General features: G+C 48.4%; 2 protein-coding genes across 2 annotated transcripts; one reads left to right on the plus strand and one right to left on the minus strand.

Moving 5' to 3' along the window:
• Positions 1-23677: 23677 nt before the first annotated feature.
• On the minus strand, positions 23678-61226 carry Cls (cardiolipin synthase). Its single transcript, XM_077694902.1, has 7 exons — positions 60601-61226; positions 56070-56207; positions 45026-45155; positions 43768-43853; positions 39588-39656; positions 36991-37082; positions 23678-27760 (listed from the first exon to the last, which is right to left on the minus strand). The coding sequence occupies exons 1-7, from the start codon at positions 60958-60960 to the stop codon at positions 27670-27672; spliced, it is 966 nt and encodes a 321-aa protein (XP_077551028.1). The 5' UTR covers positions 60961-61226; the 3' UTR covers positions 23678-27669.
• A 239-nt stretch (positions 61227-61465) lies between these two features.
• Positions 61466-111767, plus strand: Gnpnat (glucosamine 6-phosphate N-acetyltransferase). Its single transcript, XM_077694903.1, has 6 exons — positions 61466-61627; positions 92357-92504; positions 95735-95797; positions 100256-100386; positions 106226-106287; positions 109392-111767. The coding sequence occupies exons 1-6, from the start codon at positions 61616-61618 to the stop codon at positions 109564-109566; spliced, it is 591 nt and encodes a 196-aa protein (XP_077551029.1). The 5' UTR covers positions 61466-61615; the 3' UTR covers positions 109567-111767.
• Positions 111768-144179: the final 32412 nt, after the last annotated feature.

A 144179-nucleotide genomic window follows, 5' to 3' on the forward strand; every position in this document is an offset into this window, starting at 1 on the left:
AACCATGAGGCAGAGATAATTAGAAACATAAAAATGGGGGGGAGTGCATTGGGCAGACTTTCACAGATAATAAATTGCAGCCTACCATTGTCCCTGAAGAAGAAAGTGTATGACAGCTGAATCTTGCCGGTAATCACCTACGTGGCAGAAACTTGGAGGCTCCCTAAGAGGGTTCAACTTAAATTGAGAACGACTCAGCGGGCAATGGAACGGAAGATGATAGGTGTAACATTAAGGGACAAGAAGAGAGCGGAGTGGGTCAGGGAGCAAACGCGTGTTAAGGACATATTAGTAGAAATTAAGAAGAAATGGACGCTGGGAGGGCAAGTAATGCGAAGGCAAGATAACCATTGGTCATTAAGGGTGACAGAGGGACCCCTAAAGAAGGCAAGCGTGGGCAGGTGTTGGCAGAAAGTTAGATGGGCAGATGAGATCAAGACGTTTGCGGGGATAAATTGGTCGCAGTTAGCACAGGACCGGGATAAGTGAAGATTAATGGGAGAGGGCTTTGCCCTGCATTAGGCATAGATAGGCTGTGATGATGATGATGATGATGAAGGGGCCAATTTAGGTCACGTTACAGATCCCCAGGTGGCCAAAATTATTCCGGAGCCCTCCACTATAGCGCGCCTCATAGCCCGGTGCGTTTAACCCCAAAATCAATCAATCAGAAACAATCCTGAGTATGAGTAAAATTTGCCACAGATTGTGTACAGGTTGAAGTAACTGAATACAGATGAGTTGAGGAAATGCTAGTACAGATAAAGTTCAAGTGGGTACAGGTAGAGAGTGCATCAGTAGAAGTAAATTGAGTGATCAGTTCTGCATGAGTCATGAAATTATATGTTGCGTCCCGTTAAAAGTCCAGCGTTTGTTATTCTGCACTGCCCTTCGCGGCGGTTCGATGAACATGTTACCTTTCGAGGAGCCACAACGCCGCTTATTCATGCCTCTTAAGGCGCAAGTGTAGGTTAATTACGTTAACAATATCGGTTCATAATTTTGTATCTGGTTTGTAGGAAAGGGAGCCGTGGAATCGGTGATGCTGTGGCTCTCCTACATTTATTGTTGGTGTGCAAGCCCCGGCCGGAAGTGGAGAGCGGCGATTGCATACGACCGCCCCTGGAGCGCCGCCGTGCTCGATCTCTTGTCTCGCGTGGAACTACTGACGCTGCCGGGGAAGTACCGCTGATGATGATGGTAGGAAGCTGTTCATGATGAGGATGTTGGCGCTGCAAGCAGATGATGCACCACTACAGAGCTCCCCCCTAGCGCGAAGCACGATGTAGTATAAAAAATGTCCAGAACAATGCACGAAACAATGTACAGGTATTTACAGCAGTCAACAACGTTTGTCCGCATTCAAGGTCCTTATGTTGTCGTGGTCAGTCCCATGAGAGCGTCCAGTGAGAGTTCATGCCATCAAGTGCTCTTGGCTGGGAGTGGCGAAGGGGTCGCACGCAGAAACGGACGTCTTGCGATGTGGAAGCTGGCAGGCGCGTCCGCCGGCACAGGAGGTGCCCCGCAGATGGCGAGAGCACTGAAGGATCACAACGCGGTCGAATGCAGACGGCGTGTGAAGGTTTGTCGTTTCTGCCATGCAGGCCGCTCTCTCTCTCTGCACAGGACACGGCGACGTGGCCGGCGTAAGTCGTGCTATGTCCGTTGAAGGCGCCGGGTCCGGCGAAGTGACACTGGCATTTGCGGTGGTTTCTTCCAGCGACAGATCCGTCCACGTGTTAAGGAACATGAAGTAGGTGAATGGGTGGGGAATGTCCTGTGCAGTCGTAGGGGTAGGTGTCGATGATAGCACGCGAAAAGTTGTCTGGGCTTAGCTAGCGACGCCAGCACTGTCGTGGAGGTGGCTTCCCGATGCGGAGCAACGAGCCGTCCGCGAGGTGCACGACGTTTGTGTGCTCGGATGTGGCTTTGACGACTCGGCGTAGAATACGCGGCGTCTGTAAGCGAAGTACCAGACGAGAGTGGGCAAAGTGGACTTCTCGGACTGCGACGACGGTCTTCTTTGTTCTCACTTACAGTACCCGTGAAAATGTTGGTCGCCGGTAGTTTGGAATGTTCGTTTTCGCTCGGAGAGAATCTACTAGCCCACGTGGTTCCTGGTAGTTCAGCAGGTCGCTCGGAGGAACGCAAGTTGCGTCCGCAGTCTTCTTGCAGCTCAGGGCGTCGCACAGCGTAGGGGCACGGTGCTGCCATGCATTCACGAAAACAGGAGCCGGAATTTCGTGACGGCAGCTGGCGGGTGCGACGATGACTGCTTCGTCGGGGGCGCACTGTACCTGCCGCACAGTCTGGCATTGACCTGGCAACGTTGTGGAGAACTGGTCGTGGAGCGGTGTCAGGGGAGGGCTCGTAGTGGGTGTAGATGGCGCTTGTGCTAACCGAGGTGGAATGGAGGTCGCTGCCTCGGTGCTCTGTGGCTCGCCCGCGCTTTCTCGCGGTATGTTAGAAGCGTAAGAGGCAGGCTGTAGTCGGTGAGCGTCCGCGATGTCGTCGGCTGCCAGTACCGTCGGCAAAGGTGAGGCTGCCGCGCTGGAGATGTAAACCGAGGTGTCGGCGTCGGTGAGAGGGGGACGGCGCCGTTCTGGCTGGCACGGAGAGTACCGTGTGTAGCGGCGTAGTGTGTGCAAACTGTGCGAGTACCTCGTGTGCTACAGGCGGCGGCGGGTAGTCTCGGTAGCCGTAGCGCTCGAGCACGGCAGCCCGAAGGTCATTGTAGGGTGTTTCGCTGGGCGGTGGCAAGGACGCAGCGGAGCTCTAGGGAAGCGTCTCCCGGAGGATGGAGTGCTTGAGCGGCTGAACGGTGACGTAATTCGGCGAGAAGCTGGCCTCAAGCTTGAAAAACCAATTTCTGAGGTGGCGTGCGTCGAACACCGGTATTGGCGGGTCCCCCCACGTCACCATGTCGGTGTGCCGCTGGCTGGGGATCACGTCCGAGTCCCCACTTGTAGGAAAGGGAGCCGTGGACTCGGTGGTGCTGTGGCTCTCCTACATTAGCCCCGGCCGGAACTGGAGAGCGGCGATGGCAGTTGTAGGGCGCTATGTCGGGGCAAAAAAAAGGAGCCTTGGACAGGACGACCGCTCGTCGACAAGACAAAGGAAATTCTATTTGTGAGTACACAGCAAGACCCTGTGTCCTCGTGCACCAGCGCGGCCGCGCGGCCGTGCAGCGGCCGTGCAGCCATGTCGCTCGGGCTGCCGCTCTAGGAGCGGCGCTCGATCCAGCGATGTCGCTGGGGCTGCTGCTACAGGGTTCCCCCCTCTGAGAGAGGAGCGGGAGTGACGAGCGGAAAAGTCGTGCGACGTTCCAGTGGAAACGCCGAGGTGGTCTTGTTGAAGGGGGCAGGGCAGGTTCCAACGAAGTGGTTTCGGCGGGAGGCCCGAGGTACGCGGGTGTGGCGTCGCGTCGGCGACGGCCCCGAAGGGCGAAGCAGGAGACGTACGCTCCAGTCGAAGAGTCAAGCCAAAAGAGGATAATTTATTCAGTGACGTAGAATGGTAGAATCACTTGACATCAAAACCGAACCCCCCCCCCCCCTTCTGGATATTACAGCGGGCTTGTCATTCAATGGCCACGGTGTCTTGAGTTCCATTGATGTCCAGGACAAAAGTAGTTGAGTGACGGTGAACGACCGGATAGCGACCAGGGTAATGCGGCCACAATGGTCCTCGGACGGGTCTGTAACGCACGAACCCTGTAACAACTTGTAGGAAATGGAGACCGTGGACTCGGTAATGATGTGGCTCTCCTACATTTATTGTTGGTGTGCAAGCCCCTGCTAGAACTGGAGGGCGGCGATGGCATACGACCGCCCCTGGAGCGCAGCCATGTTCGATCTCTTGTCTCGCGTGGAACTGCTGACGCTGCCTGGGCAGCGTGTTTCCGAAGGCTTCGCTGCACAGAGCACCCACGTGACATGTGTGATGTCAGTGCGCGCGCTATTCTTTTGAGAGCCTGCTAATACGAGCCCACCGTTCGGGCTCTGTGTCCTCGATGTAGAGTACTGAGTACTGGCGCTGACGGCTTGGGTTCGAGCCCCAGCAGGTGTTTTCTTAGGTTCTTTTTTTCCTTGCGTAATTTTTTTCGACCTTTATTTTTTTATCAGCTCAAATCTACGGGTTGTTTTTTGTTAATAATGGTGATTTTGTATGTTTTAGGTCGCTTTAGGTTTGGGGCGCAGCCAAGGACCCCGTTACATTACCCTTCTTCATCACGCGAACAGACATGTCACGTGGGTGCTCTGTGTAGCGCAGCGTCTGGAAATACGCTGCCGGGAAAGCACCGCTGATGATAATGGTAGGCAGCTGTTCATGATGAGGATAGTGGCGCTGCAAGCAGATGATGATGATGCGCCACTACGAGCTCATTCTTCTACGATGGCTCCATTGAACTGCGGAGGAAGTCATAGTTATTTGGTATTTCGGGTTGCTGTTGCCGTAATTTCATTTAGCTCTCCTACGGCTTTACGGTAGTGAGGGAGGGAGGGAGTAAACTTTATTTCAACGACTTTCCCGGAAGCTGATGGCTGGGCGCCTGCCTGGTGGGGACCTTCATTATTCCGGCAGATGTGGTCCGCCCTGGCTTCCAGGATTTACGTGAAATAAATACAACTGTTGTGTTGTGTAATGTAGTTCTGTTCATGCCACCAGGTGGCGCACAATGCTACGGTGGCCAATTTTCAGCATCATCATCAGCAACCGCAAGCCCGGTTATAAATATCGTGTAACAAGAATAAAGGCTCTCTTTTCCGTGGGTACGAGGTAGCGTCTGCGTGTCTCTGCCACGTCTGGTGACTCGGTGGGCGGCGCATACAACAACAACCTACAAGTACCAACCGGAGTGCAGAAAACGCTCAGGCCCTGGCCAATCGCACCTTGTACGTAAAGAGAAGCTCATCCACCGAATCATCGTCATCAAGAAGAAGAGGAAGAAGACGAACGTGAGCTCACGAGGTCTCGTTTTGCAAGCAGCCCTAGCTCCACCACCACCTGCTGGTCCTACCCTGCCGACTTCTGCCGCAATAGACACCCTTTCAACACCTGGACGAACATCGACTGTGCCGCCATCCCTGACGGAGGTCTTATCTGAACGCGGGGAGTTCCGTTTGGGTGACTGCCGAGACAGCTACGGCTCAGAGGAGTGTGTCTGTCTCTTCACACGTCATCAAACGTTCGACTGACTTTCTGCTTGCGGTGAGTGAGCATCTCAGGCTTACTGCTCCCTGCCATTTCGGAGAGCACTGTGCGTAGTCAGCATGGCGGCTAGGGACGATGGATTCGAAAGCATGTCAGACAGTTCGTCCATGCGATCAGGCGATGAGTCGGGGCCTGAAGTGGTCGAAGATGTGCACGCTGACTACTCTTTCTGGTGCCAGCCATGGGTGCTGGCTGTACTAAAGGCAGCAGAGGAAAAGTTCAAGGAAACCATGGCGGGCAAAAGAGTGGGAGTCCCCGATGCCGCTACTGGTATGACAGAAGTTGCAGCGAACTTACCTACCACGGAAAGCGAGAGAGAAGCCGCCCAAGGAGACACCGCATGCACCGGTCAACGCGGACGTCGTGGGAAAACCTGGTCCTACGATGGCAGCTGCTCTACGACCGACGGTGATCACATCGGAGGGCCGCAGTGAGGAAAGCGCGCGTTTGCTTCCACTGTTGCAGCAGGTGGAGCTGAACACCGGGATGCCACCCGGTATTCAACAGCATTCGCATGCTGGAAGAAGAATGGGCCAGGAGCCGCCGGGGAAGGCAGCCACGGTTGGGAAGCCATCCTCGACCTACGCTTCTGTGGTCCCAAAAGCTCACAACTGTAGTGCGCCATAAGCGACGGACAGTCAGGGGATGATTCAAGTAGATCTAAAACTACTTGTCTCTGAATTCCACTTTATAATTTCCCGGGTAATTAAAAATGGTTGCCTCATTGTCTGTCCGTCCATCTGTCTCTCAATTCAACAACGCCGTTGGAAGGTGAAACAACGCTTCAAAACGCATAGTAAATTCCTTGACAGTTTCGGGTGGTTCAGTCCTGTTTCTGAGGTCTCCTTCTGCTGTGCCGTCTTTTTACAGCGCAGCTGTTGAGCAAATCGTAATTTTTAGTGTCCGCAATTAAAAATATCAAGAAATTGCCGAGCGCGCGCACGTGAGCGTGGGCCTGGCGGCAACCGCCCAGCGTCCCCTGCGCACGTTCGTCGAGGAGAGGATACCCACTTAGGCAGATTGGCAAACACAGAACGCCGTAATCGTGGCAATACTTGCTCGGAACGACGAAGACTCCAGCGTTCACCGTAATTGTGGCAACACTTGCTCGGAACGACGAAGACGCGTCATTGCGTACGCCCCTCCAAGGTGATATCCAATGATTTTCCCTTTCAGGAAAATGAAAGATGCTCACACTTATAGCACCAATATTTGAGTAATGGTCGCTGCGGCCGCGAAGCTGCTGCAAACCGGCTGCAATCGTGGACTTAAATCTTCATTCTGGTCGTGAAGGTGGCGAGTAGCTTCGCTACATTCAAGCCTTACGCGTTAATGTGAACTTCAGTTTTGTACCGATAAAAAAATATCCCTCATATTAGCAAGATAGTGTATAGTTTCGAAATGGGTTCCAAGAAAGTTTAAGTAAACACAGACACACCCGTAGATATTGTAGAACGTGAACCCAGAGAGCAAGATTTAGAGCTGTTCTTACCTATTGGACCTTTTTCTCTCCCAAAGACACGCGAGTAAAGTGTTTTTATTGTGTGTATATATATATATATATATATATATATATATATATATATATATATATATATATATATATATATATATATATATATATATATATATATATATATATATCTTGTAAGCGCTGGTTAGGGCAACGACGCCAGAGGAATATGCATCCGGACAATCCCCGGTGGTTGTATACAAACACTGTGAATAGTCTCGGCTGCGCGGAGAACCTCCCTGCGCACGGCAGAAAGATGAGTTCACGCCCGATGAGTTCATTTCTCGACTGGATCTTAGCCGTCATCTAACTCGTCTGAAGAGAGCAGCTGCACAGGAAGAACTCAAGGCCATTTATGACGCCACACATCGAGTTGTCTCATTCAAAGCTGGTGATCAAGTTCTACCTTCTATTCCTCTTCGTGCCCCAGGACTGTGTGAGAAGTTCTTGCCTCGCTACATCAGACCTTACACGTGTATAGAGCAGACTTCCCAGGTGAATTACCGTGTGACCCCAAACGCTAGTGTCACCGACCGTCCTTGATGTTTATAATCAACTGATGACGATGATAATGCATAATTGCGTGTGGAAGACCAAGCGTGCAAAGTACGAGTCCACTGGGGCATACCCTTCTGCTAGTAGCTGACAGAGTTTGTATACATCCAGCGGGGGATCGTCCGGATGCATATTCCTGTGACGTCGTGGTCCTAACCAGACGTCAGTCTCTCAGGCTTCCATGTTTCTTCTCATGAAAAAGCTCCGCGCCGCTTCTTCCTTCTCTTCCAGTCGGCCGCCGTCCTCTTCGTTCTGCTGGTGGATTGGCCACTGACTACGCCTGCAGCTTTTCGCTGGCGAAGCATCGCGCCTTTACACTCAGCCACACTGCAAGCGAGCCCCACAATGAACTGTTTGTGTGCGCCTCTGGATCTGGCTTAATGGTTAACACCCGAAGAACTGAAAAGCCCGTTATACGTCTCTTCTCAGTAGGCATGTTTCGTGGTTCGGTGGATGTACGTCACGGCTCGCTTTAAGTCTTTATGGTTTGTAACGGGGCGCGAAGAGAAGCTCGAGTACGCCACCTCGAGAAGCGTTACGGCAATGACCCGCAGACCCGTTACACGGATGTTGCGCATCCCTCCCCCAATTCTCCGGCTACGCTTGTCACCCTGGACACTTCTGGCAACAACCTAACCTTACTGCGGTAACTTACCGAAATATGCCTACACCCGAAGCTGAAGCCCTGGCCATCGTCCGTATGCCATTACTGCACATCGAAATCAGCCTTATCTCACCATCATTAGCAATTCACAGCAAGCCTGCCGCCTTTACCAGGCCGGTCTCGCCCCACAGCAAGCCTTATCCATGCTACGCTGCCTGCCGCCGGACCTAGAAGTGACCATTGTATGGAATTCTGGCCATGCCGGCCTGGTTGGGAATGAAGCGGCTCATGCCGCAGCCCGCAATCTGCACTACCGGGCACTCCCAACTTCAAGGACCGACACCGGGTGCTACCCTCCCACCACTGAAGACACGCTCCCTGCCCTTGATTCCACCTTCTGTTCCATACTGTCCCACTACAGGCACACACGAAGAAAAAAATTTCCCCGCATTTCCCCGAGGGGAAGAATGTGAAAGTGCGAATGCAGGAGTTGAATTTGCGCGGTTCGGTAATGTTCGCGAAAGAGAGATCACACACACACACACAACTACAGAGAAAGAAAGATGCATTTATTCACAGACACCTATTTGTGTTGTCGTTGTACTTGATTGCTAGAGCGGATCTCAGCTTTGAAATTTCGTGTCAGTACTCCTTTAAGCTGGTGCATTAGCCCTTCTCACGCCCGATTCCTGGCCAATCCCCCACGTGGGTATGTGCCATGCACAGACACCTATTTGTGTTGTCGTTGTACTTGATTGCTAGAGCGGATCTCAGCTTTGAAATTTTGTGTCAGTACTCCTTTAAGCGGGTGCATTAGCCCTTCTCACGCCCGATTCCTGGCCAATCCCCCACGTGGGTATGTGCCATGTCAGCGGCCAGGCAGCGCTCCGTGTGGTTGTTGATGTCGCTCGTCGCGGTGAATGGAACGTGACCTTCCGTCGGTACCTTAGAGTAATTGAAGAGCTCTAATGGACTTCCAAGGCTCAGGTTATCCTGGTTCAAGGGCGCGGGCGTGGGGATGTATGAAAAGTGGTTAGGCCCGTCCTCACTTCGTTTACTGGGCGGGGTAGGTGTGAGCGACGGTGGTGACTGGCTCTCTGAGATCGCTAACTTCTCCGAACCGACGCAAGTCGAAGGTGGCTCACGGAGATGAGAGCCGTGCGTCTGCACGCAGCAAGCCATCACTGGCTTGGTGTGGAACCTTTGAACGCGGGGCTCCTTTTTCAGTCACAATTGGGGTAGCTTTGCTGGTTGACTCCTCTTCCTTCCCCGCCATATCACTCAGACATCACCCAACATTACCGCACATCAAGACAACATTTTCCCCCTCCTCACCCACATCTTACTAAAACAGAAGAAGTAATACTCCGGAGGCTTCAAACAAACACCTTTCCTCACCCAACTTGGCTACATCGGATGTACCCCACCCAATACTCTGCCACATGTAAATTCTGCCCTAACCCATGTAGCCTCATACACATGATCTTGGGGTGCGCACACAACCCAGCCCTCCCTCCTTTACCCACTTCCCTTCCCCTTCCTGAGCTGTGGGAGAACCTGACGACCAGCGCCAGCTTGGATGCACAGCAACTCCTGGTGTCCAGGGCTGAGACAGCAAGGTCGTCCCATGGTCTCCTGGACTGAGGAGCCACTCCCACATCACCTGGCTCACAATGAAGTTTTTCCTCCTCCTCCTCCTCCTCAATTCAGGACCAGGGCCCGGAGTCTCCGCCAGGGTATGCGTCGAGGCTTGCAGGTGAGGCCCCTCTGTCGTACGGCTTGCACTCTGCTGTAGTTCTACAACCAGGTGGATGAAATCTTGCAGGCTGAGGTGAGGATTTCAGCTTGGGAGGGGTCAGCAAGGCCATCTGTGACATATACGCCTCGAGCTTCGCGATCGCTGCGCCGCCTGCCGCCGCTTCTCCGCGGCGTTGACGGGATTGGCGCTGCGCAGCTGATAGGGGCTCGTGCAGTGTTTTGGTTCTGTTTCGCTTCTTTTCGCCTTTCCGCGCCCTAAAAAAAACTTGTTATGGTGACGTCTATAGGGAAGAAGTACGTTTAGGTCACTTAAAAAGCAGCTGCGTCTTCAAAGAGTACGCGATCGCCTGCAAGAGCTACCCGGGGATGCGGTTCTGCGCGCTTCGTCGCCGCTCTTCCTGGCGTCGGCGTCGGCAGCAACATATCACCCATGTCACCTCCTAAACATCAGGCACAAATTAATTCTACTGTCACCTCGTTTAGACCTGATACTGGCACAATGAGAGGTTGGCTTCATTTTGCAACGTGGACAACGAATGCGGGTTCGTTTCGAGTAATGACTTTGCCTTCTGCTATTTCTCTATTACGATGGTGCTATATGCTTAAATTTGTGAACAGACGTGTTATTATGTACGCTGTAAATCGGGTGGCTGAGGCCCCTGTCAGGCTACGTCCGCCTTTAGTCTCAGCTTCCCCTTGGTTTTGCCAAGGAAATAAAAATCAAATACTCAAATATATATACGTCGCAGAAAAATATGTTTCGGGGATGCGATTACCCAATCGCGGACTATGCTTTTTATGCCTTTTCTAAGAATATAAACCATGCGAAAATGTTAAGTATATTCCAAGCCTGTGCGTCGTTAAATATGTGCCCACACACGCCATATAGCAAGAACCAAGGCAAGTTAATGAAACCACGGAAAAATAAATCCTGTGCAAGTGCGGAATTAAGAAACATAATAGCTCTAACGGAAATGAAAACAAAAAAACAGTGCAGCTTCTGACATGGTAAAGACGTTCGTCGAAACTTAAGCCAGTTAGGGTACAATAGGCCAACTATACGCGAAATGCACTGCTATTTCGCGAGACATCGGTGGGGGGGGGGGGGGAGAGGGGGACGCTGTGTACAAATGCGGAGCATCATAAAGCAATGAACGATTTCGTAATCACACACACAAATATCGCGTTCACTTTCCTTTTGTTTTTCTTCTTCAACAAAGAGCTGATCGTACCGCGGACGCATTTTTGGAAGTATGCAGGGTAGGCGGTTCAACAAGCGATGAAAGGGGTCATTGGAAGAGTGGTATGTTGATAAGGCCCTTCGATTTAAGTTTCTGCTTGATTCTGCACGCTCCCTGGGCCATATATGACGATATTTCGAAGAAGCATTTAGTAGCGGACGCGGATTATATTCTAAGCCCGTCTCCGCGCTGCTCGCAGAGGATATATGTAGCAGATGAATGTTTGCGGGCGCTCACCGCACGACAAGACGACTCTGTCGTGTGCTGATCCCCGAGTATAATTATGCATTTTCCATCGTACTTTTGTTGAATATTCCCGAAATTAACACACACTGGCTTGTAAATGGTGGTGATCAATAACTGAGGTATAATATTGGCAAACGTAACTGGCGTGCTGTCAGGTATAAGGGCTCCGCTGATTATGTAAGCGCACAAAACCGATTTAAATCGCAGTGTATAGCCGGAGCATGAACATATCAGGAACCTGTGGTTACGGGGACACGGCTAGTAAATTCAGGTCAGTGTAACTACAATCGGCTACATCATACGCCGGTTCCGCGACCCTGGCCTGTGACACACACCTGGCGCTTATACAGACCGAATATGCCACGCTAAGATCGCGTCAGAAACATTTACACTCTCAAACACACCCAATTTGCGAACAGAGTGACTGCTCCACATAAACATAGATTTCAGACGACCGCAAACGATAAATCTCAGTCGTGAACGTGCCGCAAAAGCAGCGGCGGCAATGGGGAGCAGGGCGCGGACTCCCGCGGCTGCTTTCGAAACGGGCCGCTAGGGGGATTTCAGTGGCGCCCCTACAGGCCGCGCTCGAGGCGTATTGCCTAGCTGCAAGAGACAGCCACGGGAGGCCGCAGTCTACGAGCAGGCGGAGCTTCTCATAGATGCAGACCTTGATGTCCCCTCCGCGGCCTTGGTACCGGCTCCGCATCTCCGTGTAGCGGGCGTCATAGGTGCCCAAGAAGTTACCAAACGCTGTGATCAACGCCCCGCTCCAGATAGCCCAGATCAAATGCGTGTGTCCCTCGTACATATGCCACGACGCCCGGGCAGCGTCGCGCAAGCGTTTTACAGCGAATAGCCACTATATGTGCTCAGGCCACGCACGGCAGCAGGCAAGGCTGTCAATTAGCTCTACCCAGCGACCAGCGTCTCCCTAAAATCCACGAAACGACGGTACGTCGTTTCGTGGATTTTAGGGAGACGCTGGTCGTTTCGTTTCGTGGAAAATTGTATTGAAAGCAAGCATCGTGGGAAAAAAAAAAAACAGTGGGCCATGGCACACACCCCTCACACATGTGGGCAACAACGTGCATTATATTAAGCGTTTTCTCCTCTTTCTTTGTCCACCTTAAGAGGTTAAGACGTGACCATATTAGGCATTCGGTTATGCTCAGTGAGACACGTTTCTGGACAAGGTGATTTATGTCGGTATATGAAAAGGCTGCGTCTGCTACAACCCGGGGCTTCCGAGCCGATTCCCCCCGAACTGGCTGCTGCGCCCCACGGAAGTGACGTACGTCAACAAAAAAATTGCGTAATTGCATTACATTGCAATTACTTCAATAGTATTGCATATATTTTTGGCAGTGACACACTAATATTACAGTATCAAGATTTATTTTTAGCCTGAGTTTATTGACTTTTAATATGACGTCACCTAGTCACCGTGACGTCATGAACATGCTTTGTAGATGTTTGCATTATATTTTTCTCTGCGAAACTAGAGTTTGGTATTGTTTTTGACACTCGCGTAGAAGAAGTTGTGTAAACAAAGCACTTTTTATAGATTTACCACGGGTTTTACGGATGACCTACGGACGAGCGGCATGGAGAAGAGGCCGAATTCCATCGAAGAACGAATTTTGGCCCCGTATTGGCATACGTACGGGTAGAGTTCACTCTAGTACGGGCTTGTCTGTTCCGAGTTTGTTCCGTTGGCCTATTTCAAATATTCCGGCTTCGCGCGGTGCCGAGGCAAGCAAGAATGTTACGAGCGTCGGCGTTGTGTGGAGTCGCTCACGAGTGGTGCGGTGCTGCGCTGTGTTTTCGTTTCATATGAGGTTCAGCTCCAAGCCTGTGTCACCGCGCTTGTACAGGGTGTTGCAACGATAACTGGAACACTTTAAAAATTTTTCCTGAGCGATCCGCCGCTCTGTTCGCGCTCAAACTTCACACAAAGGTCGCATTTTGTGGTCTATTTTGTTTGACACCGGGAACAACAACGGTACTTACCTGTTTATTCTGAAAATAAATAAAAACGATTTTCGCCTATGGGAAAATGGCCGCTGATTTGAACGTGCGAGCCAGCGAAAGTTGATTTTGGAACGACGGAACCACCTGCAGAGTGAAACGCACGTTTGGGATTCACGTACGGAGCCAAATGGTGCAGCAGACGATCAGAAAATGCACCTACAAATGAGCTAACAGACGATCAGAAAACCCGGTTTTCGGGCTCGCACGTCCAAATCGCCGCCATTTTCCCATAGGCGAAAATCGTTTTTATTTATTTTCAGAATAAACAGGTAAGTGCCGTTGTTTTTCCCGGTGTCAAACAAAATAGACCACAAAATGCGACCTTTGTGTGAAGTTTGAGCGTGAACAGAGCGGCGGATCGCTAAGGAAAATTTTTTAAAGTGTTCCAGTTATCGTTGCAACACCCTGTATCTTCTGCAGTAATTCACAGTCTTCAAAGTCCGATGACTATTCGTGGCAACAACGCGAAGTGCTGGTTAGCGCTTGCGCAGAGCGCAATGTTTTCATATCAAATACGTACGTATCAGAACCAAATGTTGCCCCAAAATGTGCAGTAAAGTACGAAGCACCGTGTTGCTTTCAGAACGTGACCGATGTGTGTGGTGCGTCATAGTTTTCCAGAGGTTTGTTTGTGTGAAGCTGCTGGCGCCGCAGTCATCGATGCTATCATCACAGTCATTGTTATACACGGTGTTGTGTCGGTATCACAATGCGAGGCAAATATTTTGATACTGCTCCGTACTCGACTTGCAAGTGTCCAGATTCGTGTCGCTGCAGGAGTGTATACGTGAATAATCTAGAGCCCCATCAGCTAGCAATGGTGCGTCGCAGTGACAGCGAGTTTTCGTTCGTTCGCTTCAACTTGCCGTAATCCCTGTCGTTACAAGCGTGGCCAAAAAATGCGCCGGATATCTGTCGTGAGTTACCGTGCATGCATTTTCCGTGTGTGTTGTGTTCGTGTGCTCCAAAATTTACGATGTCGCCAAACGTACGTGATCGTGCCCATTTATGACAGGCTAGGTGATGCGTCAGTGGCTTCAGCAATAACATGCTACGTGCTGTGTTGAACTGTTATATCTACATTCTAAGCATACCATCTAGGTGACTCTGCGTAGTTGTTTCTATTTGCTCTAACCTCAGATGCCTTGTTCATCTTTTTTGCAGGGTATTTTTATTTACGTGTGGACGCAGCATATTAGCACTAAATCAACCTTACACACTTACCTGTACATGCCATAACCCTCTGTGTAATCACGTGTGCATGTGCTACTGTTACCCTGCAGTATTTCGTCAGCTACTGTGCATGCTAGCAAAGATTGTTTGCATGTCGTTCTGAACCATTGCTAATAGCCTGAATTTTCTTTAGTATTACTAGCATACCTTTTTCTTTCTTACCTGCTGGCTTCGTCTTGCTTTTAAAAGGAATGAATGATTTAACGCGTATGTAGGACAAACTTGTAAAAAACAATACACGGGATATACCTGCTAAATTTCTTAATGGCACAAAGCACGTACTCGGATCGCACAGGCTAAAAGTATGTCTGACGTGCTCCACACTCTTCGTCTGCTCTTCAACGCAGTCATGCTTGATTTTTACCCAACCGGCAAAGCCACTTCTGCTCACTGACGAGCCAGGGTCACTGTCACGCCCACTTCACAACACATGGTGAAAGCAGTCTTGTGATTTTTACCCAACAAACCAAAACACTTCCACTCACTCACTAGCCGTGAAGAGTCACTGTTAATAATTAATCGTTACTAATAATTTCAAAAATTCAGATGTGACTGTAGCGACGGTGAAGGCTGTAGTGAAAGTCCGGGGTGGGCGACTTTGACGGCGCTTGTGGGTTTCAGTGCATTTGGACTAAGAACGGCTCTCACGGGGTGGAAGCCCTAACATCCTTCTGCTCGCAAATCCATAAAATATTTCTCTGTCTCGTTGTTTAGTGCAATGCAAAGTTGAGGCCATTGAAAAGCACCATCAGAGAAACGTGAGAAAGCGTTGCTTTTGCCTCCGTGGAATGAACCAAGGTGGACCCGCTAGGTATATCTGCATCTAAGCATACATTGGGTGCTACTGCGCAGCCGACTGGTACCCGTTGGCAAACCTGCTTCCCACACAACAACACAAACAGATGCCTGTTGCTTGCGGCCTGTGCGCATTTTGTTTGTCTGCGTGGAATGGAATGGCTGTGCCAGCAGGAAATAATTCATGAAGCACTGCAGGGCAGTGCAGCAGTCGCCAGAAAAAATTTCCATTGGCAGACTCGCATACTCGAATGGCAACTGGCAGGCTCCATGGTTCAACACAGTGGTAATTCCAGTGTGCCACCAATGCAACAAGTCTCTCCATAGTATCAGGAGATTCGAATATAGGTTAACAAGGGCGGTGTGACAACTGTCGCCGTGCTGAAAAATGCCACAACAGGGCTGTATTGTGCACAGATTTTTGTTGCCACTCCCATCCCACCTAGTTGTGCCAGCTTCCAAGTTTACCCCGTATCATTTCAAATTAACTGACGTTTGCTGGTGTTTGATTGATAGATGCAAGCACCAGTAAAGTGTGTCTGTCATCTTTAGCACTAAAATCATGTTCTCAAGGGGAAACCGAGTTTAACGAGGTTGCGGACATGAAAGCTGGCAGTGCTCATGGGGGTCGTAGCAGAAAAGTTGCAGCATGGCGTCGTGCTGTTTTTGCTATGTTGATGTTATAAAGCGCATGGTATTTATATGGGTCATACGTTTCAAACAAGGCACTAGCTGGAAGTCGTTGCTGTCCCTTCCCTTTGTTACACTTTGTAGTCGTGCTCTTTGTTTGAAAAAATTATTAGAAACTAGCTAGTGTAATTACAATTATAGAACTAATTTTCTGTGAAAGAAATGCTGCCTTGTGCCGGCTAAAGGATATACACTGTTTTGGCTACACACATCATAAGACAAGATAGCAATGCAATACTCTACAGAGCCCGTGCACAAGCTGCTGCCTTGCATTGGTCTGACCCACAGAATTGACAGGAACAGCTCCCCAGGACTGATCCCGAGCAATGGTTCTGGCTCGCTCATGCCCCTCAACTTCACAGAAGTCAATGAAACCTTGTTACACAGGCTGCGGCTTAAAGTAGCATTGACCTGAAAGTATCTGCACACAATCGGACGCGAGGACAGCCCAGACTGCCTTCTGTGTAAGGCTGTACAGAGATAATTGATCATTTGCATAGTTTTTGACCAAGGTATACTAGTGGGTGAAAAGACCTTACCCTCTGTCTGAACGAAAGATTTTTGGCACGTGGGCTGACACGAAGAAGCAAGATGAGCTGTCAAATCGCTGCTTGTCCTGTCAGGACTCTTGGGTCTATGTGGAGAAATTTCACAAACTGCGGAACTTCTTTTTATGGTCGGTAAATAAGTTATGCGAATTATGCAGTGATTAGTCTGTTTCTGCGCCCCATACATGCTTTAAGTGTACAAAGTTCATTGGTTGATTTCACTGTCATTTCTCATACCCTCAGTATTCAGTACCTTCCTTGCCCCAGTGGGATTTAAGTAGCAGGCCCAAGTTCAGTTTCTCAGGCTGGCCTCTTCTCCTTTCAAAAATCTTTTACTATCTCTACCTCTCTCTTGCCAGCATGCCAGGTGCTTGTAACGGTTTACTACAATTCGCAACGGTCACCATACGATAAAAATTTCTTATGACTACTTTCATTGCTCAAGTTCACTGCACTCAGTGTACTAGGGTGTTTGGCGCACAATAGTAATTATGACTGCAGACAGCCTACAGTTCTTAAAGCCCACATCGAAATCCTGCCACGGACTCGTTCTTGCCTTCACTTCGATAAGGCTGTCACAAATGGGTTGATCTGCCGAACATGCTGGAAGGGATGTTTTTCTACACTCTGAATTAATGTTTGATCATTGTGCATACATTAAATACATTAAAGCATTTTCGCTCGTTCTTCCTTTTTATCTCTTGACATTCAGTGCAACCAATGGGCTGGTAAAAGCTGTGGCTTGTCATGTGTTTCCAGTTCATAATGGTGCATTCTGCTTGTTGCCAAAGCCAACTGCAGAAAAGTTCTTCAGCCATAATGCAGTGCTGGCGATGGTCTTTTGTGGGCTATAAAAGCAAAATGTACTGGTTGTTGGTCAAATAAAGTGAGCCAATTTTAAATGTTTCTTCCCAATGCCGGATGTGTTTCCTTGGAGGTTGTGTGTTTGCTTAGTCATTTGGGAACAATTGAGCATGTATGGCTCATGTGCTGGCCATGAGACTAATCAGCCTTTGAAGGTTCATGGGGCAGGTACAACTTATACAGCTGGTGAGCGAAGGGATATAACTATTACATTTCCGATTTTCTTGCAACGTGTCACTAGCATACAACAATTAGGATTTATAATTTAGCTGCAGTTCTTTTTTACGACAATACTGCTATTGGGCCCATTATAAAATTAATAATAATTACGACCAGCCGCCATACGTTGCTGGCCGTAATGTGTGCGGCGTAATCAGAAAACATCATGTCATAGTTACTCCCGCCGTTTACCCCGCACGTGTGCACGCGTTTTGCGATGAGCGTGCGGCATCAACCTGGCTTGCCCGTGGTGCTCGGAAAAATACCAGGAAAACAGTCACGTACGTCTGCGCCACAAGGATGAGCACAAGACACCTCGCAGACGCCGAGCTCGCGAAGCGCGGTTCTACCGCGTGCCGACGCATTTCAATTTAGGAGGAATGGGAAAGCCTGCGGACAAAGCAATCCGGGCCAGCCAGTCATGCATGCGGAAGATGGATATGACGATAATTTTAGGGACCTTATATGACGATGACTACTACTGCCACAGTGAGACGCGACGACGGAACACGTGACGTAAATAAACAAATTTCGCAATACGTGGTGGTGTGTCATTCAGTGCTTCAGGAGGATCTAAAAAGAAATCCTCCAGCTCGCCTTGCGTCACTTAGTGCAAGTTTCGCCAGTTTTAAAGATGAAGGTGTAACATCAAACGTGAAAACTGACATGGACTGGTGTACTTGAACTCATTTCGCCAGAGCAGCAGCCAAAACCTCTCACTACGGCGCTAAACCGGCACCTTGGCAGAATGGAACCTTGCTGCCACGTGCTGCCAGCTGCAGGTGCACGTGGCAGCACGTATACGCGTAAACGGATGCGCACACACAGCTCTGACTGCTGGGGAACTTCAGCGTGATGAGCATCCAGTCTGCTTGTCAGAAATCGAAGGCATGTATGCTTCTTTCTTTTTGGACAACAAACGTCACATGGTTGGCCGGTTCTTCACCACTTGCAGTGGTAGGCTGTTGGACAGCTGCTGCTATGACCAGAAGCAACATGCGCACTACTTACATGACGTTTGTATGTGCAACAACGCTTTTATCAATTTGGTGTTGACAGGAGCTGTGGGCACAGTTTATGTGGAAGACTATATCGGCGCTACATTTGCTGCCCTTACCAGCGTGTGGTACAGCGCTGTGCTATCGCTATTTATTAGTTACCAGCACAATTTTTACAACGGTGTGTGAAGTTGGTGAAATGAAGTACAGTGTATCTCCTGGATTGGTCGGTGCTTCCTGCTTCGGCGTGATTCTTTCCAGGCCATCACTAACAAGGGTGACAAAGTTGTGCTTGTGCCAGAAGCCAAATTTTTTGACACTTATAATTGTGATCAATACTTGTAGCACTGCAGTGTACCTTGTAACTTTGGAAGCTCGGAAAAGTTGGTACAACATGACCATTGCAAATTTACAGAGTTGTAGGCACGACGAAAAGAGGCATATTAACACGCGTTTACTCCAAACATCTTTTTGTCACATCTAATATAATTCAGGCCTCTTTTGTCCCAGCTGTGCTGATTTCACTTCCAAAAACAAGGCACCTGCTGGTCTTTTATATGCACAGAAAGTATGGTGAGGTTTCAAAACATTTCAGGCTGCTGCGCCAAAACTATACGGACAAAAACGCTGGTGTTCAGCGGCACGTACTACAGTGCACCAGAGTGGAAGATCAAGTGCACTGGGCACCAGTAATCTAGGCCCAAGAGAACTCTTGTCAAATGAGGGCCTTTAAAGGTATTCCTTCCGCCTATTGTTCTCCCCACAAAAGCCACAGATTATATTATCTAAATGGGAGCGCAAGCAGCCTTCGTGCAACACTATTTAGACCTTTGCCGGCAGCCTCTTCAGCCAGTGCCCACGTTTGATGACACAGACCCATTTTTCCCCAGCAGATCAAACCTAATGGCGTGAAATGGCGCGCGCACACACCTTTCAAAATAAAAATAAAGAAAGAAGTGCGGTTACAAAAGCCGGCGAACGCAACGCAATCCTCCGTGCAACGCAATCCTCCGAATCAAGCTCCACTCGGAGTGGTTTTGCCTTGCCCGCAGGTGCGCCGTAGATAATACAACACCGAACGACAGGCGATGTACCGAGGAGGAGAGTTATCAGCCTGCGCTTACGGCGCGTACAAAAAGCGCGTGCTTTTCATCGAACACAATGAAAAGCACAGCCGACCTAAACACGAGTGCCGGCACGGCCGTGTACTTCGTACTAGTTTCGGCGATTAACAACGACGACCAAATCCAAGAAATAATAACAAAAAACAGGTGACGTCACTTCCGTGGGGCGCTCCAGCCAAGCCCGATCGGGCGAGGCTGGAGCACCCCGGGGGAAAAGATCCCCGGGGTGCAGCAGCCTTTGCCATATGACACGGAATGCCACATGACAGACGCAAACTCACAACTGCTTAATTTTACCGAAAAATCCCCCCTGAATATTCTTGCGCATCAACAGAAACGTATTTTAAATAATACGTAAAATATCAACTCGATACAGTTGAATAAATGTTTATTCCTCCTTCTTAGTATAAACAACGACTGTCAAAAAATGGTATTTATTTTATAAAAGGCACGGAAAGGACACGATCACACAGCGGCGCTTGCGGGTACGTGTGCAATACGCGTCCGGTAATGTATGGGCGCCAGCGCACGGGTCGTGTGCAGTGTAAATGCTTTTGTTTGTTTCTTCTTTCTATAAGGACACAGCGCAATTTTACAAGGGTGTGGAATTTGCACGCGTACGCAGGTCTTGTCGCTTCTTACCCGCTTCGCGTACTAAACTTTTATCCTTTAAATAATTACCACGCCACCTTCAAAAAACACCCTTCGACGTTCCCGAAACGGCAGACGACTGCACTCAACAATAAGAAAAGTGCAATGTGTGGAAGCAATGTTTATAACTCGATCGTTTCACACTCAAGCGATGACCAGGGCGAAGATGTTTCGTGGAATTAAACCAGCGCATTAACCCGCAACGGCCGCTGATTATTGCGTTTCTATGTCATTGCTTACTGCCAAACGAGCACACATATTGGTCGTTTTGTCGTGTGCAGCACGCGTCTTGCGCCGCACGCAACGTGAAAAAGCAGACGACGCGAGAGCGCCATCCACACTAGGAGCGGTTCGTCCCGCCGCCGCCAGGGGCCGACTGTGTTCGCGCTCGGGGCGAATAGGGCGCTTGGCATGCCGGGGCATGAGCGTGCAGTGTGATTGGAGGGCTTTCAATGGGTTAGTTTTTTCATGAAGCGAGCACATTTTATCTGCACTGCCTGGAAAGCACGATGTTTCCTGCATGTGAAGAGTTGGAGCAGCAATGTGAGCAACACAGACCAGTGACATCAGCATGCAGCTCAGCCGTTGGTAAGCCACACTTGTGTCGAATTTTGTCAAAGACACCACAGCAGCCGCATCACAACTATACGCCTCGAGTTTCGCGATCGCTGCGCCGCCTGCCGCGGCTTCTCCGCGGCGTTGACGGGATGTGCGCTGCGTGGCTGATAGGGGCTCGTGCAGTGTTTTGGTTCTGTTTCGCTTCTTTTCGCCTTCCCGCGCCGTAAAAAACACTTGTTATGGTGACGTCTATAAGCAAAGAGTACGCTTTGGTCACTTAAAAAGCAGCTGCGTCTTCGTAGAGCACTCGATCGCCTGCAAGAGCTATCCGGGGACGCGGTTCTGCGCGCATCGTCGCCGCTCTTCCAGGCGTCGGCGACGGTAGCAGCATATCACCCCTGTCACCTCCAAATACGTCAGGCACAAAATTGAATTCTACTGTCGCCTCGTTTAGACCTGATACTGACACAGTGAGAGGCTGGCTTCATCTTGCAGCGTGGACAACGAATGCGGCTTTGTTTCAAATATATACGTCGCAGAAAAATATGTTTCGGGGATGTGATTAGCCAATCCCGGACAATAACTTATGCATTTTATAAGAACATAAGCCATGCGAAAATGTTAAGTATATTTCTAGCCTGTACGTCGTTAAATATGTGCCCACACATGCCTTATAGCAAGAACCAAGGCAATCTAATATGAAACCACCAAAAAATACATGCTGTGCAAGTGCGGAAGAAAAATAATCGCTCTAACGGAAATGAAAAAAAAATACAGTGGAGCTTCTGACATGCTACAGACGTTCGTCAAAACTTAAGCCAGGTAGGGCTCACCAGACCAACTATACGCGAAATGCACCGCTATTTCGCGAGACATAGGTGGGGGGTAGGGGAGGAGGACGCTGTGTACAAATGCGGAGCGGAATCAAGCAAAGAATGTTTTGGTAATCCCACACGCAAATCTCGCGTTCACTGTCGTTTTGTTTTTCGTTTTCAACGAACACCTGATCATTCGGCGGGTGCATTTTTGGAAGTATACAGGTAGGCAGTTCGCAAGCGATGAAAGAGTGGGGTATGTGATACGGCCCTCTGATTTCAGTTTCTCCTTTATTCTGCAGGCTCCTAGTGCCATGTGACGATATTTCGAAGAAGCGTTTAGTCGCGGACGCCGATTATATTCTTAGCCACTCTGAGCGCTGGTCGCAGAGGATATATGTCGCAGACGAAAGTTTGCGGGCGCTCACCTCACGACAAGACGACTCTTAGCCGTGTGCTGATCCCCGAGTATAATTCTGCATTATCCGTCGTACTTACGTTGAATATTCCCGAAATTAACACACACTGGCTTGTAAATGGTGGTGACCAATATCTGAGGTATATTATTGGCAAAAGTAACTGCCGTGTTGTCAGGTATGAGTGTTTCACTGAATATGTAAGCGCACAAAACTGATTTACATCGTAATCGTATACTCGTAGCATGAACATCAGAGGAACCGGTGGTTATGGAGACACTGCTAGTAAATTCAGGGCAGTGTAACTACGATCAGGTCCATGCATATGCCGGTTCCGCGACGCTGGCCTGTGACACACACCTGGCGTTTATACAGACCGAATATACCACACTAAAATCGCGTCGGAAACATTTACACTCTCGTAAACACACCCCATTTGCAAACATAGTGACTGCTCCACATAAACATGGATTTCCAACGCCCGCAAACGCTAAATCTCAGTCGTGAACATGCCGCAAAAGCAGCGGCGACAGTGGGGAGCGGAACGGAGACTCCCGCGCCTGCTTTCGAAACGGGCCGCTAGGGGGATTTCAGTGGCGCCCCTACAGGCCGCGCTCGAGGCGTATAGGCAGGACGTTTCGGACGGTTTCACATGCCCGCATAAAAGGCTGCAAGTGGGCCGCATGAATCGTCAGCAAGTGCTCACAAGAACCATCCCACAGATTAAAGGCCAACTGCACTCAAATTTCCCCTCGGCCAAATTTACTTTCAACGTACAGTAAGTACCACCAAACCAACTGGCACGTGACTGGTAGCCCCATCAAATGCGTGGTTAATTAATTAGAAGCATTCAAAATAGCTCAGTCGCAGGCGACGATGCGCCTGTTGGCGGATTGCTAAACAGCCATGACGTGGAAGTGACATTGTGGCCGGCTGCGCTTATTGCTACGGGCGGCCAGGAGAACCGGTCGAGCTCCTAGGGCTGCGACGAGGGCAGAGTGTTGAGCGCAGGTTCACTCTGGCCGGCCGGACGCGTGCAGCCGCACGCTTGCCGATGGGTCGGCTGGAGCGTCACTTTAGCCTGGCCGAAATGGCCACGCTGTAGCAAAATCTCCTATTTTTTATGGTCGTTTGCGCCACAGATATGTGTATTCCAGCTGTCGCATTTTCTGTCTTGAGGTATTTTTAGGCAGACTATACGAAAATAACGTTTCAAGGAGGTTGAAATTTTGAGTGCGGTTGGCCTTTAAGCTATTAGCACTGTAAGATCTGCCACTGTCACACCATTTCCAGGCATTAAGGGCAATATAAAATATTGTAGCACCATGGTAGCACATTAACACAAATAAATGAAAACTGAAGTTAGCTGTGACAATTCCGGTTGCGGTGCCAGCCATGGACGCGTCAATGTGAGTTACCACAAATCTGAGGGAAAATATGACGACTACAATTCTGCATCTGCAGCAAGTTACGCACTTCCGACTTAGAGGGACTTTCAAGCCTATATACAGTGACCTTCATTCAAGGATATAAAGTAGGGCACTAACAATATTGCAGCCACTACAGCCAAACATTGGCAGTTACTACCACAACATGGCAAAAACAAAAACAAAGAAAAAGGTTTTAATTAAGTTTTTACCAAGAGAACAGTCATGCTAGTTCAATTTCAGCAGACTTGTATGTGTGCAAGAAACCAAAACTTCACTGTGCAACATGTTTATAAACAACATTCTTTTAATGAGCAAAACTTTACATGCAAAACAAGAAAAATTTAACAGGAAAACAATCTTTCATAACAAAAAAAGGCTAGGTTCCTCGAACAAAAAGTGCTAGTATTTGCTGCAGCAGCACGTATTTGAAGCCAGAGTATGGCTTTTTTACTAGACGCCCCGTTTCTGAGGCAAAAAAAAAAAAAAAAAAGAAGAAGTCCCACAAAACTTCTTCATGCTTCTTTTTCAAAGTTGTGAGGGGCCAGTGGTCTTTGTGACGAGTGATATACATGTACATACAGCCACATTGCATTCATATAACGTTCCAAGGCCGACTAAATCAAATTTCAGCTACAGGGAGTTGCGTCAGAACTGAAACACACTGGCTGCAGATTTTCAAAATGTCCCACATCCAACGAGCCAAGGCAAACTCTGTTTCCTAGTAATTAAAGTGCAACCTGTCACGCAAATACTCTTGCAAGAGAAGTAAATAAAAGTCCGGGCATAACTGCGGAGCAGGTGACTCAAGAGTAAGCTTTTTAAGAAAAAGGTGCATTTGAAATCCCTGCTTGTACCCTGCACTCAAGTTTTTTTTGTTCTTTGCATGCGAAATTGGTTTTAAAATTGCCTGACACGTATCGTTTGTTGAATGCAACCTAGAAGAAAAACAAGGATTGCAAACAGGACACCAACACCACAACAAAGAAAAAATTGAAGAAGGTATGGTTCAGAAGCAGAGGAGGCATTAAAAGAAGTTGAGAAAGAAGGGGGGCACATACATTGCTGGACAAGTTGACGCAAACCTGTGCTCAAAATTACAGCACGATAAACACAACGCAGAAGAAGCAGGATGAGACGCAGCACTTATCCCATCCTGCATCTTTTGTGTGTGGCTGTATTTTCCCTTTGTAGAAACTTTTTCCACCATGTGGTTTTCCTCTAAACTCGTCAATAAACTCAGGTAGGGAAATAACAGGAGTTTTATCTTGGTTGAATACAGCACGAACAGAAGTTAAAGAAACACACTTCGTTGTGCCATTACAACAGAAGAGGCACAGGAGGGCCGCAGTACTACATGCACATACATGTCCGGTTTTCCCGAATTGACTGGGAGGCTCCCGAACTTTGATGGCTTTGTACGACTGTACGACAAAAAACAAAAAAATCCCGAATGCGAACCAGTGTTTCGCCAAACCTTACTGCCAGTCTGACTGCAGTGCACCAAAGCTACCTGGCAATTCAATCCGATCCTACACCAATTAATGTCATTGTCAGTGAAGAGCTTAAAAAGCATGGTTGGCCATGCGCGCATGTGCAACAGGTCAGTACTGCAGAAGCGCTGAATGCGAGAGGCAGTTCAGCATGGTGAAGAAAAATTGCACCCAGTTCCGAGCATCCACGTTTTAAACAACCGCCAGTTGCGTTTTCTTGGCAAAGTGTCGCAGGAGTGTACATTATTACGCTTGACAATACAGTAGACTCCGGTTAAGATGAACCCGGCTAAGACGAACGACTATTTTGCTCTCCTGTAACGTCCGCAATGCAAAAAACCTCCGCTTAAAGGACTCACCTGATCACATTCTTACGGAACTTACCCAGTCATGACTCACAGGCTTGAAAAACATTGCACACTGATACAAAAGCTTTTACAAATTCATAGAAATATTCCTGACAGCCTAGTTTGCTTTGTTACTCGGGTAAAAAAAATAAACAAGAATCGCAGTTCAATTTATCCAGTTATTACTAGATGGAACTACCTGTTTAGCAAGCAAGAGTTTCATTTTTTATTGGAGTACAGAAGTGACATATCTCTAAAATAAGCAAACTATGCTGTTGTGAACTTTTATATGTATTTGCAAAGTTTTCGTATTGGTGCAGGATGGTTTTCAAGCCCGTTGTTCATGCAGGAGTAAGTCCCGTAGGACTTTTGACAGGCAGGTCCCCCTTAAGATGAAGTTCTGATAATAACGTACACATTTCCACGGTCTGTTCGAGTTTGTCTTAATGCGAAGGCAAGATAACCGTTGGTCATTAAGGGTAACAGAGTGGATCCCTAGAGAAGACAACAGTAGCAGGGGGTGGCAGAAAGTTAGATGGGCAGATGAGATCAAGAAGTTTGAGGGGATAAGTCGGTCGCAGTTAGCACAGGACATGGACAATTGGAGAATAATGGGAGACGTCTTTGCCCTGCAGTGGGCGTAGATAGGCTGGTGGTGATGATGATGACGATGACGTTATTCCCAGGATTTCCTGAAAAAAGTGGCGTCAACCACGTCGACGATCTAGCAACCGACCACTGGTGTAGCTTGTTAGTAGTTTGTATGGGACAGTTCACTTCCTGCTCAGTTGTAACTAAATTAAAAATGCGTGTAACTTATTCCATTCTGTTTCTGCTAGTTTTTCTAACCCCCCTTGACTTCCCCGTGACAGTCTGACCTCTTTAAAGCCATCGCGCCGGACCTGGCAAACCTGGCAGGTATGCATGTAGCCCCCGAAGTGGAGTGTGAAACTACAAGTCAAATTGGTACATTTACAGGCTTAAATCAACTTCCAGGCTCGGCAACACATAATGAAGCAACACAGCCTGCCCCCACAGAATGAAGACAAAAAACTGACGGTGATTGCAGTAACGCTATGTCCGAATTCATCCGAGAGTCCGAACTTGAAGGGACAGCCAACCAATTTTTGCAGAGTATACGCTCTCAATCCCCAAGGAGAGGGGCCTCACTAAAACACCTTGAACTGAAACGGTTTTCCTGATAGGCCCCAGACAATATCAAATCTGACTTTTTATAAAAGATCTACTGGCTCTATATATGCTGCCAAGAGGAATGTTTGCCCCCATGACAGTGAGGTGTGCAGCAACACACTTTAAACTGTTCGTGAGATGAAAAGAAGTGCCTCCAACTTGAACAATAACAAAATACAGTTTTAGATGCGACTGCATCTCATTCACTCGCCTTGTCCCTCCATACGGCGTTGTTGTTGTCCGTCCACACCCCTCCCCCATTCTCCTCGCCCCCCGAGCTGCGCTCTCCACCGCTCACCCCCTCTCCTCTCCGATAGCGAACACTCTCTCGCGAGGGTCATTGGATTGGATTCGATTGGATTGGATTGGATTAAAGTGGATTTTGTTGGATTGTGTTGCGTCATAGCCGCGCCACATTGCGTCATAGCTGCGGCAGGGGGTTCATGGCACGTTTCACGCGATGGGAGAATCAACCTAACGGAAACAACAACGGAACCCCCTATGCGTCGCATCTACACAGGGGTTCCCGTGAGGGGAGGTGGGAGAAATTTTTTTCTTATTCCTTTATGCTGTTTTTGAATCACACATTGAAAGCGACACGGAGTGCTTAGCATATAAAAGGTATGTCGCATTTAAATGGCACCACCTTTCACTTATCACAAAGTTTAGCGTCAAACTAAAAGTACATCTTCGAAAATATATTTAGAAATTTTCTGTGGTTACCCAACTATACAAAACGTCGGCTTTCCTATGAGCCAGACAAAATGCACTACACAAAATGTGGTTGGCTGTCCCTTTAACATACAACAATGTGTAGTGTACTGCCCTAGGTGCACTGCTACCACGACATGAGAAGATGGGTAACGTACTGACCAGACCACAAGCTAATAGAAAATTCTTTTTACAAAAGCTGCAGGCGGCCTACAGCAACGTCACTGACTAACACGTGATCCAAACAACTTTGAAATCTGCAAATAACCTATCAGTCAGCCTCGCAAGACTTGACGACACCCTCTGATGTACTGCAAACATCACTCAACACTCCCATTGCGAGCCAACCGCCGCTAATCAACCGATGATTTGTCGACGCACAGTCCGAAGGGCACAGTCCTAAGTGCCCCTTGCTAGTTTAGCGCTAGGACTTGTCCTTCCTGAGGAACTGGTAGGCGTCCTTTGTGAACAGGTACGTGCAGCCTGACAGCACTGTGGTGGTCGCCGTCAGGTACCTGCACACACAAAAGAGAAAAACAACAACCAACAAAGGTCAGCAACGTAACACAAGATGAGGTAGATCGCATTATTGTATTTGCACGAATATAACGCCAATTTCATTCCCGTGATTTGTGCCTCCGAAACGACCCTCGCTTTATATTCGGGTCGAACATAGAGCGAGCATTTTTTCTCACTGTTCTTTCTTCAAATACCTTTGTCCTTGGCATGCGCCTCATACTGTCATGGCTGGAACTTGAACCGCGAACCCGCTGCCCTATACCATAGGATTTTCGTTACCGAGAGCTCGCTGCTCTCGTCGGTACCTTCGGCATCAGCTTCTCCCAGTAATGCCATTGGCTATGTTGGTAGTGGCCACACGACCAGGCAGTTTGGTCCGAAGGTGATAGCTAACGCGTGCGTGGCGCAGCATTGGCTCCTCATAGTGTTTTGTTTTGTTCGTACCTGCTTCTGCCTCCTGAGCCGCTTCAATGAACGGGCAAAGTAAGTACACCGCTGCATTTCAGAAATGGGCGATCATGCTGTGCGAAGAGCTTTAAAGGGACAGACAACCGATTTTTGTCGAGTATATATTCTCTATCCCAAATGAAAGGGCATCACTTAAAGCACCTTGACGAGAAACGGTTTTGCTGATAACGCCCTAGAACTTTTTAAATCGAATTTTTTGATCTACGATCCGTATGTGTCCCTCCTAAAACTAATGCTGGCAACCATGACATAGAGTAGCTCGGCAACATACTTTTGTCTGTATGCGAAATGAAAAACGATATTTAAAAACGTGTTCCCAGCTAAAAAAAAAGTTTGAATCGCGGGCTTTTCTGTTCCTTTATGTGTTTTTTAATGCAACGGTCTATTTTGCACGAATGCGCCATCTGTTGGGATAGACGATAGGTAGAATCTGGCTTCACGTTGTGGAGGCGGGAAGTTCGATTCTCCCCGGGCGCGACGTTTCTTTTTTTTTTTTTAAGCTGCCGTTGGCGTATTTGGAAACTGAAATCAAATATTTTGGCAGAACAAACGCCCCTGACTGAGGCAGAGTCATCAAAGCTCCTTCGCTTGGGTCTGTTTACTGAACGCTGCCGTTGATTCTGGGCATGGAAGCTCAGTTAGCCACACTGAGAGGCATGCTGAGAGGCACCCAGCGACGGCGGGCAGTGTGTCTTTAAAAATTTCAGAATAATGTTTAGAAATACATATGCAATTTAACCTTGTACAAATACTTGTTCTAAAAGGTTTTCAATATGCAAATAAACGTTTCAGCAGTTACAGTAGCTGCTAGGTTTGCAGGTCACGTGACAGGGACACATATTGTAGTGTCACGTTTCGACACTACGAACCGCCACCCTTCTGATTTCAGGAAGTTTGCTGCCAAATGAAAATTATTTCCGCCAGTTTGTTTAGAAATTGCTTGTGGTTATCGGGCTATATAAAACGCTGGCTTTCATATGAGCTAGACGCGACAAAAATCGGTTGTCTGTCCCTTTAAATGCGGCGCAGCAGCTCGGACTAAGCGAGGCAACCATTCGAGGTCGGACGAAATGCCGTGACCGCATCTTTCAAGCCGCACCAACTCGTAAAGCATTCCGTGGACCCAGGAATGGCCACTACTCTAAGCTCGAGAATGACCACGCAGGATTTGTCCGTGATAATGATGATGATGGTTAGGTGTTACTGGCGCAAGGCCGACTGGGGCAAAGAGCGCCAAAACAGTTGTAACATATGAGAGATGCAGATGTAAGCACTAAAATCGGCGAGTAAGAACACAATTAAAATGGGTCAAAGACAATTAGGATGGCTGGTGTAGAGGGCCAGGTTGTGATTATGCATGGTATGGAATAAGGTCTAAAGATTTCACTTCGGCTAAATAGTTAAAGGAGCCATGAAGAGAAAATACAACTTCGTTTAGTTTGAAAAAACTAGGATTCAGTATCTCACTCAGCTCCATTACAGCCACAAAAGATGGTTTTTTAACGAAAAAAAAAAAAAGCAAGAAGTATTTAAAAACTTTCAAATTTTTCGCCACAGTGACGTGTTGTGAGCAAGAATGACGTCACACGGGCCAACAATAAAACATAATTTTCAGTGCGTTGTCTGCACGTTAGCATTCAAGTGAGGCGGTCAAATGGAACTAGGGGCCTCATTACAGACGTCCAGTCATGTGTCGTCGCGACAGGTCAGTTAGGTGGCCACCAATCGCACAAACAAGGTTCCGTGATGCCATAGAAAAGTTGCGGGAAATTGGCTAGGGGGTCGCGACTGCTTCACACGTTTTCTTCCATATCTCCGTTATTTGTTCGAAGATTGCAATGATATTGGTATCATTGTTATCGGGACTAAGCACTCTTTCTAATAAACCCAACTTGTATTTTGTCTTCATGGCTCCTTTAAAAACGCGCTTGACAGAAAACACGGGATCGTTTAGACAAGAAGAACGCTGGGTGCAGTGGGATGTGTTGTCTGTAGAGTTTGGCAAAGTGTTGTGTGGAGTGCCTTGCATTGAAGTAGCACATGGATCACGGATAGGCCATCTCCACACCTGCTATACAGGGGTCGTGGGAGATCCCGTGAACAGGTGGGAGTGTGTTGCATGCGTGTGGCCTATCCGTAATCGAGCCAGGGCAACCTTCATTGCGTGTCTGTTGTGTGTGTCAGTGGCGTATGCTCCCAAGAGTTGCTTTATAACGTGCAGTTTGTTATCTCTCTGTTCATTCCAGTGTGCTTGCCATGTATTACAATGGTGTTGTGTGATGTGTGACTTAAGGTCAGTTTAGGGTATCGTTTTTATGTCAACTGCAGTTGTAAGTACAGCAGCACCGGCCATTCGATCTGCTGTCCCGTTTCAAGCAATCCCCAAGTGACCTGGCACCCAGCACACAGACACTTCAAGACTTCACACATATGCTGACATAATTTATAAACTAAATGAATAACATGTTTACAAAACTGCTTTAAATGCCAATGCACGTACTACGATCAAGGAATCTGTGAAGATGATGAAATTCGTCCGCGAATGTTGTGACCAGTTTGTGGCTGTAAATGCTGAGCTCGTGTGCGACTCAAAGCCAGAGAGCTTGCACGTGAAGCCGGTGTGTATCGTGACAACTTTGCATTGCTTTGCGTTATCATTGTAACATACATTTTTTTTCTTTTTTAGAAGGGCCAAAACTGCCCCCCTTCTGTCGTGTTCGAGGTCGCGTTATTTACGTGCAAATACGGTATATATACAGTCAAATCCCGCTACAACGAAATTGACGGGACGCACGAAAAATTTCGTTGAAGCGAAAATTCGTTGAGGCGAAATCCGCCCCAACACACCACGGAAAGGCCCGAAAAATAGCCTCGTATGTTTCCGCATCATTGGCAGCAAAAAAACAAGAGTGACACGCAATAACGACATGTTTATTCGGATATCAAACATACCAATGGTTATCTGTGTTCACTGCACGCAAAGAACGCGTTACGGAGGGGGGTGAAGAAATGCAGGCGCAAAACGTATCGCTGCACAACAAGGCGTGCCCACCGAGCTGATTACTTGCAGCTAGCTGCTAGGCCGTCGGAAGCCCCCCTTTTACTTGTGGCAGGAGCAGTGCCGTTATCTTATCCCTCTGACAGGGCACCGCAGCTACTGACCTTGGCAGGCAAGACGCACGCGCTTGCATTTAACATGAGCGCGCGCCCGCGACTAAGATAGGATGACTAGGCTTCAAGACCAAACACGCAAACATGATTTTTGCTCTTGGCTATGAAGAATGGTAGAAGGAAAACGGCAAGGACAGCTGCTCACAACGCATACATGACGGCACCGCGCCAGCAGCGAAGCACATTCATGCAATTTCAATTGGATACAGATTGGCTGTGGCTGTAGCTCCGGCTTGGCGAACCGGGCCTGTGCCTCATGTAAAGACGGCAAGCCACATCGTTATCACCATCAAACAATGGCGTCCGCCTATGAGTTTTTTGTTTTGTTTTGTTATGGGTGGCGGTGTGGGCGCACCGCGCATGTTTTCAGTGAAACTAAGCGTCCTGAATGTTTAAAAAGTTACAGATAGCTGGCGCTATGCTTATTTTATTGTAAAATAGTTGTTCAAACCCAGCCCAATTCATCGAAAATTTCGTTGAAGCGAAAGCAAGCGAGACAAATGGTTCGTTGTGGCGAGGACTTTGTTGCATTGACCTCTATGGCTAGCTGACGGGGAATTGGAAATATTTCGTTAAAGCGGAAATTTCGTTGAAGCGGACTTCGTTGTAGCGGGATTAGACTGTAATTACAAGAAGGTCACATTACAGGATGTGCTGCTTTGCTGGACACCAAAATATAGAACAACTCTGACCTCCTTGCAGTCACATAAAAATTAATTCCAATCTGATACAGCAGCTTACACAACATACACCTGCTATTTTGCATTATTTCATGCTGACTGTTCAAGCTGCACATTAGCCACAAAAGTGCACGCATAACGTATGCATTTCCGGTTTCATTAAAAGCAGTGACAGAATGGTGACTACCAAATGACAAATTTTGTTATTTACATCGACCTTCCTTGATACATTTGAGTTTCGATTTACAGAAACCACCAAACCTCACAACACTGCTAAATGAAGAACTTCATAACATCGACGAATGAATTAAGCCCACAGGAAACTGCAGGAACAATCTGAACTGAAATAAAATTGCTCTTTTCATTGTATTTCATCCCCGAAACACGATTCAGCGAGACCTCACGCAATGCAAAGCAACAGCTCATGCATACACAGATCAAGCCAGCCCCTTGCTTCAAGTATTTTTTCTTTATTCCAAGTTACAGTTGCGTCTTTAATTCAGAAAAAATATGCATGCATCGGGACACCTAAAAAAAACCAAAATAATAGATAGCTGCATTGTTGTAGCACGCCATGACCTCTCAATAACGCACAGAAAAATAAAAACAGTAGCCTCAAATCACTCTTATTTTGGCAAAAATTGGCTCTACAAGAATGAACCCCGACATCGGGCAAGAAAAAATTCCTTCGACATGCCCGTGACCTACACAGTGAATGACAAGGGTGCAAAAGGAGTGAAAGTCATAACTGCGGGCTACCAGAAGCAGTGCCACACCGTGATGTTGCTGCGCGCTGCTTGCAAGTACAATAAGCAGCAAATGAAATGCGAACACGAAAATATGACTCAGAACACGCAAAACTGAAAAATACTGTTCGTTGAGGCCTAATAAAGGCGTACTATTTGCATATTCGGAGAGCCACATTTCCGGACTTTGTTTTTGTAACCAAGCCACTTGTCATTTTGACTTGTATGGAAAGAAATCGTGCTATTTGCGTGCTCTGATTGATATTCTCGTGTTCGCGTTTCATTTGCCGCGTACTGTACATCATTTTTAACAGGAACACTCTTCCAGCCACGGAAGTTTTCCCCAAAAATGTTGTACGCGCCCACGGGAATGGGTGGATGAAGGGTGCCCTCACTGAAGATTGGGTTAACAGTGTTTGGCAGCGCCGTGCCAGGGCTCTCCTGTTTAAGGAGTCACTCCTGGTTCTGGACTCCTACCGCGGCCACTTGACAGATGCTGTCAAGTCCGCGCTTTCGGAGGGCGACATTGCGGTAATACCTGACGGTATGGCGAGCCAGCTACAACCGCTCGATGTGGCCTTAAAACAATTTGTTTTAATTTTCAAGCAAGCTTTGCGAAACTTGTCAGTCTTGCTGCTTTTCTCCCACTGATTCCAGATATGCCATTATTTTCTCAGTAGGTCAATTAGTTCCCAAGATAATTAGCACTAATGAGCCATTTTTAGTCAAGCAATAGACAAAACAGTGTTGGTCATAAAACTGTAATCTTTATATATTCCAATACTATGAACCCTGTGGTGCGCAATAATTTAAGCAGTTTTTTGATGCATCGCTTGGAACTAATTTTACAGCTTGTTAAACTTCGGTGTTTGAAATGGGCACTCAAAATGGCTCCTTGCCACTGGTGCTACCAAAGTTTAATGAGCTGTAAAATTGGTTCCAAGCGATGCATCAAAAAACTGCTTCGATTATTGCACTCACCAGGGTTCATAGTATTGGAAAATATAAAGATTACAGTTTTATGACCAACACTGTTTTGTCTATTGCTTGACTAAAAATGGCTAATTAGTGCTAATTATCTTGGGAACTAATTGACCTACTGAGAAAATAATGGCATATCTGGAATCAGTGGGAGAAAAGCAGCAAGACTGACAAGTTTCGCAAAGTTCACTAGAAAATTAAAAGAGACTGTTTTAAGACCAGTGTCCCCCCTTAAAGGAGCCATGAAGACAAAATACAAGTTGGGTTTATTAGAAAGACTGCTTAGTCCCGATAACAATGATACCAATATCATCGCAATCTTCGAACAAATAACGGAGATATGGAAGAAAACGTGGGAAGCAGTCGCGACCCCCTAGCAAATTTCCCGCAACTTTTCTGTGACATCACGGAACCTTGTTTGTGCGATTGGCGGCCACCTAACTGACCTGTCGCGACGACACATGACTGGACGTCTGTAATGGGGAATCTAGTTCCATTCGACCGCATCACTAGAATGCTAACGTGCAGTTAACGCACTGAAAATTATGTTTTATTGTTGGCCCGTATGATGTCATTCTTGCTCATAACACGTCACTGTGGCGCATAATTTGAAAGTTTTTAAAACCTTCTTGCTTTTTTTTTCGTTAAAAACCATCTTTTGTGGCTGTAATGGAGCTAAGTGAAATACTCAATCCTAGTTCTTTCAAACTAAACGAAGTTGTATTTTCTCTTCATGGCTCCTTTAAGGACAGGCTGCGAAAGCATTACGACAACTGGGTGACGCTGCAAGATCACCAGCTCAGACCGACTGGGCGCATCAAGCACGCTTCACTCAGCCGACTGGCGAACTGGGTCGCCACAACACAGGACAAAGTTTGGGCCGAGCTAGTTGTGCAGCATCTCGAACATGCTGAACGGAAGTGAGGACAGTGTGCTCCGCAAAGAGGACAGCGACGATGACGACGACGCTGAGTTAGCATTGAACATGCTACGACGAGTGCCGCAACCGTAAGAAAGTGAATATTCTCAGCCACGTTCAATGCCTTCTCTCATTTGGCTTACATTCGACGTAAGCTTTTTTTGTTTGTTTTCCGACCTTCCAAATTTCAGGGGTTGACCTAGCATGGAGGCGGGCCTAGGTTCAAGTAAACGTGGTACACAGAAAGCCATCTATGCCCCGGCATGTAGTAAACCATATCAGCTTTTGGAAATCTAACTTCGGTGTCCCGACCCTTTTAACTCCCTACTTTCAAGTGTACACTGTGTTGCCACTTCAAGGCAATGGGTAAGTTGCTGTAGTGACTCGCCACTTGTCCAGTGGGGTAAAAATGCGCTCCAGGAGAAAACGACGCTTTATTAGAGTGGCGATGTACTTGCAATGCAGCATGTACCCACAGTCCCAGCATTAGAAATGAAAAGTCAAAACTGGAAAGGTTCACCATCATCATCATCACCAGCCTATCTACGCCCACTGCAGCGCAAAGGCCTCTCCCATTATTCTCCAATTACCTCGGTCCTGTGCCAACTGTGACCAATTTATTCCCGCAAACTTCTTGACCTCATCTGCCCATCTAACTTTCTGCCGCCCCCTGCAGCGCTTGCCTTCTCTAGGGATCCACTCTGTTACCCTTAATGACCAGCGGTTACCTTGCCTTCGCATTACATGCCCTGCCCACGTCCATTTCTTCTTCTTAATCTCAACTAATATGTCCTTAACACGTGTTTGTTCCCTGACCCACTCCGCTCTCTTCTTGTCCCTTAATGTTACTTAATGTCCCTTAATGTTAATGGAAAGGTTACGTCATTATTACTTGGCAATGCACCCCTGCATATTAGAGTAAGACCAAGAATGTTACCACCGACAGAAAGAAGAGTTCACCACTCCTGTTGCACTGTTTCAGAGGCGATTAGTAGGCAATCTATTCGGTGCTGCCTATAACGTGTGCAACAGACTCTACTTTGCCAAAATATGTTGCCCATGCCATTGAGTGCAATACCTAGGGCGGAAAATGTGGAAATGATAGAAAAGCCTCTTAGACTGTTCCAGTGGTCATGCAACACTGGCACATTTTGTTGGAGCAAAACGTCCTTCACACCTGTGTGATCATCTTCAGAATTTGTTGTTTTTGGCCAATCCGCACAATTATCGTTATTGCATAAATTACTTATGTCAAGAGCGTGGAGTGCCACTTTAGCTACAAAATGTGCTGCCTCTCTCTTTAACACATTGACTGATTGATTGTGGTGTTCAACGCGCCGACGCAACGCAGGCGATGAGGCGCGCGTAGTGGAGGGCTCCGGATTAATTCTGACCACCTGGGGATCTTTAACCCGCGCCGAAATCTCGTACACACGGGCGTTTTTGCTTTTCGCCTCCATCAGAAAAACGGCTGCTGCAGCCAGGAATTGAACCCGCGTCCTCGTGCTCAGCAGCACAACGCCTTAGCCACTGAGCCACCGCAGCGAGTTATCTTTTACCCCGGCCCTAGAGCCACTAAATAAGCTACGCTTAAGAGTAACGACACTGACGAACGGCGGCAGCCATTTTGGTACCTGACGCCAGGGTGGCCAGCTTTACGCGCCCTATTGCGGCTGACGTCGACGGGCGGAATTGGTCCGGGGGCCGCTTGGCAACCACGGCAGCTGTGTTTACTTTTCAAAGATTTAGAGACAGCGCGCCGATGCGATGGGATCAGGCTCAGTTACGCAAGCGTAGCTCATTTAGTGGCTCTAGGTTACACTAGAGACACTAATTAAGCTACGCTTTTTAAGTGGCTATACGTACGCTAGGCCAGTGTCGTTCTTTCCCAGCGGGAAGCGATGCAGGCGTTTTCCACCTTCCCACCGGTTGAAACAGCTTAGTACAGACCAGCACGACATCGCTACTCTGTCTGGGGGCTTAAAACCTCACTCCCAACGTGTTATACAGCCGCACTGCAATCCGAAAATCAGGACTTATCGAAGAACGCGCGCGCGTGCGGCAACGCAGAGGCACCAAAATGTCAGCGCCCATGGGTCTTCCGAGGTAAACAAATGGCACGTGGCGCGGTTCGACCAATGGCCGCTGTAGGCGGCATAAAACAATGACAGAAAAGAGTGCAGACAGTCTGAAACCTCATCTAGTGGCTCTACCCGGCCGCACAGACTGTAACGGGGCAACGCAAAGCACCCCCGACTCACCAGAAGGCGTGCAAGGCACTGTGATCCACAAAGCCAAACACGGGGGCTGCCAGGGTGGCCGCCACCAGGCCCAGCTGTATGGCCGTGTTGGCCTGCAAAGAACAAAGAAGGCATGGCCGATGGGACGGCATCAGGCGAGAGATGTTCAGCACCACTGATGGCACAGCACAGTCAGCCGCTGCGTAGGACTGCAGGGTTAATGAGAACTTTTCACTCTGTGGTGCACAATCGACTGATTATTTATGAATTCATAGAACGGGGCTAACACTTCTGGCCACAACTTGTCCTGCACTACCCAGCTACCGCCGGGACTTCTCAGAAATTCGTATTATCCCGAAATTCGTATCACCCAGAAACAATTTCATGAAGGTCCCACCAGGCCCCGAAGCCCGGTGTCTCAGTGACAGGAAGCTCAGTGACACCAGACCGCTATTCGAATTCGCTTTGAAAGTATTCGACCCCAAGGACTATTCGCTTCGAATTTGCTTCGAACTGAAATAATACTATTCGCACAAGTCTAGTCGATGCGACTGCCAGAATCAGGCGGCGCAGTGAGATTACGGACCCAAGTGGACCTCCTGTACGGCATCAGGGAGTCACACTGAGGCTTCGAAAACCACGCGGTTTAAACAGTCATAACCGTTCAAACCTCGTGCACCGCTGGCGCTTGTCATACATCTCGTTTTAGCGCAAAGAAAACTGCAGGTACATTTCAGGCAAAATGTGTGTATATAACCGGCAACCCCTGCATTCAATTACTTAGGAACGCTCGTTGGGTTGGTTTTTGCGATGGTAAGCGGAATAAGCGGCCGCGCAAGAAAGAAAGGGCACGTTCTGAATGACGCAGAAGGGCTCCAGCTGCGCAAGGAAAAAATTACGCGTTCCAAATAACTCAAAACCTCTCCAGCATACGAAATTAAAGCAAGCGCAAAAAGAACAGAACTTCCGCTGGCGCAGTTTCAGGCAGGGGGCGTGCGAGCACTGCGAAGGTGGGAAATTTGATTTGCATTGGGTGGTAGCAGTGAGCTGATAACGGCGCTGCAGCACATTATGGCGAATCACTGCTCCGCACTTCTGACAGCTTTCACGGTGAGTGCACGAGTGTAATTTTATTAAACCTATGTGCTTGAGATTTACACACTGAGTGTATTTTAACATCCTGAGCACAAATATGCAGCCAGTTTTTGTCTACGTGGTGTAAGTTCAGAGCTGTGCAGCATATTATGTATGCCATTCCGTTTCGGGCAATTTTTTTCATTACCTGCTATGAGATACTCAAATACTTTTTGTCCCTTTGTGCTCGAGAAGGACCAGGGAGTGCAACTATACCACAGCAGTAAGTTTAGCACCATTTCTGCCATTCCTGAGAAATTATTAAATGTCAGGTGATCAATTACCTACGTATTTGTAAAACAAACAGCATAAAAAAATTGTGCTAGCAAAAAGGAAATGCCATAATTTCGTAGTTTTATTGCACAGTTCAGTTTATAAGCTTTCTAATGCAGCAAGAATGATGGAAATCTGCCCAGCACATCCCAAGATATTGTACCCGACAGTTGACCTCGTGGGAGGAAATTTGGTTCTGAGAAAAAAAGGCATGAAGTTTGGAAACACAGGCAAAAATGGTCATTTATTGGACTTCACAAAGGGCGACAGCTTTGTAAATACTTATGGTAGGGCCATAAAATTTTGTGGGTACATTCTTTGGTGGCTCTAGACGGCAAATAAAATTACTACAGAAAAAAAAAGTGATTTTTTTTTGGAAAATTTTCATTCCTCAAGACCAGTGTCCCAGGTGGACACTGGTCTCAAAACAACTTCTTTTAATTTTCAAGAAATCTTTGCAAAACTTATCAGCCGTGCTGCTTTTTTCCAACTGATTTCGAATATGCCATTACTTTTTCAGCTGGTCAATTAGTTCCCAAGATAATTAGATATAACTAGCCATTTGTGGTCAAACAATACACAAAACAGTGTTGGTCACAAAACTGTTATCTTTATATTTTTCAATACTATTAAGCCTGGGGAGTGCCATAATCAAAGCAGTTTTTCAATTCATCGCTTGGAACTAATTTTACAGCTCATTAAACTTTAGTGGCACCATTGGCAGAACCATTTTGAGTGCCCATTTCAAACACCAAAGTTTAATGGGCTGTAAAATTAGTTACAAGCAGTGCACCAAAAAACCGATTATCTTATTGCACTCACCAGGGTTAATAGTATTGGAAAATATAAAAATTACTGTTTTATGACCAGTGCTGTTTTGTCTGCTGTTTGACCAAAAATTGCTGATGATCTCCAATTACCTTGGGAACCAACTGACCAGCTGAAAAAGTAATGGCATATTCGAAATCAAAGGAAGAAAAGCCGCAAGACTGACAAGTTTCACAACGTTTACTTGAAAATTAAAAGAAGTTGCTTTGAGACCAGCGTCCCCCCTTAAAGCAGTGCCGCACATGTCCGCTCGGACCGCCACCAGAAGGTGACTGACCTCGCAGACTGCTGGCACTCTCAGAACGCGACCCTGGCAGTCAGCCACCACAGACCGTGCCGACCAGCAGCCTTTACATCAAGACAGGGGAGCATTCTTCACTCACCTTGCTGATGGTGGTGGGAGAGAACTTGACGGTGGCCAGGGTCACGTCGAAGAACCTCAGGAACGTTTTCTGCAGGGTGAAACAGCAGGGCGACATTTCGGTCACTTATTATTGAGAGGCGCACATACCGCAAACCACAGTCGCTGATTGTTCTATCGGATGCGCCCTTTTCTAAACTTGCCAGAAAAAACGGACTCTGCCTTGGCACCACCAGGCGTTCCTGAGTAGCACCGACTAAGATTTCGAATGTTTGAAACCTTTCTTGTTTGATTTTACACTTTTTCCTAAAAGCTTCTGCGTTAAAAGCGACCGAAAACACAAACAAAATCGCTACCATTTTATTTTTCTGCAGCCTAAGCTCGTTTTGCATACAGCCTTGATAACAAGCACCGCATGCTGCCCCGTGCTGTGAGCCGCAAGCTGGAACGAAGTCAGTCGCCATGGTGGCTGTTTAATCGCATATGGTCACCCTCACCACCATGCAAGCTGACTTATTGGTATGGCAAGTTTCACCTCGCCGAAACAGATTACGTTTTCCAAGTCACTCGGTAAATGAAGTGACCTTTCTTGCATGAATTCGTTTTTTTTTTTTCAACACGGATGTGTTTTATGCCTAGGTACACGAACGGCCAAAGGGAGGTGTCTTTTGGCAAGCCCCTCCTATGTGGGACACCTTGGCCCTCGTGCTTCTTCGCTCTCATCGTGATAACGTGCCTGCACTCATGTTGCCCTGTTCAACACTTTCCGGGTAAGAAAGCCCAGCTAAGCACAGTCCCAGTTCCCAAGTCTCCAGTTTGCTGAGCAAACGATGCGCAAATCTGACCGGAGAGAAGAATAAAAAAAAAAAAGACTCCTTCTTGCGTTCTGTTAATGCGGTCGTGCTCAAGCTGCCCTAGTCAACGCAGTCTAGATAAGAAAGCTCACCTGTGTACTGATATGCTGTAAAACTCCAAAGAAGCCCCCCAACTTGTGTTAGAGCTCCTCTAAATCCACAGCTAATTTCAAATTCCCGCGCCGTTCCGGGAAAGCGCATCCCCCACCCCCTCACTCCACACTGCCCACACCCGGAAATACACTACACGCAGGCAACACTGGCATGCCATGGCCAGTCTATAATCCAATCCAATCCAATCCAATTGTGGTTAGCAGCCTGATAGCGCAATCTCTACGTGCCATTTCACGGTTTCTTTTGGGTGGTGTCGGGTTGCTTTGGCGGCAGCATGTGCTCGATTTTGTTGCCAAGGCATGGGCCGCTACACCAGACGATACCGTGGTACAGTCCTTCAAGGGCCATGGCATAAGCAACACACTCACTGGCTCGGCAGAAGGCAGCCTGCATGGCGGACTGGCACGGCACCAAAAGACTGGGGCGCACTTCAAGCGGAATTCTGTGAACTTCTCTTTGGGAATGACTCACAGCAGTCTTTTTGATGGGCTTGAGAGAAATTATATAACATTGTTCGGCAAAATGTTAGGTGCACGTGCATTCTGCGTTTTTTTTTTTTTTCCTGCCAGAGATCGTTGTCACCACCAGCTTGAATTTTGGTGTTGTTCCAGGATAGCCACACCCCCCCCTAACTTTGCCAGTGATCTTTCCTTGCCTGCAGGGAGGCACTTGCTCGGAATTTTAAAGCCGTCCCCCAGTTCCCGGTTCGCTGAAGTTCACCTTTTTTTATATAAACCTATTATGATCCTTTTTTTTTCTCATTATGGGACAAAGAAATTTCTTTTCGTCAAAGGCAACAGCATGGGAGTGGGGTTGGCCTAACGCCAAGGCGATGAGAGGCACTCCCCAAAAGCGCCCCTATCCCTTGCCATTTCACCGCACGTCACCAGAGCTGTGCGGGAAAGCCCACTGCGACTACTGGAGAAAGCCGGCGCACATTCGCAAACATCAAAATACAAAAACTGATTCCAAATTTTCTAACAGTGCTACTCGATTTGAAGCCAAATAATATTTTCCATTATTCGCGTCAATATCCAGAAGTTTCGAACATTTGAACTCCCCTGTTAAAGACTAAAAAGCCAAGAACAGGCAACATTTTGATGTCTAAATTAGCACACTGGATATCCTGTGTGCTTGGGAGTTCCCCTCATACGACAGTATACATGTCTGTTGAGAAAATGCAAAACGCAATTGGGGATACACGACTGCCCAGAAAGGGGGCGGTGGGATCAGTATGCTCGCATTTCCATTACGAGAGCACACTGGCCGCGAAAATTTGATGACGACAAGTCGACATTACTTACTCTACCAAGACGCAAGACGTGCCTTGCAGCAATCGTCGATATCAAGCATTGCGGGGAGCCTATTTTCAATCCACTCTAATTGGCACGGCTTCGAGACATGGCAATCCAAGCACTGTTCGAGGTACCACACCAATATTGCCAGGTGGCAAGATATAGCCGGATGCAGGACTGCAAATGTTGCTCTTGGTGCCGCTCAAGCAAGTGTGGCAACGAATAAAAACAAGGTCAAGCTGCTTAACTGGTCTTAACCAACACTAACCCCACTGGGCAGCTTTCTGTTAGTTTATGGTGATTACTGTATTGTAATAAAGATGGAAGAGAGGGATATGGGTTAGGTGATCATGAAAGCTGCCCCAGGGTGCCTTTTGAGTGCCACGTCACATCACTGTTCAGAGTCTTGCGACAAAAAGTGATAGGACAAGTGCTGTAGCATCCCACTGCGGCTGAGTTCTCAGTGTTCGAAACCATTGAATGGTACAAATGATTAATCGTCAGCAACCAGTTAGTTACCTGGTCTCAATTTGTGCTTTACAGTTCATGGGCTGATGGAAGCTCGTAACAGGTTAAAAAAAAAAAAATGACCAAGACAAAGAACTTAGTGAAAGTGCTCTCTTACGCTAAAGTAGGTTTAAACAGACTCCTGGCAAAACAATGCAGGCCAAATGTTACTCAGTGCGTACAGCTTTTGTCAAAGAACAAAGCGCTCAAAGCATTACGACTGCTCATGCTGTCCAAACACACACATACACGGTTTTTTAGTGAAACATCACACAGTGCCCTCCCCCCTACTAGCCAGCCAAAGTGAGGCCTTCTTTAAAGGGGGACACTGCTCTTAAAAAAGCTCTTTTAATTTTTAAGTAAACCCTGTGAAACTTGCCAGTCTTGCTGCTTTTTTCTCCAGTGATTTCAGACATGGCATTATTTTTTGAGCAAGTCAACTAGTTCCCAAGGTAATTGGAGACAATTAGCTATTTTGGGGGGAATAATAGACAAAATAGTGTTGGTCATAGCACTGTAATCTTTACATTTTCCAACACTATGAACACTGTTGAAAGCAGTAAGAGAATCGGATTTTTGATATACCGCTTGCAACTAGTTTTACAGCTCATTAAACTTTGGTGTTTCAAGTGGGCATTTTCAAAATGGTTCCACGCCACTGGTGCCACCAAAGTTTAATGAGCTGTAAAATTAGTTCCAAGCGGTATATCAAAAATCCGATTCTCTTACTGCTTTCAACAGTGTTCATAGTGTTGGAAAATGTAAAGATTACAGTGCTATGACCAACACTATTTTGTCTATTGTTCCCCCCAAAATAGCTAATTGTCTCCAATTACCTTGGGAACTAATCGACTTTCTCAAAAAATAATGCCCTATTTGAAATTATTGGAGAAAGAAGCAGCAAGACTGACAAGTTTCACAGAGGTTACTTAAAAATTAAATGAAATAGTTTTAAGAGCCATGTCCGCCCTTAAAGCAGCACATGGCCATAACTGGTAGCTAAAAAAAAAAGCAATCCCCTGTCCATACCTTTATCTCTCTCTCTCTCCGCAATCAAACTTTTACGCTGTCCCTACGATTGCTCCCGTACTCGTTAGTTGTTCCAAATAGGCCTAGACACCTGGGGTCTTCAGAAGGCAATACTCTGATGAAAAATCGATGCCCGGGTGTTTGCCAGGTATCAATGTGATCACGTTCTGGCGGGAAGTCGATTGATTTCACTCACGGCTCGCTGCAAGACGGATCGCAGTAGCAAATGGGGCCCTGGACTAAGGGCACCACCCTCTGAGAGCTAAATAATCTGACTTTATAATAAAGTTTTCTCATACTACTACTACTACTACTACTTTACGCTGTCCCAAGGTTAGGAAAATTCCCCCCAAAATCCACCCCTGTAACGGGTGCAGTGCAGAGCACGAGAGGTGCGACCCACCGGTGCAGGCAGTGAGGCGAAGCGGATGTAGCTGGCACAGCCCACCAGGGTCACGTCTCGGGCCACGATCAACACCGTCAGGGGAACTGCATGGACGAAACACTCTCAGCCACATGCGGTAAGCACGCTCGAGCACCTCCTACAAACTGTGAAAGCGAATGCATCAGTGTACGGTTGAACGCCGCCGACCGCTTCCTCGAGTCTTGAGCTGTGAGTAAGCATGTTTTTCAGTTCTGTGATTGAATTGATGCGGCTTACGTCTGCAAAGGGCCCCTTATGATATCATGTCGGCCGGCATGTGCTACGATCCGTCACCAACGGGAGGTTTAGGAGCCGTTTCGCTGCTACAGAGCCTAAACGGACTGTTTTGGGCATCCGCGCGATGTGGAATGCATCGCAGCTCCTTTCTTTTATTTCAAGGAGTACTGACCTAATTACTGACACGAATACTGACATGTCGGAGATTTACCGGGCCACTAAACCAATTCGGAATTCGATGAAACATGGGAAACATTGTAGTATATTGTGGAAGAAATCTGGAGGACATTGAGTTAGGTGCAAACGCAAGACGTCACTGAAAGTACATCGGAAATCAGTGCGCATCCTTGACAACGCGAACTGTTATGCCTCTGACTCATCCCTTGACGTAGCCATTATGAAAAAAAAAATCAGATCGAAGGTTAGAAGAAAGGTAAAGAGTAGAAGAAAGCAAAGACCACAGATAAGGAAAAAGCAGGAAATCGGACACCAGTTGGACACGAATGGCAAATTGACCAACACCATCACCACTCATATGAACTCTTGTGGGCGGGAAGGTGTTGAAACTTTCATGGAAGACAAAGAGGCAAGGGAGGAGGCCGTCGTCAGAGAAAAGCAGACATATTTACGCTATGTACAGAGAACTGGGTGCTACGCAGCCATCTCGTCGCCTCGCCTGTTCGTCTTCTTCGTCTTTGTCTGGGTGCCAGCTTCATCTTTGTCTTCCATGAAAGTTTCAACACCCTTGATTTGCACCTGGCAATAAATGCTGCCATTTGTGCTTTGCCTTTGTCACCTCCTGCCTTTGTCTGCCTCCGCAAACAACGGACCCGTCCGGCTGCGGGGTGGGAAATGACAAGTGTGTGAAATGTAGGATGTAGTGTGAATGTAGAATCCCACACACTTGAGAACAGCTGCACTGAAATCTTGCACCGAGTCTCCGCTATTAACTTTAGGCAGAGATGACCCTTCGAGAAGGAGACACCCCCTGCCCACCCACCTGGGATGAGCCCCGCGATGGTCAGGCTGAGGAAGAGGGTTGCCACGAGGCACTTGTCGGCCAGGGGGTCCACCACGGTGCCGAGCATGCTCTGCTGAGAGGGGAACGACCGGGCCACCCACCCGTCCAGCTGCAGCACCGGGAGGAGGAGGAGGGCAACGCTCGTCGTCACTGGGCGGCACAAGCCGAGCCGAGCCGCACACACAAAGTACCTTTCAAACTTTCCTTATTCACCGTCACTCAAAATGAATTCCCGTTAAAAGTTCCATGAAGACAGCGTACAACTTTGTTCAATTGGAAAGACGTAGCCCTTGGAAACTCACTCAGTTCCATTCCAGCCACGGAAAAAAAGAAACCTTTTTAACTGAAATAACTGAGTAAATGTTGGCTCTGCCTGATAACACTGCCTCCATATCTAACCCCGAAACGTTTCGCCATAAGCTGCTGAGGCTTTACACTATTTAATCCTGTTTGCGAATTTTTTGTGTAACACCGCATATTATCGCAATTTGTGTCAATTTGTACTATTTCTTTTTCTTCCATTTTTTTCTGTCTCACAAATTGTATGGTTTTTCGCCGTGTTAATGGCCACAAGTGTTTGTGTACTGTCAAAAATTGATCACTTTGTACTTTGAAATAAGTATAATGCGTTTATATTTTGTTGTTACGATGTTCCTGTCTTACATTTATGCTTTTTCTGTTATTACGTATTCAAATGCCCCCCTTACTCTATGCCCTCCAATGGGGCCTGTAAGGTTTCTATGAATAAATGAGTAAATAAATAAAACTACATACAACATTTTGCGCTAAATCATAATGGGGGAAATACTAAAAACACTGTTACCCGTGCATTTTCTGCAGATCAGCACTTGAGTGATACAATCAAACGGAAACAGAAGCATCACTAATATTGCTGATTTATGTTTCTTGGCAGTGACTTTGGTAGCTGGCTGCCAATTTCCCAAACAAGATCCTGCAACGTCGCGAAGGAATCGCCACGAAGGGGCTCAGGAGCCACCACTGCCTTGTCTAGATAATTTGCTTACAGCTTGCGATAACACTGGTATCATAACTGTTATCAGGACAGAGCAGTTTTTTTAAATGAGCCAAACTTACATTTTCTCTTTATGGCACCTTCACGAGTTCATGCATGGCATTTATTTCAACACTCGTCCACGTTCGCTTGCTGCTGCTACGAGGTTTTCCGAAATTGTAGACACAACTCTAACTTAATTTTTTATGTCTCTATTTCAACAGAGAGTGGATTTACCATTTCGCAGCATTTGGAAGAATGGTCGCCATAGCAGCAAAAGTTGAGCTGATATCGCCAGTGCAGCATGATCATCACAACGCAGGTTTTTGTCACATTTTTTGACGCTACTTTGTTCAGTAGCAGTGTGAAAGGTGGTAGTTAGGGCAGACAACTTGGAGGGGGCAGGGGCTTGCTATCTCCGGATGTGAGAAAAAGGAAAGGGCAGTTGCTTCACTATCTTAAGAGGTGTGTGAAGGAAAAAGGCAGGTATAATGCTGCTTCAAACACGATGCACGAACGAGAGGGCGACCTATATTTTTCTGTTCCCGGGCCAAATTAAAGGGGGCCTGAAGAGAAAACACAAGCGTGGTTCATTAAGAACACTGCTTTTTCCCAATAACAATAATGGCAATTTTATCCCCAACTTTAAACAAATACCGTATTAGCTCGCGTAATGATCACACTTTTTTTTTTCAAAAGAAATGATGTAAATTTGAGGGGTGCATTCATTACACGGTGTAAATTCTTCGCAAAAAACTTTTGAGCACAGAAAAGGCAAGCAAATTGGGCATAAAAAGTTTTACGGTAGTTCTCATGAACGTAATAAAAATAATAAATAAAAACATAATAAAAAATCCGCACACCACTGCCAGCTGCTTTGCAAAGTGATGCAGAATGCCATGTTTTCTAATTACCGAACGCGCCGTTACGAGTTTCTTGTCAGGTGACAATACTAAGACCAATTAGTGGCTGCCACTGTTACAGTGCGGGACATCAAAATAGACGTGGCGGCCGACTGTAGTGGTGTAGTGGTGACTCTAATGGTGACTCACCACTAATTGTAGTCGTGACTCTAGTTTCCTTTCATCGCGCCACCTGAACCATAAAGGGGCCCTGCAACATGCTTCTAGTAGTGCAAATAAACCTGTGCAACGTTACGTTACGCTGCCAGGAATACCTGAGTCAAATATCCCACGTACACACGAAACAGTGAGCGTGCAAATCGCAGTGAAAGACGCAGAAAAACCAACCGCGGCCTCTCCAATTTCCCTCATTATGCACCACCGGCACCGCTGCAATTATGTCGTTTAAGCAGTGGCTGTCCTATTAGCTGTCGCTGGTCAACTCACGGCTAATTTTTCACATTTCCTGTGACGATCCGCTGCCGCCGGCACTGTGCACCAACCTCCTGCATGTCGGAGCATTTTGAACAGTTTTGGCTTTTATTTTGTGTTTTGTGTGCGCATGGAGTTTGAGTGCCGGACTCGATACACCCCGTTCAATGAGAACACTCGACGACAAACGCTTATTGCTTCAGAAATTCCCTATGAGCCTCAGCACGCGCTTGCGAGCAGGCAGCCATGCCTGCTTTTTTGTGGCACCAAACTGGAAATAGACCCCTCCATGCTCCGGAGAAAAGGAGAAAACTCCCTGGCCTGCGATAAATTGAAGGCCACCTAAAAAGAACGCTGCGAGCTGTCCCCCTCTCCGGGAGAGAGTGTGCGCTTTCGTCGCGTTGTCCTCAGACAAGTTGAGAGGGAATGATTATGTACAATTTCTCGTCATAAGTAGCTTCGGTGATAGTGAACAGATTTTTATAAATCTCGAGGGCGGAGATCGCTGGAACAATAGATTTTATTCCAAAATACACAGTGAGTCATCGGCGGTAAGTGCTGCAGGGTTCTTTTAATGGGCAGTTAACGCACTGGTCCGCACATGTTCAGTGTGCTGGCCTTCATATCACATTACTCCTGCACAAATTATGTCCCTCAAGTGCAATACTTGAAAGCTTTTTTCAACACTTCTTGTGTTTTTTTTTTTGTCCCCCTTTCAAAACATACCTTTCATGGCTGCAATGGAGCTGAATTAGCAACGGCTAGGTCGTTCAAACTTCACAGAGTCGTATTTTTATTTATGGCACCTTGAAGATGGGGGCATGAACTGTGTTTCATGGCTGATCCTTCCTTTTTCTTTTGCGACCCTCAACCAGTGTACTCCCACCCTGGTCACCCAGCGTCCTCAGAAAACCCACACTATGATCGACATTGTGCTCCTCGTGGCTGTATATTGCGGCATGCTTATGGATTAAGTTCTACAGGAGGCCCTGTGCATAGTCACATAATACATGAAAAGCACTGTTGTGGGGCACTTTTTGTTTTTTCGATACTGCAGTGGATCACTCCATGCAATGTACCACTGGTTTTAATTTGCTGAATCCTATTTTAAGACACTCCACTCGTGAAATTCCACATCCAGATGTGATGCTCATATATACCTCCTCCATTGGTGCAAGATCTGCCCATGAAAAAGAAAAAAATTAATGCGCGTTGACTGGATACAAATTCTCGCGAAACTGCCGCACATCAGAGGACTTCTGCAAGCAATGGCAAGGAGCTTTATTAAGCCACTCGTTTTAATGTGCTGAATATATCAGTGCATCATCGGGCAGCTCTCTCTTCAGCAGATGGCAGGGCAATCCATAGTTTCCAAGATAAGAAAGGAAATCAAACTTCACCTTACAAGGCACAGCCCAATGGGGAGCTTTACAACTGCGTATATAAAAGAATTGGCGTATTCATGGGAAGTTGTGGCCATTACTACGCCAGGGAGGCCAATCCTGCTCTGCTGAGGGAGTGCTTTTACCAGCAATGGTCACCGGGGTCAGGCCACACCCCAAGCCTCATTCTGCAATTCCATCAACACGCGGACGTTTTTTTTTTTTTTTTTTTAATTTGGTGGGAATTGTCCAGCACCGGGATTCGAACCACTGTCCTTCTGCACGTAAGGTGGATGCTCTACCTCTACGTCACCGCTTAACTCTTTCGGGACCGCTCCATAGGCCATCGATCACATATGATCGATGGTTTCGCGAGCCTGCAGAATACAAATTTTCACTCGATGGAACACCTAGCGACATCTAGGAGATAGTTTGAAAATTGGAGTTTTCTCTTTTGCGAAGTTTCTTCTTTTATCGCCAGGCGGCAACGCATCAGATATTTGACGGGCAGTGGTTTCGGATGTAAACAAACATGGCGTCATACTCGCGCGAGCGCGATAAGAAATCCGCCTCGTCTCGTCTCGCATATCTTCGCCTTCTACTGTGGATTTCAACGATGAGAGTGGCAGTGAAGAGTCGGAATGCGGCTTTAGAGATCGGATTTCAGCTCGAGTGAGGATTCGGGTGTCGATCAGCCTGGAACATCAAATCGCGCTCAAAGGTGGGCGTTGGTTTCGGTTTCAATTGGCTCTGGAGTAGGCATTGTGACAAGTGTGTGGCGCCCCCCAACCCTGATATTCGTTGGCCGCTAGATTCAGTGGCCCCACCAGGCTCGGTGGGCAACATTGTGGTCGGCCGGAGAATAAACACCGCCGAGCACGGCTGCTCGCGGTCAGTCACCGTCACCACCAGCACGCTGCATGTCGTCTCTCGGCTGGAGGGTACCCCTACCCTCCCAGGTTCACGAACGCGGGGCTAAATCGCGACAGGTATGTGCGCTTGAAATATGTTCTGGCTGGTTTATATTTGTTTGCTAGGGTGTTAACTACCTATGGTGGTGACCTCCTGCCCCCAGCGCAGAAACGGATCAAGTGTTCGCCAAGACGAGAGCCCGGCGTGTACCTGGGCGACGACGTACCCATGGCCCTAGTGCCAAAGAGATCACACACAAAGCAAGAAAACCAGTTACACCTAGCCACATCTAACTTTCGCGATGAAGAAACAAAGCACTGTATTAGATTTCGTATATCCTGAAATAATATTATTCTTTTTTAATATTTTTATATTTACGCTTTTTTCTATCTTTTTCTGTAGTTTTTTTACGAAGTTCTTACTTTCAGATTTTTTCACAGTTCTATCGTCAGTGCTGAAGTAAAACTTGGTATTGTATGCCAAAGAGCATATAATTAGCTCTGAATTTTGGTATATGCTAAGGCAGGATGGTGCCTTTGCTTTACGTAATAAAAAATTTGTACCGACACCTCCCGTTCTCATCACTTCTTCCGGCGGTCCCGAAAGAGTTTAAAAGCATTTCCATTACCAGTAGTGTTACCCTCATCTGTCCTAGCTTGTTATGAAGGCCTGCCGTGATGATCGGAGGGAAGCAATTCCACCCTGGCATTGTTCGTTACCTGACAAAGGAGCCCCCTCTCCACTGACTTATAAGCGACCAGCTGTGGGCAAGGCTTCCCCAGTATGCACCCGCCAGTTCCCAACCTGCAAACAACGCTCTCTGCATCATAGGATGCCATGTATGCTTGGCTTCAAGCAAAATTTTGTCCTTGTGTACATGCAAATGTCCCCACCTGCCTGTCTGATCAAAGGGCAGAAACAGTGGTCACACGCGATGTCAGCATTGTTCCCAAGGGAAAAAATGAAAGCTTACGTCATCAAGTACCGCATTTTCGCGACTCCAAGCACCTTCCCCTACTTGCAGATGAAAATCTGGAAACAAAGTTTTCATGCGAATTGAAGCACCCCCTTTCCTGCAAGGAAGCATGTGTTGCCCCGCTCATTTACCCCGCTCGCTCTCTCTGTCGATGCCTAGCTTCTCGTGCACGGCCCCGCAAGAGTGGAGGCGTGCGATCGATCTCGCTTTCTGAGCCAAGCTCGGCAAATTTCTCATGTTGCCGCATTGCAAAACTACACGACAGAAAACACTACACAATGGGAAAGCTGCCGAAAGCGGGTCCAACTTGATGTTGTGACCAGGCCGTTTAGGAAATGATGTTCAATTGCGAACCATTTCTACGGAAAAGAACAACCTGCTCTGGGATGCCGAGAGCGGCGGCTCGAGTGGTGCGACAGACTCGGTTGGTAGTGAGAGTGACTGCGTAGCACACGTAAACCATGCTTAACTGCCTACGCTCTTTTTTAATGTTTGCTACATATAGCCTTACTTCTTGCACCCATCTCAACTATACCACTGCGAGAGAAGTGCGTGTGGGATGGGCCTTTTTAGATTAGATTTTTTTTTTCAAATCTAAGAGCTTTGGGCATCGCAATAATGGGAAAAAAGGGGGTGCTCAGAATCAAGTAAACAGGGGAAAAAAAATTAAAAAAAAAAATGGGGGCGCCACTTTCTGCGTGCAAATGTGCTCTCACATCAACGAGGCGAGGATGGGGCGTGCGTGCATGTTCGCAGGTCATTGCCATACTCTAGACAGCACGTTCCTCACCCTCGCTAATACAAAAATGTTCGTTATACTTTGCAGTGTAGTGATTCTTAACCATGAATGTGCTAAAACCTAGTTCTCCGCTTGCAAAACCAATGCGGTCACCCACGTGACACTGTAGAAGTAGTTACGTCATCCACTTCATTCATAAATGTCCGCATCATGTTTGGCTTTCCCGCACAGCTCTGTTGTTGTGCACAACAGGCCACTTAACAACATACTGCACAGGGAAGCCAGAAGGCGGTACTGGAAGCACGAATGACGAATGCAAACACGACAGAATGAACAAGACAACAGGAACTACCATAGGGTTCTCGTTTGCTGGAGTGAGATGATGATGATAACAAGACTCGTTGCGTACTGCCAAGACACACAGTCTTGCCCGTAACTAGCCGTGATTCCCACCATTTTACAGGATTTATTACTTCCTTCCCATGACACCCTTGAGTTGGTCTTTTAAGCATCGTCTTTGGAGTTCGCTTTTTTTTAGTTTATCAGTTTCGCCGCATGACCAAGTTTTTGCGTCAGTGGCACCACGCTTTGCACAGAGAAAGGAATGTATGTGAAAGTATATGAGGGAGGGGCACTCTTCATATTGCAGAACTACTGCTCTAATTCATGACTGACACTAGCTTCTCCAGGCCCGAGCCACTAAACATTTTTCTCTCCATGACGCTTTTGGTTGTTATAAGTTCCCTTTCTCAGTAAGTTCCTATCCACGAAAGTGACACTAAAAAAATGGTCAGTATTTTTGTCAACGACAACTATAAGCGGTACTTCGCTATTTGGGTCCCAGCTGTCCAGGTGATGTCCAAGAGACAAACATTACTTAGAGAGACTACGCTGCAACATCAAAAATATAGCATTAAATGCATTTCTCGCAACAATTGCAATTTCATGTACGCTTCATCTCTCCAGCTCTTCAGTCCTGCCTGGAACAATTTGTCTGTTTTTAGAATTTCTAACCTTTGTTGACTTTCTTTTCAGACGAAGATGTGTTCTGCAAATGTTTTGCCAGGACCACGCGCACAGGCCATCGTTCACAATGGTTTAAGGATTTTGTACGTGATGTCAAAGTCCAGTTTCACGCCATGAAACCCTCAGCGGCGGCTAGGAGACAGCCGAGAACTGCATTTTTTGTTTCTCTGTAGCTTGGTTTCCTTTCGGAAGGCGGTGATATAACTGATATTTTTTTCTAAAGGGAACCGGTGCCAGAGGCCAGCCATACGTCATGTCACGCATGAAATGAAAGAACAATAAGAAATCCACATCCATCCTGTGTTCCTATTGCTTCCACTGCCCATTTCTTCGACGATAGTGGCTGCCAAGAATCGGAACACAACTTTATTACAGGGTTCGTACGGAGTTCAAAAGCAAAAATTCAAGGGTTTTCAAGGACTTTCAAGGACCAGAAAGCACATTTTCAAGGTCCCCATCTAACGTTTTATCTGGGATTATTTACAACTTTTTAAACACAATGCAAAATTTTATTGCCCAATGCCTAAGCATATTAGTGCAAATTTAGATAGGTGCTAACAGGTTCATGAATGCTCCCTCAGCTTTATTTTTTATTTCATAATCAGTATTTAGAGGTTTACCTTTTTTCTTAGTGTTTTGCTGAGGCTGTTTGATTTCAAAACTTGGTTCATGTTGCCTGCATCTTCTGCCTTGACATCAAGAGTATCAGCTGAAATTAAATGAGCAAGTGTTGCTGCAAGGCAAGATGAACTATGTACACGTCCACGATTTGCACGTAAAAGCAAATGCAGATGGAGCGTATGAGGCACAGCAAACATGCAATGAGCTGCCGTCCACAGACTAGATGGAACACGCAAGATAGAGAACAGAAGCCAGCTTTCATTGGAATGTATGTGACATGGATTCTATTGAGGAGTGCTGCTCCCAATGTTGCCTCATAATAATGAGAATCCACCAAAGTCGTAATTTCACGCAATACACTGAAACCTGATTGTTACAATGTTTCTCTACATATTTAGCACCTAAAATCCACGACAAACACTTCAAATTTTGTGAAAAGACAGGGCCGTTGGTTCTCTCCAGAAAAATCAAGGGTTTTCAAGGACCACTTAAAAATTTTAGAACTTTCCAGGCTTTGAAATTGACACTTTTAAATTCAAGGGTTTTCAAGGTCTTCAAGGACCTGTGCGAACCCTGTTATTAGCTTTGACTTCAGCTCAGGTGATAATTCGGACGAATATCAGCCTCAAACATCACGTGGGGTTCAAACGTTAGCCCTGTTATCAGTTCCAATTGGCTCTCTGGGGTAGGTACCATAACTTCTCATGTAAGAGCCACCGTCGTGTAAGGTCCGGACCCCCACTTTCGAGAAGAAAATTTTGGGAAAAAGTTCAAAAGTGCTGTCAGGAACCAAAATTTTAATCGCAGCCTCTGGATGGCGCTTGGCTATATCCGCCGCCGACGTTGCTTAGGCCGGCGCCAGCATTTCTTTGTTTCTCGCGCCCTCTTCGCTCTGTGCATGGTACCTACTCTCAGCAGGATTCAGTGGCGTTTCGGCTCTCCAGAAGAAAGCCCTGTCTGGGCCAGCGAATAGTCACCATGGGATGGCATCTGAGGTGCTTCACTGCAGCGCTCAAGCTGCAAGTGGTTGAAACGACGAGGAGCGCGGCAGGTGGGCAGCGGGACGAAAGTTTGATGTGGACCAAAAGCGTGTGCAGTACTGGATGCTGCAAAAGGAAGACCTCGCCACAACCAACAGAAACCAAAAGGCGTTCCGTGGGAAGAAGTGCAAGTTCCCAAAACTGGAAGAAGAACTAGTTTCTCATGTGGTTGGTGCAGCGAGAGATGGCTACGCCGTACCGTCCGAAATGGTGCGCGTGAAAACGCTCCCTGTTTCCCACCCCATAAAAATCCTTCTGATGGAATACAAAGCAAGTAAGGGGTGGGCTACATGGTTCATTAAGCGCAATGAATGGGCTGTGCCTCCACCGTCGACCGACAATATGCCAAAGGCTTCCAAAAAAGTACGAGAACCAGCTCGTGAAGTTTACCAGTGACCATACGGAGCGATTTTTGCAAGCGATGCGATGAGCGATGCGACAGAGATCCGCAATCGTTCATCGCAATCACTTGCTGAGGCAGCCCCATGAGGCAGCCGCATTTCAAACTCAGCGGACAGTACCAAAGACGACAGTCTCTGGGAGGACGCCGACGAGGTGAGCTGCTCCACGAGCGAAGAAAGCGAAAGCGAAATGGAGAGAGAATAAAACGCTTCTGTCGTGTCATTTGAGTCTCTCTTAAGCTTTGATACAGTCGCGGAAACAGTATAAAGCGGCAGCGAGCTGCCATCAGCCTGATTTGGGTAAAAGCCGCACCCAGGCAATATTCTAGGGAAAAAAATGCGGCCCTTACACGAGTATATACGGTATGTGCGCTCAATTAATGCTCTCTCTGTTTCATATCTAGTTGCTAAGACATGGGCTCCTAATGGGTGGTGGGCTCCTAACAACAGCGCAGAAGCGCATCGAGTTCTGGCCAAGATGTAAACCTGGCATGTACCTGGGCATCGATGAAGCTGCAACCGTCAGAAATGGGGCAAAAAGTTTGTAAGGGCCTTTGACTTTGCCTACCTGTTTTTCTCTACTCAAGACTCGAAAAGTAAACTCAGATCAAACTTTTTTGAAGCGCACGCAAAGTGAACCAACGTTTTTAACTTTGTTTTCATGGGTGGCGCATACATAGTGCAACACCAACCTAAGTGCGGGAACAGGGTGCTCATAAGTGGTGCCAAAGAGCTTGCAAATCAGGAGGCAGTTACAAGTATTCAAAACCAAGAAAAGACGCCCTGTAATACGGTCTGTATGTTCTGAAATATTTATACAAAATGTTTATTTTTATGTTCAGAACTTTATTAACATCTTGTGTAGTCGTTTCACCAAGTTTGTACAGCGAGATTTGTTCCTGATGTTACGCACTAGGTTTCGGGAAACATTACTATTGTATATCAAAGAACCGCTGCGTTTTGCCATACGTTATAGCAGAACTGTGCAATTACTTCATGTAACAAAACATTTGTTCTGACACATTTCAGAATTGCCAGTTTTTTTCGATGGTCCCAAAACAGTTAAAAAGAAAGCCCACATTGACACGGCACGTATGAATCTCTGCATGCGCAAATCACCATAGCTACAGGTTTGCGACTTTTTCGTTGTTGTGTTGTGTTAGTATAGATGACACTGATATTACCTGCTGTAGTTACATACCTGAAAAGGCTGCCTCAAATGCTGCGTCTGGCCACAGTGCAACAACAAACGCTGAAATTTAAATTTCAGGTGTTCAACTTGCCGACGCTACTCCTGCAGGCTATGAGGCGCACTGCAGTAGAGGGCTCCGGATTATTTTGACAACCTGGGGAATTTTAACATGCATTGAAATCTGGACACACGGTCGTTTTCCCTTTCTGCCTCCATCTCAAAAGCAGCCAGCGTGGCCCAGATCGAACCCACAGTCCTTGGGCTCGGCAGCACAATGCCTTGATGACAAAACACTCGTTTGAACACTGTTTCCTCTAGTGAACAAACGAACTGATAACGACTGCCTCTTTCATCTCTACAGTGACGGTCAGGTCACGGCCCCACTCACCACGTCTGTGACGCCAGCGGCAGCGAACAGGACCAGAGCGGACGTGTAGCCCTCGGTCATCACCAGGTAGCCCAGGACGGGACTCGAGCAGAGCCGTGCCAGCGACAGGGCGTTGGGGATCGTCATCACGTTCTCACGCTGCACGCGTTTTCCAAGAGAACGCCAAATCAGGAAAGGGAAGAAGAGAGGAAAACTGCACAAATTAAGGAGGTTTGCCTCATCACATTTCTATAGAACTATAATTTATGACCAAGAGGCTCGAAAACCCAGTTCCTAAAAGGCCTACTTTGCGTATCTTAGAAATAGATCACTTATGTACTCAAATAAGGAGACAAACATAAAACACATTTTATATTACCTAGTTTGCATTAAATGCCACTTGCTGTCTGCCAAGTGAGTGTTTTATCTTTTCATTTCAGAGCGTAAGTACCAAATTTCTAACACAAGCATGCTAGGCCGTTCGGAACATTTCCACGAAACTAAAACTTTGCATATTGGAGCTCGATGGTTGTTAAGCTTGTAGGTCACGAATTAGCAAGTCCCATGGCAATTCGACCAGGTGTGTTCCCCCCCTTAAGGCAATGCTTTGCACTAATTCAAAGACGACAAAACAGCTGGCTTCTTGAGGAATTCATACCATGTCATCACAGTTTTGAAGTCCCGAACCCATCACACACCACACACAAGCACGCCCCGGGGAGCTTGCACCAAAGCCACAGAGGCCTATGCACAGCGAGAACACAATGAAATATACAGGGCGCTTTGAGGAGCCGTTACTGCTGCAAGCTGACAAGCCATCTGTGAGTATACGACACTATCGCCCACAGCTGGCAACCAGCCTGCAATCTTTATCTCCACAGTCGCAGCTGAGCGACAGTATTCGAATGACAGTAACGTCAGGCTGCTAAGCCTAACGCACTGCTGGTGGGCTGCAACAACAAAACACGCCTACACTCCAAGCTGGCAACCTTCCTAAGCATTTAGAACCAGCTACCAGCTGCTGTTGGTAGTACGAAAGCAAGAGAGCACATACATTAGAGAGCAGAACCCCTGATCCGCAGGAGACAGCAAAATACAGGAGAGGCGGGGGTGCATTCAACCTACCCATCCACATGCATGTTATATGATCTGAAGGCAAGGAAAAAAAAAAAGTCTAAATGCAAAGCCAACGTTCTTGTAGTACTCCCTACCAGTGACCTGCTTGCAACATCAAGAGCAAGCCATGGGAACTCCATGCAAGTCAGCATCACCCACGTTTTTCATTGCGAGGTAGGATCACTCGCTGCAACCAAAGCTAAAAAAAGCTGAAACTTCAGAATGAGTGTGCTGCCACCAGGACAACTTTTCAGCGCTAGTCCCCTGACCTGACACTTTGAAATTTCTGAGGAGAGTCGTTGAAACATGGGGAAGCACAAAATAAAGAATTTCAATGTAAGACATAAAACAGCAAAGGGTTTTCCAAATTTAAATGATAAAAAAAGAAACGCCTTCTGGCATGCTTAATTGATATTTAAAAAAAAAATTAAAATAGTGATGAGGAGTGGTAAACTTAGAATTTTTTTTTTTACTGTTCAACCTCACTCAGATCTTGAAAAATAATCCCCAAAACGAGGAAATGGCCCGTGCGTCTACATTTGCTGCTTCCACACAAAGGCCAACTGGTACCTCAATGAACACTTTTAAGGGGGTCTTAAAATGCTTGGCCAATCTCTGGCAGAGGTTAAGCCAGAAATGTTTAGCAAATCATAGCTTCTGGATTTCACAGCGCATTTTTGGAATGCTCGCCATTCTGGGCGTCTCAAGTGAACATGCGATACCGTTGGCCAGCAGTGCAACTAGCACTGACGTCAAGATCATGTTGAGGAGTAAAGCACGTTACTTGCTTGTCACGTAGCAAAGCTGCATAACAAACAAAACTGCATGTTCATAAGCTGCAAAGCCACATGTACATAAATTACATATAATACATTGTTCATTCCGTGCTTGAAGCAGCTTTATATCCACGTGACCAGCGGTGCAAATGCTTCAGTTGTGTAATACCCCTGTCACACGAGAAATTTCAATCGCGACTGAGTCGACCTGGATCGCGCACTGCTACAAGCCAGTTTAAATCGCGATCACGCCCAATCCCACTCAAACTCAATCCTGGTTTGTCAAGCGCGATCGGTTGAAACCGGTGATACGCTCGTCTCCCATGAGTAATGGCACAGAAAGTGACAACTTCAGCTAACGCCACAAATTGTGTCAAATAACTTGCCAAAAAAATATGCGCAATAACATTCATATAGTCACATATACCTACGACCGTGCAAAGTTAGCAAGCGCAGGCCGTGAAATAAATTTTTTTGGCGCCATCTGGTGTACGTGAGTGCAACCAACAACTTCTCAATTGGGATTGAAACGTGCCGTGTGACAGGGGTATAACAAGCCTTGTAGCTCCACTGTGACTTACCGGCTCTTTGCACGCAGTTTCTTTGCTCACGCTTATTTCTTTTCCTAAGTCTCACCACAATGTTCCCTCCGTTGTTAGAACAAAACCACTCAGGAAAAAAAAAACAAAAAAAGAAAGCTTGCCTCGGGCGCAAACCAAACCTGCTGCTGCGACGGCGGCGGCACACATGACAAAGCGACAGCTTAGCCAGTCGGCCACAGTTGAGAACACGTGCAACCTAAAATACAGGCTGAAAAGCTGCCCACTCTACCCACACTACCATACCAAACATCGTGCGTACACCCGCCCAATTTTTTACCGATATCACGGGAGCGCCAACCATACGGTCGAACAGTGCCTCGTGATGGAGTGATACGGCAAACTCGGCGAGACTAGCCGCCTGCGCACTAAGCAAAGGCCACATCTGCCGTCTGCTAGGCTGTTCCAAGAGCAGAAAACAGCCGCCCCCAATTTTTTTATTCGCTCATCACGCTGCCGGCCATACTTGAATTTTTTAGATGCGACTGCATCTCATTCACTCGCCTTGTTCCTCCATACGGCGTTGTCGTTGTCCGTCCACACACCTCCCCCATTCTCCTCGCCGCGCGACCTGCGCTCTCCGCCGCTCACCCCCTCTCCTCTCCGATAGCGAACACTCTCTCGCGAGGGGCATTGGATTGGATTCAATTGGGTTGGCTTGGCTTGGATTAAAGTGGATTGTGTTGGGTCATAGCCGCGACCGGCGTTCCAATTTCGGGCACGTGCATAGACTTGATCTTCGCTGCAAATTGCACGGTGGTCCCATTACTTCACCATCCACTACCCGTACACATCAGCGAACACAAGGCCGTCATCGTTAACGTTACGCCGCGTGTTAAATAAAGAATACATCATACGCGTTCCTCACACGTTTCACGCAATTAGAGAATCAACCCAATGGAAACACCAAGTGAACCCCCAAGATGCGTCGCATCTCCACAGGGTTCCCCTCGCGGGAAGGTGGGGTAATTTTCTTCAAGACCAGGCACGTGGCGCCAACTGAAAACAGAGTAATCAGCGTTGCCAAAGGAGCGTTGCGTTGAACAAACCTTGCGTTCGGCAACGCAGATTACTCTGTTTTCAGTTGGCGCCACGCGCCTGGTGTTGAAGAAAAAATTCAAGTATGACCAGTAGCGTGATAAGCGAATAAAAAAATTGGGGGCGGCTGTTCTGCTCTTGGAACAGCCTAGCAGACGGCAGATGTTACCTTTGCTTGGTACGCACGCGGCTAGTCTCGCCGAGTTTGTCGTATCACTGCATCACGCGGCGCTGTTTGACCGTATGGTTGACGCTCCCGTGATATCGGTAAAAAATTGGGCGGGTGTGCACATATCTGCCCAGCTGCCTCTCAAATGGATGGTCATATGCCTGCTGCATCATTTTAAAATAAGCAAGGCACCCCTTCTTTTATAACTGGAAGCATGGTGCCAATGGCTGAGATTGTCTAGCGCTGACTGAACATTTGTAAACAGGGCTGAGAGGTCAAGTGGCTTCGACACTGTCAGTTCTTCTGAGCTGGTGGGACTGGAAGAGGTCAAGGGGGACGAAAATGGCCGACCAATTAGCTATTGCAAAACACCTACAAAATGCTAAAAAGCAATGCTGTTACTGCTGCAGCCTCGATGCAGCGGTAACGGCAGCAATGAATTGTGAGGCCGCAATTTTCCTGCACCATAGTAGGGCAGTCATGCTACTGACCTTCTTAGCAAATGATCTGGACTTACTAAGAAGGCTTCTGTCGTGCGAAAGAATGGCAGTGCTCCTCCACTGTTTGTGCGGTGTTACCGAGTGCATTGGGTGGTAACAAAACTTTGACAGCTGGCTTTTTTTTTTTTTTTTTAGGGCAGACGTGCATGAAAATGTTTTTTTTTTTTTTAGATCTTGCAGAGAACGCTGAACCCACTTCGAACCAAGAAACTTATAAAACACCTCTTGCTTCCAAACCTACGAAACTGCCAGAATCGAGGGCCTGAAAACCAAGTTTGCTGGCGCGGTTAGCGACAGCAAACCGAAAGCAGACGAAGACAGGCATAAGTACCCTCGACCGCGCCAAATGATTACCAAGTTGCCCATGCGCTCGGTGACGATCCTCTTCGTCTGCTCGACGTTTTCGGTAACCCTTCTGCGAGTCGCCCTCAACGAGTCGCCCGTGTTCGCCAGGGACTGTCGCGTCCTCTGAACGCGCATCCGTGACCGCAGGAACACGGGCGGCCTGGTCGCCGGCTCCTCCGCGCTGCGGTCGCCGCCCGCGCCGGTAGAGATGCACGACACACGCCATAATCGGCCGGACCACGAGTTGCAGGCAGCAGGCGCAAGTTCGAGCACCGCCGCCGACGACTCGGCGTGCGCGACTGCGTCCGGGACGCGCCGCAGCAGCGTCCCGAACGGCAGGCTACGCCGCGGCCACAGTCGAAGTGCCATCGCGGCACACGGATCGTTGTTCGAGGCGCTGAAGTTGGCGAACTCGTTGACGTCGTGTCTGAGGTCGCCGTCGCAGTACTGCGGCGATATTCATGCAGCGAAGCCCGTTCGTCGGCACCACGGCTCTACAAAGACCGTCAGCACAATCACACTGCACCGTTCTGAAGCTTTTTTTCAGTCGCAATAAGAAATCGGAGAGCGCTGTGTAACACCAGGAAACGGCAACACAAAAATCAACACGGGAACCTCAACACAATCGCCGCCATTTTGGCTCTTAGCTGGATTGGCTCGCCTTTGCACTGTGAGTAATGTATTCTGCTAAGTGTACTATATTACCGCGTACGTTGTCAAATATACACTTGCATTGAATGCTGGCAAATTATTCAGTATTTTTTTATTATTCGTTTGCATATAGTGTTTTTATTGTATTATTGTCTTTGGCATGCGAGAAGCCGCCAGCCGAGTCGGATATCCGCAACAGCTGGCTTCAGGTGGCACGTCGTCTGCAGTGCGAGCCTGTTCTGTGTGCGAGCTCTGCCACGCATTTGAGCAGAACCCCATCCCAACGTGTGAAACGCCGGCGTAAGCGATTTTCTAACGGCGAAGGAAGATTGAACTGCTAAGGACTGAACCAGCACTCCACAGCGGCCGCACTATGCACGTAACGGTACGTACACGACCACAATCCCCGCGGCGAGCGAGTAGGACGCGAACCGCATCTCCTAGCTGTCGGTGCCGGACGGGTTTACGCAGCGCTTAGCTCGCCCGACCAGTGTGCAAAATGTAAAACGGCTAACGTCCGCTCATGTCCCACCGGCATCCTTTCTCCTCCAACGCGCGCGTGATGCGGGGGGCCCGTTTCTGGGGGCCCGCGCGCGAGCGTGTGCGTATGTACTGCGTGGTCCGGAAACCCATTTCGCCGTCTCTCATTCATTCTCTTTCGCTTTGCGCTAAGCCGCCGTCGATCCTTACAGTCTCGTCTGTTCCGCTTAGGGATGCCGAGCTACGGTTTTTTCTGCATTATCCGCTTTAAGTTTAGATTGCGAGCAAAAGGCCAAAACGCACTTGTCGGGCCAATTATTTAAAAAAGAGATTCCACCACACCCATTTGTTTTCGGTAGGACAGGCGTAACTTTTTTTTTGGTACATTGACAGATCAATTTCAGGCGACGATGAAAACACCCACGCTGCAGCTGGCTTGTTTGATGTGAATGGCGCGGGAAGAATATATCTTCCCTATCCTAACCAGCAGTAATTCGTTAACCGGTACGGCGCGTGCGGTAACCGCAAAAACGCGCGGTAACGGCCCACAGTTACAGGTAACTGCACGGCGTTGTAGCTGCCATCTGGGGCAGAGGCGTCGTATTAATCGATTGTAAGTGATTATTCACGCGATTTAATAATAAGATCGTACGCCATGCCTACTTCAATTTAGTGTATGGGCCCCACACCCCCATTTCTCCACATAGGAAATATTCCAATGCTGCTGACACTCTTCCTGTTCTAAAAGAATAAAAAGAGTATATCGGGCGACACATTAATGATGCACTCATGCATGGGCGCGGCGTTGGACCACAAAAATTCCTTCCCAATCCGATGCGTCGCTTCCGACGTTCGCGTATCGCTCGGCTAGTTGGTACGCGCGAATCTGGTTCGGCCTGTTCGCCTACATGCGCAATTGGTGATACGCGCGACGCGCTTAAAAATGCCGCGCTACAAGCTGCAATTCAATGAGCAGCGCACATTGCCGCCGGCGCACTTTTACTCAATTGCTACGCGGCTAAAAAATTCCGTGTCCGTATATCCTTGGCGGGTGAGCGCGGTGATCAAGTTCGCCTTGAAGAAGAAGAAACGAATAGCTGAGCGCGCACTGTATTTACACCGATTTGATCGGCTCCCCACGGGAGTGTTTGACCTTCCGCGCCCTTTTTTTTTTTTTTTTCTATCGCGTATGTCTGCGGCTATCACGTATGTGTGCGGCCACCGAAACGGTGCGTACGCTTTGTGCGGTGCGGAAACGTCACCTTGTAAGAGGACGACATGTCGGCGCGAGGGAAACAGCGGAAGTGCAAAGCGAGCGGGGAATCGGCCGGGCGCGGGCGCGCGTATTGTTGCGCGGGCGCCGTTACAACCATGCGATTGTGTTGCATGCATCGAGTTCCAAGACATGTGAGTGCTTCGACCTTTGCTACATATAATGTAAGCGCGTGTGTGTGTGTGCACGCGTTGATTTCCGAGCAATTGGTCAGCGGCGATTGCAAGGCGCGGAGGGGGTAACCGCAATTAAAGTGGGACGACAGTATACGGCTGTCACTTCTGTTAATTTTTTTTAGAAGGGAGTACCGGTAGTTTTCGCGTCATTTTTTGAAGGCCGTTTCTGTTATCGATTGATTGTTGATTGTAGGGTTTTAACGCGCCGACGCAACGGAGGCGATGTGGCGCGCCGTACTGGAGGGCTCCGGATTAATTTTGACCACCTGGGCATCTTTAACGTGCGCCGAAATCTCGCACACACGGGCGTTTTTGTTTTTCGCCTCCATCAGAAAAGCGGCCGCCGCGGCCGGGAATCGAACCCGCGACCTCGTGCTCAGCAGCGCAACGCCTTAGCCACTGAGCCACCGCGGCGGGTTTTTCTGTTATCCTATATAGGAAATGGCCGCCGGTGAAAAGAGTAAATAAAACAAAAACGCGCGTTATTCGATGGGATTTGATCAGCAGACTCCTCACAGAAGCATATTGTACTGTCTCTGCACTTTACCAGCCGTGGAACGAAAGTTGTCGTTGCTGTTCCCTCCTTTTTGGCGCATACCCGTGGCACTTGTGAAGTTGAAGTGGCCAGGATTGGGGAGCTTTCCGGGCGATGTGCCCGCACACAAAACTGTGAATTTAAATGTAAATGTTGTAGAATATGTAGTGCGTGCCGCGTGTCACCTGAGCACGGTGGCACGTGAGTAGAACAGCTGCGCACCAGCCGCGCAGAACCCTCATTTTAGGAAGCTATAGCTGTGGCGTGTCCCAGTCTGCTTAATTATTGCTGACGTAATTCGTGCTCCGAGGGGAAGAAACGAAAGCCGAGAAAGAGGTGCCAGTAAGATGTAGCAGTAAATGAGTTAATTAAGTTAGTACAGTCAGGATTTCGCCTTAGAAGCACGTAAGCGCCGCGGAGAATTTTTTTTTTTCAATCTAGCAGTTACGCCATATCCAACGAAAATCATTGAAGTGGGTATTTCGCACGTTGAAAAATGTTGGTTTTCTTAAGCATATATTTGTTCCGTTTTTTTTTAACGCTCCGCAGATGAAGTGCACCAATTTAATTCAGTGACGCTCCATTATAAGAAAACCAGTCTGGGCATAGAAATATGTGCCAAGCGGAACATAAATTTGTTCTAGCCGCAGAAATCACTTGGAAACTAACGGAAACGTTGGTTATTCCGCAACAAATGTAAAATAGCCACGTACGCAGAGCTGATGAGGTCAGTATAGAAGCAAGCCTTGCTTTTGGGAGAAAATTTTCCCGAATTTACATTCACTTGCAGGTCCTCAGAGTTTCATTCCTGCTGAATTTCTCGTGTGAGGCTATCTATTGACCCCGACTGTAAACATTACTCTGCTCCGGCTATTCACGTGACTGCAAGTAAAAGGGCCCATCTCCCCGCGAGGGGGACTCGAGTAAATGCGTCGCATAGGGGGTGGGTGTATTGCGTTAACGTTTAGTATTTGGGGAGTTGGTGGTAGTGAATGCGTTGTATCAGCAGCTTCTAGACGTAGTTTGAATGAGTCAAGGATATAAGGCGCGTTCGTAGCCTCTCATTCTGCGTCGGTTTTGTGGCGCAGTGGGAAGAGCACCATGTACCTCGCGTTCCGCCCACAGGTAGTGAATGCGTTTTATCAGCAGCTTGACGTAGTTTGAATGAGTCAAGGATATAAGGCGCGTTCGTAGCCTCCCATTCTGTGTCGGCTTTGTGGCGCAGTGGGTAGAGCACCATGTACCTTGCGTTCCGCCCGCAGGGTCGTGGGATCGAAACCAGGCGCCGGTAAGTATTATTTTTTTATATAGTGTAGGGGGAGGGGTGCGGACCTGTTGTTGAGAGCGAGGAGGGTAGCGTGATGCGGGAGAGGAGGAGCGGGGGAGAGGGCGCGCCTGCGCGCTGAGCTGTTGCGGACGCACGGCGGACGCTATATGTGAGTTAAAGAAATGCTCTGCATTTAAAAATAGTGGAAGCATATGCTGCGACAGCGGCTGAACCGAAAAACGTCATTGGGTGCCACAACCGCAACGATTGGCGGCCTATACATATCGCTCGCGGCGCCCGAAATTGGAGGAACTGCCCAAGCAGCAGAAATTGCCAAGCCCAAGTACGGCAAATCATCAGTGGCCAACGTGTCCGAGCTTGGAAATACCTCGGCCGCCATTATTGGCTGGCGCTTGGGAAAGGTGACAAGCCAACAATTGGCCAAGCTCTGGAAGGCCAATATTGGACAACGCTTGGAAATATGTTGCCATGATAATGCCTATGGGTGGACCCCACGCTATTTTCATGCACATTTTTGGCCTTCTGGCCAATCCTTATGACCAATGCCTATTTTATGAGTTGCCTCGCGGCCCGATTTCTGCTTTATACATGTCATTATACAGGAAATTATTTAACGAGTGCCTATTTTTTTATTTATGGCGCACTCGTTAAATAATTTCCTCTGCAATAGCATGTATAAAATAGAAATCGGACCGCGAGGCGCAATAAACAAACCGCATCAACTTTGCGAAGCAATTACGTGACTAGCCGAAAACAATTGAGCAACACAACACACCAGGTCTCTCTGCGTAGTTTTTTTATTATGCACATCAAATTTACAACGAGAAACCTGGCTTATCAGTGGCAAGAATACGAAATAAGTTTCTTCAAAACACAAACACGAAAGCAAACACAAACACAATAGTCGAGAAAAAAAAAAGCACTGCTCATGAAACGCGAACCGATTATGCTTCGTTTAACTGCTTGAGATGCCTACGAAACAGAAGCATTCAGGTAAATGAAAACAAGACCCTCCTCCCCGGTAATTTTCCGACTTGCCGACATCACAATATGTTGTTGAACAGCACTGTTGTAGAATAGTCCAGCTTGGAAGGCTTGTTCTCTCTGCTGCATCTGCTACTTGTCCACGGGAAACACCTTTACGTCGTAGCGCCTGTAATAAGTAAAAAAATAGTTCACTGTAATGCTAAATGCACGCTGCTTACTAAAATCTGCACCCATGCAGCACCAGCCTTAACACATGCACGTGTGAAAATATTCAGCTTAAACTTTTAGCTTGTTAGCACTCGCTATGAAACATGAAACGTACTGCACTATTTATTTTTAAATACTGCGTTTTACGGTAGCAGTTACTTGGCTCGTTCTTGAGAAAACAGTCCGGAATTTCACCGAAAATGGGCTTCACACTTAATGCAGTCGCGCAAGGTAATATGGAAAGACAAAGCAACACGCCAGCGGTTCCGTGAAATTTTGTTGTGGCTATGTAGTCACATAAACAATTAATTGCGACTGAAATGTCGTGCCGTCAACGTTTTATTAGCGTAAGTTTTTTCTAACAACGCGGGATCAGAGACTACAAGGCAACGCACTACACAATGGGTTCGGAACGCACGAACGTTCGTTTTTTTTTTCTTTTTTTTTTTGCAAAACATCTGCGCCAACTTGGAGGTAGATGTGAAGCGTTGTGACCTTTAAATGCGTTCTATTTTTAAGGGTAACCAAATAAAGCGACAATTAAAGCGACGCTACCAACCTAACTGATTGTGTATTAAATTGGTTACGGTGTTGTCGCCGCCGCTCACTTCTGCCTCGTCAGACACTCTAAATGCGAAAGGAACCGACGGAGAAGCCCAGCGGCAGTGCAATTATATACTTTGTCGCTCTACAATATCTTTACGTTGCTCAAGAAAATAATGAAACGAAAGCTTCATTTATAGCTAGAGTTTAATGAAGTCAGCTTAATACATACGCGACTCTTATACTGCACACGAGTCTTGCTTCAACGCATGCTGACCGTCGTGAGCCTGCAGTGGGAGCACGGCCGCTTGTTCAGAAAACACAAAGCCGGAAAAAGGATAGCTAGAACTGGCGTCCCACAAATGGAAACGCATGTATGTGACCACGTAATTCTTCGCAAGAACCAACACTAAGCAGCAGCCACGCACGGCAATTGTTATAAACGACAGCTGAAATTTTGGCGGGAACGAGCGCGAGCTCTCCCGTACCGCGCAAGGAAAAATGAAATGGTGACTCACGTTTTTAGCGGCCGGCCGCAGCAGGCAAACGATGTTATTCCACCAGTCAGGCATACTTCAAACACAGCCACCGACACCAAAAGGCACCTCACAGACACGTACAGGAGTACTACGGCGGTTTCAATGCCAAAAGAGACGGAGACGTCGGAACGACGCGTCCGTTTACCAGCCTAGCCGCCGAGAAAAAGAACGCGCAAAGGCACAATGATCAAGTACTCCGATGAACACCGTTGCCTTAGGACACACAAATGGCCCAAGAGAACGTGTAACACCATCTCGCACGCTATTTTGAATACGCTGCACTTTAGTTTGAGTACGCTTTGTTTTGTGGCGCGGTGCTGTGGCTCTTTAGGTAACTACTTTTTGCTGCGTTGTGGACTGTTCACCGCTCTAACCGTCGTCACCATGGGCACGGCACGCGCATGTCATAATGCGCTTTTATAAGTCCGCTGAAGCTCGGCCTCCGATGTGCTTTCCGTGTGACGTTACTTCCGGTCACCGTTTGCTTGGCGCTTTATTAATCTTTCAGCCGAGTTACCGATGAGTGGTCGATAGCTCGGAAGCCAATGGGGACCCGTGGGGTTTCCAAACATTGGCAATCGGCCTCTGCTGCTTGGGTGGCTGCCGTAGGCATTTATTCCGGCTCTAGAAGGGCGAGCGCTGAGTGGTCATTGCAAAGGCTCTGTTCCCGTCTGGCTGCTTACTGTTATCGCTTAAAAATATACTTCCCTAGTCAGAAGCGGATTTGTGGGTGCGCCCTAGTGGTAGCGGTGAGAAGTTTTTTTCAGTGATGAACAATCAATCAATGTTGTTTATTTATTCTGCCTAGGAACATACGTTAGGCCGTAGTACTGGCGCACAGAGGGATACAAGCTCAAAAGATTGCAGGGTTACCGAAGACACGACGTGTCAAGGTAAAAGTGAAAATAATGAAGAGGGAAAAACGTTAAACAGAACTTCGACAATGGCATAACAGAAGAAGTAAAGAAACCTGGACACTGTAGTTGTCTTCTGTTTGGCTGCACTCGCTGCACTCATTCAGGTAGTACAACACCCGCCTCTTCGATTTTCGAGTGCAGCGCGCGGCGCCTGCACTTTTCTCTTCCATTTACCGACGGTGCAGCTGCACCGTGAGCCAGCTGCACCGTGGCTCATCCTGCACTCCCAGGGAGTGCAGGGAGTGCACGGCTTTGCCTGCACCTCTCAGGAAGGAGGTGCAGAAGCAGACGCCAAAAGTGCAGGACCGGTTCTGCAGTGGAGGCGCCTGCGCCGAACTGGCTGAACTCATTTTGAACGCATGCAGAAAGTGCAGGCCAAATCTAAGAGACCTTGTATATGAACAACCCATACTGTGGAAAGCGCTTCAAAACATTGGATACACAATGAACTGAAACAATACTGACATAATAAAACAGAACACATCATTTAAACCTACAGATTAAAAAGAGCGTCTCCATAATACAAATAGACATGTAAAGTAGTAATCCTTAACAAGAACAAAATAAAACTCCGTGGGCGGCATATATAGAAGAGAGCAGGACAGTTACTGAAGCAATCAGCGTAAAAAAAAAAAAAGTCGAACTGCAGCTAAACAAAGATGAATTGCGTACTATACGGAACAAAGAAATATACAACACGCTTCGATGTAGGAGTATAAGAGCGAGTGTCTAAGTGAGGGATAGTGTCTGAATGGCCCAGATGGAGGGAGCGATTAAGAATATTTGCGTCAACAGAATGGGAGTGTGATGTGCTCTGCAGCCGGGACAGCGGACAGTTCCGGCAGAGAGTACAAAAAGGATGACATTTTCTCTTGGTTTCAAGGGCGAAGCTCCTTAGGGCTGGGGCTGTTGGCGTCTCCTGTCGTCGTCGTCGTAATCGTCGTTTCATGATATGTCGCGGTACTAAAACGCCGGGACGCTCATTTACACCTCGCGCTATAGCGTAACGCTTACAAAAAAAAAAAAAAAAAAAAAGAAACATCGGGGCACTCGTTTACGCTTCGCTCTAGAAAGCTTCGTGCTTCAATGACAAGAGACGTTTACAGCAAAGCTGTATACTTGTACCCCTCCAACGGTTTCATCTCCGTTGGCAAAAACGCCAAGGTCCCAAGAATACACTCATACCCAGCTTTCTCGCTCAAAATTCCGACCTCTCAGGAACCTAGGGAAACCACTTCAGGAAAGGGATATTTGGCACAAAGCAAGAAGTCAACGTGGAGATGAAAACACTAGAAGAACATTCCAGGATTCTGAATATTTTATGTCCAGTTCGCTGTCAAATGTTACTCCCCATGCATTTCTATGGGATAGTTTCCATGGCTCAGGAACCTAGCCGCAAAGCGTGCAAGACTTGAAACCGTGCGCACAGCACGTTTTCACCCCCAATATTAGCAGCGCAAAATAATTTTCAATTGCTCTAAATAACTGCAAAGTAATCGCTGTTGAAAGGACTGCCATGAGCGGGAAAGCTGCACATGTATACACTGCATGCTTCTTCACCCCTCCCCAGGTTCCACGTCAGTGGAGATGGCCCGGGATTGTTTTTAAACGAACTGTTTGCTGTAGCTCAGAAACAAGGTCATCCCTGTTAATTCGTCCTTGTATTAGATTAAAAAGGAATAACAGGTCAGCTGTATCGCGCCTAGCCTTTATATCATGCGAAACTCCCGAATACCACTGTAAGCCGAGTCAAGGCGGTGATACTTGTGAGGGAAGCGATGTTTTAGTATCGGCAAAGACTTATTTTGCACTTTATGAATAGCCATGCCGTTTGATTTGCACATGCCGTGCCAGGCGACCGAAGCATATTCCAGCATGGGTGGAATATTGCCGCGAACCATGTACGGGTTTGTTTATTTATTGTTTGTTTTTGAAGCCCGGCCGCCCCCGGCTCTGTTATCTGTGTCCCATGCGAAGCGCGTGTTCCATTGTTTATTTTTATGCCGCACGGGCTATCTCATTCAGATAAGCAGACTGTTTCGCCCCAACGTCGCTAGCCCAGAATAATCTTCTGTGATCTACAATGTTCTGGATGTGAATCGACGGTTCCAGAAACACTCGTGCCGAAAGATTAAAAAAAAAAAAAAGCCTGCGGAGTAGACTCCGCGGCATTCCTTTCGACAACACGCGCCGGCGCAAGTCAATTTGTTGACCGCTGCTCCGTCACCTATGTTGTTAGGGGAGCATAAGTTCGCTCCAATAAACTTATTTTCCTTGAAGACAACTGCTACGTCTTTGGCCACGTGACAATATATGATCATGATGATACCGTAGCAATAACTATCTTCGTCCTTCTAATAATAACATAAATTAAAATAATATCAACAAAAATGACGGAAGTTCACACTAAAGCGCAAGACAAGAAGGTGGCGAAGCTTTACGCAACCTTCACGACCATCATGAAGGTTTAGGTCCACGATTGCAGCCGATTTGCTTCTTCTTCACTCCCGGTACGACCTCTACTCCGTCATTGTTGCTCTGAGTGTGAGCTTCTTTCATTTTTTTGCAAGTGATAATCACCCCGGGCAAGTGTTGCCACAATTACGGCGAACGTTGGAGCTCTTCTTTTTGCCAATCTTGGCCACTCTTCCCAAGTGGGTATGCCTGGCGCTCGGCAAACGTGCGCAGGGGACGCTGGGCATTCACCGCGAGGCTCGGCAATTTCGTGGTATTTTTAACTGCGGACACGAAAAATTACGATTTGCTAAGCAACTTCGCTGTTAATAATCAATCTCATCGATTTACGCGCTGGTGACAGCCGGTATTTCTTTTGAGCACCTGATATAAATTCCACACCCATTCCTAAAGTACACACCCTTCGTATACTCGGAGTCCAATTCCATTAAGATGGCTCTGGCGCTGCAGTTCTTCCCCACCTTCAAGCCACTGTCACCCAACTTACCCATCTCATCAAGCGCATCACAAACCAACGTCAGGGCCTCAAAGAAGACGATACAATACGACTAATTCAAGCACTTTTAATTAGTCGCATCACATATTCCACCCCATACATCGCCCTCAAACCCAGAGAACGGGAGAAAGTCGATATACTAATTCGAAAAGCTTTCAAAATTGGACTTGGCCTCCCCGCTCAAACCTCTACCTGTCGTTTCTTCCAACTCGGAATCCACAACACCCTCGAAGAACTCCTGGAAGCTCAACGCAACAGCCAACTCACCAGACTCCTCCTTACCAGCACCGGCCGACACGTCCTCCAGGTTCTCGGATACCCGACCCCACCTGCTTCACAAGCCCTTCAGCGCATTCCATCTTCAATCCGGTCCCACATTACTGTATCCAAAATTCCTAACAATATGCACCCAGAACTCAACCAAGGTAGAAGGCTCTCCCGGGTTAAGCATCTTCGATCACAATTCCACTTTCACCCCGATACTCGCTACACCGACGCCGCCCTCTACCCCACACGCCAGGCTCATGCTCTGGCGGTTGTAAACTCAGAAGGCACACTTCTCACCTCCCTCACAACTCTCTCGACATCAACCACCACTGCCGAAGAAATTGCCATAGCCATCGCCGCTACAACTGGCTCCGAATACCTTACAATAATAACAGATTCCCAGCAAGCCTGCCGTAACATTCAACGTGGACGCATCTCACTTCCTGCATTACGCATACTCGCATCAATCAATCCCCTCCCCGATCTGTACATCGTCTGGACCCCTGGCCACTCGTCCCTCGAGGGAAATGAGGCGGCTCACGCCGCTGCCCGCGCCCTTCCACACCGGGCATTTCCCTCAGGAACAGAACCTACGGTCCAGCCTCTTCCAACTCCCGGTGTTCCATCACGCTACCACGACATCCTGCACCATTATCGCAACCTTCGCCTCTCTTTGCATCAACCTCACCCTCAACTAACCAAGGAGGAAGCAGTCATCTGGCGTCGATTACAAACAAACACATATTACAACGCACCCATCCTCCACGCTATCTCCCCTACCCAATACACCCTCACCTGCCAATTCTGCCCCTCTCTTAATACTACCTACCACATGGTGTGGGCCTGTCAAAACACCCCATCGCTTGCCCCCAATCCCAGACCTTCCCCAGAGCAGTGGGAGGGCCTGCTGACCAGCTCCCGTCACGCTGACCAGATCTTTCTGGTCACCCGTGCCAGGGCTGCAGCCAAGGCCCAAGGGTACCTGGACTGAGGTGAACCCACCCCACCGAGTGACGGCTCAACCACCACCGTCTGCTGTAATAAATGTTTCTTCTCTCTCTCTCTGATATAAATTTCTTGGGTAATCTTAGGCCGCCAAGAGGGGGGGGGGGCGCAACCATTGCCGCTACTTGCATGCGTTTTCTACTCGTTTTCTGTTAATTTTCCGTTGGTAATCTTTAAAAAGAGCGCAAAAAAAAAATAGACGCCGGAAAAATGGTCCCGAAGGAACTTAGCGCAAATCTTGTCTAGTGCCCGTACGTCCTGTGTGTATTCTTTTCTCTCGTCTTAGATGGATTTTTGAGCGACAAAGCTGGCGTCGGCGTCCGTAACAGAAAAAACGAATCCTTAGGGGCCGTTCCATACAACGAAGCATTCCACAGGATGAGACGTTCCGCAGCGCGAGGGTAAACTCGGCATCTGTGAGAGGCGTGGTTGTCCACAGGGGCGCCGTAAGGGGGGCCCTCCCCCCTCTCCCCTGTGTCCTAAAGAAGCATGCTCAGTACCCCCCCCCCCCTTTCCCCCGGCCTTGGCGCGTAGACAAATCATGTCTTCGAAAAGCTGTTACCTAAATAAATGGCCTTCGTTTCAAGGTTCCATTGGAAAAGCCAGTGCCGAATTCTCAACGAACTTACCATTTCAGACGCCGAAAAAAAAAAAAAAAACTCTCAATGGGTCACAGAACCACAAAATCATCATCGTCGTCGTCGCCGTTGTCAATTGTTTTGAGTCTCCCCACCTCCCCTCTTCAACGCACAATTTCGCAGCCTCTGGTCGTCCTCGCCAGTACACCGCAAAGGAGTGGAGAGCAAGAAGCAGCGAAATTTTCCCTGGTCGCCAACTCTCCTATTGCGCGGTGCCAGGAACGAGAAGCGGCACCGCGAGTAAGAGTCAGATCGAAACCATTCGAAAGCGTTCAGGCGCGTCGCAAAACAAAGCGCCTCAGGCGTAGCGATTGCAAAGCCCATCCACAACGTGAGACGGGACCAAGGCGTCCCAGGCGCTCGATTTGACGTTTATATGCTTTCGCACCCAGAACAAGTGAGAAGCGCTTTTTTTTTAAATACAAGGTTTTCAAAAAAGAACTACGAACCAACTCGTCCAACAGCAACTATAAGCCATTCTTTTGAAATCGAAGGTTTGACGAAATCTCGTCTGGTCGGGTAAAAGATTCATAGTTGAAGAAACTGGTAATCGCCGACCAAAGGTGTGTTTAAAAAGGTAAAAAAACACTACTTATCGGCGTTTTTGCCTTTTTAAATAAACCTTTGGTCGGCGATTACCATTTTCTTCAACTATGAAGCCATTCTTTTTCTTAAAGGGACCATAAAAATAAAATACAGCTAAGTTTAATTTGAAAGAAGTGGCTTTTAGTATCTCACTCAGCTACATTCCAGCCACGGAAGACGCTTTTTTTACACCCCCTCCCCCCCCCCCCCAGTAAAAAGACAGCGCTAGTACAAAAAAAGAAAGTGGCAGTGCAACACCAGCACGAGCGGGAGGAAGACGCAGTGAAACATCCCCCTCGCGAGGGGCACGATCAAATGCAGAGCATTTCCGGGGGCGCACGACGTTAAGTAGTTTGCGTTACGTTAATGTTGTTGCACTTGTGGCAACTGCTGACGACAGAGCGCTCGTCAGCAGTAATTTGAATGAGTCAACGATATAAGGCGCGTTCGGAGCGTCCCGTTCTAAAAAAAAAAAAAAATTCGGCTTTCTGGCGCAGTGGGTAGAGTACCATGTACATTGCGTTCCGCCCGCATGGTCGAGGGATCGAAACCGGGCGCTGGATCGTTTTTTTTATATAGTAGGGAGGGGTGCGGTGCGGACTACGGACGTCAACGCGGGTGACATCGTGAGTTACTGAAATGCTCTGCATTTAAAAATTGAAATTCGCCCAAGACGTGAAGCTCTACGTTAGCGAGCATCCACACAAACTCCCCGCCGCTGGAGACACCATGTATGTCAATCTTGCGGGGAGAGAGAGATAAAGCTTTTTAATTGGACAGAAGACGCCAGCCTGCACGTTGCTGGGCCTGCTACCTGAGATGGCTGTTGAAGGTAAAGGAAGGTTTAAATGCAAGTGGAAAATTTAAAAAAATTGGGCCCATCTCCCCGCGAGGGGGACTCGAGTAAATGCGTCGCATGGGGGGTGGGTGTATTGCGTTAACGTTTAGTGCTTGGGGTGTTGGTGGTAGTGAATGCGTTGTATCAGCAGCTTCTTGACGTAGTTTGAATGAGTCAAGGATATAAGGCGCGTTCGTAGCCTCCCATTCTGTGTCGGCTTTGTGGCGCAGTGGGTAGAGCACCATGTACATTGCGTTCCGCCCGCAGGGTCGAGGGATCGAAACCAGGCGCCGGATAGTATTTTTTTTATATAGTGTAGGGGGAGGGGTGCGGACTACGACTACGGACGTCGACGCGGGTGACATCGTGAGTTACTGAAATGCTGTGCATTTAAAAATTGTCTTGCGATTACTATACTCTCTAATGCGCAGCAGCAGTGCGCTGAGGCAGCACTCACTCGTGGGTTCTCTCGACGGCAGCGATGATGAGTATCTGCGTCGGCGGCGCGAAGTGCGTCTCAGGCAGAGAACGTACACCATCGTCACGCGCACGCCACCCTCACGTTTCCGCCAGAGTCGCGCGGACGAGCGTCTCGTGCGAGCTCAGCATGCTGCCCCCTCCCTCCCCTACCGCGCACTTTCAGAGAGCCCTCGTGCTGCCACGGCGAACCGCCCTCCCTCGCAATTTCTCGACACTCTCCTCCTTTGCTTTCTTTCACTATCCGGTCTTGCCATCGTTCACTCGGTTACGACGACGAGACGGCCGCCAAAGGGCTGCGCTCTAAAAGGGAATGCACACACACACACACACACACACACACACACACACACACACACACACACACACACACACACACACACACACACACACACACACACACACGCACGCACACGCACACGCACACGCACACGCACACGCACACGCACACGCACGCACACACACACACACACACACACACACGAACGCACGCACGCACGCGTGGATGTACGCACTTCACAGGAAGTAGAGAAGAAGACAGAGTCGCGAACTGCACGACCTCTATCCAAAGGAACTCACAAGAGCTTGCATGCATGCACTGTAATGGACATATGAAACGCAAACACGAAAATATTAACCTGAACACGCAAATAGCGCGATTTCCTTGCATGTAAGGGAATAGTCGCGTGGCTTAATTACAGTAACAAAGATTCAAAATGTGCCTTTCCATGAAAGCCATTATTTTATCGCCACTCTCCATGTTCTTTGATTTTGCGCGTACTTGTTCAGATGTTTGTGTTCTCATTTCATTTGTCCGTGACTACCCCGCATCGCACTCTTATTCATGTATACGAGGTACCTAAAGGCATTTCATGCAAATGTTTCTTCCTTACTTGCAGGAATTACCTTCGTGCTCTATCGCTCGCCCCGGCGAAAGACGGGGGCAAAAACGTGTTCAGTGCCCTCCCCGAACACCCCCAACATTCATGCGCAGACGTTGGGTCGGGGTATAGCTTATGGCATGCGGAATGTGCTTGAGAGTGCAGAGGGAAGCGTACTCCGCGTCCGGATTCCGCCATTGCTGCAGCTGCATGCGCCATCCCATGGGGGAATTCATTGCAGAAGGGTTTGCGGACGGGCCACTTGGTACATTGTAACACTAAGAAAAACAGCGCAAACGACAGGACGAAGAATGGGAGCACAAAACCACAGGCGCTGACGAATAGCTGAGCGCTTTATTGTAGCAGAAAACATATATCCAAAAAGGAAAACAGCAAAAGGATCGATGGTCCAACGAGAGCCATCCCTTTCTTCGTCCTGTCGTTTGCGCTCTTTTTCTTAGTGGAATTCATTGACCTGTTCGCGTCCTCCCATAAGAAAGGAAGCGCTCTGGAGCGCGTAGGATGGCCCTCGCAAGCAAGTTGATGTGAAATTACATCGCCCCTGATGCCGCATTGTCCGGGCAGCCACACTAACGTAGCAAGTTAATTTCATAGACGCTGTGATCTTAGTGACTCTCCCGCCTACTGAGGGCTTGGCATGGGCACAACCCACAGCCCTGGACGACAGTCGCTGATAAGTTGCAGCGCTGCTCCCACTTCTGTCAGTTCGGTTTTTGTGGCCCCGATGCTGTGTGGATGACCCTCTGGCCTGCAGATGCGCCCGTAGACGGTGTCCGTACACTCACGGTGGAAGTGTCACAAGTAAGTGACCCATTAACACAAACTTGGGTATGTCTGCCACAGCAGCGATATGGTCAGGACCGGTGGAGTTAACTAATTCCTACCACTGTGGTCACTCTTGACGACGTGGAGAACAGCCAGATGGTAACTCGGTTCGAAATGGGACAGTGTGTTTGGAATTCCCGAGGGTTTGGAACGCCGTGTGCATGTTAGGCTATCAGCTTCCTTTTTTGAAAGCAAGCAAGAAAAGGCACTGTCAACTTCGAATTCACATCTACGGTTGACGCGTGAAATTTAAGTGGTTATACTCGTTGAAATCAGTTGGTTACTGAAAATACGGAGCACATCCCTACTAGTGGAATACAGGCGTGCCCGCACTTACGCGCGCCTAAAGTGATGGGCAGGTTGTTCCCGTGATAGCATATATGACCCTCCCGCCGCTTATCGTCTTTGAAAGAGGCTTTTATTCACGGGCCACACGCAAGAAGGATGCTTTATACGTGTACGGTTTTATGTCTCACTTATCTGCAGATGAGTTCACCGCCGTTTCGCCAGCACACCGTCCGCGTATTTCTTCGATTGTCTCTAGAGAAGGAAAAGCCTCGCCTCAATTTCATTCGCGTCAGAGACACGACTGTGGCTAAAAAAGTTGGGAGTTGCAATGTAAATGCTGTTTTGAAGAAGCCTGTACATAGATGCGAGGGATGGGCGCAGACAAGTCTTCACTTGCGCTCTCCCGTACCCGCCATTGAGTTTCATACTAATATGCACTAGAGGGAAATCTGGCGCCACTGTCCAGGCCAGCCACCCATGCCTATATACACGGACCTCAACCTCCATCAAGGCAGACGTGAAGTACGAGCGGATTTCATACGTCTCGCGTTCTCCTGCAAGAACAGTGCAGTGCAGCCTCATAAGATCCAAGGAAAGGGCGCAGGGTGTCTGTAGTCATAGACTCAGACCTCCATATATATGATCGCCTGTGGTACCGTGAACTACAGGTGGGTCGTGTGGGGAAAAACCAATGGAGAGCGCGGGTCCCTTTTGTGATGAAAAGATTGTATGGAGCGCAGGCGTTCCCCAAAGCATTCCTGTCGCAGCAAGCGCTACCCATCTACCCATAAGTTTTTAAATCAAACAAAGCAGTTATCTGACGGATTTGATAAAACTTTGTCATGAAATAAAGAAATAGACTAGTCTTATTTCTGTATTTCATGATAGTAAGTTGCATGATATAAATAGTTATTTAGGGCAATAAGTAGGATTAATTTAGCAACCAAAACTTCTGAAACCAACTGGTAAGCAGCGACCGCCAGGGGCGCTGCTTACAACAGGAGTTCCTCAGCAGAAATTTTCATCGCAAAAGGGACACCCCCCATATCCCTTAATTGGCAGCGAACGGCACACCTCTCTCTCCTAGTACACTGTAGCTGTGGCTCGCTGCCTCATTGTACCGTGACATACGTCGAGGAGCTAGCTGCCGGTCTGGCAGCGGCGGAAGGCTTCCGCACGGGCCGGTCATTTACAATAATGTCAGACTCGCAAGAGGCCTGTCGACACGTTTTGAAGGGACGAATAAGCCACTGCGCACTCCGCGTACTCCTCCAGGCTAAAGGCGGCGTACACCAACACCCTGAGCATCCGCACTGCTTTCAGACACCCAAAAGGGTGTCTGAAAGACACCCTTTTGACACGAACGACACCCTTTGAAAGACACCCTTTCAGACACGAACGAAAGACTGAAAGCGTTTATCAGAGGTGTTGCAGAGTCCCTTTAAAAACCATAAAAATAATATTGCCTCGTTTTTGTACTCCTAATAGTAGAATGCATTGAATAAGCATACTTAATCGGGAATAATGTCATTATAACTCGGCTCTAATTTAAGAAAAAAAAAATGTTGCCTCCCGCCGTTAATGGCCGTGCTCAAATGTTCAAGTAAAAATGATTTAAGCGTCGCTGTCAAAAATGCTTTGTAGCGACGCATCTCAAGCACACAGTAGGCGCCCCACAATAGCGCACCTATCGTATACATGTTTGTTCTCGAAACATCGTAGGTTTTTCTGTTGTTGTCGTATCAGGGAATGAGCATGCGACCTCCCCACCACTACCAGGAGTACAGGGTTATTACACTTCTGAGCTAACGTGCGATTCCGGTAATAACGATTTTCAACGGGAGAGGTGGTAAAATGACTCCTTGCTACTTTAAAGCCTGGAGACCGCGACGAGTAACCGAGACCTTTGCTGAGCCCTGCTGTAAAACGTCGGCCAATGCTATATTCATTCGCCCCCTCGCCGAATTGCTTGTGCGTGTGGACATATAGCGGCACACATATCCGTTTCCTCTTCAAATAAAGAGCTTCTCGTCTCTCGGCGAATACTGTTGTAGCCTGTCTTGTAGGCCGGACCGCAAACGTTCTGTTATGAGTAAATTTCATGAGGAATGACGTAAACACCCGTTCGCTTCAGTGGAGTACTATTAGCTGTCGTAAAACTTTTGCTTAAAAGCTGTTGTGATTGCGTAACTTAGTTAATTACTCAGTCATCTAGACAGCGGACTCCTGATACTTTGGGAGCTCAGTGTATTCAGCCAAATGAGCGATGACCGCTATTACAAGGGGGGCAAGCCTCCCACTCTGGGAAGGATGAAATGGTATGAAGGATGTAATAACCTTTACGTGATGCTAGTGTTATGTCTGGGCATGGCGAAACCATGTGGTGAATCGGGGCTCGTTCTACTACACAGAAGGGGCAAGCGTACTTATTATCTGCATGATGTATGATGGACATGAGATGGGGAGCGAGAATTCAGGATAGCGTTTGATGAAAGTGTTTGAGAAGGACTGCATGCCTGCGACTGAGGACGGATGCGGGCTATAAATGATCGAGCATATCGCCGAAAGTATGGAGAAGATCCTTACAGCAAAAGGTTGCGGGCTTCGGTAGACACTTCTTGATAGAGAGAGAGAGAATGGCTTTATTGAGGTAAGGGGGCCAGATGCCCTGGGGGGAGAGAGGTCAAAAGGTAGGGGAAAGAGCAGTTCAGCGGTGCTCCCTGTTCACACAGTTCTCTTTCTCTGCATATTAATGCGCATGCTCGCTGTTCATATGCGGTTCACAGTTCACTAGCTTGTTTTCTTCTTAGTTTTAGCACACAGACCGGGCAGATGGAGCGTGCTTGGTGCACTCTAGGGGAGTCGGACAAGCTGCTACACCATTTTAAAGAGACCATTCTCAAGAGCGCATTCAGTAATCAATTCAAGGGTTGGTGGATCTTCCCGCACCCGGCGTATGTGTTCGGATTCGGATGTAGGTACCGGGCCAATGGCTAAAAGCTGCTCACGGCCTCTGTCGAAGGCGGGACATAGCCAGATTAAATGAAATAAATTTGGTGTGCCATCACAACCACAGTGTGGGCAGTGGTGGAGCTCGGACCCTGCAGGGGCTGTCCATTTGTAAATGACGTGAGGGGTGTAGGCCGCATTGGCGTAGACTTTGTTCGCGAATATTTCCCCCGAGCGTGAAAGAGGCTTTAAAAGGGCGAGGACTCCGTCCGGTGTCGCATCTTGCAAGCGTTGTCTGCTTAGTTTCTTTAGATACCGAAGCCGAAGTTGCCAATCCGACTGGAGGGGGGAGTTGGTGCGTTGGGAACCGCGGGAGGTGCTTGAAGTCGCTCCCTGGCAGCAGCGTGTGCCGAAAGGTTGCCATGTGCACTCATGGTGTGTCCCGGTGTCCAGGCGATGCGAATCGTGAAGCCTTCTTGTTGTAGGTCGCGTACCGAAGTCAGAATTCGGGTCGCCGTGCTATTAGGCGCGAACGCACGGTTCAGCTCCCGAAGTGCGACGTGGGAGTCCGTGATTATTCTGAACTTCTTAATGGAGAGGGTGGAGGAATGTTCGCCAATGTGCCGGATTGCTCCCAAAATTCCAAGGAGTTCCACTTCTTCCACAAGCCCGTATGTATTGGAGACGTGACGGGATCCATTTATTTGGGGGATATCTGTAGAGGTCTAGGCTATGGCCGCCGTTCTTCCGTCAACCGCAGCGTCCGTGTAAATGTCTGCCTCATCGTCGGCCTTGTCGTTGACGAGGGTTCGAACATACTGCTTTCGGGCAGTTTGATGAGTTCTCCTAATTGGTCTGCGACGTGGGATGCCAATCGAAGGTCGCTCCCACGGAGGAATGGGCGGTGGAAAGTTCATTTGGTTAAAATTAATTTTTAGTTGATCCCATTCAGTAAGCACTCGTCCCTGAGGAGAATGCTCCACATGATTGTGAAATCGCAGCTTTGTTTCCTCTATAAGGGTATGGAGGGGTGGAAGGGGGACCACTTGATACAGAATATCGACTCGCGTGAAGTTAGGAAGGCCACTAACCGCACGGAGAAGATGGCGATTTAGCTTGTGAAGGTCATTAACATGGGACGGACGTAGATCATACACTGGGAAGCCGTAGCATAATCGTCCAAGTGCCACTGCGCGAGCGAGCATAGTACAAGCGTGTTGGTGTGCCCCACCATATTTACTGGACAACCGGGTGACCAGGTGTAAAGTAGGCCGCCAGGTCTTCCTAAGTTGGGCTACCCATTGTTTCGGGCTGTTGCAACTGCTAACGGGAAGACCCAGCAGACGAATAGTGCCATTGTGAGACTCTATTAGAGTGTCTCCTACTTGAAGAGAAATGGTCTGGTCCTTATTCGTTGCACGTTTACCGTCGACACTGAGCAGTTGCGTTTTGGCAGTGGATAACTGGAGCTGGAAGCGGGACAAGCTGTTCTCCAGGCTGAAGATAGCAGCTTGCAGTTCACTCTGCATGGGCTCTTTGGAAGGGAAATCGCTGGCCTCGGTCCATATCACGACATCGTCCGCGTAGAAAGCAAACCGGGCGGCAGTGTCTTGCTCCAGAGTACGAGCCACGCGATTCATCGCAAGATTAAAAAGTAGGGGCCCCAAGATTGATCCCTGAGGGACACCCCTATCAAGATAGTAAGTGGTAGGCTGATGTGTCTGGGGGTTGAGACGAATCGGGCGGTGCTGCAGGAAGTTCCGAACCCACGCTTGAGCCTTCTGACTCGGAAAGGCAAGTGCGAGTTCTTGTAGAATGCCTGGTTGACTAACGTTGTCAAAGGCTTTATGGATATCTAGTGCAAGGACATAGTCAGGCAATTCCTTGCGGGATGTCCTATTAATGACACGTCTAAGCAGCCACAAGTAATCATGAGTGCCAATGTGAGGACGAAAACCTGTGAGTGCAGGATGAAACCAGCCTGTACGCTCGAGATGATAAACAATCCTATTATTGATAAGTCGTTCAATAACCTTACAGATGACGGGCGTTAGTGAAATAGGACGGAGGTTTTCTGGATTGCGAGAATCCTTGCCGGGTTTGGGAATAGGGTGGATGATGGTGACCCGGAGGGAGTCAGGGACCTCCCCTGAGTCCCATAGCTTGTTCACCAATTGCAGTAGAACATCTAGGCCTTGCGGGGTCTTGCCACTTGACAAGATCATGGCCCGGCGCCGACTTTGGTCTTCCCTGCGAAATGGCGATCTGTAATTCTCCCATGGTAAAAGGGGAATCAAGTTCTTGAAGTGAGTGGTCGATGTCGATGACAGGAAGAGCCAGGAGAGTAGAAGGATCATCCACAGCATGCGGAAAAAATGTGTGGATAAGGGTGTCTTCCACTTGACGGTAGTCCATTTGAAGACACATCTCGTCCAGTATGGGGAGGCGGGTCTTGGCACGACCACTCATACCGCGAAAAATGCGCCATAGGCGAGCGAGTCCGGTCTCGTGGCCAAGTTCTTGACAGAAATTGTGCCAATTCTCACTTTGAAGCGTAATTTGATATTCCCGAATAACACGGTAATGATGTTTCAACTGCATCAAATGATGGTGACGTTTGCCCTGTGTTCTATAACGCTTCGTAAGGCGTTCAGCCTTGCGAAGAAGTTGAAACATGTGCGTATCCAGGCGGTCAACTTCAGCGGTACTGGTGGTTGTTTCAGTAGCGAGCGAACGGGTCATGTTCAAGGACGCGACGAAATCATCCAAGGTTGAATGGGGGCCAACCACGAATCGCTCGCGAAAAGAGTTCCAGTTTACGCGATGGTATGTCGTGCTCGTTCTTAATTTCTTGCCGTTAATTTGAAGCAGTATCGGGTAGTGATCACTTATCCAGGTACTGTCCAATGTGCGCCATGTCTTCACTGCTCCGGGGGTGGTGATGGTCAAGTCGGGTGCTGTATCGCCCTGGGAATGGTGGAGGCCAATACGGGTGGGGACTCCATGTTCATTGCGGAGTTGCAAGTGCCCGAATTCGAGGGTTTGCTCTAAGAGCCGGCCCCGGCGGTTCGAGGAGGAATAACCCCAGAGAGTATTTCGGGCATTAAAATCCCCCCCCCCCTATAATGATGGGGCCTGAAAAATTAAGAGAGAGGAGATGCGGCATCCAATCATACAGATTGGAAGGGATGGCGCCCGAGTTCGGTTTATAATACACCGACGCAATGAACATAGGTTTCCCGCCCGGGGGTGTAATACGTGCAATGATGACTTCTCTGGTTTCATTGCTAGCGCCATCCCAGCGGTGTTGTACCGCTCGGCAGGAATTATGCACTAAGATCAGCCTGTCCCGGGGTTTTTTGATTATGGCATCGAGTATAATGCGGTATAGTTGGATCCATAAGTGTGGTGTAGTTGGGTATCTTGCAGGGGCCTCGTGTTTCTTGGAGTAGGAGGGCGAGAGGACGCAGAGTTGACACCTGGGATTTTAGGAGCGGTCCGGACTGTAGAAAGCTACGGCAGTTCCACTGTAAAATGCACCGATTTGGGGTGTGTACGGAGGACATATTGGATGTTTAATGCTTCTTTTTCCTTTTCGATTCACTCGGAGAGGGCGTTAGGGGACAGGGGACTTGAATGCTTTGCTTCACTAGCTCCATGAACTGGCGAAGTTCTTCTTTAATCGAGGTAACCTCGCCTTGGAGGGCGACTATCTCACTTGAAGCTCTTTGCCACTCCTTGTTACTTTCGAACTTGATACGGGCGTCCCGCTGTGTAAGCATCTGTTCGGTGATGTAAGTTGGGCTAGGCTCTCCAGTTTTCAGAACTACATCAGAATCGGGCTTGCGACGACTCGTACGCGAGCGACTACGGCGTGTAGGCGCGGATTTATTCGGTGCTGGAGAGACCGACTGACGGCGCGTTGAGACGTTCCGAAGGGCTGTGACCTCCTTCCTCATGGCTGCCATCTCGGCGCGTAGCTCGAAGGGGACTCCACGTGCGTCGCTCGCTTGAAAGACGGCGCAACACCGAGCTCTGCAATCTATGCTCATCGCTCCAGGCCATCGACCCTGGGACCTGAACCACCCGGTCTACTCTCTTCGGCAAGTCTCCAGGATCATTCTGATCCATCATTTGTCGCATTTGACCGCATACACGTTGGGAACCCCTTCTCCGAAGGCGTAGTCATGCCCGGGACTCGCCAAGCCTAACCAAGGAGTTCGAATTCGGTGTCATGGCAACGGCGCGATCGCCGCTGTCGCCACGTGCCACCGATGCATCTCCAGCTGAAGCACGCGCTCTCACCACCGAGGAAACCCCTCGTGCCACCAAAGAAGCTCATCTTCGGTGCATCGGCATGCCCACGCAAGGAGCAAGCCCGCCCAGCCACAGTCTGCCTCAAGACAGCCTGCCGTTAACAACGACATTCGTGCCAGCTGAGGTACGCCGCCAAGTGACGCGGCACCGCCGAACCAGCAGCATCGACTGTGCACGCAGCTTAGAACTCCTCTTAGCCGGGTGCAGCGATATCCTGGCCAGCCATGCACGCGCCACTGAGCTGCTGCAAGCTCGGGGCAGGAGACCTCTCCCTCTCGGCGCTGTATCATCGACCACCACGCCCTCCCTGGTTACGTCTGGCGACCACTGTGCAGGCGTCGAAGCGCAGCACAGCCCTCTCAACGCCGATGCAGACGACCAGGTGGTCAGCATGGACTCTGCGCCGCCAAAAAAACGCGGCCGAGACCCCGCCGACGGTTCGGGAGAAGAACAAGAGTACGCCGACGAGGATACAGCTGGTGACATTTCAACAGTGGACCCAGGGACGGCGGCCGATGCGCGCGCCCCCATCCCCAAGCGCCGCAACCAGACCAGCGATGCTCCGCAAGGGGTGAAAATGTCCCAGGCTGCGCAGATCGGCAAAACACGAAAGGCCAGGTCACGCTCTCACGTGAGCTCTCCTGCGCATTACCGGCCCCTTGCTACCTCCACTGGACAGGTTGCGATGGCGGCTTCTGCGAGGGAGCTTCCTCAGCGTCCCGCTGCCTCGTCGAATGGTGCCCCCGCTACCTCGCCGAGTGGCGCCGAGCTCGCCAACGAGCTTGTGCGCTTTGCGCGGCGCGCCGCAGAGCTGCGTGACAGAGCGGCGGCCGCGTCCGCTCTTCTGGCCGAGGAAGAAGATGGTGATGCGGCGCAGTGCGTGGTCACGCCGATGGATTTTGCGGCCACAGGCGTCCCCACAGAAGGGCGACCCAACGCCGAACCTTCTTCGGACGACGTGGAGGGCCAGTGGACGCAGAAGATCTCAAAGGCACACCGTCGCAAAGCGCGGAAGCTTGCTGCCACGCGACCGATACACCAGCCTGCTGTCGGCACCTGCCTATTTCGTCCCACTGACCGCTCTGCCTCCTTCCTTGCGGTATCGAGGGAGGCAGTCGCCCGTGAATTGGCCGCTGTCGCCGGTGTCTCCCAAGTGAGAATGAACACTCGCTTAAACGTTGTTGCCGCCGATGCCGAGACTGCGGAGTGCCTCTCTTCTCTGCTGGCAACGGAGGAAATATGTGGTATACCCGTACGAGCCTATCGACCCGTCGAACGCGGCACAAGTCGTGGCCTGATCTTCGGCGTGGACCCGCAACTCACGTCGGACGAGATAATGGCCAACGTTAAATCCGATGTGCCGATAAGTGAAACGTCCCGGCAACGCAATGGTGCAGTGGTGATGCACTTTGCGGGACCGGTCCCACCCGCCTTCGTCGCTGTCTACAAGCTGCTGCTCCCCGTGAGAGCCTGCCGTCCCAGACCTGTCCAGTGCGGCCGATGTGGGAGACTTGATCATGTGACGGCCGGCTGCAAGGGTACCGTGAGGTGTGCGCGTTGTGGGGGAGGACACAACTCACAACAGTGCACCGCAGGTGTTGCCCGCTGCTCCAACTGTAGTGGCCGCCACAGTGTGACGGACCCCCGTTGCCCACGCTGGCAGCACGAGCGCCGTGTGGCCACAGCCATGGCCCAGGCGCTAAAGCCAGTGCCCCGTGCTGAGGTCGAGGCGTCGGTTCTATCAGTGCAGCCCAGCTACGCCGAGATGGTCAGGCGGTGCAGCACCCAGCAGCAGACACGGCTTGGCCCACAGACTCCCCAGGGACGACTGCAGCCCCGGTCTCCAGCCCAGCGAAAGGCAGCCAGGCGCGCCACTGCCCAGCAGCCCGCCCCGCCCGCAGTCCCAGTCGTTGCGCTTGCAGCCCCCGGCCCAGAGCAGCTGATGCCCGTCCTCCTGGCCCTGACGCACAGCTTGGTGGGCCGACTGCCTGCCGATGACCCGGCAAGGATGGCGGCCACAGACGCCTTGGCCCTACTTAGCCCCCCCGCCCACCTACACCATGGCTAGCAGACCCAGTGGGAAAGGCCAGCGGCCACGCATCCTGCAGTGGAACTGCAACGGCCTAGGCCGTCGCAGCGCGGAGCTGACTGAGCACCTGTTGCGGGAGTCCTTCGACGTGCTGGCACTGCAGGAAGTGTACATCTATAGCGACACGCCGCGTCTGCCGGGCTACGTGTGCCATCTCAGCGCCACGAGCTGCCGCCTGAGGTCTTGCAGCAGCACACCGTGCCGCGACGCCAGCCACCCACCGGGAAAGTCGCGGGCAGCGGTCTATGTGCGCGCCACCCTCAACAGTGCTCCTGTTGACCTGGCCCCAGTTGCTGACGGCCCAATGGAGTGTGCCGCCGTGACAGTACGCATGGGGACAACGGACACTACCGTGGCCAGCGTCTACATCCGGCCGCAGAAACCATGGGACGCCGTGGCGCTGTGCCGGCTGCGCGCAAACCTGGGCTCGGACGCTGTACTGTGCGGCGACTTCAATGCACATCACCCTGCCTGGGGGAGTCATCGAGCCACCCGAAGAGCTGTTAGACGCCATCACCACCTGTGGACTGCACGTGGCCAACACCGGCAGCCCTACTTTCGTCCGCCCATGTCGTCGCAGTGGCACGGTCCAGCAGTCATGCATCGACCTAACCCTGGTGACGCAGCGGTGCGCCTATTCCTGGGAGACCGCCGCCAGCACGTGGGGTTCTGACCACTACCCCATACTGGTCACCCCCGGGAACCACCGCAAGCGAGCCGACACAAGGGCTTACGCAGTCACTAGTTGGGTCGACTTCCGCAAGGAAATGACCAAATGCACCGAGGATCCTGAAGTCGACTTCCTCGCAGCAGTCGTGCGGAGCGCCGACAAGGCAACGGTACGGGGAGAGGTACCTCTCTGCACGCCCCTCCCGGACATGCAGCTGCTACGGCTTCGGGCCCGCCGCAACCAGCTACAGAGGAAGGCTTTGCGAAGCAAGCGCCCAGAGGATTGGACGGAGTACCGGCGGGCGGACGCCCAATGCCGCCGACGGGCACGGCAGCGTCGCAGGCAGGGCTGGGAGTCGCTGTGTTCGTCCATGGACTCTCGTAAGGACCCGGGCAGAGCCTGGCGTATCTTTAAGGCTCTGCTGGGGCCTACCACCACCAGCCGGCGTCCCCTGCATGCGGTCGCCATATCCCTGGGCATCACAGAAGGGGCCCTGGCGGAGCTGTTCGCCGACCAGTTTGCCAAGGCTGCTCAAACCCCGCCTCCAGTTCCTGCGGCCTCACCCGACGGGGAGCCAGCCGCCCCACACGACCAGAAAGTGGTGTCCCTCTGCTCCACGGACATCACGCTCCGTGAGCTGCAGGCCGCCCTGAATCGATGCTCCAAGCGGCGGAGCGCTCCTGGTATGGACGGGGTTACGTACCAGATGCTGCGGAACCTGGACGTGACTCAGTTAGAGCCGCTTCTGCGACTGTTCAATCGGGTCTGGCGGACTGGTGTCCTCCCTCCACCCTGGCTCGTGGGGCTCATCTCGCCAATTCTCAAGGTCGGCAAACCCCCGAAGAAGCCAGAGTCCTACCGTCCCGTGTCCCTGACGTCGGCTGCTGGGAAGGTCATGGAGAGTGCAGCCCTTGCCCGTCTCGAGTGGATTGCCGACCACAGCGGCGTCTTCCGGGAGCAGCAAAGCGGCTTCAGGCGGCACCGCTGCACGGCTGACTCCCTGGGGGACGTCATCTCCATGCTGGAGCAGGCCCGCCATGACAAGGAGGTGGCCTTCCTGCTCCTGCTGGACATGCGGTCGGCATTCGACACGGTTGCCCACGGGGCCATCCTGGAGGCCCTGGACGGCATGGGCGTTGTGGGGCGCCTAGGAGGCTACATCCGGGCGTTCCTGCGTGACCGGACCCTGCGGGTGAAGGTAGGCCGGGCGACCAGCAGTCCTCGAGACGTCCGCTCCGGGGTGCCCCAGGGAAGCGTGCTGAGCCCGTTTCTTTTCAACTTGGTGCTGGTTCCTCTCCCCGACTGCATCCCTCCAGGCTTGCGACACCCAGTAGAGGTGGCGGTGTATGCTGACGACGTGGCACTCTGGACCCATGGCCCCACCAAAGACTGCCATATAGTCAAGGCGTGCCTCCAGGAGGCTCTGGGCGCAGTTGCGGTCTTCCTCGAGAGCCGTGGCCTGCAGCTCTCGGAGGCCAAAACGCAGGCCCTTATGCTGCACCCGGGAGGATGGAGGGCTCGACAGGCAACACCACCCATCACACTCAACGGGCGACCTCTTCCCTGGCGGCTGACCGTGAAGTACCTGGGGCTGCTCATTGACTGCCGGCTCACATGGCTGCCCGCTGTCAAGGCCCTCCGGGCACGCAGCGCACAGGTGCTCCAAGGGGTGCGGCAGCTTCTGTCACGAGGCAATGGTTGCTCACACCAAGTGGCGCAGCGCGTGTTCCACGGCATGGCCTCCGCAGCTGTGCTGTACGCGCTTCCACTCGCCTACCTGGGACCACGACGCTGGCAGGAGCTGGAGATCGACCAACGCCGCGCCATCCGCCTCTGCCTGGGCCTCCCCTCCACGTCGCCGGTTGCGGGAACTTACACCGAGGCGGGCACCTGGCCCATCGAGATGCGGGCCTTGCAGACGGGGCTGCGGCACATCCAGCGTCTGCTGGCCGTACGTGACGGGGCTCCGCTCCTGCAGAGGTTCCGTAGCCGGCCCAACTCGCACATGGGAGCGCTGCTCACTATCTTCGAGGAGGGCATCGAGGTTCCGAACCGACCCTGTCTGGAGCCGCCACAACCAGACACCGGGGAGGCCCTGCAGATCACCACGACCCTCCGCGGGGTCCGCAACAAGCGGACCACACCACCCCAGGCCATCCGCCAAGAGGCGGCCGTCCTGCTGCAGGACAAGCTGAGCAGCTACCTGCATCTCTTCACGGACGGCTCCGTCAAGCACAGCACGTGCGAGGGGGCGGCTGCGTGCGTGGTGCCTGAGCTGGGAGCCAGCCGGAGCTGCCGCCTGCCCTTCCCCACTTCCTCCACACGGGCGGAGCTGGCAGCGCTGCACCTGGCCGCCGACCTCCTCCTCGAAAGGGGGCCCCATAACCACCCCGGGGCGGTCATCCTCACGGACTCCAGGACTGCCCTGCTGCGGCTGCACGCGGCCGATCAACCCACCAACAGCAGCGGCTACCCGGAGCGCTCCCTTGCAATCAAGCTGCGCACTGTGGCCTCCCGAGGCTGCGACCTGCGGCTCCACTGGCTGCCGGGCCACAGTGGCATCCGGGGCAACGAAGACGCCGACGCCCGCGCCAGGGAGGCCCACCAGGAGGGCACCCCAGTCTCCAAAGACGTCACCGCGTTCGACGAGGCCCGCACTGCCCTGGCCCGCATGGTGCAGACGATGCACCCCGACCCTCGGGTCGTGAGCGGCCTGGCGCCCAGACCGTTGCCCGCACGCATCAGCAGGGACGCCCGCTGCCTGCTTCTCCGCATGCGGCTGAACTGCTGCAATGTGGCGGAGCGTCTGCACCGACACGGCCGCAAGGACTCCCCAACATGTGCGGACTGTTCCGACCTGGAGACGCTCGAGCACCTACTCTGCTTCTGCCCCCACCACGCAGGCCCGAGAGCAGAGCTCCACCGAGCGCTCCAGCGTCGAGGCCTTCCTAGCGCCGACATGGAGGACCTTCTGTTCCCGAAGGGACCTGCGGCAACCCAACGGGAAGTGTTCACTTATCTGCTTCACTTCCTGAAGACGACCGGCCTCACGCAGCGGCTGTAGCCCGGAGTGCAGTGATTGACTGGTGTGCCCGGACTGACAGCGTTCTAGGACTGACAGCTCTCTTTATACCTTTCTCTCTCTCTCTCTCTCTCTCTCTTTATACTTTATCCTATCACTCCCCCTCTACTTCCCTTCCCCTGCACTGGGTTGTATGCAGGTGAGCTCCCTGCCGAGCTCAAAATATCCCCAGTGAATTTCCTTTCATTTTCCCGTCGCGAACCACAACCCCCCCCCCCCCGCGTAGCTCGAAGAGGGTGCGGCGAAGTTGAGAATTTTCTATCACCAACGGGTGATTGTCGGGAAGAGAGACAATTGGAGACAACTTCGGGGGGGTTCCTGTTACAGTAGAAGCCCAGGTGACGCCCTGTGGTGTAGAGCGTGGGGCAGTTGACAAAGCCGCGTCAGGGAGTTCTTTCTTAGTCGAAATTGACCTAGTGCTGCGCTCGTCCTTCTCGGGCATGCGACTCGGGCAAACCTTGCTAACGGCAAGGTGACCGGTTTCTTTACATGCGACGCAATACGTGGTAGAACCGCATTCCGCGGTCTCGGCATGGGAGCGGCCACACTCTTTACACACCCTCGGAGATGGACAGAACTTGGCCATATGTCCCAGACTGTGGCAGTTAAAGCACACCAATCTCATTGGTCGGTACTCAGCTACTCGTACCAATTCCATGTAGTACTTGACTGTTTTAGGAAGGGTGGGGGAATCAAATGTTAGAATTGCTCGATCTGTCTTTCCGATTTTCTGGACCTTAATGACATCTGCTTGTTCACAGCGTAACCAGTTTAGAATTGTCTCGTTGCTATCGGCAGGGTCGACTTGTATGACACCGCGAGTAGTGTTCCTAGTCGAAGGGGTCAATTCTACCACCACATCGATTGTCTCAACTTTGCCGTTAAGCCGGACGGTGAGATGGTCAATTTCCGCGAGGCGAGCAGCATGATTTTCATCATAAAGTGCAATGTGAGCACTATTAGCCGCGTCATCGAACGTGACCGCGGCCATTTCGGCCAGTTCTGCACTAGGAGCTGTGCGTCCAATTACCGTGGCTATAGCTTGGCGGGGAATTTTGGTTATTCGGTCTTTGTTGAGTGGTCTCAATTGTAAGGTGTAGCGCGTCCGACTCACCCTGTCTGTGCGCGTAGGCCTCTTCTTCTTAGGCAGATGGACGCGCTGCCAGCCGTCGTCGTCGTCTTCTCCAGTTGTTGGCTCGTCGGAGTCTTCCATGTGCCCTTCAGCATCTTCGGCATCTTCTCGGTTGTCCATTTCTGAAACGTCATTGCAGGGCGGTGCTTGGTGTGGTAGAGAGGCCATTTGGATCGCCGATTCGTTCTGGAGAGCACGCAGTCCGTAGGCAACCTGTTGCGGCCTAGTCTCGTGGCTCATCGTCGTCGTTGTCGTCCGCGCCTCGTCGTTCGTTGCAGCTGGGGTGGCAGCCGCGCCGGCCGCTGGGGGTGCGGCAGCTGCGGCCGATGGAGCACTTGATGAGCGTCGCAGCCGGGCCTTTAGGCCTAACTGGCGGCCTGCCGGGAGGTACGGTACTGGCGGGGTCGATTCCGAAGGTCTGGTAGGCTTGATCGGGCCAATTTTGGTGTCGATCAAGTCAGCGCATACTCATAAACATAACAAAACCAAAGACGGTGCCAGGGACGCGTTATTTACGCGCACAGAGCAGAAAACAGCGGGAGCACATGTGGGGCGCAACCGCTCGGCGTTCCACAGCACGTGCCCTCTCCTTCTTGATAAATGCAGCTTCTATTTGTATTTTGTATATACATTTATTAAAGAGGGAATTCGGCTAATGTATGCGGCCGGCTGCCCGACGCATGGTCGGCGTGCCTGTGCATGCACATGAGGTTCTTTATTGGGATTGAATTCGCCACCGCGCATGCCACGGCAACACTCATAGCAGATGTGAGAACGAGTCCTAATAGCAAATTTACGTTTTGTACACTGCACAGCAGGGCCTGGCTTTGCTGGCTATGGCGTAAAAGCGTAAAAGCCGGCGCCTTACCGGTGCCGATGTTTCTGTCTTGAAAGTTCCACTTTTGCTGCTAAAAGTAATCTCGTGCTAGTAGTCTATAGCTGGGGCCGACCTCCAGGCCTCCAGGTGCCATCGACAAGAATATCATTCGAATACGGCCCTTGACGAGTAATCACTTCCCTCTATTCTTTTTGCCATCCTACCGTGCACGCCTGTATACTTGTTCTAACAAGCGATTCACTCACTACTCTAAGTACTAACTCACAGCCCCGGGGACATTTCTGCTTCTCGTCCAGAATGGCGGGGAGCCGGAGGGGGAATCGTTGCTGTTCGACCCGAAGCTCCTGGAAGCGCTGGAGACCGTCGAGGGAGTCGGCGTCGAGCTTCCGCCAACCGACGCTTCGCTCAGGGTTCGACCACTGAGCTCTGGCGACTACGATCGGGGTCAGTGACGTCGCAGCGTCATTTGGTTTTCAAACAAGGTTGCGTGCTTGTGCCGGCCGACATTGCCGGAGCGTTACTTACGCTGCAACCGGATTGTAACCATACGCCTGTCACGAAGCGCCACGAGAAGGTAAATCAAGGCACATCGGAATAGAGCCGATCCTTAATCGCTTTTTGCCAGTCTGTTGTGCTATTGTTTTTCAAGATTCTCGTCAACTTAGTAGCCCTGTAGTTGACCTACTGATACGATGCTTACGTTTTATACCTATATACCCCACCCTCGCGCTCAGATGGCCTCAACTGCTTGTTTTTAGTATTGATAGATAGCACCGAATTTGCAAAAATTGCCAATATATATATATATATATATATATATATATTGGATTAATAAATATTCATGTGTGGCCTTGCGTCGTGTCGTCGTGGCAAACAAAACGAACCATACAATGCCTCTATCATTCAATATGTATTTCCAAAAAGTCCAGCAGTTTGCCAAGGAAGTTTTGAGGTGACTGCGGTACTGTTAGGAACGTTTAACAATACGAAAATGCTAAAAAGTCTTCAAAAAATTTCCGACAGTGGTAGCGTAGTGGCTACCATGTTGGGCTGCTGGAAAGTCGCATGCTCTTTTCCTTCCTGTGAAGGCCTTATCTTTCATAAAGGCGAAGCGCTACAAACGTCCGTGATCACGAGACTCCTGTACACATTCTCATCTCAAGGCAGCCTAAACCAAACCGCAGTCCCACACAACAGCGCGCGTGATGGCCTATCAAGCTTTAGGTGGGAAGTTATGAACTTACACTTACAAATGGTCTCGTTAGTGTTGCGTTGTGGTCGCCATGGGGGCAGTCATGCGTGATTTTACCCAATCGGCCCAACCGCTGCCACTCACCGACTGGATAGAGTGACGGTTAATTATTGATAGTGGCCCTCCGTCTAGTCAGTGAGCGGAATCAATTTAGCGGATTGGGTAAAAATCTAGACCGAGTGCTCCCATTCTGTACATGGTGTTGTTCCGCGTCTGCAAGTGATCACTCGGTCTTGATATTACCCAATCGGCCAGACTGCTTCCGTCCACTCAGTAGCCATAGTGACTATCAATAATTATCATTGACTCTGCCTAGTCGGTGAGCAGAAGCAATTTTGCCAATTCAGCGAAATCAACTATGACTGCACCCATGGCAGCCATGATGCAACACTAACGAGAGCGTTGGTCTTACCAATACGTTCAGGCCCTGTTGTCTGCATGATACAGCACTACAAATGATTTGCTATTAGATTAATTCATTTTTATATAGGTACACGGGACTTTGTTGGGAGGTGCCGGTACAGCAGTCGGTAGGGTCGAGCGAGAGGCGTTGATCGAATTAACAAAATAAAGGCTGCGCGAAAGACAAGGACAAACGAAGGTGAGTGGACGCACAAAGCGCGCACTAGCAACTGATTGTATAGTCGCCACCGCGTGTGCCCACCCGCCTTATTTATTTATTTGTTTATTTTGTTTTATTTTATTTTCTTCTCCGGTCCTTTTCTCTCTCTCTCAGCTTCTATGTTCACGATGTACCAACCACCCTAATTTTGTATTCTTCCGAGGACCAGATTAAGTCAGGCTCATGTCAGTCTAGCGTGCCAGCCTCCCATAGGGAAGGCAGGATATTTATCTGAAATACTTCGTCTTTTTCTGGAACCAAAGCAGGTGGGAATACATGAATAGACATGTACAATAGCAGTAAGAAAAAAAAAGGGCCCATCTCCCCGCGAGGGGGACTCGAGTAAATGCGTCGCATAGGGGGTGGGTGTATTGCGTTAACGTTTAGCGTTTGGGGAGTTGGTGGTAGTGAATGCGTTGTATCAGCAGCTTCTTGACGTAGTTTGAATGAGTCAAGGATATAAGGCGCGTTCGTAGCCTTTCATTCTGTGTCGGTTTTGTGGCGCAGTGGGAAGAGCACCATGTACCTCGCGTTCCGCCCACAGGTAGTGAATGCGTTGTATCAGCAGCTTCTTGACGTAGTTTGAATGAGTCAAGGATATAAGGCGCGTTCGTAGCCTTCCATTCTGTGTCGGCTTTGTGGCGAAGTGGGTAGAGCACCATGTACCTTGCGTTCCGCCCGCAGGGTCGTGGGATCGAAACCAGGTGCCGTTAAGTATTATTTTTTTATATAGTGTAGGGGGAGGGGTGCGGACCTGTTGTTGAGAGCGAGGAGGGTAGCGTGATGCGGGAGAGGAGGAGTGGGGGAGAGGGCGCACCTGGAACGGCTGTTGCGGACGCCGAGGCACGCCGACAACGCCGGGTGACATCGTGAGTTAAAGAAATGCTCTGCATTTAAAAGTTTAAATCTCCCCTCCGTCTAACGCCGACGATGGTTGAAATGCGAAGCGTTCTTGCGTGCGAAAATCAAATGGCGAAGTGCCAAAGTCAAAGCGTCGACGGTCAACGTGTATGCTGGCTGCGAGTGAAAGTCCAAACCCAGACTGCAGCAAACTGATTCCTTGCGAGAAAGCTGAGTCACCTCAGTACCACCCGTCGTCGTCGTTAGACGGATGGGATTTGAACGTTGATTGTTAGCGGTAAAGGTGTAGTGCTGTTTATATGAAGACGTACTGCGTAATAAAGTACGTGCAACTTGTTGGCTTCAACTCAGCCAAAGTCTACGCCCTCGCAAGGAGACGGAAGGAAATTCTGAGCGACCTGAATGCGATGATGGCACAATCGGATAGACGTCGGCTTCATAACGCGACAGACCAAGGTTCGATTCCGACTACGGCAAGAGCTTTTCTTTTTCTTGTTTCATCACCATCATGGGCCCTAGCGATATCCCGTTGTGTAAATTTGGCTTTCCTGCGGTGCGTTTTGGTTACGACTACTTAGTGATTTTGGTCACGACTACGTACTTTAATTAAGACTACTTAGTTACGACTCTCAGTGAAGCCTAGAAAGCTTCGCTTTAATAATTCGGTAGATAACACAACAGTGGTGATAACAAGGCGGCCATACATATGCATTCTGTATGAGTCGCACAAGCTGATGGGAAAGGAAATATGCAGGTTTAGTTTACATACGTAGGCGCTGAACCTCAATGCCGCAAAATCAATGGCTCGCAAAGTCAATACAAAGTTTTGTATAAAGTCAATAGGAAATCAATACCGTATAAAGTTCGCATAAAAGTCAGGATAAAGTCTGACATTTTGCATACGAAGTCAGTGGCATTATTGTACCGAATTTCGTGCAGGTTTCCTGGACCTCCTGACCCAGCTCACTGTGGGAGGCGATGCGTCTCGAGAACAGTTCACGAGTAAGTTTGTTGCCACTCGCTCAAAAAGGGCCCGCACCGCCACCGTACGTCGAAATCTGATGTGATGCCACGTGAGCGCCGCAGGTGTCAGCCTTGACGGCACTGTTAAGCGGCTTGTTATATGAAAGAAGGCTGTAGGCAGAAGGTGAAGGCACCGGCACGCTCTGGCGTTGAAAATCGGTTCTCGCGACTGTGTTTTTAGGTGTTCACGCATTACAACAGGTTCATGGTCAACTATCACCAACTCGCCCAACTCACAGACCTCTTGTTGTACACCAGGTTCGCATGGGCGCAAATAAGAACTCGGTACTGTCGCATTGGGTATTTTTACGGGTTTTAATCACGCATGAGCCACTGACGTACAGCTGCCGTCATGAGTAACTGGAACAAAGATGTGTGAATGTCGCAAAATATTTATCGTACCGGCTTTATGACAGGCACTACCGGGTTACAGAAAGGGAGGACTTCTTTAAACGCACACAAATTCAGCCACGCAGTTCTCGGAGGAAGAAATTCTAGGAAATTTACGAGACCGTGTTCCAGTTACCTTTGATGGAACCTGTACCATCTGCTTTTGCGCGTGCCGCGTCGACTCTCCAGCTGGAAGGTGTGCGCATGCGCGGGCTTGCGTAACGCGAATGCGCCAGCCAATAGCTCAGCGGCGCTTGTTCACGTGGGCTCTGCGGCGCGGCCATTTCTGCCGAGCACCGACGGTGACTGCTTCCGAATTTAACAGGGGCTGCCGTCTTTGGCTTGCGCGATGGCGTCGGTGCAAACAACTGGTAACAGCAAGTGGAGAGGGGCGGAGCGAGAAGGGTGCGATAGTGAACGAGAAGGAAGGGGATAAGGTGGAATCGTGAGGAGGCAAATGGCGAGAGCAGCATGCGCTCCGAGGCTCCGACATCGTCCTCAGCGGCTGCTGCGAAACGCGCAGCCCGTGACAAGGCTTCGTGTGCCGCCAAGGCTACACGCATTGTACTTTTCCAAAATTAGAGTCCTTAGTTGGGGGATGCATGGGTTCTACCGTAACGTCCACCTGTCACGCGATATGACGTAAGCGCCGCACGCACTCGGGTTACTGTCGTTGCGTTGGTGGTGAGGTAGCGCTGTGGTAACACGCTCGGCTCTCGGCGTTCTGTTTCCCAGTTATAGTTTTTCGTCGCCTCTGATTACGGATGTGCTGGGCACGCCCTGCCCAACAAGTTCTCGCTGGCTGGCTTCCCTGGCCGCTGGCGAAGCGTTCAGTCATCTGGATGCCAATCTCGGGCATTGTGAAACTTACTGAAAGTGCGCCCTTTACGTACGGGGGTAAAGAAGAGAGGGCCACGTGGATGGAAAGCAAACGCCCCTGTTGCAAATCATAGAGGAAGAAGATGTCGCTCGTGGCTCTAGGGCACCAGTATCATCATCATTGTGCGTTGGTCTGTCATCGCCATAAAAAGTGTTCCATCAGGGTGTCTGACGGCTCCGTTCCATTGCAGCTCAACCGCAACGAGGTGATCGCTCCGCGACGTATGGTGCCGAAACCCGGGAACGAACCAGGGACCTTTCGCCTCGCCTCGTTCAAAATCTTTGTTGCTTGGGTTCGCCTGGCAGCGTGATTCGCTTTCAGCTGGTCCATCGTCGGTGAAGCTGGCGCTCCTTGTCAAGATCGAAGTGGGCTCCGCTGGCAATGTTCTCCCAGGGCTGACGGCGGTACGACGAAGATGCCTCGCTCACCAGACTGTGGGCGCTTTCATTACCGGGATGCCCTCAACGGCCAGGGATCCACCGTACTGTTTCAGTTGTGTGGAAGGTGTTGCGCGGGGAGCTGCGTGATCGTTTAATGCAGTGGGATGCAGAGTGTTTCCGTGGAATTCCTGTAAGGGAACGTAAGGCCTCGGCACAGTCCGTGGAAATGTGCACACGGTGGTACGCGCGCTGAGTGCATGCCTGCAGAATGGAACGTGTGAGGCGTAGGCCTTGTTGAATAGCACGCAGCTCAAGGTTCGTATTGTCCGGAATGGAGTCGACGGTGTAGGCTGTAACGCTGCTGCTGTCTGCCGCTACAGCTGCAAGTGCCACAGCGGCCGTGCGAGGTTGCCAGGAGGCGTCCACGTACACACGTAATGTCGGTGGCTGCGATGGTCTGCACCAGTGCGGTACGTTTCGCCGCATGAGTAGCACGAGCAGTTTTCGGGGGGCTGGTCGCCGCTCTGTAATCAGCACGTCCTCCCATGGGCGAACGTGCGGATGGATGGGCGGCTCATCTAGTAGTCGGTCACCGTCGTGACGTACCAGGCGGCGTCTCTGCAGTGTCAAGTGGTGACGGTCGTTGGCACCTGCTATGCGCGCAGAGATGGAATCTCCAAGCGTCGGCGAACCGGCATAACGGTACAGCTCTTCGACGCGAGTGTGACGAGGCAGGCCAGTAATAGCCCTCAGCGCCTCCCCATACAAGACCTCTAGCTGGTGAAGTTGGTGCTTCGTCAGATCTTAACACATGACGCCGTAGACCGCTCTGGATACCAGCACTGCCCGTACTAGGCGTCGAGCGATCTCTTGCGAAGCACCGCGGAAAGTGCCAGAGATGCGACGTATTATGTGTAGGAGACGGGGCCACAATGGTTTGAGCTGTCTCAGCCACTCCTGAGCTCCCCAGTTTTCATGAAACGGTACACCCAGTATGCGGATCCAACCATCTGGAGCTGGCTGGAGGGGTTGCCCTGCGATAGCTAATTGAATACGTTCACGACTAGTGGCTTTGCCTTACACAGCTAAGTTTCCAGAAGAAACTCGTCGTCGCCGTTGGTCGTTGCTCACGTAGTTGGTAGCCGCTTGTTATCCCGGTTTTCGGCCCCATATGTCGCCGAGCGACCGACTTGTTGCGGTTGAGCCGCCAGGGCACCGAACTGTCAGACACTCTGATGGAACGTCTCTTTAATGGCGATGACAGACTAATGTAGAATGACAGTGATAATGTGCCGGTATGTTCCAGGAGCTTCATCTTCTCGAATTCACAGCAGCCCCGTCACCCGCTACGGTGGTCGGAGAGAGAGAGAGAGAGAGAAACGTTTATTGAAGAAGAGCTGTCACGATTGTCGTAGGCGTGGTGCCCTCCTTCCAGGGCCCCAGCCTCTTCTGCTCCTCTCGGAGTCGTTCGGAATCCGAAAGCCAGAGCTTGCCAGAGCTGCCTCCTATAGCGCTGACGCGTTCGTAATGGTGTTCACTGAAGGCCAGATGATAGGGCGGCCCCACGTGTTGCATGAAATACGTTGGAAGGGTTTCTGCATTTACGGCATACGTTTGTGTGTGTTATCCCGGATACCCAATGCGTAACGTGGTCCAAAGAGCGACCATTTGTGCTCATCGTGTGGAGGGTGCGTGCTTTTGTCGCAGTCGTGAAAGCCTGGCTTTAATCTCAGCCTTTCTCAGCTGAGTTTGAGCGCTTGGAGAGCATGTTTATACACCAGCCCTGTTCGAAACCTCTGCCTCGACGGCAAAGAAACGCTGTAGCGTCTCACATATTATTACACGGAGGGGGACATGTCCTCGGGAACATTTTAGGGCAAATGCTTAAGGACAAAAACAAGGAACTGTCCTTGTCCGGTCAAACAAAACGGCCGCCACGGTGAAGAAAATAAAAGAACATTTGACTCAAGGTCTTCATAGTAGCAGCGCATTGCTTTGTTAATGCGCTACTTGTGCACGTTACCGGTGATGGAAGAATATGCCGCAAGGCAAGTGAACGTGCCGGCAAGGAAGTAGAGCAGGAACACCCGAGCTGCGCATAACTGAGCTCATGGGGAAGCTGTATTGTGTGTCACTAGTCCCACTGGCCAAGTAACCCGCGCCAAAAGGTGACTAAACGAACGCGAAGGGACGTAGCTACGATGTAGCGGCATATAAAGCCATCTGTAATAAATAAAGCCGTCCACAGGTATCACCGGGCCCCAAAGCACGCAGTCAGACATGTGCGTTGAGAAACGTTTTCCATTCATACTGAATAGCGCGAAGTATACACACGAATAGGACGCTAACAGGACTGGGACGAGGCACAAACTTGCAACTGTTTATTTAAAAAGACGACAGGAACGGGGACACCTAAATATACACACGAGAGCGACACTCTGTGCTTGCGCAGTAAAACCGATAAAACCTAAAACGAAAACATGAAGGTGCAGAAACAGGCTTTCTCGGACGACCATGAAACACCAGAACACTGGCAGGAAAAAGTAGGAGTGTCTGCTTGCAATATGTCATCTTTCTTGTCATGGTGGATCTGTCTGAGTGAATTTTCGTTCCTCACCAGTAAGCAGGATTGACGGAGTGCTAACGCACCCTTCCTCTTCTGTGACTTTGTGATATGCTTCAATGATCTCGCGCGTTATCCTGTCTTTACTATGCTGTCTATTCAGTATGAACCATCACCAACTAGCCCCATTCTACGTCCTTTCAAACTTTTTCCCCGGCGCGCAGGCAGGTTCGAGGCCATGAAGGCGGCTGCGGGCACCTACTACGTCACGGTCATCGAGGACCTCGACCGGGGCCTCGTGGTTGCCTCCGCCACCCTCTTCGCCGAGCTCAAGTTCATCCGGGGCCTGGCCACGGTAAGGGATGCACACCCCCTGCAGCACGTAGTACTCAAACCGGGGCAGTCTCTGCAGTAACAATGGCATCACAAGGAGCAAGGCCGCACGGGAATAGCAGTCGCTTCGTTTACTTGGCAGTGCTGCGCGGCTGTGTTCACCAGGCCTTCCGTGGATCGGCAAGACAACACACTGTTATATTACGAAGGCGTACAAATCCAAATCCGCGAAGGCTCCAGATGAGCTGGCTTCACCGCCACCCATAGATCTTTCCCGCAATCAAAACGTGGCTGTAGCCGGCTTATCTCGCGCGCACAGGACAACGGTGCCAACTTACAGCAGCGTCAGTCCTGATATTTCAGTGTTGCGAGGCTGCGTACGCTTGTAATCGGTAACGATTGATATTTTGGCACGTGCGTCGGCTTCGGATCCCAGCTGAAGTCAGTAATGCGGCGCCGTGAAAAAAAAAAAAAAAAATTGGCCACGCATCTGCTCACTTTGCTGCAAGTGTCGTCGAAAGAGGATAGCCTTCAGCCGCCCCTGCAACTTAAATGCCTCTCTTCCCCTTTCCGCCCAGCTTTCACGCTCTTCCACTCCCGTTACGTTCCTTTTATGATAAACACAGTGAAGGTTCTCCCGAGTCAAACCAATAGGTTGCCGCAGGGGCCCTTATTGCAATACACTGCTTAAAATCGTTTGCTGGCCACTGACCAAAGTCAAAATATGTGAGCGAGGGAGCCGTAGTGCTCCCGAAGCGTGATTTGTATATTTTGTCTTTAGTCAGTGAAGAGATAACCATTCCAAGCATGTTTCCTGACCAGACGGTATGCCGCTAAACCCTCTACTAGATCCACTGCTTGCGCCATCTACGGGAGAGAGAGAGAATAAACTTTATTGCGAAAAAAATTGGAGCCCTCGGTGTAGCTTTTCTTAATTATGAACTTAGAACTCTGCCACGAGGTGGCACCGCGAGCGTTTTTCGTATTTTGGGGTCAAAACATTTTTTTTTCGAGGCGCTATTTCTTATTTTCTGTCGGAAGAATCCAGCAGCCGCATGTATTTTTAATTAAAAGAACGCTGCAAATGAAACTTCACTCAACAATGTTTACAAGTATAAACATTGACGTGACATCTAGGGTATTGAAAACGTTGTGCCCGTATAAAAGTCTCGTTCAGGGATTCTATCATCTTTTGGCTTGGCGGTTGAATCGAGGGACAGACAGACGGACGTTTCTGATTTTAAGTCTTTAAAAACCGTAAAGGCTTTAAAGTGCGAAACGAAGATGATTTATCGTTTGCTATGTACCACCGCCGTTACATTTAGCGACGGAGACTTAGACACAGGGAGAACGATTACCGCATACGCATCATCCCGCCAAGGGGTTTCGTTTTTCTAGTGTCGTGACCAATGCAGCGTAGGTTTGGGTCATAAAATATAATTAGGCTGCAAATGAACCTATCACTCTGGCACCCAATCCTCTGTTCTAGTGTCGTGACCAATGCAGCGTAGGTGTGGGTAATACAAGATAATCAGACTGCAGATGAGCCTATCACTCTGGCACCCAATCCTCTGTTCTACTGTCGTGACCAATGCAGCGTAGGTGTGGGTAATAAAAGATAATTAGACTGCAAATGAACCTATCGCTCCGGCACCCAATCCTCTGTTCTACTGTCGTGACCAATGCAGCGTAGGTGTGGGTAATACAAGATAATCAGACTGCAGATGAGCCTATCACTCCGGCACCCAATCCTCTGTTCTACTGTCGTGACCAATGCAGCGTAGGTGTGGGTAATAAAAGAGAATTAGGCTGCAAATGAACCTATCGCTCCGGCACCCAATCCTCTGTTCTAGTGTCGTGACCAATGCAGCGTAGGTGTGGGTAATAAAAGGTAATTAGGCTGCAAATGAATCTATCAATCCGGCACCCACTTGTTCTTACCCGCCTATAGATTTCGCTCTTGTCATGTAATGGAAAGTTCAGGAATGCGTACGAGAAGCCAATAGAAATTTCGGCTTCAATTAGGCATTGACTGATACACCTGTTTGTTGCTAAACATGTGGCTGTTGGGCAGGTTTGCCACATCCCTATGTCGTGTACTGTTTTCATCCCTAGGAATTTCATATAAAAAGATGGCCGGACAAGGAATCGGGGTGGCCCCTTTTGCGAATAATTGGGCATCTTAAGAACGTTCAGGAATGGGATTGCGAATTTCCAGGAGTCATAGCTCGTCCATTACTTCACAGATAGCCTTAGCCTCCATCTTGGTAGCTGTGAGTACGAAGATATGCGAGATCTCCGTGTCCTCGGAGATGTCCTCTCAGATCTTCGTGTAGACAAACGCAAGTGTGTAACGTTTGCTTTTGTGCGAGCAAGGAAACTATGGGGACATATCTGTAAGGCAAAAACGTTGTGTTCAACATGAGCTGAAAAGTACGGCATTTTCAGCATTCGATGGCTGGAAAAATTTACGCGCCACGCACCGTCGTCTAACGAAAAATTAAAGCCGTTCGGAAAGCTGTCGGAAGCGCAGAGCCAGTGATTCGCCATAATGGGCTGTACCGCTGTTATCCGCTTACGGCTACCACCCTATGCAATTCAAATTTCCCGCCTTCGCAGTGCTCGTGCGCCCCCTGCCTGAAACTGCGCCAGCGGAAGTTCTGTTCTCTTTGTGCTTTTCTCCCCTCACGTGCCGCCGTTGCATTGCCACATTTTGCGTTTACTATTCGCCGCGAGCTCGACATGTAGGTGGCGACAGCGTCGCGCTGCTAGCGTGGATACTCCGCTGAGCGGAAGAATGCACACTGTGGGCGCGCTTCGTGCCTTTTTCTTGCCGTATGTGCGCACGAAAGGTGCAAACAAGAGTGGTATGCTGTAGTTCAGTTCCTCAACGTTCAATGTATAGCATGGAAGCGACAGTCAGTTTTCAATACTACGCCAAAAAAAGCGACGACTCATCGGGAGTCTCAGAATGGCCGTAATTGTGACAATGAACTTGTACGCTGTGGCTCGTAGCAAGCTCGATCTTTCCAGACTATGGCTTTGAGCCTTCAATAAAAGCATAAATAGAAACAAATCAGGAAGCCTCGATCTCTGAAATTCAGTTTACAACGACAATCTCAATCGCTTTCACTGGTAGCATGACGCATTCTTGCATTTGTGGGATGCCCTGAAATGGTAGCACTACTTAACTGCCCCGAAATTCTTTTTAAGAGCTTACTATATTTTTTGTGTGTTCGAAAGGCAACATAAGATTACTGAATTTTGATCAGCGCAGTGATATAAATGTAACCGCTCTAACGGGTCTTTTAAATGAAATTTTAGCGACTCTGAAGGAAGGTTTGATGAATAACGGTTTCGGGTCACTTATTTACGGCTTTCGTCGCAAGTGAACTTGCGAATTGAATTGTCAACGCACGCAGTACAATCGACATCTCATGTTTAGCTAGGTTTTCGCAAAGTGACAAGCAGGTTTCCAGTGTGCAAAGCAAGCTTCTGAGACCTCACAGTGAGCACAAATTTTCTGTTACGGCTGCTCTGTTGACCATTTGCGTTCATTTTAAAATCTAACAGGTGCCTGCAACAGCGAGATGTGTTTGCATTCTTGCGTATAAGGTCGCTTACGAACCCTAAAGATGGCAATAAATGAAGTTGCGCTGTTGCAGATGTAGTAAAACATTTCCTTTTTATTTCTCGTTGCGAATCAGCGCAACGGGTTCCCGGTAATTACTTTGTTTTGTAAATGAATATCGCCTTTGTCTTGGCATTTACTTCTTGAGGATTGGTTAAAAAATAAAATTCTGTGCATTTCGTTTTTTTTTTTTCGGGAAGGGAAGAGCAGCGAGAAGAGAAAACGCGAAAAGCCAAACTATGGTTATCACTATTACTTGCAATCGAAACTACACTAGGCGTTGTGTTCTGTAACGGTGAAAAAGCAGTACTTTAACACGTATTTTCAAAACTGATTAACCCCCCTTTGGTCCGAGATTGTCCAGGAATTGTGGCTCGCCTTTTTCAAAATTGAAATCAATTCAAAATTGAAAGCAAGCATTGAATATTTTCAAATATTGAAAGCAAGCATTGTGGGAAAAAATGTTAAGACGTGACAATATTAGGCATTTGGTTATGCTGAGTGAGACACGTTTCTGGACAAGGTGATTCATGTCGGATTTGAAAAGCATATATATGACAATGACACACGGAATGCCACATGACAGACGCAAACTCACAACTGCTTTATTTTACCGAAAAATCCCCCCTAAATACTCTCTCGCATCCATAGAACCGTATTTTAAATAATACGTAAAATTAGCAACTCGATACAGTTGAATAAATGTTTATTCCTCCTCCTTAGTATAAACAACGACTGTCCAAAAACGGTATTTATTTTAGAAAAGGTACGGGAAGGACACGATCACACAGGCGCTTGCGGGTGCAAAATACGTGTCCGGTAATGTATGGGCGAAAGCGCACGGGTCGTGTGCAGTGTAAATGTTTTTGTTTGTTTCGTCTTTCTATAAGGACACAGCGCAATTTTACAAGGGTGTGGAATTTGGACGCGTATGCGCAGGTCTTGTCGCTTCTTACCCGTTTCGCGTACTAAACTTTTATCCTTTAAATAATCACCACGCCACCTTCAAAAAGCACCCTTCGACGTTCCCGAAACAGCAGACGACTGCACTCAACAATAAGAAAAGTGCAATGTGTAGAAGCAATGTCGATAACACGTTTCACACTCAAGCGGTGACCACAGCGAAGATGTTTCCTGGAATTGAAACCACCGGATTAACCCGCAACGACCGCTGATTATTGCGTTTCTAGAGGAAATGCGCAAGCAGAGCTAACTATGCCATTGCTTACTGCCAAACGAGCACACATATTGGTTGTTTTGTCGTGTGCAGCACGCGTCTTGCGCCGCACGCAACGTGAAAAAGCAGACGACGCGAGAGCGCCATCCTCACTAGGAGCGGTTCGTCCCGCCGCCGCCAGGGGCCGACTGTGTTCGCGCTCGGGGCGAATAGTAAAACCAAACCCAACGGGCGTCCTTAACTAAACGAACGCGGCCACTGCCGGTTAATTGCGTATATTTTCCCTCAAATTTACCTATAGTTTTCTTTGCGCTAATCAACGGGAAGATGTATGACAAGCGCCAGCGTTTCACGAGTTTTGAAGGCTTATGACTACGTAAACCGCTTGGCTTTCGAAGCGTCTGGGCAGAGTCCTTCAAGGACTCTGGTCTGGGGTACGCCGCGAACAGCGTTATCCCGGGATGCCGCCTTGGTTCTCTATATACTTGGGTCGATCGAGCGAGCTAGTACGACAAGGCGAGCGCCTAAAGTGCTCGGCACTTAAAGCTACATGTTGCAATATTGCTTTGCGAATCCGGTGCTGAGACTATCCGCCATTGCACAATTTCCACGGTTTCCATGTGGAATTTCTGCGACAGCACGATTTTCGCCATTGCGGTGTTTCAAGCCGTCCGTGCAGGCCGCGCATGCGGATATATCGCAGGGAGCTTTGCCTGTTGCAAACGTTTGGAAGTTTGCTCATTGTTGCAATAGTGGATTGTTCCGTCGCTCGTTGCAAGATCAAATATTAAGATTAGCATATCGCTTAAAGAATTTTCCTGAGCAAACCTCTCTTCCGCCTGTTCCCAGACTTTACACGAACATGGCATATCGTGGCCTGTTTTCTTTACTGTGATTGTCGCATCACTATAGTCATGTCATACAGGCTTGGTTTAACAAACGAGCGTAGTCGGAGCTGATGGAAAGTGTCTTTGTGGGCTTGGTTAATTATATTCTTTTAGCCGGATCAGCATCCCCCTGAGCGAGATGCCATTTGCCGCTTGTCCGTTGCAGAGGGGCCACATCGAAGACGTGGTGGTGTCCAGCGAGTACCGGGGACGGAACCTAGGCAAGCTGTAAGTAAATGTAACGGCGCATGCAACTGCAGAACGGTGTAGGTGTTACGCTGCAGAAGCTGGCGAATCACGAAACGTTTCGTCAACGGCTTGCGTTCATGTGCCGAAACATGCGTATTTTGACGTCCTTGCTTATAATTGCTTACACCCGGGCTCTAAGGCAGTTGGCTAGCTCTTACTGCGACGTTGGCATTGTGGTGCGCGCCCGATCCACTTATCAGGCAGCGTTTCTAGGCCTTGTGCATGTCTTTCACAGTGGAGTGTTTCAGGCGTGGTTAACCTCCTTGTTTTAAGTGCGAATGCACTTTATAAGCGACCCTGAATCACTCGTCCGCCGTCCGCGCTCCCCCTCTCCCCTAGCAACGGCGCGGAGGAGGAGAGAGAGCGTGCGTAGCAACGGTCTCGGCGTAGCAGCGGTCCCAAGCATTTCCCAAGTGAGAGGTACGTAACGTGCGAATGCCAAAGACTTTAACATAGCGCCCCTCCGGATCAAATCGGCTAACTTCGGGTAACTTCGGGCAAACTCGGGCATTCGCACTTTGCCAACTTCCCTCTCACTTGGGAAATGCTTGTCTTTCTTTTAAAGAATTGCTTTATTCGAAATCTCGTTTCAGTAGACGTTGTTGAACTTCCTGCTGGCTTTGCGCCAATCAACGTCACCATCGTTATCAGTGCGTAGATTCAAATGCAATTGAAGCTAGCACTGCTTTTAAGGGAAGCCATTGCCCCGGTCTGTTTTGCGCGTTCTTCCGCTGCACACGTATTTCGTGGTCACCAGCGTGTACTGTATTGAGAGCAAATATTCTCCGCTTTTAACGAAGTATTTCTTACAACGAATCCAGTGCTGTGTACCTAGGAGTTTGTTATAACGGGGTTTACTGCAGCCTCCCAAAATGCACCTGAAGGACATCCCAAGACGACCCGCCATGGTGGCTCAGTGGCTAAGGCGTTGCACTGCTGAGCACGATGTCGCGGGTTGGATTCCCAGCCGCGGCGGCCGCTTTTCTGATGGACGGGAAAAGCAAAAACGCCCGTCTGTATGAGATGTGGACGCACGTTAAAGATGCCCAGGTGGTAAAAATTAATCCGGAGCCCTCCACTACGGCGCGCCTCATCGCCTGCATTGCGTCGACTGCGTTGCGTCGGCCTACAATCAATCAATCAGTCAATCAACATCCCAAGACGAGGAAGAACTAACTGAGCGTACCATGCCTTATCATCACTGGGATCAAAGGAGGCGGTTGAAGGGCGTCCCCGTTTTATCAGGCGGGGCTGAGAGGCAGCTGCGAGAATTTGCAGTGTCGGAGGGTGCGTCTCTACGTCGCACGCCAGGAGAAACCGCCCGCGTTCATTGGCGTGAGAGTGTGTCAGCTCTGGTTTCTGGCAGACCCAAGTGCCCACCGTTGACTGGCACAGGGAGGACGTGCAAGCAATCGGTGTGGGTAGCCGTCAGGTTTGAAATAAGAAACGCCGGGCTCAGTTGCGTCGCAGTTTGGCCGCGTTGAATGGCAGCACCGCCATCGGGAGGATGCGCTCACCAAGGGAACGGTGGAATGGAAACGGGCTTGACAGGGGCTGTTAGGACGTAGGACGGATGTGTGTGTGTGGGGGGGGGAGTGGACTGTAAGGCTGGTACGGAGGGCAAGGGAGGCGGATTTCGAGCTAGGGAGTAAAGAAGGTGCGCGGTCTTAGCTATTTCTGTGCCAGCAGCTTTGATTGGCCCGGTGACTGCACCGGTACTCCAGTCATGTCCTGGAGGGCGGAGATGACTTCGTGGAGGCCCTTACTTGTCTGCTGAGTGTGCGCACGTGCTCTATATGCTGCTTCTGAGCCCGTGCTCGTCTTGCGTAGCAACCTCTTTCCAACGCCGCGGCGGGTTATGTTTGCTAGCCCACGTTGACCAATGTCGTCAGTTGAAACTGAACAAACCCTTAGCTTCTTAACCAAGCACACCCATGCGCGGGATCGTGACGGCACTTACCCTGAGAGACAGTGGGAGATGAGCAATTGCCATATGCACGCAAATGTCATCCGATAGCAGCGTTGTCACTAACTGCTGTGTCGTGGAGACACAATGATCCGCTCCTCATATCCCCGAAGATAATATTCCGAAGGGGTAGTGGACCGTAGGAATTGCTTGAATACGTCTTAGGATGTGGTGGTGTACTTGTGGGTAGTAGTTGGGGGTCCTCGGTTACCACTCGTCGCTGTGCGCCTGGAAGAGGGGCACGCCCGCCTTTTTCCATTTGAGATCACGGGTGGGGAAAGGTCTTGGCCCGACGTTCGTGTACATGACCTAGTATACAATAACCATCGTAGGGGAAGTCCTTCATTACCTACTTAACCTCTAGCTTGCTTGCTTCTCGCTGATGGAGAAGCACTCGAGATAGGCGCGGAAGAAAAGCGTTTGAACAATGTATCCTGGGCAACAGTGCAATACAGTACGGTCGCAATAATTGAAACTCGAATAATTGAAACGCCTGGTTAATTCAGAATTTCCGTGAAATAAAACACATTTCAAAATTTTGGTTGGCCCCCTATATTTTCTATGTATTTAAAGCCGCGTAATTGAAACTGGTACATTGCATAAATTAGGTTATTTCGCGCTTTTTCCTTGTTCCTGCTGAAAAATATCAGCTCCTATTGCTGCTTCTGACTGCATGCTTCAATTCTTATATCACTAAGAGTAACAAGTAAAGCCGACCACCTGCATACACGTGTCAATGCGAAACGTGTCAATGAACTGGCAGCTCTGTCTGGCATCGCACACTGTTTTGAACTCTCATGAAAAGACAAAGCACTCATTCATTCGTAATTTTTTATCCAAGTGTGAACACCACTTCAGTATTGTACATGTTTGAAGGTGGTCATATTAAATACATGCGAATATTTCATTACCACACAAGTTGATAGGCTGCCCCTTGTAATATTTATGACAACTTCTGATAACTTAAACAGTATCCTGAGATTCCGTCGAGTTTGAATTATCGCGAGTCTACTGTACATCAGTAACATTTATTCAATGGCTTAGCGCAAACAGGCTTCCTTTTGTTTTTGCAAGCCGAGCTCGTGACACGGTCTTTCTCGCCTTCCGTCCTCGACAGCCTGATCCAGAGCCTGGTGCGACTCGGCCGGCGGCTCGGGTGCTACCGGATCACGCTCGATTGCAAGGACACCGTGGTGAAGTTCTACGCCAACAACGGCTTCTCCCTCGAGCCCGGTAGCGCCAACAGCATGAGCCTGCGCTTCCCTCCGGCGGCACCGTCTCCGGAGAGCTAGGGAAACGGTGCAAGTGTTCAGCGAAGACGAATGGGGGTGGGGTCGGGTATACACAGCCTCGCGAATTTGTAATTCGAGGCAATAGAAAAATACCCCAACACGCGTGCTGGGAAAATAAGGTTTGAAGTGGCCATATTATATATTTTCCCGGAAAAATATTTGCAACTGTGCGCTAGGGAAGTTGTGTGGGGAAGGCGAGTCGGCTTAGAATGGAATGGCATAAACAGTGCGCCATGCCGAGCATAGTCCAAAAAATAGTTGCGTCGATGTCGAGGCCTAATGATAAAGGAAGGTGTTGCAAGCTGAACATAATCTGACCTTTGCTTCGCTGGAGGGTTTATTCTGACCACATTGTATTTATAAACTTGGAAACCAACATGCGCCTGAATTTTGTACTGCCCATTAGGCCACTGCAGTGCGCGACGATTGAGCAGGAGCACGTTGTTCAGCGTTAGAGCTTTTCAGTTGACGCGTTGCATTGTATTGTGAGCCGCACTGTTTTGTTCGCCTATTATTGCTGTGATAATTGGCTTCGCTTCTTGTGGCTCACTTTATTTAGGAGTTAGGAAATTTCGAGGGGGACCAACTTCCGCAGTTGATGTGTGATCGTTCTGCGGATAAAATTATCTTAGCCGGCTCATTCTATACATGCTATGGCCAGCCACTGTTTTCTTCCAACTTCCCGTTTTGTGTTTGTTCTTCCACCATGTCGCGACACATTTTGGAAGCGCGAAAGTTTCCTTGTTGACTGCTTCGTGCTCTGTTAGGCAATCTTCGACTTTTATGCCCCGATGTCTGGCACGTATCTTTGGATTGGACACTGTTGCCAACGTGTGCAAAGTTGTGGGGCACCCCGAGTAATCGAACGACTATTACGGCGGGTATGCAGGTTGGTGAAGGCAGAAAACTCGGTGTTGGGAGGAGTTAAATTTTTGTGGGAAAACAATGGAGGAAAAAAAAAATAAGCTGAGCAGATGCACAGCTAGACACCGGCGCCTTTGAAGAAATGTGGAGGAATTCAGGTGGCTTTCCCCCCTCTCCTGGAGGTCCCCGTCAGCCCCGTCGCAGCAATGGCGGCGAAGGCCGGCCCACCGAGGCGCTACGTCACGGCGATATCCAATGGCCGAAAGAGCAGACGACAGTGGCGCGAGCAAAGGTGGGAGAGGAGGCGGGTGTGCTCAAAATGCAAGGAAAAATGGGGCGCCAACCTTAACTTGCGTTTCGTATTTGGAAGAGGTGTAACGTCAGGGCCTTTCATAAGCTTTATTCCTCCAGGATTCGAAGAAAGAATTGGACCGGTGACAAAGGCTAGAAGCGGTTGAAAGTGCGTGGGAAAGGCCTGCTGTACGCGTGATGATTATGACCAGGCTGAAAGGCCAGTTCGAAGGCGTTCATGCGCGTCTTCAAAAGCACAAGCGCCTTCGAAGTTGGCCAGAGGAAAAGGCCCCTCCAATTTTGGTGAACGGGATCTTTGAATGCTCGAAGGCCGGAGTTATAAGCTGTGTCTGTTTCAGAAGCAGCTGCTCTGAATGAGCCCCACTGGAAAATAAGTTTCTGCCCTCGCCACGAGCGTGTTTCGGCACATCAAGCGTTGGTATTAGCGCCTGATGTCAGACATTTTTTCCATTCTACCAAAAAACTGATAAATTTGAGCTGCAAAAAAATATTGGCGGCATAGGTCGTTTCACTCTATAGGCGACATTACTGGATTGTGGGCTCTTGGTTTACGCCGTCCAGTTTCCCGGTGGTAAGATATATGGGGGAATTCAGGGGAACGTAAAACAGTGCCCGGAATGGCAATCATAGGCTCCATTATCATCCTAACAATGTTCAGAACGGCATGACGGGCCCCTTGGTTATGTGGCAGGGTTTTCTTGCTCAGACAATGCGACGTCATCTGAACAAATAAAAATTCCACTGTTGGCGGCATTGTATAGGCTGAGGAAACCAGACCTGCCGATAACTGATGCGTCGGCACGTACTATATGTCGCTGTCTAATAAGGGATTTCGGTTTATTAGGCATGCGGATCGATCGAGATAGGAATTTTGAGACCAAGCCACGTGTGACCGAACTATCGAAGAAAATATGGGGAAACGAAAAGTATGCACTATATATTTTTTGACGTTTCGCGCATATTAATTAAACAGCAAATATAGTGCTATTGTCGTTTTTCAACAATAAAGTTAGCATGAAGTTTTGCATTGCGTCGTGTGCCCTTCTCTTTTCGTCTTTGTATTTTATTTGCGGTGTCAGCCATTAGGCGTGTATTCTACAGCTTGCAGATCAGAATTGACGCGTCTGGCCTGAACACAAACTCGTTATTACTACCCTTTTTTCAGCAACGACTGAATAGCAACCCTGGAAACGTGTTATCCCGTCTTTCACATCAAGAAAAGTAAAAGCGCAGGCGCTTCCTGATTTCTCAGTCAAGGCACAGCAGCACGAGGGGAACACCGAAACGATCTGCCTACCAGTGCACGATTGCCTTTAAACCCGTTAAAATAATTGGCCGTGCTAATGCTCCCTCTAGCCGGTTAGTCTTCCGTTCCAAATCGCGCTACGCCAAGCACGAGAACGCTAAAAAAATCCTGGCCCATCTACACTAACGTAAATCCTGGGGAGGGGCGAAGCATGCAGTGTACAAGTGCATTCTTGGCGCTATGCCGTTTTTGCCAATGGAGATGAAACCGTTGGGGCGTAGAGGTTTGCTGTAAAAGACTCTTGTCTTTGAAGTACAAAGCTCTCTGGGGCGAGGCGTAAACGAGTGTCTCGGTGTTTTTTTAGTACGCGTTATGTTCTAGCGTGAAGGGTTAACGATTTTCCGTGTGTTTTAGTACCGTGACTACATCAGATGGCGATTACGACGACGATGACAGGAGACGCCAACAGCCCCAGCCCACGCTGTATGAGTGTATTCTTGACTCCTTGGCGCTGTTGCCAACGGAGATGAAACCGTTGGGGGTGTAGATGTGTACAGCTATGCTATAAATGTGTCTTAGAAGCACCAGCGCGAGGCGTAAAAGGCTGCGCCGTCGTTTTTTGAGTACGCGTTATCTTCCAGCGGGAGGCGTAAACGACTTTCCCGGTGTTTTACTCGCGTGACTACATGAGATGGCGATTACGACGACGACGATGACAGGAAACGCCAACAGCCCCGGCCCTTCAGGGGCTTCGCCCCTAAAATGCTGCTCGCCAGTTCATTTCAACCAAGGTATGCCGCGATGAAACCTTCGCGTTACTTCAATACTCGACTGTGGGATCCACCAAAGTTGTGCTCGGCGTAGTTGCTGATTTTTGGGAATGGCGAATGCAGGGAATGTGTTGAGAAATGCGAGACGTACGAGCCGTGAAAATCTGCACAGAAGATTAACACAGCACCGGAATAACGTAAACAAGAGACATGCAAAAACACGTGCACTCATAGGCGTGTGCAGGGTTCTAGGTTAGTTCGGAGTTATGCGCCAATCAGCGTCACCATCAGTGCGTAGATTCCCATGCAATTAAAGCTAGCACTGGTTTAAAGGGAAGACATCGCCCCGGTCTGTTTTGCGCGTTCTTCCGCTGCACACGTTTTTCGTTGTACCCAGAGTACTGTATTGAGATTAAAGAACACCAGTCGTGGATCGGCCGTTTCAACCGTTCGCCGTCGCCCTACCCGTACCAGTCGCCGGACCGCCGTAGCAGTGCTGACTTCGCACGTGGAGGGTCCCCCAGCCCACGCGGGGAAAACTAAAGGCAGCAACGTCTGGAGGTGAAGTTGCACTACGGCGGGAAAACGAAAACCCTCCAACGACGAAACGATTCGCCGAAGACTGACTCACGACATGCCCTCATCCCGACGGCCCTACCTAACCCTGACGTGACTCCCTAACACGACAACAGGCACAAGGTGCGACGCGTACCCGACATGACCGAGCCTGCCCCTGAGAAGACGACGACAACGACGACGCACAGTGCCCGACCGTCAACACGCACAAGCCGAGATGGGACGCCCCGACGAACCCGGAACTCGAGGAATGCGGCGTCCGACGTTCAGCTGTCCATCGACTGCTTTGATGTAGTCGCTCTCATAGACACGGGAGCCGAATGCTCGGTAATGAGCGGGTTATTTGCGTCTAAGCTGAAGAAAGTTACAAGATGGGACGGTCCACATATACGCACAGCAGGAGGCCACCTCGTGACGCCAAGTGGAACGTGGACATCGCGCGTCACGATAGACGGTACGACGTACCCAGCGGTGTTCGTCATTTTGCCTAACTGCTCCCGCGACGTAATTCTCGGAATGGACTTTTTGACGGAAATGGGCGAAAAAACGGCAATTTTCGGAGCGCTGTATCTCCGCAACGGTGCCACTGATCGCGGCCATTGTGGTACCATTAGATCGGCCGAGCGATCTTCTTTCCGGTGCTTACCGTATCTTGTATCTTCGTTCATTCACAAACGCACGAATGGCAGAAAAACAAAGCGTAGTAACGAAGTGAGATATAGATGCTGAAGCGCGGTTGGCCTTTCTGTCGGCACGCGGTGAAACGGCCCTCCTTATTGGGGGTCCTGCGGAATTTTAAGATGGCGACCACCTGAACTGCGTAATGCGCGTTTCTGAGTTTATTTGCACCGCTTCGCTCGGCCAAGTTTCTGTTCAATCATTTTATCTGCTGTGGTATTCAACAAAAACGTTATCGCGATGGGAATGCGTGAGATCACAAGCCATATTACGGGAAGTTGTGTGGCTCGAAAGGCGGATCGGTCACGGAACGCTTTTCGTGGTGCGCGTGGCTTTACCGTGGAGGGGAAACGCGGTGTGCGCGCTTGTTATAGCAGTTCGAGCAGTTAACTTTTCGGCTTCTTTGCGATGCTTACACGCTTCGTTATTGCTAACCTTGGCAGTAGGCTCGCTAGCCTTGGGAAAGAAACGGGCGACGCGTCAAAAGCTTCGGCGCGCACGGCGTTGCCGCTGCGCGTTGGAGCATCGCCTGACTACGCAACCAGGTACAATTGAGCACCAGTAGTTGTAATTAGTGCCTGTGACTTTAGACGCAATCGTAAGAGTGACCATATGGGTCATGTCAGGGGTAAACAAACTATGAGATGTTACGGCACAGGAACGCCGCGATGCGGGTGAGCCATGTCGCTTTCTAGCCCAACGTTTTCCGTGCATTTCAAGTAGTCATGCAAACAGGCCTGAGTAAGAAATAGGAGCGTTTTGAAAGCGATAAAAATGTATTAAGTCGCTGAATTTAACATATTGATTTTTAGGGAAATTAATAATACGAATGCTTACATATATAGTTCAGTGCATATTGGTTGTGCTGCGAGGAATCTTGGATGCCTTGAATTTTAAGAGTACCAAAAATTGTCCATGTATTGAAGTTGGAGTTATGCAGAATATTATGCCAAGCTTCAGAGTAGCTCATTTGTACTCTTGTGGTACGTAAACTTTGGCAACGTGTGCCTGCACGTAAGGTGCCGCTCCAGGCAAGGATATAAAGCTTTAAAGCAGTCAAAGCTGCGTTTTAAAATGTAAGTAAAAAAAAAAGAGTGCTTAATTTGCTGCCATGGTCACTGCAGAGGGAATTTTCGCAGTGAAATATAATCAACCTGGTAACCTACTTTGCATTGAAAGCCATTTCAGCCCTTGGTCCGCAAACTGGGCTGTGTAGTCGTCACAGAGAAGCTGGAATTGATGTTTTGTGGGAAGAAAAAGGCTGCCAAAGGCACTCCAATTTCAAGGCAAGGCATTCGAGAAGCCCCGTGTTATAAAAAACATGAAAGACTACAACCCTAGTAACTTTTGATGAATGAAATCTATTTTTCAACTTCGGAATACGTTTCCTCAAAACAGCTTTTTTTGCCACTTACGTCTCTTGTTTTATTGATTTCTTCGTGTCCTGTAGGTCTATTTTTGATTCCGTTTTTTTCTGTTACATTCCCTGATGCACAGTTAAGGTTGTGACATTCTTGGTTTTTAAGGTTTACTTTTGGTGAATTTTTATTCAAATGGTCATTCATTGACTATATGCTGGTTGTACATTCACCTCTATAAAACGAAAATCTGAAAAAAATTGTGTTCTAATAAAAAATCTAAGACGATCACGACCTCTTCCATTCATTTAGGAATGCCAAATACTTTGAACAGGTTTTCTATCATGTTTAATAGGCCGCTCAAGCTCGGTACAAGGTGGACAGAAAGAAAATTTTATAAATACAAAGTTTTCAAAATATTACTTCGAAACTTTTATGGTGTTATCACAAAAGCGTTTCCAGTTGCTGTGCTAATTTTCATCAAAATTCGCAAAGAAATCAAAAGGTTGATTTCGAAAGCTACACCCCCTCTTAATTATTCGATATTCCATTAGATATTCCAAACTAGACATTCGTTTTCGAAAAATTTGATATTCGCACACCCCTAGTTTTTTATCATTGCTGTGTGCTGTTTTTTGCCAATATGTCTAGGTTTTATCAATCGCATAATTTATCGCTTAAAGGAGCCATGAAGACAAAATACAAGTTGGGTTTATTAGAAAGACTGCTTAGTCCCGATAACAATGATACCAACATCATCGCAATCTTCGAACAAATAACGGAGATATTAAAGAAAACGTGTGAAGCAGTCGCGACCCCCTAGCCAATTTCCCGCAACTTTTCTATGACGTCACGGAACCTTGTTTGTGCGATTGGCGGCCGCCTAACTTACCTGTCGTGACGACACGCGACTGGACGTCTGTAATGGGGCCTCTAGTTCCATTTGACCGCATCACTTGAATGCTAACGTGCAGTTAACGCACTGGAAATTATGTTTTATTGTTGGCCCGTATGACGCCATCCTTGCTCATAACACGCCACTGTGGCGCCAAATTTGAAAGTTTTTAAATACTTGCTTTTTTTTGCGTTAAAAACATCTTTTGTGGCTGTAATGGAGTTGAGTGAGATACTGAATCCTAATTCTTTCAAATTAAACGAAGTTGTATTTTCTCTTCATGGCTGCTTTAAGTACTTTACTTCGCAAAATATTACACCGTGTGTGTGTTGTACCGGCTTCTTCCCAACTCCTGCAATAGCCCTTACGGGTTGCAGTATGTATGTATGTATGTATGTATGTATGTATGTATGTATGTATGTATGTATGTATGTATGCATGCATGCATGCATGCATGCATGTATGTATGTATGTATGTATGTATGTATGTATGTATGTATGTATGTATGCCTGTATGTATGTATGTATGTATGTATGTATGTATGCATGGGTCTATGCATGTATGTATGTATGTATGTATGTATGTATGTATGTATGTATGTATGTATGTATGTATGTATGTATGTATGTATGTATGTATGTATGTACGTATGTATGTATGTATGTACGTATGTATGTATGCATGCATGTATGCATGTATGTATGTATGTATGTATGTATGTATGTATGTATGTATGTATGTATGTATGTATGTATGTATGTATGTATGTATGTATGTACATTAGTGACCTGTCTCACCGGTACTCACCTACGGGGCAGAAACCTGGAGGCTCACTAAGAGGGTTCAACTTAAATTGAGAACGACTCAGCGGGCAATGGAGCGGGAAATGATAGGTGTAACATTAAGGGACAAGAAGAGAGCGGAGTGGGTCAGGGAGCAAACTGGTGTTAAAGACATATTAGTAGAAATTAAGAAGAAGAAATGGACGTGGGCAGGACATGTAATGCGAAGGCAAGATAACCGCTGGTCATTAAGGGTAACAGAGTGGATCCCTAGAGAAGACAAGCGTTGCAGGGGGCGGCAGAAAGTTAGTTGGGCAGATGAGATCAAGAAGTTTGCGGGGATAAATTGGTCACAGTTGGCACAGGACCGAGGTAATTGGAGAATAATGGGAGATGCCTTTGCCCTGCAGTGGGCGTAGATAGGCTGGTGATGATGATGATGATGAAGCGCAAACATTGACTGCAACAGTGGCCTCCAGCTGACAATCTGAGACTTTCAAGCCGCCGGTTAAAGCTCCTTTCTACATAACAAGATGGCGGGTGAGGCGGCCCGCTGCTGCTGGCGTTGCGCCTGCATAGGGGCAGTTTTTAGTTCCTCAGGACCACATTCCAAACGGGTGGCTTACCGAAGGGAGGGGCCGTGAAGTGAAGCAGTGGGCGGTGGTGAAATAAGCGGAGAACCCTGGGCAGTTGTGAGATAAACTTGCACCAGACGCATGAGGCTGTTGTTAAACGCAATAAATGAAGCCGTTGTTTATCAAACTGTATGCCCTGCAATTTATATTTTTCACTGAAAGTGGAAAATTGGAATCAGGGGCGACAATGATGGTGGACATACTTTTTATGGCAATACAGATGTACTGCGATGATTGCTTATTGCATTAATTTTTTTCTGGTTTATCAATAGTGTTATTACTGGACTGCACTGTACCACTACAGCGTTCAAGAAAAGCATAAACCATACAAAAATATTTTCTTTTTCCGTAATTCCAAGTTCGCAGGTGATTGCAAGCGCTTGTTTCCGTGTAGTATGTTTTTTGAGGACCTATGCTGTTTCTGAAACCTAGAGTCCGAATCCTGTAGCACGTTTTGTGGCCATGTAATAACATAGCAACCCCACAGGGCCCCAGATGCAAGAAGGCAGTCAAGCCCGGCCTGGCTGTTTAGTAATTCCCTGTAGCCACCGGACACTGACACGACACGAAGCTCTAGCATCCAGCGCAATTTGCGGCAGGTATGGACAACACTGGCACGGTGGCTATGCCAACCCTCGCAGGACGTCTTCGCAGGAACCCTCGAATGCGCTTCTTTATCCTAGCATCGTGTGAAGCATATTTGTTGCCACTATTAAGTTTATTAAAAGGAATTATAACATGCTACAGTAATTCTGACACACTGGGCTGGTAAACGAAGGCAGGATTACTTGGTTAAACTCACTACCGGAAGACAGGTCAAGGCAACTTTGCATGATGCCAAGCGTGAGAAGCATCCGCGGGGAAATGCTGGTTACCTTTGCCGGATAATGAATGCCTACACAGCAAACGAAACAATAGAAAATGGGCTTGGAAAGGCCATAACGGCGAAGCAAAAAACCAGTTGGACTTAATTTTACCCGGAGCTCCAAGCATAGTACAGGATGTAGAAGTGATTGGCATGGTTAAAACCAGTGATCACCGGATGGTCACAAGTCCTATTCACCAGGATTGAGGAAGGAAAAGATTAAAGATGCTCAAGCGGAAGACGACTCACCTGTCCTCCATGGGAAAAACAGAGTCGGTGAATTCCGGTTGTTACTTGAGAACAAATTCCCCGTGTTGTTCAATGAAAACAATGATCTGAAGACTGCGAAATATCATTTCACAAATGCGGTCATCCAGTCGGCACTAGTCGTAGGAGAAAAAAAAATCCCCGCATTTCCCCGAGGGGAAGAATGTGAAAGTGCGAATGCAGGAGTTGAATTTGCGCGGTTCGGTAATGTTCGCGAAAGAGAGATCACACACACACACACAACTACAGAGCAAGAAAGATGCATTTATTCACAGACACCTATTTGTGTTGTCGTTGTACTTGATTGCTAGAGCGGATCTCAGCTTTGAAATTTCGTGTCAGTACTCCTTTAAGCGGGTGCATTAGCCCTTCTCACGCCCGATTCCTGGCCAATCCCCCACTCCTGGCCAGGCAGTGCGCGCCCATCTCCCCCCGTTGCTAGGGAAGACGAGGAGCGCGCGCACCCGCAGCTGTTGCTATGCGGACTACGGCGGCGGACGATTCAGGCTCGCTTAAGAAGTGCATTCGCACTTAAAAGGCAAAGTTATTAGTCCAAGCTACCACAGAACTTTATTCACAAGCGCAAATAATGTTAGCCTGGACTGCACGGGACCGAATAGAAATGACAAGATATTTCAAAGTATTCAACAAAAAAGACTGCTGACATCCGTGCTATCAATGTCGCGAAAGGTGAGGCAACATTGAAACAGGCAACGAGTTTGAAGGCGACTAAAAGGAAGCTCACAATTGGCAAAACACATCTATGCACTCTGGGACTCTCTGTGTTACGTACAAACAATATTGATTACTTATTTAAACTAGCCTAGGAATTCCACACAAAATTGTTTGGGTCTGCCTCCCACTCAGAGGAACATTTTTTCATAACTGGTGTCGTTCAGGTTACGTCAGATACCACAGCTGCGGTTGCAACGGCGCTCCAAACAATGAAGAGAGGCAAAGCTCCAGGAGAAGATGGCATTACGTCTGTTATATTGTTCCGCGGTGTTGCACGTTGTGCTTATATTGCTTGAAGAACTATTCTCGCAGTGCTTGAGGTCTTTAATGGTGCCAAAGGCGTGGAAAAATGCGTTATAATCTTTCTCCATAAGAAAAGTAAAACCAAAGAGCTGAAATTTACCACACCCATCAGCATGCTCTATGTTGCTTACAAATTATTTGCAAGGCAATTCTCAATCGCATAAGCGCCTCTTTGGACTTCAAACAGCCATAAGAACAGGCCGGTTTGAGGAAGGGCTCAATTTTTGACCATATACACGCTATCAACGAGCTAATCGAAAGTGTACAGAGTATAATGCAACGCTGACATTCATAGATTATGAAAATGCTTTTGACTAAGTGCCAACTTCAGCAGTAATAAAGGCGTTACGGGATCATGGCGTCGACGAGGCATACATTGCGCTATTTGGAGATATATACGACGGATGTACGTGAACAATACAGCTCTATCACAGGGGTGTCCGGAAAGTGGACACAATTTCGCTGTAATTATTTACAACCTGTCAGGAGGGTGTGCTCAGAAAGCTTAAGTGGGGGAAAACTGGAGTGCGAATCAATGGAGAATTTCTCAGCCACCTAAGATTTTCAGGCGACGTTGTCTTGTCCAGTCACAACAGCCAGGATTTGCAAGAGCATGCATTGCTAATTGTGCTCGGCGAGTATGAATGCATGCTTAAAAAACAACACGAAAAAATTCAAGGTAATATCGAATCAGCGTGCCAAGGTACATTACTTCCAGGTAGGAAATGAAGTCTTGGAAACAGTTACAGATTACATATATCTTCGGCGGGTCGTAGCTGCTTATCCGACCCATGAACCGGAGATTACACGCAGAACAAGCGTGGTGTGGGCTAGTCTTGCTAAGAACTAAGACATCGCGACTGGTAAGCTTCTATGTCACTCAAAAAGCTCATAGTTAATCATTGCGTTCAAGAAATGACTTACGGGGCAGAAACTTGGGGTCTCACCCAATGACTTGAAAGGAAACTTAGATCGGCACAACGAGCCATGGAACGTCGAATGCTAGGGGTCACGTTAAGGGACAGGAAAACAGCCTCATGGATTAGAGAGAGCAAACTAAGCTAGAGGGCATTCTAGTTCAAATTATGCGAAGGAATTGCGCATGGGCTGGTCACGTAATGCGAATGGGGCAACAGGTGGACGCTGCGTTTCACAGAGTGGCTGCTAACAGACCGCAAACGCAATAAGGGCTGACCGAGTATTCGATGGGTAGGTCAGCTCCGAAAATTTGGGGAAAGACATAGACGGGGCTAGCACTCGATAGGCGTGGCTGGAGATCTTTGGGAGAGGCTTTCGTCCTGCAGTGGACGCGAACAGGTTTATGATGATGTTCACAGAAAAAAGGGTAGACAGCCAAGAAAGCCAAGAAAAGCCGAAGGGAGAATGTGGTAGGTTATTTATTTTAGTTGAAAGCGGTAGATATTTTTGATAGAAAGCAAGAGGCACTGGCTAACACCCCTAAACGCAGGAAGCGATTACCTTAAAATAAATACTCACAAAAGTGGCGGGAGCAGAGCCCCGCCAGTGGCGTAGTGGTCATCGGACCACACGCGCATTCTGGAGGTCGCAGGTTCTAATCGCAACTTGCGGGCGTGTTTTCCTCCAATTTCTTCCTTTCAAAAACCTGTAACTGTTTAAACGATAATAAAGGACCCACCACAGCCTTGCCTCGGCTTTCTTTAGCCTTCTTGGCTGTATACCCTTATTTTTCAAGACGCAAATCGGTATGCATTATATCGGTGCGACAGGACTGCGCGGAGGGGAGGAGGGGGGGGGGGGGGTGTTGCTAGCCATGTTAAAAGAAATTCCCTCATTATGTGTTCAACTTAACTGAGCTCTTGAAATAATCTGGGCTACCATCAACCTCGCTCACCAAAAACTGGTTTTAGGAGCTTGCTATCGCCCACCTTCTTCATCCCTCTCATTTGTAAGGGAAGTACACGACGCTGTTAACATTGTTGCCGCGTGATTTCCTTCTTATTCATTATTTTTGCTGGGCGATTTCAATTTTCCCAACATACTTCGGAATCCTGAGCCGGTCTCGTGGTCCCCCTTTTCTTCACAAGCTGAAGAATTTTTGAATTTTTGCTCTACCTTTTCTTTCTCCAAATTAGTAAATAACGCAACCAGAATATCATCCAGTTCGGCCAACACTCTTGGTTTAATTTTGACAACACATCCCGCTTTTGCTGCGCCTATCAAGGAATTAGCGATCACTCCTTACTCAGCTTTTCAATTAAGATTTCATTGCGGAAAAATACAAAACAAGTAAAAACCATACGCGACTACAAAAAAGCGAATTTTATTGCAATTAACCGAGAACTATCATCCTTCGTTGACGTTTCCTTGGCAGGTTTTGACGAACGCTCTGTTCAAACAAACTGGGATCTGTTTGCCTCCCAAGTGCATGGACTAACGGATAAATATATTCCGCAACATACCATCACTGGTAATCCGTTAGCACCATGGTATAACTCTAATTTGAAACGTCTGTATAATAAGAAAAAAAAACGCCTTTTTCAATCTGCACGACGGTCTCACAGTAATTCTCGTTGGGCTGCCTATAAGACCGCTTCCGACGTTTACGTGTCAGCCCCTAAAACAGCCAAACATTACTTTTTGTCGACAACCCTCCCATCCACGCTGGACACTAACGTTAGAATAGAATAGAATAGAATAGAATAGGACTTTATTTCACATCAGTGGCATGATGAAGGAGACCTGCGGAAAAAGCTGAAAGAAGTCAGCTTGACAGGGTGGTAGGCCCCCTTCATTGCCATGATACACAAAATTCATGATGACATGATATAAAATTGTCATACGTGGGCACGATACATAAAAAGGTATGATACACAAACAGAGCAATAAAACAGCCTTTTTTTTCGAAATGAAAGAAAAGAAACACGAAAGATCACTGTACAATTAGTGTTAGGCACGCTGCCTAACACTAAATGATAACTACGACATTTATATTATTACAGATCTGCGCCTGATAGCGTGCGCACACAAAATTAGCATATTGACACATATCTGGACACATCTGATACAAATTCTGGAAATTAGTTAACCCGCCCTGTAATGACAACATAGTCTTAGAAGATTCATCAGGCAAATATCATTCCATCCCACCAATGCGCATCTGTGTTGAACCACTCATTTGTTAAAACTTCTCTACAACGTCTCAAATTGTGTTCCCCACCGCAGATTCCTTTGATTACGTTACAATGACTCCAGTGCTGGTCGAAGCGCCGGGTGTCGCTTCATTGATTGATAAATTAAAATACCATTCATCTCCTGGACACGACCTTATTGATGCAAAGTTTCTAAAAAATACCATTTCATGTAGTTATATTATACTAACCAAGATATTTCAGCAATCATTAGATACATCTACTCTTCCTTCTCAATGGAAAATAGGGAAGGTGGCTCCATTGCACAAATCGAGAACGAAATCTTCCCCATTGAATTACCGCCTCATTTCCTTAGGAAGCACATGCTGTAAATTGCTAGAACACATAATTTTCACCAACCTTGTAAATTTTCTCGAATCTAACCTATTTTTTCATCAGCGAAACATGGCTTCGTAAAACTTTTTTCGTGTGAGACTCAACTTATATCGCGTGCTCGCCAGTTACATCGTATTTTAGACCTATTTTGGGTATGTCACCGACTTTTACTTTTTAAGCTAAACCGACTTAAACTTCACCTTACCGTGCCTAAGTGGATCGAGTATTTCCTTCGTAACCGATCACAATTCGCTGCTGCTAACAACTGTAATTCTTCTCTGGGCCCCGTTTCTTCTGGAGTTCCCCAGGGATCAGTTTCGGGTGCTCTCATGTTTCTTATCTTCATTAAAGACCTTCCGTCTCTCGTATCTTCAAACATCCATTTATTTGCAGATGTTTGTGTTATCTTTCGTGAAATTAACACTGACAGGGACACTAATCTACTTCAGCCCGATCTTCACAAGGTAACTAACTGGTGTAATAAATGGCTCACAGAACTAAACGTATCTAATGGGACGCATTTCTGTATTTTTTATTTAATATTTGACTATATTATTTGCCAAATGCTCGTTTCGCTCTTTTTACATTTCGTTCTCTTCTTGTTTCTGCGTTGATCTGTTGCTATTGTTAGTTTGTTGTATTCGATAAATGAAGGGTTTGTGATTGCTCTTTTTTTTGAACTGCTCTCTCTGATATCTCGAGATTCTTATTTCCCATCTTCTGTACGTGATTGTTGCGATTCACTTCTTTGTTGTTGTCGATGTAATTTACAATTTACACATGTAACTTAGGCAGGTAATTAGAAATTTAGAAAACATTCGCTCCAATCCACTCTGGGAAGGCGGTTGGAAAGCAAAGCATTGAACGACACCCACAACTATTGCCCATGTGGCGTCACTTGAATTCACACTCGTGGCTTTACAAAGAGTGAAGCCAGGGATTCGGCCAGCCGTTACCTGGGATTCGCGCCAAAGAGCACCCTCCCCCTGCCCTCCCCAGCGGTTACCTGGGATTTGCATGGGTGGCGTTCCGAACGAATGTGCGTCGGCGCAAACAAAACGGAGAGGAACGTCTTTCGAAAGGTGAGCAGGAGGGCGGTGCGAGCGTCTTCTTACTCACTGCCTCTCGTCACTCTTGTTTAATGTGTCGCCTTTAAAGCGCCTTCCCCAGGCGCCGAATAAAAACCAGGCCCAAAGCAACCGTCGCTAAAGCAGACGACAAGTTCTTCACGCCGGCACTGTGCTCCGTGAATGACCCAATCTTCCCCCCCAACTTCCCGCCGCTGCCGCCACCGCAGCGGTGGGAGTTCCTTGTCCGCCATGCCATCAAGGAACCGTTGGCTACTAGTGCTAAAAAGCTTTGTTTTAAAATAATGGCCGATTGCACGAAATACGAGAGAACGTATGTGCAGCGAAGCTTGCGTCCTGCCGTACCTGCGCTGGCATGAACTGGGATGTGTCATTTTTCTGGCGGTTATTGCGAATGGCTTAGTTGCTGAATTTTCCTAACAGTCAGCAGGGGCTGCTGCATCAAGAAACACGAGAAATAACACGCAAGGCACAAGGTGTTAGTATCCCTAGCGAAGGCGCCACCACCTGCAAGAGTGGAAAACGGGATACACGCATATATTAGGGAATCCCAAGTTGTCCCCTCAGTTCCGAAAGTAGCTTCTCAACCCCACTTCTATGGCGCAATACGGGGGGCACACCTTTATGTTGTCACCGACCTTAGACGGCGTCACGATGCACTTTCCAGTGCCAGCGGAACCCATGAGCGGTGACCAGCCTTTCTGATGTAAGATAAACGCCCACTGCCCGCCTTACCTGCGGCAGCGGCAGAATCAGTGCTGATAAACATGCATAAAACTAGCGCCAAAGAATGATTAGCATTTTTAACCAAGTACTTACACTCATGTAAGGTCCCCGTCAGCAAATGGTGGAATAAGTAGGAGGTGAAAGGAGAGAAGCTCACGCCTCAACAAAATTCCGAGCCATCCCTACTAACGAGAAATCTGGAGAGGGGCAAAGCATGCAGTGTATACGTGCCGTCGAGGACTGTTAGCCTCTCTCTTGCCAGACGGCGCACGCTTACGACGCGCAGCAGAAGCGCTTGTGCGAGGAGAAATCGCGTGCTTCCTGAGGCTGTGGTGATGCCTCCAGCGCTTAACCGGATTCAAGCAATTAAATGAGAGAAGTGATGATAAGTTGTCTTCGTGTCAGACGCCGCAGCATGCGATGCACCGCGAGGTGTTGGAAAACATGTGTTTGGGCGGGTTTTTTAAGTACGCGTTTTGCTCACCGAGTCGAAACGTTCTAGCGCAAGGCGTTGGGAAACAAGTGTCCGGGTGTTTTAGCACCGGGGCCAGATGAGACGACTGGAGACGCCGAAAGTCCGAGCCCTAACATGCTTCGCCCCTGGAATCAACGAAATAAATTTAACAGCGGCATAACAAAAATACAGTGGACTTTTTTGTACAGTTACACACGTCATCATCCCGGTATAACAAGCAGACAGTCATCAGTCAATGAGCGAGAAGGGACGCCGGTCATGTACTCGCTGAAAATGCTCGGATTTGTATAAACGAGGATACGGCTGCCTACAATTGGTCCAATCCCCGTAATATTTTATGAGTTTGGTGTGTATACATATGTTAATGTAGTGCTAATATGAACATTACAGTTTATAAAAACAAACACGTCCTCAAGTAACTTGCTGCCCACGGTACAGGCAGTGAAGAGTAAATTTTGCTACAGGCCTCTCTCCTTCACTAAAACCTTTCCCCGCTCCACTCGTTCTTCAGAACGTTGCACCACAAAGCTTCCAAGCTCTGTTGGCGGGGCTTTCATTGGTATCCACACTTGGCTTCGTTTCCTTGACGGACAGGCTAAAGAAATAAACTGCGCAAGGAAAAAAGACCTGCGCTAGGAACAGTAGACCAGTTGATATTTGCTTGAAGTTACCTTTACTATGCTGACCCTCTCATACATCCGAATCCGAGAGAAGTGACCGTTGCAGAACGGAAGCTCATTTTGCAACGCCACCGAAACATTAGTCACGAGGCCTTTTAACAGCGATGATGTTTAGGGTGGTGGTTGTGCCGGCAAACGTGGGCAGAAAAACCTCGCCGAGCGACGACGTCTTCGTGCGCGCCGGCACCGCTTCGCGGCAGGTTTGCCTATCCGTGCTCGTCTGGGCTGGTGTCGCCATCGGTTGGAGGTACGTTGCATTTGTTACGAGTTGTGTTGTGTTGTTTTTATGGCGCAAAAGCAAGTTAGGCTATCATGCGCCAAACAGAAGGTTTTGTGAATTTTGTGGATAACTGATAGTTACAGCATGTTAGAACGTTCAAGCTTGTTTGGAAGCCCTGCTTCATTTATAAAACTAAAAACAGAGAAAATGTTAACAAAGCGTTTTCTCCTGAAAGCAGACTGGGGTGAAATGGTATGTGTTCGTCGTAGAACAGCCTAAAATGTTTTTTTCGGGGCCTCAAATTTCGTACATGAGAGTACGAAAGTACGAGAGTACGAAGCTTTATAACCACCCGTCACTGCGTCAAAGTTTTTTTGAAAGCCCCTCTGCTCTCTTTCCAGGACGCGATCACCCCAATAAAGTTAAACGCCCACAATGTCATTCACTTCGTTCTGCACAATCATTCATACCGCGCACCATTGTTGGGTGGAATGACTTGCCAGCACATGTTGCCACCGAAAAATATTCCAATAAAGTCTTGCAGCTCTTGCATGATACGGTCACTAACTAGAATTTTTTTTCTGTAGTTTTTACTTCTTGCATAAATTGTAGCAGTAGCTTGCATACGTTGCTCTTGCTCTTGCTGCAGGCTATTTCTGCATACGCTGCCACTTGTTATGTTCTCTGCTCTTTGTTTTTGCGTTATATTGTTTTCTTTTTCAGGCAATATTATGGGCGCAAAAGTGTCAAGCAAATTCTTGAGATCTTGCTAGCTATGTTCCCAATTTATCTGATTGTTAACGATTGTACAACGCGGTATAGCTGTAGGTTGTATTTATTGTTTCTTCCCTTCGTTGCAACTAATTAGTGGTTATAATGCGTTTTGTATTTTTTCAGTATTTTTATATAATGTTGTCTTGCCCCCCTCCCCCCTATGTAATACCCTCGCCTAGAGGGCCTTTAGGGGTACTCTGAATGAATGAATGAATGAGAGTAACATGTGATCTCCTGTCAGCTCTTGGTCGCATTCCTCACATCTCGGTTTATCTTCTTTCATAACAAGGAATGTAGCCCAGTACAACTTAATTTGCTTTCCTTGGGTTTTTGCTGTCACTAAATTGTGTATTATGTCTCCTATTTTGGGTTGAGCTGCATTTTTGTAATGTAGGGCTGTGATCGCGCTGAGCGAGTCTGTGTAGATAACACTTTTCGGAATGCTGTCCTTCCTTATTCTTTCTACAGCCACAACAAGGGCATAAGACTCCGCTGTGAAAATCGAGGCGCACTGAGGTATTCTGATCACCTTCTCTCATTTACCTTGTATTATTGCACTCCCACATAACATGATGATTTGGAACCGTCTGTGTAGAATGAGATGTACCCTTTATATTTTTTGTGTAGTGCCGAAAACTCCTGTGATATGTGTTCGCGCGGTGTTTTTTTGAAAGTGTGTCAGTGTAAAATCGCACACAGCAGGGAATGTATACCAAGGTGGTAGTTTTTTTTTTTGGGCAGTCCTAGGTAACGTGTCCAGCATACTAAGTTCTTGGCATTTGTCTTCAAATCGAAGGAGCAATGGTCTAATAGCTTGGGGTTTTTTATTAAACAGTATCCTAGACGGGCATTTCGTAACTATGGGATAGCACAGATGCTTTGGTAGTGAACGGATCTTAGGATGTATGAGAATATCGGCATGGTTGTTCTGTATGTAAGTGATGGTTCATTGGTTTCAACATAAAGACTACTAATGGGTGGTGTCCTAAATGCACCAGATGAGAGTCGTAAACCTAAATTATGTACGGGATCCAGTTGTTTCAAGTAGGACTTGATGAGCCATACACAATGCAACCATAGTCTAAGCAAGAGCGAACGACGGAGCGATAAACTTGTAGAAGGCATGATCTGTCGGAACTCCAGTGTTGGAGTGACAGAACCTTAAGTATATTTAGAGCTCGGGATGCTTTCTTTTTCAAGATATTGATGTGAGGCAGGAAAGTGAGTTTTTTGTGAAATGTTATGCCGAGACATTTGTGTTCATTTTGTATGGGTAAATTTATTTCTCTTAGGTGTAGGGTGCGGTCGGTCTCCAGGCCTCATTTGAGTGAGAAAAGAATAGCGACTGTTTTCTGTGGTGAAAACTGGAAACCATTTCTGCCTGCACATGTTGTCAGTTTATTTATAGTCAACTGTACTTGTCTCTCGCATGTAGTTACACTGGAGGATGTGCAAGCTATTTGAAGGTCATCAACATAGACAGAATACATAATCGACCTTGGAATTATTTTGGATATCAAGTTCATTTTTACGACAAACAGTGTTGTACTAAGAATACAGCCCTGAGGGATTCCGTTCTAATTCTAATAAATCCTAACTTTACTAAATCCCGCATTATTCCAAACCTCCATGTAGTGTCATAAGCCTTCTCCAGATCAAAAAAGACAGCAAGACAGTGTTGTTTGTGTATAAATGCATCTCGTACGGGATTTTCGAGGCGGACAAGATGGTCAGTTGTTGAGCATGCTTTTTTATATCCGCATTGGTGAATGTCTAGAAGTTCATTTGATTGTAGGACAAAACTTAACCTGATATTCACAACAAGTTCAAAAGGGCTGGCCAGACAGCTCGTAAGGGCTATTGGTCTATAACTACTAGGGTAGGTTGGCGGTTTTCCGGGTTTTAAGAATGCTACAATAAAAGCTTTTTTCCAAGCTCCCGGCATTTTTCTCGATACCGAAACTTTGTTAAAAACTTCAGAAGTGCTTCTTCAGCAAAACCAGATAGATGAGCGAGCATTTCATAATGTATATCATCTGGCCCGGGGGAGGTCTGCTTACTAGCCAAAAGTTCTTGGAGTGTAGTTAAAGTGTTGAATGTTTCGTTTGTGCCACCGCCTGTTGGCAGTCGTTGCTTCTCAGCTGTGTTTTTATACTTCAAGAACGCTTGTGTGTAGTGTGCGGAACTTGATACATTGGCGAAGTGTTCCCCCAGTATGTCTGCCTGTTCTTCTATGCTTGTTTGCACATCCGGTGCTGTTAAAAGTGAATTGTGTAGGGGGAGTATGTCCCGTTTAGCTTATGAATTTGTTCCCATACCTTTTTGATGTTACGGGGCTGTTTATGGACGAGACATAATTTTGCCATAAGGCTTTCTCAGCTTTGCAGCGAATGTACCTTGCTTTAGCTCTTACCTTTTTCAAATTTATTAGAGTTTCCGGTGTTGAGTACCTTCTAAAGACCGCCCATTTTGCTCATTTTTTGCCTCCTTACATTTTTGGGTCCACCGTACTTTGTGGTTCTGCCTCACCACTCCCGTTGACTGTGGGATAGCTTGCGTGCAGCATTAACAATGTGGGATTAACAATGCAGCATTAACAATGCGTGCAGCATTAACAATGCGTGCAGCATTAACAAGTCCCATTAACAATGGGACTTCATTCAATTCGTCAATACTAGGAGTGTCTGAAAAAACTTGGTCTAAATTTGCTTCTGAAGTTAAAAGTCCCCAGTCGGCAAACTGAAGTTTCCACCTGCGTGGTTTCGTTGGGATAATGGTTGGTGATGATGTTACGCTAATGAGTACAGGTAGGTGATCGCTCCCATATGGGTTGTCTGTGATATTACATTTTAATCGCTGAAAACCGACGGTGAACTAAAGGATAAATCTAAGCAACTCATCTTTCCTGTGCTTTGGGAGCAGTGTGTAGGCTTGCCAGTATTCAGTAAGCAGACAATAATGGACGAAATAAAATATTTTAAAATCTGGCCTCTTACATCAGTTTTTTCACTTCCCCAAAAAGATGAGTTGGCATTAAAATCACCTTCTATTAAGAACGGTTCTGGTAACTGATTTAGTAAATCTTCTAGATCAAGCAGAGTTACCGTGAGTTGTGGTTCCAAGTAAATACAGCCGACTGTGATTGTTTTGAATACAAGCACATTGGAAGCCACTGCTTGTAGGCTAGTTTTCAGTTTGTGTTCTTGAGGTGCCATGCCATTTTGCACAATTATGGCGACACCACCAGAGAGATTATTCGGCTTCTCGCGGTCACAACGAAAGACTTGGTATCATTTCAGTATGTTCTTATGTTTAGGACCCAAGTTCGTTTCCTTAACGCACGAGACTACGGGTGAATGAGTTACAAATATTTTTTGACGTCATTTAAATTGTTTAAAAGTCCTCTACAATTCCAGTGGACTAGGAATGCCATGTTTTATTTGTATCAAGTGAAAACTAGGTTTTAAGTGCCGGGATATGGTTTTTGCCTTTCTTTCCATTTTCTAGGAAAATCCGCCGCATCCCCGAAGTCGACGGTCGAGAACCTCCCTCAGTTGTGTCCATTGTCACTTCAGATACGCTGGAGGTTCGTGCAGGACGCACGTGTGTTAAACTGGTCGACCTCACCGTGTGGGGTGAGGCCTTGGAGACTGCCGAACCAGGGGTCCGTGCAGCCCGCTTTGGAGGTGGTGGTGCAGTGCTAGCTGCTTCCGCCGAGGGCGCGGGGGGTCTTGCTTCAGCCTCACTTGGTGTGGCCTCAGCAGGCGCCGAAAACCGCGGTGATGCTTCGCCCTGTTGCACCACAGTGGAGTATGGACGGGTATGCGCTGGTGACAGTCGCCTCCGTGCTTCGCGAAATGTTAGGTTTTCAGTCACTTTCAGAGTGATGATTTCTTTTTCTTTTCAATGCAGAGCATTTCTTTAACTCACGATGTCACCCGTTCTAGGCGTCCGTAGTAGTCCGCATCGCTCGCAGGTGCACCCTCTCGGCGCGATCGTGGCGTGATAAAGGCGGGTGTCGACGAGGCTGGAACGCACTCATCACCGCGCTCTCTCGTCAGCCCCGCTCCTCCTCGCCTACTCTACGCTGGCATCGCGCGCTCTCTCCGCGGTCGGTTCGCGCCCAACAGGTGGGGGCGCGCGCGTCGCGGGATCAACAACATCTGTGGTGTGATCGTGACGTCAGCATCGCGCGCGCGTGGTGCGATCGTGGCGTGATAAAGGCGGGTGTCGGCGAGGCTGGAACGCACTCATCGCTGTGCTCTCTCGTCAGCAGTTGCCACAAGAGCAAAAACATTAACGTAACGCAAACTACTTAACGTCGTGCGCCCCCGGAAATGCTCTGCATTTGATCGTGCCCCTCGCGAGGGGGATGTTTCTCGTGCATGCCTCCCTCCCCGTTCTTAGTCTGCACTGCTGTGGAGAAGAGACGTGGGAAAAAAGAAGGTACTGCTCCTCTCTGTGCGGAGCGTTGGTTGCTGCCCTTTTTTTTCTTTTTTCCACTGTGGGCAAACACAAGACTACGCTGCATGGTTGCCCTCGCAGTTCACACAAAGGTATGTTTAGCTTCAAAGTTTTCAGCAGAATGTTCAAGGGAGGCACACTTTGCGCAGGTGTCTTGGCCATAATAAGCTAGGAAGCAAACCCATAATAAGCTAGGAAGCAAACTCGCCAGAAAAGGCGGCGCGATTGTTATTGCGAATAAGCTGGAACACATTTCTGAGGCACGATTCTCAGACATGCTTGTTTGTGTGAGCCATACGACACCGATTATTTTCCACATTTTAATAACAAGGTACGGCAGGAACTGATGGCGCGTGTAAAAGAGAAACAAAATTAAAAAAAAAACTGCACCGTGACTTTACCATTTAAGTCCAGTTCCTGAACTCTTTTATATCTTCCTCAAAATACATAAAGCAGGGAATCAAGGCAGACCAGTCATCTATGGTATAGGGACTGTAACAAAAATGATCTCTAGTTTTATCTATACCCTAACCAAAGACATTCCTCCCGTACTATCCTCCTCTGTCAGATATAAATCAATTTATCAATAGCCTGCTAGTCATTCTCGACGTCGCCTCCCTAACAAACATTCCACACCCGGACAGCATCAGATCTCTCATCCAGGGGTACGATATTGCAACCCAAGAAAGTCCAATTGGTGGTGAAACTCTCGACGTACTTGGAAAGCTTGTCCTTGAGCTGAACCACTTTAGGTTCAACAATGAGCAATAGACAATTTCGGATAGTCGCGCCACACGACGGCCTTTTCCAAAACTAGAACTCAGGTGGCCATGTTTGATGGAAGAGATTTAAAGGGTGAAAGTATCTCCATAGCCTCTTGTGGCATATCGTTGGTCCGATATCGCGGTCCCTGTTCTTTCGCGCGCTGTCCAGCACGCCCGTTAACTGCTGTGCTCCACTGTGTACGCAGTACGGTCGGTGCGACAAGTCCGGAAAAAAGGTAAGCACACGGTAAAAACTCTCCGCACGTAGCGTGTATGCATTGCGTAGCCCTGCCTGAATGAACGCAGATTCAAAGGATGAAAACGTTTTCTTGCGATTTTCCACTCTATCCTGCGTGGGTGTAGATTAGTTTGGTGCGAGGTCTTTTGGTACAGCACCCCAGCGTGTGTGTCTTGCTCTCTCCTTGTGTACACGTCGTGAAGGCTGGGTTCCGTCTTTTTGTCGTAGTGTGGATGATCCTCGTCTCTCAGTAGAGCTGCCGGCGTTTGTTTTGCTCCTAGGTAATTGCTCTAAACAGTGCGAGTTTTAAGGGCTGCATGTTGCTAGTTCATAAAATCAGGTTAATCGTTTGAAGTGCGCGTTCTTGCAGTGTGTGCACACATCGGTTGGTACAGATTCACGGAAAACGAGGGCAGTAAGCTGCGTGAGGGAGTACAGCTGGCAGTACAGCGCGCGCCTTTAGGTTATACATGACTAAATTTAAAGGGTTCTTGCTTTCGTGAGCGGGTAAAGCGCGCTCTTTGGTTCTGTCTAGGTTTTATTTACATCTGTAGCAAAGTGAAAATTGGGCCAGTTTGTGTTTGCTGAACTTCGTGGTGGTTACTACCGCTGAAAAGAAGACGAGCTGCGGGGAATGTAAAGTGAATAAAAACAATAATTGGCCCGTCATATTTAAGCTGCGTGTATATTTCTTGGAGCATGTCTGTTAATGAGTGTGTTGTCTCAAGTAGAAAAGCGCTAACTCTAACGTAAGACGTGTAAGCTGTTTGTGGTATTTCAACTTTTCCCCTCTAGTAACCTGCTCTGAAACCTTGGCTAAATTTGAACACGTGCCTCACAAATGCAGATCACTTATCACGGGTTTCTTGCTGATCCAGTGGTGCGGAAGTAGTGAATCGCAGCCATCAAGCGTGACGAATGGCCACTTTTTACAGTTTCACATTCTACTAAAGTCCTCTCTCATCACTTCCTGAAAACTGACTTTGTTGCAAACGTTGCCAGCGGTCGTCGGTATCTGCATGAGTCTTGCGTCCCATCTCAAATTTTCTTTCGCCGATAAGGCCCCTAAGGAAATCTCCTCGCAAAAGAGAAGTGACAGCTCCACAGTCAAAAAAGAAAAGCAGGATTGAAGAAATCCAGTGTCCAAATGATGAAGCGAGTGCGACAGGTGATGAAGACATGAGACACAGTCCTGCGGAAATGCAGCATGCACTTTCTGACAGCGAGGACCAGGTTCAAAGTGCCACCTGCTGTACTGCGTGTTGTGCTTTGGAGGAACAAGTGGTTCTTGTAGAACGCCAGCTTGCAGGAAGTAAAGCAAGGGAGTTAAAATTGAGCAAGAGAACGAGCGTCTGCAGCGGCAGATCCAAGCGACGACGGCTGAAGCTGCTATGCTTCGTGTCGAGCTTTCAAAATCCCCAAAGTTCCTAAATGAACTTGAGAAGTCTATTTCATTTGGTATCAACAAGTTCAAAGAAAATGACGAGGAGTTGGTGTTTTATACAGGTCTGCTCAGCTACAGTCACTTCTTGTTTCTTCTGAAATTCCTCGACCCTGGATAAAGTTGACAGAATACCTTGCGAACGGAGAGTGCCACCAGCAGCACTTGCAGCGAATAGCTGCTAGGAAGACCTCACAAGCTCAGTGTGGAGGACCACCTTTTTCTTTTCCTTGTAAAGCTGCGGCTGGGGCTGTTTCACCAGCACCTTGGATACCTGTTCTCCATATCAGTGAGCACTGTTTCATAAAATTTTTCTGTGTGGGTAGACTTCATGTACCTGCAGCTTCAAGAGTTAGAAGTGTTGTACTCACGAGAAGCAGTTGACGAGGCTATGCCTGCTGTTTTCATAGAGAAGTATTCCTCAACGCGTGTGATCTTGGATGCAACTGAGATCAGGTGTGACGTGCCTTCCTCATTTGTGACACAGTCGCGCCTGTACTCCCACTACAAGTCAACACACACCTTCAAGGGGCTTGTTGGCATAACCCACAACGGGCTGTTATCGTTTTGCTCAGAGCTGTTTACAGCAAACACCTTTCACGGGGAGTGCGGGCTGAGAAGCGGTTTTCTGGACTTGCCGTTCAACCCTGGTGATGCTGTAATGGCCGATAAAGGGTTCGTGATAGAAGAATTGCTCAAGGAAAAAAATATCAATGCTAAACATCCCACCATTCCTCAGGTCAAAGGAGTTCACAGCAAAGCAAGTGGAAGAAACGCAAGAGATAGCGGCAATTAGAATAGACGTAGAAGGAAAAACGAAGCGCATGAAAGCATATCACATATATGACCGTTCCAACCCCATCACTCTTGCACCCCTTACGAACGAGATGTGGGCAATATGTGCGATGCTGACGGACTACCAGTCGCCTCTTATTAACAACATAGACGATGAAGAATAGGACACAGAGAACAAAAAGTATGAAGTTTCTGTTGGCTGCAGCTCTTGACCTGTTTTTGTTCAATTGTGGATATGAGACAGGTGAGAGAAATTTCTCAAGATATGTTAAGAAATACTTGATGTAATGCAATCCTGAACTTCCCTGAGGCCTCTGTGTATTCTTGTTTTTCAGCGTCGTTTTTTGGTAGAACTCAATATTTTCTCCTTACACGTGTAAAAGGTTACAGACGCATCTTTTCTCAACCTTTCCTCAGGTAGTTGCAGTGTTTATTTGGTCTGTTTTCTTGTATAGGATATGTTTGAGGATATACTACCTGTTTTGTAACGGCATGTTTACGCGCTTTTTCTGTGTTTTTGTAGTTGTTCAATAATGGCGTATAAGCTGCTTCCAAACTGCAAAGGGAGCTGAGAACAAGTCAGGCCTTGTGGCCTGTTGTCTAAGCTTCCTCTTCCGCTTCAGGAAGAAAAACTTGATTGCCAACTTTGGTTGGTGGTGCGTACGTAAATCATTGTGCAGAGTGATCAAGGGCACTCATCACTTGTTAAATTTTACTGCCATGCCTTTATGTTATGTACCAGAAGTCCTCGATGGGATTTAATTCTATTAAATTTACTACGAAAACTGCGAATTCTACAGTAATTCTGCTTTGTTTTGGTAAGCGATGCGCAATGCCGTTTCCCTACATTCAAGACAATGCATGATCTTCCTAGTAGCGAAAGCAAAAAATCATGCACCCCTTTTTCTGACGATGACTACAAGTGAAAGTGAAGCTGTCCGATGATGGACTTCTTGGTTGGTTTCTTGAGTTTGGACTTAGATTGGTTGTCGTCTGAGTTTGTACTTGGACACACACAAAGTTTGATCTTTTAGCCGCAGGTGCTTTATCACTGACCGTTTTATTTCGCACGAACAAAGCTTCACATTCAGCTGTCGTCATTACACAAAGGGCTGCATACTTTTTTTTATTCTTCAACAGCCCGTAGTATCCGGGCTGACACTACTTTGGTCATCTTTTTTTTGCTCGCCCATGCACCCCTTGTTTCAACCTTGGCAAAATGGCGCTATTGGATAGACATCGGCTTCATTACTTTGAGGCCAAGTTTGTATTCTGACGACTGGACGCGTATTTTTTTACCTTACCCACGGTCACCATCAGAGAAACTTGGCTTTCCTGCCGTCTGTTTTCGATGTGACATATGCTATTAGTGAAACACAAAGCTTCGCTGTAATATTCCGCTTTATGCAAAAATGAAGCTGCCTAAGAAGGGCGCAAGAACTGGCCCACTGCGCCAATAAAAAAATTACACAGGGCTGGGTGGACCAAGTAAATGCATTGTGGCCTTCCACTTAAAGGCATCTTAGAGACGTATTTGAAGCCTGAAAAAGTGATTTAAGAGTATGCTAGTTACAGAAGTGGCAAACCATGTTTAGAAACACAGTGAAAATGAAGGGAAAAGTAAGCAAAACAATCGTCTTTCATGAGTATGCACTGGCGCCATAAAGGAGGTCACGAAATTAAACAAGCGAAGATGACGCCTAGCAAGAGACCTAGCACTTCCGATCTCCCCAAGTCTTCCTACACACTTATTACTGCACAGCTGGTATCTTCTATTTCGTGTGTATGCAATGCTGGCTTGGTGATATGATAAAATCAAACACAGATTTTTGGCACAATGCAAGTATTTACTCTACAAAAAACATTAAATTGATTCCAAACGATATGCACGGACGCACAAACAGACAATCACAAACAATATCTGTGGCAGTATAGTTGAAGGTACAGAGCTTGAAAGTGAACATTTCGACAGACTTCTGTCTGGTTGGGAAGTTACTGAACTGAGATTTAAATAGGCTCCAACCAATACAATGGCAAAAAGGCAAAAACCCGACGTTTCGAAGCCGGCTCGGCGCTTCTTCTTCAGGGGTGACAGTGGCCACGCTGCAGCTGCGTCTTATAGTCTCACATTTGCTGGCCTCGCACAAAGCACTTCGCTGCGGCACGTAATCCGTGTGTGTACACCGAGGGGAGAGTGCCAAGCGAGCGATTAACATTCCCAGGTGTGCGTTGAATATGTCACGATTCGAGGAAAAGCCGCTTCCCCTAGTTCGTTTCCCTTTCGAGGATGGCCGTTCCGGGAGAAGTCAATTTTGTGGTCGGCCACTTCACAGTGTTCGGCGACTGCGCTGCGAACTCCATTCTGTTTCCGGACGTCGTTCTTGTGTTGCCTAATCCTCTCCGGCAGGTTTTTCGTTTCACCGATGTACGAGGCGTTGCACCCCGCGCACGGAATGCGGTAGACGACCCTGGGTGCCTTCTCTATTGTCGGCCGGTCTTTGGGGCGGGGGATTAAGCGGCCTATAGTTGTCGAAGGCTTGTGGGCTATGTGTAGTCCTACCCCTTTGAAAATGCGGGCCAAGGCCTCGCTTGTTTCTGGGATATAGGGCACCGGCACGCGTTTCAGGGGTCCGGCGGTTGAAGTTCTTGGAGAGTTTGTCACCCTCTTCTGCTCTTTGCGGCGGGTTACGGAGTGAATGAACTTTTTCGGGTAGCCGTTTTTCTTGAGGTCCGCAAATACACGGCTTACTTCTTTCTTACGTTCTGATTCCGACGAGCAAATCGCATCAGCTCTGGTAAATAAAGACGACACAACTGAGGCTTTGTGGTTAGTGGGGTGGGCCGAATTAAAATGAAGGTAGCGGCCGGTCTGCGTCGGCTTCCTGTGAACGGAGAACACCAGGCCCCTGCCTCCTCTTGTCACTTGGGCGTCAAGAAAGGGAATGGAGCCGTCTCGTTCACATTCAACCGTGAACTGGATGGCGGGGTGAACGGAATTTAGGCGTTTTTTCAGGCTGTCAACAGCGGAGGTCTTCACCATGCAGAAGCAGTCGTCTACATACCGAAGAAAAAGTTTAAGTTGCGGCCGGAAGGAGCTCAAAGCCTTCCCTTCCACGTGTTCCATCGTCAAGTTAGCCATTGTTACATAGATGGCGGCCCCCATTGCGGTTCCAGTTTGTTGTTTGAAAATTTGCCCATTATGCGAAAAATATGTGCTGGCCAAGCAGAAAAAAAAGTTCCTGCGTTTTTGCAGCCGCCCCATTCCACAGGGGCGATTTCCCGTGCAAGCCGGGTGAACTTCCCAAGCGTTGTAGTCCCACACAAGGGCCGAGCGCCAGGCCGGGGAGTCGCTTGTACCTATTTTACCGGTAGGTGCCCGGCGGCACCAAGGAACACGAATTCACATGGTGCGTTCCACAGCCACGATGGACGCTCAACTCGCAACCGCCTGTGGCAGGACACGCCGCCAGACTCTTTCACCCCCGGCAATGGCGCAATGCGGAGTGATGGCCGGGGGCCCCGCCAGATGGACAAGGGTCAGGGGCCCCTCGATAGGGTAAAGGCAGCTTTCCAGGCGTTGATTCCCCTTTCAAGGGTCCGCACTCGACCCGGGACGCCTGCACCCAATTAAGAAACCGGTGGGTGCCCGGCGGTACCACGATTCGAACCCAGTACCTTCCGCATACGAGGCGAGTGCTGTACCTCTGTGCCATCGCTGAGGTGGCTCAGAGGGATCCGTAACCGACATAAACACAAGCTAGATCTGACAATTATGCAAGCTACACACGGTGAAGCAACTCGCGGAAGGAATTTTGATCAGAATCATATCACAGAACGTCATTTTATCAGAATGCATAACATATGCTAAATGCAGGGCTTTTTCGTACACATTTCACCACAAAATTTCATACTTGGGGATACAAGGTAAAATTCGCAGCGAAAGTTCGGCTGAAATTTCGCAGCATTGAATATAAATCAGCCCAGACATGCTTCTCTGGAGGCTTGTTTTGAACAGCTGATCACAGAACATGGTGTCCAAGCATGCAAATGCTTTTTCTGGCCATAAACAGTTCTAGCAAACAAAAAACATTGCAGAAAGCCAATCCATCATTAAGAGCAGTGTTTTTGTTGACAACTATTCGTCTAATGCTGTCAAGACAGAAAAACAGTTGATCATAACAGTTATTGGACAACTGCTACTTCTGCCAGCTGCATTGTCAGGTCCCTGGGCACATTTTCAACCAAACAAGACAGGTGTTTGAACGAAGTTTTCTGTCCCCTGCTGTTAGCTGCAACTTCGCAAATTCCTGTGTGTACATGGCTAGTGGGTTGCAGCATTTATGTTTCCTCGGTGCACCTACAATTCGCTACTGTGGTTCAGTGGCTGAGGCATTGTGCTGCTGAGGTCAATGACGTGGGTTCAATACTGGCTATGGCAGTTGATTTTCAGGTGGGGGCCAAAAGGTATGAGGACCGTGTGTTGAGATTTGAGCGTGCGTACAGATTCGCAGGTAGTCACAATTAATCTGGACCCTTCTTTTACATCCCCCCTCATAGCCCAGGAGAAGCATTGGCAGTTTAAACCCCCAAAATTGTAAAAACTTTTAGATTAGCCTACATGCTGTTCAGATATGGCAGCAAAGTATCAAAATAAAAGCCATCCAAGATATCCTTTGTGCTCTCCCACTTGCCCTAGTCAAACCTCACCCTCTCAATCAGAATGAAATCGAATCGGTACACAACAAAGTCCCCCCCCCCGTAAGGCCAGACACACCCAACTGTCCGAGGAGTTGGTAATAGTACGGGTGGTCTCTTTAAAGTTTTGGCTTTTCTTCGTCCATCTCACAGCAGACGTCGGCAGCGGCAAGTTGGCTTGCTTTGTGGTCACGTAGTGTTGTGAACACTATCTCCACGACGCGGTAGGAACCTTCCACGGGATCGAAGACGATTCGGTCGGGCGATGGTCCCAGACAGGGAAACGACGGGTTCACAAGGAGCCCGCAGCTACTCACAGCTATGCCGGGGTTGAGGTTGTTCAGCACCTTCCGCAGCGCTGGGCAGCAAGAGGCTCCGTCGTAATGCCATGTCTGAAACAAACACAACCACACGATAATTAAAGCAATGTCACCCGAATAACTGCAATTACAAATAAGTTTAGACGAACAACATACTTACTCTGCTAGTATTGCACAGTGAGGTTCAGGAAAAACGTAGCCTGGATAACACAAGGCTATGTAAGGTTTTACTTAGGCCGAATGTCAGCATCCGTGATATTGCTACAAGTATTGCTCTTAATATGTTTGAATTGTTACTTATAAATGTATCAGGAAAAATAAATCGTATTTACTTGATTGAGGGAACCCTTGAGATATTCATTGGTGTTGTCAGGCTCTGCAGCCCTTTCGTCCACCACACCTTCCGAGTCAGCACAGTGCCAAACTTCGATGACGTGAAACGCAGGCGTCTCTGGTTCTGCCATGTGGTACTCGTTGACTGCTTCCGTGTGCCCCTTTCAAGATCTTGTGCTGTTTTATTTGACACTTGTATGGTCTGGGCAAAGAAAAGAAAGAACGGCCCCCCCCAAACTTATGAGGAGCACTGAGCAGACGTGATGCAACTATGTTTGCTAAGCAAAAACTATGTCCATTACACAGTGAAACAAAATATCACAAGGCGGGACTTGCGAAGCAGAAGTTTTTGAAATAGCTGCACAATGCCACTTACTTTGAATACTGAAAAGACTAGCATGGTTGAAGTTAGTAGGCCTTCTAAAACTTGAATTGAAAAGTACAAGTCAATTATTTACCTGCACAATATCATCTCCAGTGAGATAGGGTGGTGTAACCCACGGTTGGCTTAACGTGAAGAAAGGTAGTGTTGGTAAACTTTGTGCTAGACTTTGACTACACAATGATATGCCATATAATTTGACGTAAAACCCATGAGGAAAAAGGGACTGCTGATAGCTCAATGGTGCTAAAATAGATGCAGGGCCATATCGTGTCTCCCAGTGCTGCTGCGACTGTGTCGAGAGCAGTGCCTTCGCGAAGGCACTTTTTGGGTCCAGCGCAAGCAATCCTCTTGCCAGTTTCTGTTTGGCATGCTGTTGCTGCTGTATGCTTCGTGGGAAAGCACGGCGCTCTTTGGCACGGGCCAAGTTCGGTAGTGCGGAGCCGCCGTCTCTCACTCCTCTCCAGTTGAGCGACTGAATTGAGCGGCCCTTGATATTGTTGCCGCGGGGTACTCGCCAATGCTGGGGAAAATCTGTGCAAGACAGCTGGTCGGGGGGTTTTGAAAAGCCATTTGATTGCACGTGCATGACGGTTCTGATGGTGAAAATGGCAGTCAGATACTATTCATGGCACAGTACACTAATCCATGTAGTACACAGTAAACAAATGCATGCTCAGGCTTATGTCATAGCCAAACTGACCAATCAAACTTTAATATACAGCATCATATAGAGAATAGCACTTGAAAGGTGCGCTAACAAGGTCCTGTATTGATCATATTAGGTGTAGTACAAATAATCTAACGCCGGTATCTGGCATCACACAAAATAATTGGCGGATCATTTTTATATTACGGTAGCTTTACTAGAAGACTGCGCTACAGAAGCCGTAAGAAGTGACACACAGTGCATAAATATAATTGATGATAAATTAGTAAAAAAATGTGTACAAGAATACGATTGGACGAAACTGATAACATCGGATCATATAAAAAAATATGATGTTGTAGTGAACAAATTTAAAACAACTTATGTAAATTCGACAAAGACTGTACAGATTAAGCAGAGGAAAGCTGAGAATAAATGGATCGATGATGAAATCTTGGGACTGTGTCACTTAAAGAATAAAGCCTGGAAAAAAACGAGACAAAAGCCCGACGATTCGCTCCTAAAAGCAGAGTTTCGTACTCTTCGTAATCAGGTGACAGCGAAAATTAGATTAGCGAGACGGAGGTATTTTGAACAAAAGTTTGAGCAGGCGGAAGGAAACCCCAAAAAACTCTGGAATTCCCTTAATGAACTAATGGGGAGGAATGTGACTATGAAAGCAGACACAATAATACAACAAGGATTTGGCAATATGGACGACTCAACAACTCTCTGCGACGTGTTCAATGCCGGATTTGTGGAAGCTCCAACGAAGTTAAGGGCACAAATTAATACATCACAGCTCGACACATCTAAGCTTCCAAGTATTATAAACACAGCTATATTACCAGAATTAACACCAAACGATCGATTAAGTATTGTGGCGATTATATGTCTCCATAAGTCCCCAGGGTTTGATGCCTTAAGGCCACACGATATTAAGGAAAATATTGATAAACTGAATTCTGTAATTACTTTCATTCTTAATGGAATGTACACATCTGGGCAAATTCCAGATCTCATGAAAATTGCTGTAGTACGTCCAATACATAAACAAGGTGCTAAAAGCTATTCAGCTAATTACAGACCAATTTCAATTTTATCTGTCCTATCACACATAACGGAAAAACATATTTCGGAAATTATGAAGTTTTGCACAAAATATTCAACTCTTTCAAAGACTCAGTCCGGGTTTACTGAGAACAAAAGTACCATTTCCCTCCTTGAAGAATTTAATGATGTAGTTACTGCAGCTTTGGACAGTAATCAAATAGCATTAGTTTTATTTCTTGATATGTCTAAAGCATTTGACAGTTTATCACGCAATACTTATAAATAAGCTGAAACTAATGGGCTTTAGGGGGAAGTTTGCCGATTTCTTTGAAAATTATTTTAATGACAGACAACACGCGGTGAAAATTGGTAACACTATCGGTAACAAAATGACTGTAAGGTATGGAGTTCCTCAAGGTTCTACTATCGGCCCTCTACTTTTCAGCATTTATACAAATCACTTAAATTCGCCCTGTTTTTCGTCCGATCTGTATCAATATGCAGACGACACTGCGTTAATTTATGTGCACTCTTCGTACGAACATGCCGTTGAAGTTATGCAAGATGATATAAGCAAGCTGTTAACTTGGATGTCGACAAACTATATATTCGTAAACCAAACAGAAACGAAAATCATGTGTATCAGAAGCCCTTACAAAGTACTCTGTCCAAACCTCCATATTTTGCTACACACAAGAGACTGCGAAAACTGTTCTTGCTCACCATTATTAAACTGGGACGAACAAATTACGCAAATATGTGCCTGCCTGCCTGTTTAGAAGTAGGCGCACGAATCGCAAGTGATGCGAGCTTAATGTATGATTGTTGTGTATTACACATTTCACCGAGGGTAGGCACCCGTGAAAAATTAACACGTCGTAGAATATTCACCCCTCCATCAAACGACGACGATGGTTGAACCCGAAGCTTTCCCGCGACAGATTCTTTGGTTGCCGTCTGAGCTTGGACTGAGTTTCGCATAAGGCGGTGGACCTAGTTTCGATACCGGCCAGGCGAAGCGTCTTTTCCTTTCACTGCAAGCTTTGTTGACACCATGAATCCCGCACTCCGCTCAAGGGTGGAAAAGCGAACGAAAAATCTGGCCGCATTTGTGTGGCGGCCTGGCCATGCCCTTTCGCGCTGTACGTTGCTGGAGTTGCTATCGGCGGCACGCGACTTTTTATCGGCGGCGAACTCGCAGCCGCTCGGGGAGGATCGTGCGCTCGGTCCCTTTCATGCACCGCGCACTCTTTATCCAAAAAGCGCCGTATCAGATGTGGCCCCGCTGGTGCCGGGTCTTATTTTGCGGCGGTGGTACTTCCTGCCGGCGGCATGTGAAAAAGACATTTTAAACCGATACAGAACCCGTGCACAAAACGCTTCAATCATGTGACCAGTTCAGCTTGGGGCGACGCGTGGTGGAGAGCGGCAACGTTGGCAGAAAAATGCTCCGGCGCGGCTCTGAGCTTTCTAGCGCTGGAGCGAGCGCCATTTCATTGACAATCTCAAACATCGGTTGCCTTGGCAACAAGGCACAAACCGCTCCAGAAGTCAGTTACGGTTGCGTGATCCCGGCTCAGCTCGGGGCCCCACCTTGCGACATGTGGGCACTGCAGGCATACTACTCACTCCCATTTGGAAGTGCGAGATGCGTTTGGCATTACAGGAGGCGATGGTGTGTGTGTTGTGGACGCCTTTGTTTCGCGATGAAATGTGACGTTGT

The sequence above is a fragment of the Haemaphysalis longicornis genome, unplaced genomic scaffold (genome assembly GCF_048455015.1).
Source record: "Haemaphysalis longicornis isolate Haplotype H1 unplaced genomic scaffold, Haemaphysalis longicornis Haplotype H1 scaffold_13, whole genome shotgun sequence".
NCBI lineage: Eukaryota > Metazoa > Arthropoda > Arachnida > Ixodida > Ixodidae > Haemaphysalis > Haemaphysalis longicornis.

Excerpts from the sequence above, each read along its gene's own strand:
- Cls (XM_077694902.1), bottom strand. The coding sequence starts at position 60,960 with ATGGCACTTCGACTGTGGCCGCGGCGTAGCCTGCCGTTCGGGACGCTG. Across the intron at positions 56,208-60,600 it reads CCGAGCGCATGGGCAACTTG|CGTGAGAACGTGATGACGAT; the intron begins GTAATCATTTGG and ends AAACGCGTGCAG. Across the intron at positions 27,761-36,990 it reads AGTGCCTTGCACGCCTTCTG|GTACCTGACGGCGACCACCA; the intron begins GTGAGTCGGGGG and ends TTGTGTGTGCAG.
- Gnpnat (XM_077694903.1), top strand. Across the intron at positions 92,505-95,734 it reads CTCTGGCGACTACGATCGGG|GTTTCCTGGACCTCCTGACC; the intron begins GTCAGTGACGTC and ends AATTTCGTGCAG. Across the intron at positions 100,387-106,225 it reads TCATCCGGGGCCTGGCCACG|AGGGGCCACATCGAAGACGT; the intron begins GTAAGGGATGCA and ends TGTCCGTTGCAG.